The sequence below is a fragment of the Salvia hispanica genome, chromosome 2 (assembly GCF_029641045.1).
Source record: "Salvia hispanica isolate PSC_SH4W2 chromosome 2, Shi_PSC_v1, whole genome shotgun sequence".
Taxonomy (NCBI): domain Eukaryota; kingdom Viridiplantae; phylum Streptophyta; class Magnoliopsida; order Lamiales; family Lamiaceae; genus Salvia; species Salvia hispanica.
Window position 1 is genome coordinate 10764306 of NC_142693.1, and position 144179 is coordinate 10908484.

General features: G+C 35.8%; 10 protein-coding genes, 1 long non-coding RNA gene and 2 pseudogenes across 15 annotated transcripts; 5 read left to right on the forward strand and 8 right to left on the reverse strand.

Moving 5' to 3' along the window:
* Nucleotides 1-7325: 7325 nt before the first annotated feature.
* On the forward strand, nt 7326-11130 carry LOC125200590 (uncharacterized). The gene is made up of 4 exons (XM_048098253.2): nt 7326-7387; nt 7549-7606; nt 10101-10404; nt 10943-11130. Exons 1-4 carry the CDS (start codon nt 7334-7336, stop codon nt 11019-11021), a joined length of 495 nt encoding a protein of 164 aa, XP_047954210.1. The 5' UTR covers nt 7326-7333; the 3' UTR covers nt 11022-11130.
* A 3927-nt stretch (nt 11131-15057) lies between these two features.
* LOC125200935 (metal transporter Nramp3-like) lies at nt 15058-18165 on the forward strand. Its single transcript, XM_048098775.2, has 4 exons — nt 15058-15733; nt 16111-16247; nt 16332-16984; nt 17614-18165. The coding sequence occupies exons 1-4, from the start codon at nt 15216-15218 to the stop codon at nt 17821-17823; spliced, it is 1518 nt and encodes a 505-aa protein (XP_047954732.1). The 5' UTR covers nt 15058-15215; the 3' UTR covers nt 17824-18165.
* A 3306-nt stretch (nt 18166-21471) lies between these two features.
* On the reverse strand, nt 21472-23982 carry LOC148931553 (uncharacterized; annotated as a pseudogene).
* A 1268-nt stretch (nt 23983-25250) lies between these two features.
* On the reverse strand, nt 25251-42324 carry LOC125200630 (suppressor of RPS4-RLD 1-like). The gene is made up of 23 exons (XM_048098314.2): nt 41922-42324; nt 41700-41809; nt 40118-40737; nt 39222-39266; nt 39002-39103; nt 38843-38923; nt 38368-38434; nt 37774-37874; nt 37576-37683; nt 34957-35027; nt 33871-33927; nt 32752-32860; nt 32583-32663; nt 31313-31399; nt 30368-30574; nt 28332-28666; nt 28055-28141; nt 27885-27984; nt 26914-27005; nt 26766-26804; nt 26558-26648; nt 26015-26112; nt 25251-25925 (listed from the first exon to the last, which is right to left on the reverse strand). Exons 1-23 carry the CDS (start codon nt 42041-42043, stop codon nt 25637-25639), a joined length of 3099 nt encoding a protein of 1032 aa, XP_047954271.1. The 5' UTR covers nt 42044-42324; the 3' UTR covers nt 25251-25636.
* A 1184-nt stretch (nt 42325-43508) lies between these two features.
* LOC148931554 (protein FAR1-RELATED SEQUENCE 5-like) lies at nt 43509-47061 on the forward strand. Its single transcript, XM_089064149.1, has 3 exons — nt 43509-44840; nt 45474-46489; nt 46586-47061. The coding sequence occupies exons 1-3, from the start codon at nt 44080-44082 to the stop codon at nt 46972-46974; spliced, it is 2166 nt and encodes a 721-aa protein (XP_088920275.1). The 5' UTR covers nt 43509-44079; the 3' UTR covers nt 46975-47061.
* Nucleotides 47062-53743: 6682 nt separating this feature from the next.
* On the reverse strand, nt 53744-57554 carry LOC125210482 (putative prolyl 4-hydroxylase 9). Of its 2 annotated transcripts, XR_007174371.2 has the most exons (9): nt 57233-57554; nt 57023-57142; nt 56256-56413; nt 56002-56104; nt 55442-55537; nt 54896-54961; nt 54673-54792; nt 54111-54332; nt 53744-54032 (listed from the first exon to the last, which is right to left on the reverse strand). XR_007174371.2 is itself a non-coding variant. In XM_048110034.2 (8 exons), the coding sequence occupies exons 1-8, from the start codon at nt 57356-57358 to the stop codon at nt 53940-53942; spliced, it is 882 nt and encodes a 293-aa protein (XP_047965991.1). In that variant the 5' UTR covers nt 57359-57554; the 3' UTR covers nt 53744-53939. The 2 variants fall into 2 exon arrangements, 1 of the variants encoding a protein (XP_047965991.1); XM_048110034.2 differs by lacking the exon at nt 54111-54332.
* Nucleotides 57555-59260: 1706 nt separating this feature from the next.
* On the reverse strand, nt 59261-59918 carry LOC125200816 (oleosin H1-like). Its single transcript, XM_048098596.2, has one exon. It carries the CDS (start codon nt 59885-59887, stop codon nt 59378-59380), a length of 510 nt encoding a protein of 169 aa, XP_047954553.2. The 5' UTR covers nt 59888-59918; the 3' UTR covers nt 59261-59377.
* An 8659-nt stretch (nt 59919-68577) lies between these two features.
* Nucleotides 68578-72179, reverse strand: LOC125201920 (Transducin/WD40 repeat-like superfamily protein). Its single transcript, XM_048100217.2, has 15 exons — nt 72065-72179; nt 71847-71959; nt 71657-71765; nt 71508-71572; nt 71109-71147; nt 70747-70843; nt 70551-70635; nt 70322-70385; nt 70173-70249; nt 70008-70086; nt 69806-69885; nt 69579-69663; nt 69346-69482; nt 69212-69260; nt 68578-69119 (listed from the first exon to the last, which is right to left on the reverse strand). The coding sequence occupies exons 1-15, from the start codon at nt 72129-72131 to the stop codon at nt 68730-68732; spliced, it is 1536 nt and encodes a 511-aa protein (XP_047956174.1). The 5' UTR covers nt 72132-72179; the 3' UTR covers nt 68578-68729.
* Nucleotides 72180-74783: 2604 nt separating this feature from the next.
* On the forward strand, nt 74784-76431 carry LOC148931555 (uncharacterized). Its single transcript, XR_016135624.1, has 2 exons — nt 74784-74948; nt 75454-76431. It is a non-coding gene; the product is annotated as an uncharacterized LOC148931555 (long non-coding RNA).
* LOC125201114 (isopentenyl phosphate kinase-like) lies at nt 75660-82408 on the reverse strand. 4 transcript variants are annotated; one of them, XM_048099041.2, is made up of 14 exons: nt 82204-82407; nt 81112-81175; nt 79384-79532; nt 78466-78687; nt 78133-78230; nt 77864-77906; nt 77359-77420; nt 77223-77279; nt 77029-77064; nt 76872-76949; nt 76365-76431; nt 76229-76282; nt 75949-76052; nt 75660-75857 (listed from the first exon to the last, which is right to left on the reverse strand). In XM_048099041.2, the coding sequence occupies exons 3-14, from the start codon at nt 79457-79459 to the stop codon at nt 75762-75764; spliced, it is 993 nt and encodes a 330-aa protein (XP_047954998.1). In that variant the 5' UTR covers nt 79460-79532; nt 81112-81175; nt 82204-82407; the 3' UTR covers nt 75660-75761. The 4 variants fall into 4 exon arrangements, with proteins under 4 accessions (XP_047954998.1, XP_047954997.1, XP_047954999.1 ...); XM_048099040.2 differs by lacking the exon at nt 81112-81175 and having other exon boundaries at nt 82204-82406; XM_048099042.2 differs by lacking the exons at nt 79384-79532; nt 81112-81175 and having other exon boundaries at nt 82204-82408.
* A 6327-nt stretch (nt 82409-88735) lies between these two features.
* LOC125200748 (A-kinase anchor-like protein) lies at nt 88736-102478 on the reverse strand. Its single transcript, XM_048098500.2, has 20 exons — nt 102276-102478; nt 100885-101628; nt 100360-100488; nt 99011-100261; nt 98581-98709; nt 98089-98448; nt 97556-97768; nt 97115-97429; nt 96595-96903; nt 96056-96316; nt 95489-95893; nt 95028-95336; nt 94435-94758; nt 93920-94315; nt 92770-92877; nt 91900-92676; nt 91758-91814; nt 91102-91305; nt 90871-90966; nt 88736-90782 (listed from the first exon to the last, which is right to left on the reverse strand). Exons 1-20 carry the CDS (start codon nt 102315-102317, stop codon nt 88977-88979), a joined length of 8235 nt encoding a protein of 2744 aa, XP_047954457.1. The 5' UTR covers nt 102318-102478; the 3' UTR covers nt 88736-88976.
* An 11276-nt stretch (nt 102479-113754) lies between these two features.
* Nucleotides 113755-114367, forward strand: LOC125202608 (cyclin-dependent protein kinase inhibitor SMR6 pseudogene; annotated as a pseudogene).
* Nucleotides 114368-125645: 11278 nt separating this feature from the next.
* On the reverse strand, nt 125646-126386 carry MEE9 (maternal effect embryo arrest 9). The gene has a single exon (XM_048119015.2). The coding sequence runs from the start codon at nt 126278-126280 to the stop codon at nt 125828-125830; it is 453 nt and encodes a 150-aa protein (XP_047974972.2). The 5' UTR covers nt 126281-126386; the 3' UTR covers nt 125646-125827.
* Between the last annotated feature and the right edge of the window lie 17793 nt (nt 126387-144179).

A 144179-nucleotide genomic window follows, 5' to 3' on the forward strand; every position in this document is an offset into this window, starting at 1 on the left:
ACCTAGATTCTAAATCTAAATCACTAATTAAGAAAAGCATTTATTGGCCCAAAAGGCTTTTATGCATGAATTTTGAGAGAATTCTTTGTCCGAAAGTGTTCTGAGAAAACCCGACAAAAAGTATGATGCATAGCGATGAACAAATTGGAAAGCCGTAATCACGAATCAGTGAGCTAGATCAACTCCTTGGTACGGGGAATAGACAGACCATATAGGAAGTTACAAAGCTAATCAAGAAAGCTATCTGAAACTAGCCTTTTCGATGTGGGCTAAAAATGATAGAATATAAAATTGCAGACTGATCAAGTAGACTGGCTAACTCAATTCATGTCTGTGCATGTAACAGCCTGGATTTCTAGGGTATAATAAATACGGCGACTGCTACCAAAACGGACTTAAAGGCAATAAAACATAGGCTAGGGTTTCATTTAAAGAGATTTGACCAAGGTATTAAACGAACTATCAAAGCAATAAGTCAACGGTTTAACCTAGAAAATCAATGTAGAATAGATACCATAAACTATGATCAGAAAATCAAGGGTTCAACATAAATTCAACAAAAACCACAACATGTCTCAATCTTCTAAACCAAAGGGAACAAGTTCAAAATAGCCAAATAATACTAATAAGTTTCAAAAATTCAGCGGAAGCAACCAAGAGAAAGTGAAGCTATGTATGAAGACACAACTACACTCGAAGTTCAAAATATCCATCTTATTTTATTAATGTGCTCAACACCCGCCACCGCTCGTTGCCGTTCAACCTGCACATAAGGAAAACACATGCATGGCTGAGTATTTTGAAATACCCAGTGAACTCGTTGCCAAAATATTTTAATAGTTATGCCACCCTTACCATAGTGAACTCGAGTTTTACAATTATCAAAATGAATATCATCGAGTATCACAAAAATATTTTTTTAGACTGACCAGTCAATCAAACTCCCCAATTTCCTCATCAATTTCCACAATCACAACATTTCCATGGTGCGACGAAAGTGTGGCCACACTTTTCGCCCACGAGACCGGCCGACTAGCAAGGACGGCTCCCGATCCCACCGTGTACACTAGCCTGGTAGGGTTTGCGGCCCTACTCAAACCCGAATTCGTTTATACATATCCATAGCCTTATTGTCCAATGGAGCGAACTCTCAAACTGGGCATCAAGCGCACAACATCATAAAAAATAATCACAGGCATGGTATAACAGTTTAAACCACCCTTATCTCTCCACATTCATAAATTTTCACATAAAAGAGTTTAAGAATAAAGCCCACCTTGACTGCTTAAATCTCAAGTATGTTTCTTCCTTTTGTTATCTTGCTTCGCAACCAAGATTTCACCTTTTGATCACATATGCACATATCATGTATTAGTTTCAACATCAACTCCTAAATCATGCATGTCTCAACGTTTCCCCTTTTTTTCACCGATCCGGTTTACATATATCATTCAAAACCAAGACACGTTCATCATATACTTTTATACACTCAACAATCTTAGATCTAACATCAACTTATGTCACACATGAGTGTTATTCACATGTCACATATACACACGCGCACACACGCACGCATACACACACACACACGCACATGCACCTCCTATATACCATTTATCCCACTTTCACTCAATCTAGATGCATGAGGGTTCAAGAATAGCGATTAATCGGTTAGATGAAGAAGATTAATATATAGGTACCTTTTCTTGCTAAAACAAACGGTAGAAATAAAGTAGAGACTTGATTCTTCAACGATTCTTGAGGCTCAAACTCTAATTCTTCTCAAAAGATGAAGAATTATTGGAGAAAAGTAGAAGAAAATTGAGAGAGAGTGGAGAGAGAGGAGTGGCGTGTGATATGGGGTGGGGGGGCGATATTTGGGGGTCTAGGGTTAGGTTTTGCTCCTATTTATAGGGTTCAATAAAACCTCTAGGTAATTAAATAGAATATTTGGGAAGATTTGATTCTCCTCAACTAAATAAATAAATATAGATTTGGAGAGATATGGTGGGAGAGATTGGCGTTAATATTGATGAGGAATAAGGGGATTTCGAAATCTTAGGCTATTTAATTAGCCTATGATTTAATTTAGATATTTCACGGAGTAGAATAAAATATCACGGAGCAGAATAAAAATAATAATTCTCCCACTAAGAATAGGGAATAGGCGTTAATATTGATTCCTCCATAAGGAATCAATTCCAGATATTAATTAAAATAAGATATGGCAAGATCTCCTTGAGATATGGTAAGATTTGCTAGAATATTTATATTTATTTATGGAAGAGAATAAATAAGGGATCAAATAATATAATTAAATATTCTCCTCTCCCATAAATAGGAGATTTTCGAAAATCTCCTTATAATAGGCATGGGGGTCGAAATTTCATGAAGGGAAATAAGGAAAAATAGGACTTTGGATTTAATTTAGGTAACTATCTCAAGCAATAATTAAATCCAAGAAAAATAGAATTCCTTCTCCAATAGTAGTAGGGATCGAAAATTTCAAATAAATAAATAATGATCCTATTAAATCCCACTCATGCTTTAGGTAAATAATTCACCACAATATTATCAACAATATTGACTATTTAATTCAATCTCAACTCCAATTCGCAATTAGGTCACAAGGAATCATGCAATAAATCACTCATCATTTAATTCACGTCTCCCACGTCATCAATAGTATTAAATAAAAATTTTACGGCTCTAGAATTAGGGTTCGAAATTTTGGGATGTTACAGTGCATGTGTATGGAAAGTGTGTGAATCGACCAGGAAGACTCCCTAGATCTATCAGCGTGCCGTCGGATGTGCCTAGAGTACTTAGAATATGGCTGATTTGGGCTCGACCCTGATCCCTGGTTGGAGTGGAAATTTCCTTGCGACCCTTGGTTAGCATTGTAATAAGCAATTGGACCTTGATTCCCTTGATAATTAGGTTGAGGGTTGGAGTTGCTATGGTATCCACGTTGGCGTAGTGGAATATAAGAAACAACTTGGTTATTCTTGTTTCTGCCTGACCAGTTAGACTGATTGCCTTGATTCATGTTGGCTCAGTTGCCCCCCCCCCCCCCCTCCCTACTGGGCCTGTTTGGTTGCATCTTTGGAGGATTGGGATAGCTCGTGGTTGGTGGCAGAGCTGGTGGGTTCAGATTAGTATCAACTTATCTGAAGTTTGGATGATTCCTTCATGGTGCATCCCTCTGCTTCTTTGGATTCCAGCCCCCATTCTGATTCCAGCTTCATACGACATTCACTTGAGCTTGGTATTCTGTTTCCCCTCCCCTGGCGGACCATAATAAGGGTACAACTCCTCTGGACCAATTGCTGCATTCACCTTCTCTGTGGGGGCAGATTGCTTGTTTTTCTCTAATACATTCAAGGTTGCCTACTCTAGCTTATCAATCTGGACTTCTACTTTTTCATCACGCTGCACCATTGCTGCATTAGTTGCTCCTCTCCTAAGAAGGTGGGTGCGGGAATCATCATAGGCTTTCTTGGCATCTATTAATCTTCCTATTGTTCTTTTGGCTTCACTCAAGCGCATCCTAGAAAAATCTCCCCTGCTTGCGGAGTTCACAAAGTCTTTGCTCTCCGGAGACATTCCTTCATAGAAGTTGGAGTAGATCTCGCCTTATGTCATGCGGTTGTTCGGACAAGCATCCAACAGTCCTTTGAACCTTTCCCGATATTGGCTTAGAGTTTCATCGAACTCTTGTGTGGCTCCTTGAATTTCCTTTTTGAGTGCATTCGTCTTAGTCGCTGGGAAGAAGTAATCCAAGAATGCTAACTTGAAATCGAACCAATTCCTAATCGAGTTAGGTGGCAACCTCAGCAATCAAGTGTTCGTTTCCCCTTTCAGTGCAAAAGGCAGGGCACGTAGCCTATAATCTTCCTCAGTTGGTCCAGCCGGCCTCCTCTGGATTTCACAGAGTTTGCAGAACTCGTGCAGAAACTCATACGAGCACTCAATCTTTCGCCCATAAAATGAGGCATCACGGCCAACACATTTATTAGATGTCGATCGCCAATTGTTACAGGGTTACGACTATGGCTTGGGATTGTTCACCATTCAAGTGTGCATTTAACGATCCTATCTCAGGATCATTATTAAGTGCAGCAGCCATGACTACCGCTTCTTCCTCCTCTGGTTATGAAAACAACTCGAGTTTACACTTGATTGGTGAGGTCGGCTCTTCTACACTGCCCGAACTCAAACCAACAGGATTTGTTGTAGGTAACCCCGATCTAGTGGTGACAGTGGCTATCCAGTTAGACATAGTATTCCTCCGAATGAGCTGGTCGTTCCAGTGCCCATACCTTGAGCTCCTGCTCATAAACTGAAAAAGAAACAGGAAAAAAAACTCAAAACTATGTACGCCAAAATATCTTAAACACATGTAAACAAATTTCATCCATCTCCGGCAACGACGCCATTTGAAACTAGATTTTTCGACGCGTGCTAAAAAAGGATAGAATATAAAATTGCAAACTAATCAAGCAGACCGGCTAATTCAATTCACGTCCAGCTAACTACCTAGACCTATCGGCATGTCGTTGGATGCGCAATCCGAGGCTACTTTCAAAACCTTAACCCACAAATACTATTAATTAGTACATGGAAGTAAGGATCGAATCCCACAAGGATGGGGGAGTAAAAGGATGTGTTAGGGACAATCTGGGAGGTTTTTGGCTACTGCCATACAACTAAGTGGGTTAAGAATTAACTACTTGGCTTGGAAGAATTATTAACATAAACAAAGCTCAACATTTCAAGATCTAACTAGCTTGCAATTGCGAAAAGCATCCAACATGAACTTAAATAAACTCAACACCACCAGATCTAACAAAAAAACTCCAACAAAAACTTCCATAACTTCACAATGAAAATAGTTTCAAAGCTCCAAAAGACAAGATCCAAATCCAACAACGAAATAACTATGAGATTCAAAAACCAAGATGTTCAAAACCCAGAAACACTTGAGAAATAAAACTAAAACGATGCAAAATGAAAATAAAGGATTGAAATGGCCGGAACTAAGGTGCTCTCCCCTCCGAGCTATGAGGCAGAGATCTTTCTGGAGTTGGAGTAGACTTGCAGCTAAGAACTCTATCTAAGGATGTGTGAGTGATTGTGTGTAGAATGGTGAGTTGGAAGAGCTCTCCAAAGCGGGTTGTTTCTTCTCTCAATGTTGGTATGCTTTTATAGGACGGCTCTAGCTCAAATCCCTAGGGTATGCTCTTCAAGATTTGACAATTGTACCCTTAAAATAAAGGTTGTCTTTGAATTATCTCTCCTTTGTCCATCTCCTTGCACTTCATGTTCCTTTTGATAATTCGTCTTGATCAATTAGGCAGCTTTTCAGCAATGTCACTCTATTTTTACTCAATCTGCGCTTGCTCGGCCAGTTTGCACAATCTACTTGATCCAGCAGAAACCTGCACACTTAAACTCATTGTTTGCGCATTATCTCCCCAAAAGCATGTAAATTCATCCAAAAATCAATGCATGAACGAGCCTAATCACTAGCTAAAAGTTAGCAACAAGCAACGAGCAACAAAGAGTTAAGAGCTAAGAAGTAAGGGGTACACTATAGCTAATATAATCCTTGAGCTAATAAATGGACCGTCCCCCCCCCCTCCCCCAAGCTTTGCTTTCCCCCTCCGAGGGTTTTCCTTGTTTTCCTTTTTTGAGAGGAAATGCTATTTTTATGAAACGGACCAAAATGGAAAGAGTTCTATTTTTTAAAACGGATGAAGTATATAAAAGTTGGACTCATATTCTACTAATTTTTTTAACTCTTTTTTTTCACATTTCTTAAAATCTGTGTAGGATTAAATGTAGACAATATTTCGTGGATGGAGGAAGTAAAATGTTTGAGATTTTTTTCGGTAAAATTAGTTATTTTTTCATAATTTGAAAAAGATTTGGGAAATGGTTTGTCGTTTGCCTTTTTATTGTATCAAGTGTGTCACGTGTAGTGGGGTGCAAAACCTAGTGATGTTTTTGGGCTGTCTCGAGGTTAAAGAATTTGGGATTGAAGAATTTCTGGGCTGGGCCCAAGATCACTTATATTGGTCAATAATAAGAAGTGTTTCATAAAATCTACATACTAGCTTACTTTTTATTATTACTATAGTTGCACAATAGTGTCTATTTTTGTTGTTAGAGTAACCATAATAGACCAGCCGCAGTGGTCTATTGCAAGCCAGAGGGGAGCCGCGGCACATGGGGGACAACCGAGTATCCAGCGGAGCCGTGTGGCAGGTGGCGGGTGAGACGGCGGTGCCGCGGTGGTATTTTTTTAATTTTTTTATCTATAAAATATCTATTCCCAAATCATTTTTTTCATTCCATTTCATTCTATTTATGTTTGTCCAATTAATTTTGTCCTAGTCCAATTACAATATACCAACAATTAAAAAAAATGTGGAGTGTGGTTGTGATGTGGCTTGACAAGTTTTATGTGGTTGAGGCATGTCTATAATGACTAGGCAAACAAATTTTTTTTTTTGGTTGTTCCACTATTGTGGAAACTCTTATGTTTCATCTCACTAAAAAGTCTCCTTTTATATTTTACTATAAATAGAAGTAGATATCATAGTGCATTAATTCATTTAACTCACATTTTATTGCAAACAAATATATAAAAAATGAGATTCATATTTAACTAAATTTTTTCAATCATTTGTCTTGCATTTCTTAAATCGTATCGAGTCAACTATGGACTCCTATTCCGATACGGAGGGATTAAGTAACTATTTTTACTTTTGTATTGTAATTTTTTACGACTTGACAATTCATGATCCCCTAAGGGGAAATTTCTTTGTGGTTATTGTTTTGAGTTTTTATTTAATGGAATAAAATAGGTAAAAGGTTGCTGAAATTAAAAAACTATAATGAGAATTAATACGAATAAAAACTACAATAATTTTATACGTATCTCGAGAGTGAGAACAGAGAGACCATGTGTTGTTCTAATGGTCAGGCCTCAATAAAACAACACTTTAAGTTAACCATTGTCTCATACTTCATTATATTAAAATTATCTCAAACATTTTGGCTCACAACTTATAAAGTGGAGTATTCTCCAAGACTCCAACAATGGTTGCCTTTTTAATTATTTAGAGAAACCCTTCACACATACTCCATTCCAATTGTTGTACTTTAAGTGCAAGCCATTCGTACCTTTGCTAAAAGAAATCATTATTTTAAGTTAATTAATGTTGAATATATTCCATTTTAATTTAATAATGAAAAAATTATGTATCTATAATTAAGTGTCCAAATTTTCGTTAAATCTGAAAGACTATATACCACCTCACCCCCTATGGGGCGATTCGGAAACATTAAAATCTCAAAGAAATCCATGATCCATATCAAGGTAAACAAAACACTCTTTCTATCATATTTTCACTTTTTTTTTTGTTTTTTTTAAACTCGATCAAATAAATAAACATTATCATTCATAAATAAAGATTCAGAAGTTAAATTAGGAGCTTATAATTAAACTTGTATCTCTAATCCTCTTTTTTCGTGTTGCAGAACGACGATCCGAGCTCGGACTTCACCATAGAAGTCGTTATTTACGTCGCAATTAGTGGTAATGTAACTCGAAAACTCGAAATTGTTGCCGCACTGAGATCTAATTTTCTGGTGTGAATTAGGATTGACAGTCTTGTTACAGACTTCCAGTGTTGATCGAACAGATGAAAACTATGCTTGCAAGATTGCAACTGCTAAAGACTAAAGTTGATACGTAAATAATATTTTTGCTGATTACATTACTTGTTGCTTGCAATAAGGGTTTCCTAGAAATATAGTACTAGAAATAATATAGTACTGCCTCCGTCCCCCAAATTTGACACATTTGACCCGGCACGAGTTTTAAGAAATGTAATGGAAAGTGAGTTGAAAAAGTTGGTGGGATGTGGGTCCTATTTTTAAAGTATTAGTTTTATAATAAAATGTGAGTAGGAATGAGTTAGTAGAATATGGGGTCCACTGCCAAAAATGGTAAAAGTGAAGTGTGTCAAATTTTCAAGGACGAACCGAAATAGTGAACTGTGTCAAAATTTGGGGGACGGAGGTAGTACTTCTTTTTTAAAGCTATCTAGTTGAAAGGGACGTGACAGAGATATATGCCCGTAAATCTTGATTAGCAATATTAATGGAGGCGTTTTTTTCGGCACAAAGATTAAGAAAAATTGTGTTAGGTTAGTTAAGTAAAGGAAAAATAAAGTGGAAAATGAAAAAGGTGGAGAGATGAAGAGAAGAAAAAGTAAGAGAGAGTAAAGGAGGTGCGAAAAAATGTGTTGACTTACTAAAAAGAGAAATGACTCTATGACTATGAAATTTACAAAAAGAGTGAATTACATATTTAGGACCTATACTTATCACGACGCACGTTTGCGGTCCCTATACTTGCAAAATATCATTTGCGGTCCCTATACTTGTATTTGTGCACGTTTTAAGGTTCTTTTCTTTTTTTTGACATTTTTTAGGACAAAAATACCCCCAAATAAATGAAGGCAAATTTATATACTACTACTATTTTCTCTCCTTTTTCTTTGTTCTTCATTTTTTCTCTTTCTTCTTTATGTAAATGACTTGTATAATTACAAGAAAAATTGAGATGAGACATATTTGAAGAAGGAAATTAGACAAATCAAATGTTCAACTAAGAAGTTTATTTTACATTATTTTGTTAGAACTGCAAAGAGAAATTTCTGATGTGAGAACCGACTTAAGTCGCGGGCGCTGCCTACTTGCTAAATACACACAACCAAAATTACCATAATTTCATCCAGTCCATTTATCGCTTATTATTCCTCACTTTACGATTGATTAGATTCAAATATTCACTTGTTGAAATTCGTCGTTCAAATTTTTAATCTTTTATTTACGGGATCATTAATTATAATACTTCACATTTGAAGCATAATCACAAATACTCTAGTGTGATGAAGGAAAATGACGTGAAAATGTAAAATTTATCATCATATGATTAAATTTCTCAAAAAATTTAATAGAACACAAGGAAATAAGATTAACAAACCCATAATTTTAGTTCTAATTTTATTATAGACAAAGGAAAAAGAAAGAAGGAGGATGAAAGAGAGAAAATAGTGTACAAATTTTTCCTTTGGGGGTGTTTTCGTCCAAAAAAAGATCAAAAAGTGAAAAGAACCTTAAAACGTGAATAAGTACAAGTATAAGGACCGCAAATGATATTTTGCAAGTATAGGGACCGCAAACGTGCGTCGTGATAAGTATAGGTCCTAAATATGTAATTCACTCTTACAAAAATGACAAAATAACTCTATGACTATGGAACGGAGGGAGTAGTACTCTATTTCAAACACCCCTATTTATGATTATAAATTGGATTTTTTTTCTATATATGGTGAAAGTTAACGCATAACAATTCGTTTTGTTGATTATATGATGTGAATAATCGAATACTTTATAGGGTTAATAGCCAAAATATACGCCAACTTTTAGTCAATTAAGAGTTTTATAACGAACTACTATAAATTAAGTGAAAAAATACACTGAACTTTTAACTAATATAAATTTACCAAGATTAAATTTTTCAGTCAATTTACACGTTTGTGTATCTTTTTGCACCATTATAATTAGCTTCTCCTATAAACTATATCAGGGATGGAGCTAGAAATTTTATATAACTTGAGCAAAAACATAGATAAAAACATTTTACGGATTTTATAAAGGGCGCATATAAGGGTATTTAAAAAATATATAAAAATTATGCTCAAAATAGCATAAATGAATTTTTGTTGAGGTGGGGCATTTGCCCCTTGTGAAGCTAATGTACATTCGTCCCTACTACATCGTTTAAGAGAACCGACAGTCAGATAACGTTAATATCCAGTGCGCTATGTAGGATTAAATTTTTTACAAATTTGAATTTTATGGAAAATTGACTACAACATAAAAGTGTATGTATTTTTTTCACAACATTTAATGTATGTGGTGAAAAACCGAACTGACAAAAAATTTGTTGCATTTTTTGGATATCAGTCTTGCTTTATATTCATTTATTAATTATTTATTTTGTGGTGATGGAATTTCAGTAATATTCTTTATGGTTATTGCAATGATGATGAAACTCTTGTGGGATACCAGCAATGAGGACAATGTCATAGGAATGAGGGTGAGTGAGACGAGTGGTTTATTGTCTCAAAATGTGGAAGCTTGGTCCATTGCATTGTATGGGACGAACGAAGATGATACTAAGTCAAATAGCGATAAGAGTTGCACTTCATCCTCAGATGATTTATATGATGGAAAGATATGTGTGTTATGCTACGATGATCAAAGAAGTTGCTTGTTTATGCCGTGTGGTCATTTTATTACATGTTACACATGTGCCAAGAGGTATGCAGATCTATACACATATTTGCTTTTTGTTAGTTAAATTTTTAATCTCGTATCATATTGGACACATACTTGAGATGTTTGACTGTAGATATGGAGAGCATATCAAGAATTCCATAATGAAGTAGTGATGAATCTCATCAAATATTAGATTAGCCAGAAGTTGTTATACTCCTTCCTTTCGTCCTTGAAAAACTAAACAAATTTACAAATGACACGGGTTTAAATGTGTAACTAGTAAAATAAGATAGAGATAAAAAAAAAATAAGAGAGATGAAAAATACAGTGTAATTGGATTGTTGGTCCACATTATTAGTGGTGTGTGATTGATTAAAAGTTTCACATATTTATACTTGGTCTAATTTTGGGGGACAATTCAAAATGTTAAAACTAATTTTTTTTGTGTGTGTTTTAGGAACGAATATTTAATACTACACTTAGGACTCATTTTCGGAATATACTTAATTATTAGGACAATATTTCAATGTTTCCAAATATTAATGTGGCATAATTATTACTTTCGTTGGTATTTTCGCAGGCTTATGATTGAAGAAATCAAGAGTTGTCCAATATGCCGGACAAATATTGACAAAGTAAAAAAATTGCATATTTTATGAAAACGGCGTACTTTCGTTTCCTTTCAAGTTTTGTGCATAGAAATTATTACAAGTAAAAGTTCGATATAGATTCATATCTATTGAGTAAAATAGTATCGATTTGTATTTATAGTACAACTCGTACCTAAAACAAAATATTGCTATTTTTAAATTTTATTTATTTATTTTAAACCCGAAACCAAAATTCCTGGATCCGAGACATAACAAAATCAATTACAAAGCTTTTCTTCTCCTATGAAATACCAAATTTATTTGGAGAAAAAGAGCTGGAGTAGATATTCAAAGCTGATGACTGATGTACCCAAAGATTTGCCTTATCAAAAGGTTTTGGATTCAAGTTTAACATCAATGTTTTTGCTCTCTTCTGGGCCCACGTCTATTATATTGGCCATCATTAATTAAGTTAACTATTGATCTATATTCAGTCCGTGATAACATTATTGTATGTAAAATCTACTACTTTATTATTGTATACTCCCTCCGTTTTGCCATAGTTGAGTCATTTTTCCATTTCGAAAAGTTTCTTCATAGTTGAGTCATTTCTAGATATGGTAACTTTTTTCTCTTTCTTACTTTACTCTCTCTTACTCTGTTCTTTCTACTTTATTCACTTTATACTTTATTCTCTCTACCTTTTCTTCTCTCTTACTTTTTTATCTATTTATTTAACACACCCAATATTCATTTCTAAAACTCCGTATCGAAAAGTTTCGTCTCAACTATGACGAAACGGAGGGAGTACTTTTAGAGGGAACTTTAAAAATGGTTCCTGGACTATGGGTTTATCTCAAAAATAGTCCATCGACTTTAAAAATATCACCAGTAGTCCCTGGATTAAAGGTTAATATAAAAAACGGTCATTTTACATTGTTTCGAGACGAAAATGCCCTTTTGAGGGGTTTTGGGCAGTTGAGCAATTTGGTCTTTTTATACTTTTAACATTTTAAATCTGATATTATTTCAGTCATGTACTAAATCTGATATTATTTCAAAATTATCATTCTTCATCATCCCTTTTGTCATCCTTCACTTTGTTTCTTTATTTCAATATTAGATTTAATTTATAAAATTAAATTTTAAATTTTGATTTTTAAATATTAATAAAAAATTTTAATTATAAAAATTATTAAATAACAAAAGGGAAGAAAGAATGATAATTTAATTTTGTCTGCATTAATATACGATTACATGCACTTACACATCCTTCACATCATTTCCATTTCCATCCCTGTCGTGGAGAGTTAATTATACACGCAAGAATCATCACTATTTCACATAATATTTAATGAATTGTTTTTGCGTTTTTGCTAGCATGAAACACAATACATCTATATGAATGATTATATAGTATGAATCCTAGACCACTAAATTTTTTCCCATCTACGGTGGCTAGTGAGGAGTAAAATAAACAAACGATCTGTGTGGGAATATACACCACGCAAAATGATACTCCATCCGTCCCCAATTAAGAGTCACACTTCATTTTTATCATAAATGGTAAATAGGTCTCACATTCCACTAACTCACTTCACTCACATTTTATTATAAAACCAATATAAAAAAAATGGATCCTACATTCCACTAACTTTTTTAACAAACTTTTCTTTATATTTTTTAAAACCCGTGCCCGGTCAAAGTGTGATTATTAATCGGGGACGGAGGAAGTACTCCCTTAGTCCATGGAAAAATAGTCTTGTTTAATCATTTTGGAATGTCCAAAAAAATAGTCTCATTTCTAAAAATAGAATGTTTCTCTCTCATATTTTTCCTACTTTTTCTCCACTCTCTCATACTTTATCTACTTTTTCTAGTTTTCTCTCTTATTTTACCAATTTCTTATTAAAATCTGTGTCGTCTATAAATGAGACTATTTTTTGCAGAGGGTGACGGAGTATTGTTTTAATTAAGTTGAAGAATATCTTTTTAATGTGATTATTTATGAATATTAGTACTAGATTTTAGCTATTCTTTTGCAATTGTGGACACCGCATTGTAATTCTCTATGGATGTGTTCGTTATTATGAAATGGTTAGACGTTTAAATCGAATCTTGCCTCTCTACCGTTAAGTAGATTAACTTATATGTTTAAATGATTATGTAGTTAATCAAATGTTGAGTAGAGCTAATTAACCAATCTTTTGTAGGAAGAATTAAATACTCCCTCGGTCCGCGAATAAGAGTCCTATTTATTCATTTTAGTCTGTCTATGAATAGGAGTCTCAGTTCACCTTTATCATAAATGATAATAGAATCTCATATTTTATTAACTCTTTTCACTCATATTTCATTTAAAACTAATATAAGTGAGACTAATATTTCACTTACGAGTGCCGACAACACATGCTCGTAGTACAATTTAATAACAACAGCAAGCTGCACATCTTCAACAAAAGCTGCACATCATATATCATACAATAACAAACTACCACATCTCTCAATTACTTATGTCGACACATTTTTCCATAATTTAACATAAAAACAATAAATTTAACAGAATCCAAAAAATTCGAATTTTGATTCGCAATTGTAAAATGGTGGCGTCACGTGGAAAATATCGGATATATAAGAGGGGCAGAGCAAAGTTTGTTTGAAAATAGAAAAAGGATTGTCGTATAGGAGAAATAGAGGCGCCCATGCAAGCATGAGGAAGTCGGAAGGATGACACACGCTCGCACACTTCTCCCACACTCGTGGCCTCGCCTTTGGTGCTTTATTAATTTTTTTAATATAATAAAATAACAAAATATACATAAAATTAAGGCCACAATACGAAAACAGTCATTTTATTAAAAAAAAAAAAAACTACAATTTCAATTGCGGTTACGTGTGACCAAATATCTTTGATCATTTCGGACATGAGGCTAGCATGGAGTTATTGGTCGCGCATTGTGATCTTTGTTGCTAGAACCTCATTGTATCCCATCGGTAAACATTGAAAGTGGGGCGAGGTCGCCACACCGGAGCTAGGTCCAGCTTCCTTTTTGCTCCAGTCAGTGACTCCTGCACCTTCATCATCGCCTATCCCTTTGTGCAAGATGATGCACGCATACATGACATCAGCGATAACAGCCTTGTTCCAGAAACGTGTTGGACCTTTCACTATTCCCTAATCGCTTAGGGTACACCAAATTCTCGCTCACATCCTTCCACGCAACCTCTTGCCTTTAAGCAAATAAAGCTCTCTTCGGATCCATTGGGCAAGTGACCGTCTTCAGAAATAAAGGCCACCTCGCGGCTATATGTCATCAGCCAAATAGTACCCCATATGATGCTAGCGCTAGTTGGTAGTGAACTTGATGACCGGGCCGTTGCCATTGCATTTAAGATTTAGTTCGTTGAAGAGATGTGGTGTGTGCATGACGTTGATGTCGTTGTTTAACCTAGCCACATTGAAGTGAGCATGCCAGATCCAGAGACATTGGTCAGCTACATCATCTCGGCGGGCCCGACATCCTATACGATTGGCCGTGGGACCTTCTCCTTCCGAGGTGGTGAGGTCGTCGTCGGGATTCATTTTTCTAGAGTGAGCGAAATTAAGTTGGAGAAAGAGGAGATTGGTGTGAGAAATGAATGAGGATTGAGGTATATTTATATATTGAAAAAGGGGGAAAAAAACAAATAGAAAGGAAAATCACCCGACCTATCGTGTGGATGCCCGCAATTGAGTGGACGATGACCGTTCTGCTTCATGGTCCGCGAACTACACATGGGGTGTGGCAATCGTCTGATGCATCGCTCGCTCATCTGCAATGATGGACGATGGCATGGGGTGGGCACTCGTCGTCCCATCGTGGATGCTCTGATAAAAATGGGGTGAAATTCATAAATTATTAAAGGGTTGATTAATTAAGAAATGGAGTATAAATTATAAATGGACAATAAAACATATAATTTAGTTGACAAAATATTTCTCCCTCGGCTACTATCTACATCGTTGGTTCGAATTGTCATGTGAATAGTTGTAAACCATCATTGAGATTCTTTAATTTCAACTCTACAAACTAGTTACACATTAATTAAATATTCCAATTTGTCACGATAAAAGCAAAGCATCCACCAACGGTTTTCCCAATATCTCTATCTCTCTCATCATCCACTGCAATCCCATTATCAATTCCACACTTCATCACTCCTTTACTGTTTGATTAACTGATTGAAGAATTCAATTGAATTCCTCCCAAACAAAATCCCCAAATGTCTGCTCACCAACACCAGCCCCTTCTCGAATCCCTAGACGACCAAGAAGAGCGAGCCTACGACTCCAATGAGAAAGTCCACATCACCAGCTACGACGACGGCGACGATTACTCCACCTCACCCCCGCCATTCTCGTGGCGGAAGCTCTGGCTCTTCACTGGCCCCGGATTCCTCATGAGCATAGCCTTCCTCGATCCAGGCAACCTCGAGGGGGATCTCCAGTCCGGCGCCATCGCCGGCTACTCCCTTCTCTGGCTGCTCCTCTGGGCCACCGCCATGGGCCTTCTGGTCCAGCTCCTCGCGGCTCGCCTCGGCGTCGTCACCGGAAGACACCTGGCCGAGCTCTGCCGCGAGGAGTATCCTAATTGGGCGAGGCTGCTGCTGTGGATCATGGCTGAGCTGGCCCTCATTGGCGCTGACATCCAGGAGGTTATTGGCAGCGCTATTGCCATTAAGATTCTCAGCCAGGGTGTTCTTCCGCTTTGGGCGGGTGTCATTATAACCGCTCTTGATTGGTACCCTTTTCCTCTCTTCTCGCTTCATTCATTTAATATGTCAATTGGAAGTTAGTGGTGAAATTGTGTGGAGTTTAACTGTCAATTCTTCATTGTATTTTAAAATTGTGTTCACTACGTTATCAAGTTTATATCTTTCGTGGACTTTATCTGCCACTTTTTATATAATAAAACTTGTGAGAAGTTGAATTAAGTTTATTGTTATTCAAGTTTATATATGCATATGTTTGTGAATATTATTTCGCTTTCCTTTTGACTTTTAGTGGTTGAGTTAGCTACTTTGTATATTGTAGTACTGCATTATTTATGATGTATGGAAACAAGTTATGATTTTGTATTCACTTTTTGATTGTGTGACGCTGGCTTTCTTAATGCAGCTTCATCTTCCTGTTTCTGGAGAATTATGGTGTGAGAAAATTGGAAGCGCTTTTCGCTGTGCTTATAGCGACAATGGCAATCTCCTTTGCTTGGATGTTTGGCGAGACGAAACCTGATGGCCGTGAGCTTATGATTGGTGAGAAGATGCTCTTGCCCGAGTGGAGTTGTTTTCTAATGAGATGTTTTATTTGTAAGTAATAAGTGTGGTCTCTCATTTTAGGTATCTTGGTTCCAAAGCTGAGTTCGAGTACCATAAAGCAGGCGGTAGGAGTGGTGGGCTGCGTAATAATGCCTCACAATGTTTTCTTGCACTCTGCCCTTGTGCAGTCTAGAGAAGTAGACAATCGCAAGATAGGCAGAGTGCGGGAAGCTCTCAAGTACTACTCGATTGAATCTGGCATTGCCCTGGTCATCTCGTTCATGATAAATTTATTTGTTACAACAGTTTTTGCCAAGGTATTTTATGGCACAGAACAAGCAAATACTATCGGACTTGTGAATGCAGGGCAGTATCTTGAAGAGAGGTATGGTGGAGGGTTGGTCCCCATTTTGTACATATGGGCTATTGGGTTGCTTGCTGCCGGGCAGAGCAGCACCATAACCGGGACATATGCTGGGCAGTTCATTATGGGGGGATTTCTGAATTTGCGGTTGAAGAAATGGATGAGGGCACTGATAACACGAAGCTGTGCCATCATCCCTACTTTGATTGTGGCACTTGTATTTGACACATCAGATGCCTCGTTGGACATTCTAAACGAATGGCTTAATGTGCTGCAGTCAGTTCAGATACCTTTTGCTCTTATTCCTCTCCTCTGCCTAGTGTCAAAGGAGGAAGTCATGGGGTATTTCAAAATCGGGACTCTTCTTCAGGTATTTTCTTCTTGAGAGAAGTATTTGATTTCCTCTAAAATAATATTTGCATAATGTGGCTGCTATTCTAATTTTTAAAGGCTCTACTAGGGTGCATCCGTTTTGTTTTGATCAATTCATAAGTTTCTTATTGATGCGATCCTTTCCCCCTCGTCTGATTCCAAGTGACACAAGCTACACTTGCTATTCTGTGCATTCACAATATTACTATTGTTCTCTCCTTTGGAGAGAGAATGGCATTTATAATTTGGTTTCTCCATTAATGATTGAGATAAGCCTGAGCAGACTTAATGCAATCTCTAAAGGAGTTGAAAAGACATTTAAACTGTTCTGTTTTCATGAATTAATCTGTTGTGATAATTTATGTTAGTTTTAGTTGCAAATTTAGTGGTAGTGTGTCATTTTCTTTCATTGTAGAATTGTTAACCAATGACAAATAGAAAAGGAAGGATCCTTGGTTTATCAAAAATATTGCATATGCCTCTCTTGTTATTCAACTGAGCTTAAGTTTTGACTTGACTTTACTCTTTACTTGAACAACAGTCTATCATTGTTATGCACAGATATACAGTTCATATTTTTTTCTGAACGGAAACCTCAAAACTTAATGTGCTTCTTCTGCTATGCAGACTGTATCGTGGATGGTCGCAGCTCTGGTAATCTTGATAAATGGGTATCTTCTGGTGGACTTTTTCTCTTCTGAATTGAGTGGTGTATTCTTCATGAGTATAGTTACGACCTTCTCGGCTGCATATGTTTGCTTCATTGTGTATCTTGTGACAAGGAGCGTAAGCTTTTCCAGTTTGTGTGCAAAAGCCAAGACAATTTTGGGTTCATAATCCATCATTTATCAGCCATTCATATCATATGTTACAGCAGAATGATTAATCGAGCAGTATATGCCTGCAAAACAACAATATCCATGGTGCCAGAGCCAAAGCCTTTGATCTGAAGTCCTGCTACTCTCTGTGAAAAGAAAGCAACTGGTAGAGAAGAGGTATTGAATTAGCTTCTTTACTCTAGTTGATATCATCGCTTCTGTTCAAAAGCCCTGTATGTATTGGTAGGTTAGTGCTAATTATCCATCAGTATTGATTGCTGATATATCAGCTTCTTTTCCACTGGTATAATTTGTCAACTTCAGCCATAATCTTTCAAAGTGTTGTTAGTCCACTTTCACATACTGTTGCAGGTGTCAATTGTTAGTATCATTTTGCAATGTATCAATTGAATAAACAAAAACAAGCAAGGTTTATACTTTGAAAAGAAGGCAAAATCTAGCTTCATTTTTAGCATCTCTTCAACCCTGCTGTTCTGATGGACAGAAGAACCTATGACAAGCATTTTGGGAAACTTCCAAACAAAACTAATTTCAAAGAAATCTATTAATTTCTTGGTTTACAACAATCAACCCTATACATTCCCTCAAATTCAAAGCTCATACCTAAATAATTTCATACTTGGATTGCCGGGCATATGCTTCCAAGATGGCCATGTGGAAATGTTGTTTCAAAAAACAATATTGGTGTATGTTAAATTATCTAAGTTTTGTCAAAAAACATAACAAATTGTAGCATACACCTAGTAAATCCCAGTGATCTTATTTGTATAAAAGGGTCACTTTTCAACACAAATGGAGCTTGATCGCCGTGTAGCTTATATTAGACTCCATTTTTACCTCCAACGATCCACGTTCAGGATTCTTGTATGGGCGCATCAATAGTCTCTTTCGTTCATGTAGTTATGGATGGCAACATCCTGTCGAAACCATCCCAAAAATCATGCCACGCTGCCCATCCACGAACAAAAGTTGCCATACCTAGAAAGGGATTGATTTGATATGCAAAATTTTAAAGAAAAACAGAAATAGATTAATAAAGCATGTAGAGCATCCATAGTACTGGACTAAAAATTAGTTCCAAATCTGTCACAACCCATATTTTAACTGTCACGCCAACATCATATTCAATTTCAGTCACAGCCAACCCCAGAATCTGCTACAACTTTTTCACCATTTTTAACATTTATTTAAAAAGTTAAAAATAGGAAAATAACATAAATTAACACAATGCTAAAACATACTCCCTCCGTTTTCTAAAAATAGGGAGGTTTGAAACGGCACGGGTTTTAATGCACAATTTGGTAAAGTAAGAGAGAGGGAGAAAAATTGGTAAAGTAAGAGAGAGAGGAAAAAAAAGTAATGCAATTAACGTTAGTGGATCTTGGGATCCACTTTAAGTTGTTAATTGTAGTGGTATAAGTGGTAAATAAATTGATGTATAGGGGTGTAAAGATTTCCTAAAATAGAAAGTTAGGAAGTTGATATTTTTAAAGAACGGACTAAAATGGAAAGAGTTGCTATTTTTAAAAAACGGAGAGAGTACGAGGTACTAAGTATTAAAAAAACGTACAAAGGAAAAATATTAATCCTTCGGAACTAACCTAGTAGAATAAAGAAAAAATGCACATCAATTGCATCTCAATTATGTGGGAAGGTTGTCAATCATTTCCTTTTCTCCACACCCTCATCTCGAGTCTCCTAGAACTTGGTCAGGTGGCCAGCAACGTCTTCAACAACGATGCATTGATCAGCCCATAGATGTGGACTTCGGCCTGCAACGCTATATGTGGCTCGATCCCCATGGGACGACTTTCTGTTGGCATGTGTGTGCCAAAACACTCCTTCATAGGAGTGTTTAAGTCGAAGGCATCACCACCGCTGTTGGTGTAGCTGCCAATGATACTGACCTTGATCCTCCCTTTGGGTCGCTAGCTTCATAACTCGGTTGAAAATTCGGTAAATCCTTCACGAGAGGAAGACGTCGTCGTACTTAAACTCATGACGCATATCGTCATTGGAATACGTCTTTATGTCTTTGTTGTGGTCTTCCAGACTTCACTGCACCACCCCACGTCCTTTGCGGCAAATTAGGATACATTTGTTTGAACTCGGCTCCAATGCTTGTGGAGGTTGTCTAGGCTGTGCTCATTTCCCCTCTTGGGCTTCACTAGTGGTACTTCTCCAAGACCGGCCCCAGAATTTGTTGACCGTTCGGTTGTTCGCGAAGATCGGGTCCTCAAAGATATCGACCCAGCACCTAGCTAGTCAGAACCATTGTCTCCTCCAAGTTATAGACTGGTACGAAATTGGGGTCCCTAACAACGGGAATGGTGACCGGAATCGTACCTACACGAAAGGAACTAGTATGAGAAGATGACGGAATAGAGCGAGAAGGAGTTTGCATTAATTCATCATAATGATTCAATACATTCTACAACCACACTCATATAGCTTGCATACACGTACGAAAAAACAAACTAATGGCAACATTCTAACTAACTTGATTCCGTAATCCTCTACTTCGCGCTCATGGTGATTTAATCCTCTAATATTCCACGTGTACATGCATCCATGCACACCTTATTTAAGCTACTTCATCGTATGCGCTTATTGATAGCATCTTTCAGGTATCAAATCTCTCCCCCTTCAAATAAACGTTGTCCTCCAGGTTTAAAATGCGGAAACCGCTCAAGAAGATAATGCAAGTACTCCCAAGTGGCATCTTCCGGAAATGAATTGGACCAATGAACCAAGACCTGTGTAGTCGGTCGGTTGTCGCGCTTGACCAAACGACATTCAAAATTTGGACTGGTTCCAAGAAGGTCGAATTCCCTACCATAGGTAGTGTTCCATATAAGTGATCCACAGACCCCAGCTTCTTTTTCAATTGTGAAACATGAAAAACGGGATGGATTTTGCAGTCAGAGGGCAGCTGAAGTTTGTAAGCTACCTCATCAAACTTATCCAGCATTTTGAAAGGACCAAAATAGCGGGGGCTCAATTTCTGGAATTGTCTATCTTGCTGATATGGTGGAGATTCAAATACACCCAATCGCCTAAGGAAAACGTCCTCTTTGAAAGATGTTTATCGTGTTGGTGCTTCATTCGACGTTGAGCACGGCCCAAATGATGCTTCGGCACCTCCATCATCGCATCTCTAGTAACCAAGCTTGTGTCCACATTATGCAAAGCAGATTCCCCTTTGAAATAGGGAATATGAACAGGAGGGGAATAACCATATAGAGCTTCAAACGGGGTTGTTTCGAAAGCAGGATGGGAAGAGGTGTTGAACTCAGAATTCAGCCACTTACTCCATTCCATTAGTTGATCCCCACACATACAACACAAATAAGTTTCCAAGCAATGATTAACTACCTCTATTTGGCCATCCGATTGGGGGTGGTAGGCTGTGGACATGTGCAGCACGACCCCTTGGAGCTTGAAGAAGTCGGACCAAAAGTTTCTCGTGAATACCTTATCCCGATCACTGATGAGGACCAAAGGAAGCCCTTTAAGTTTAAAAACATAATCAAGGAAAGCTTGAGCAACCGAAAGGGCGGTGTAAGGATTAGCAAGACTCATTCATGAAGTGAGCATACTTGGTGAGTCTGTCTACGACAACTAGAATAGTAGATTTCCCTTGAGATCAGGGGAGCCCTTCAATGAAATCAAGGCTCACTTGTGACCACGCCTCTTTTGGAATAGGGAGCGGTTGCAGCAACCCATGGTAAGCAGCATTATCATACTTGAACCTTTGGCAAATATCATATTCCCGTATATAAAGTCGGATGTGTTTTTCCATGTTTGGCCAATAAAAAAGAACAGACAACCGTTTGTAAGTAGCTAAAATACCAGAGCGACCCTCGTACTTGTGTCATGAAATAGATGAATGATATGTGCTTTTAAAGCCGCATCAATTCTTATAACCAAATTGTCTTTCCTCCGCAGTTGGCCACCTATCCAAGAAAAGTTAGAGGGTGTGAGAGGATCACGTTGTAGATTCAGTATCAGGTCTTGCAGCTGAGTATCAGAAGTCCAAGTAGCTGCTATGAGGGGGTACAAATCTGTAGAAACAGAAGTAATATCCATACAAAATATTTCAGAAGAAAGAACTCTATAGAGGGCATCAGCCACCACATTTTCAGCACCTTTTTTTTATAAGTGATCTCAAAATTAAAAGCCATCAGATAACCAACTAAGTTGGCCCAAGGTGGTAAGTTTCTCCTTCATCAAATGAGCAAGTGTCTTATGATCAGTGCGATCTTCAAAGGTTTGATGCCCAACATAATGGCTCCACAATAACAGCAAATATAATAGCCAAGAACTCTTTGTCATATACGGATAAATGTTTATGCTAGGGGAGAGAGATTTGTTGATAAAGGCCAAAGGATGTCCTTGTTGCATCAGCACAACACCAATACCGTAACTCGAAGCACCAGTTTCAATGCAAAAGGGCAATGTAAAGTCTGGAAGAGCCATAACAAGGGAAGAATCATGGCATGTTTGAGCTCCAAAAAATCCTTATCAGATGCATTCCACTGAAATGCATCCTTTTTAAGTAAATCAGTCAGAGGCCTACTAATCACACCATAATTTCGAATAAATCTTCTATAATAGCCCATGAGTCCCAAAAATCACCATAATTTCGAATAAATCTACTAATCAATTTCTGAGGATCAGATGCTACCCCTTCTTTGGATATAATATGGCCCAAGTACTCCACCATCGGCTTAGCAAAATCACACTTGTTGCTTTTTGCAAACAAAGAATGCTCCTTCAACTTCTCAAAACTTGTCTAAAATGAAGTAAGTGAGCATCAAGATCATCACTGTAAACCAATATATCATCAAAGAATACCAAAACGTATTTTCTTAGGAAGGGTCTAAAGATATCATTCATCAAACTTTGGAATGTGGTCGGGGCATTGGTGAGCCCAAAAGGCATAACCACAAACTCATAGTGTTCATCATGAGTTCTAAAAGCAGTTTTTGGAATGTCCTCAATCTTCATTCTGATTTGGTGATAACTGGCTCTCAAATAAATTCTAGAAAACACATCAGCCGCATGTAGTTCCTCTAGAAATTCCTCTATCAATGCAATGGGGTACTTGTCCTTCACTGTGAGCTTATTTAACCTCCTATAGTCAAAACACATCCTCCACGACCCATCCTTCTTTTTCACAAGCACCATAGGAGAAGAGAAAGGGCTGGTACTAGGTTGAATAAAGCCCTGTTGTAATAAGTCAGCCACCTGCTTTTCAATGATATTTTTCTGTAAAGCCGAATGTCTATAGGGTCCGGAGTTGACTGGAGTCGCCCTATGAGTAAGCACAATTTGGTGATTATGAGATCTCATAAGTGGAAGTGTTGTAGGTTCAGAGAAAACAGCTGCTTGTTCTGTCAAAAGGGCTTGTATACACTCAGGATCTCACCCTACTCCTCCGCAGCATTTTCCATAGTTAATAGCTCAGACTTTCCTGCCTCAGTCACTTGAATGCTACAAAGCTACAATCCATTGCAATGAGTGAGAATTTTCTCTATTTCTTTGTCAAACACAATAGAAAATATGCAGCTCCTTTTGTCCCCCATGCAATACATATCTCCTTCCATCAGGCATGAAATCCATGGTGGATAAAATCTCATTGTATAACACCAAGTGTTTCCAGCCATTGAATTTCCAACACCATGTCACAATTTCCCAATGGCAACTATAGAACATCAGTAGTAAATGTGGATCCCCTCAGCATCCATTTCAGCCCTTTACACATAGCATCACATTCTAATCTATTACCATCCGCTACATCCACCATTACAGACTTAACCCGAGTAAGCTGCAGCCCCAATTTCTTAGCTAACTGTATATCCAAAAAGTTGTGAGTACTTCCCGAATCAATGAGAATATGGAGTGCCTTCCTTCCCACTCTCCCAGTTACTCTTATAGTACTAAATCGTTTTTTAGTCGAACCACTAATAGCGTGGATTGAAATCAGAGGATTATCATCCTCAGTAGGTTCATTCACAGCATCCTCCTCATCCACAAATTCCCTAGGCCCATCCTCCACTTCTAGAAGATATAACTACTTTCTCCCACAATTATATCCCCTCTCAAACTTCTCATTACAACCATAACAAAGCCCTTTTGCCTTCTTCTCAGCCATTTCCGCAGGAGTCAAGAATCTACGACTCTTCATAATGGGCATAGTGGGTGTGGGAAGCAGAGGTGAGTTGTTCACCGTAGAATTGCTTAGGACCTTGGTATCTGTTGTTAGCCTCCTAGACTTTGAGTTTGAGAGAAACCCTCCCTTGGTGGACTAGACATCTCCTGAAGTCTAACCAAGGCATAAAGCATGAACTAGAGTTTGGGGCATAAACAACCGAACAGCCTTATGTACATAGGGTCGCAATCTATTGATAAAATGACTAATTGCGTAAGATTCAGAGAGTGTTACACGACCCAACAAAAGCTCAAAACGATCATGATAATCGGATAACGAACCTATTTGTTTAAGCGAGAGCAATTCAGTCATGGGATCCCCGAGATGATCCCTAAAGGGACCCTCCAATGCTTGAAGAAACCAAATCTAAGGAGTAGCCATCGCATTCTCCTGATACTTCAACCAATTCTGAAACCATTGCAACGCACGACCTTCAAACTTGATCAACATATACGAAAAATGAAATAAAAATTGCTCATCAAATTTCATCATCTAAACGTCATCAGAACATATGCAATTGAGATCTCGTTAGAATCCTTATAAAATTACCTATAATTTGATGTATTTTTTACAGAAAATAATTGAAATCAAAATAGCAACGTAATTTAACATTTTGAGATGGTTTAGAAGAGAGATAGTAGTAATTTTAATTATAATACCCTTTAAATTTATTTATTAAATATTTAAATTTAAAATATAATTCACTAATCATTATTTTAATTATTATTTCAACCACTAGATTTTTTAATTTAATGATCAAAAATTAATCTTACTTTAAAATAATTAGTTAGCAGTTGATTTTTTAATTTAATGATCAAAAATTAATCTTACTTTAAAATAATTAATTAGCAGTTAATCACGATAATAATTAGTTAGCAGTTGACGATCCATTTTACATGTACTCATAATCTCATATGCATCATTATATGCAATTCAGCCTTAGCTTGACAAAAACACGTGTATAGTATAGGCATCATAAACTCTCATTCTCCACCCTCGTACGTGTAATCAATCCACAACCCTCCACAGACAATAACCACAATTATCATTATTTGCAAGAGTTGAGAACTGCGTTGTCAGCACTGCATATCCTGCTGTACCCTTTGGCACAGCAGAGGATCCAAGCCCAACTTTTGAGCTGTGACTACCAAATATAGAATTCGGAACATATTCACCATCGTGCAACATGAAAAATACAAGATACTAGAGCATAACCAAATTAAAGTAAAAAAATTATATGATGACAAAATATAGTTCAATCAGTAAGACGTAAATCCTCCGATCAAAAGGCTCAGGGTACAAGTCACTTTTGTCGTGTGAACCACTAACGTTGAATACTGATACTAAAACTGACCAGAGGCAGGCAGTTAACAGAGTTTCCCTAACAACCTCAAGAGTTAAATAACACTGGCAAACCAAACATTATACGAGGTTAATTAATCTAAGATTAATAAGTAGTATTAGATTGCACAACAATAAACCTAACAAAAACACTTCATAAAATGCGAACGCCACATAAACTGGTCCATCATAAAATATAAACCTGCAGCGTCCGAGTCAAACCTAAAAACTCACTCATATCTTGTAGATGAGTTTCTCAATCAGAGTAGGTGCTCAACGCCGCAACAACTAGTCCTGTTGTTTCAAGAGTTGAGGCTACATCAGGGTACCCTTTCCACGACGTGCTGATCTTGAGGGAAGGATACAGCCAGCTTTTCACGCAAGATATAAACGAGTTAGGGTCGCGTTCTAGAATTGCATCCCAGTCCACCTGAACGCCCTCTGGAATGGTACCAGTGAATTCAATGTTGGCGGCCATAAACAGCCCAAGCAACACAACCAATCCAATTACAGCACTGCCTCTTGATAACGGCATAAAATTATACCTGCAAGTAGCAGTTGAGCACTAATCATATAAGTGAAACGTCACTAAGTGCAATGTGCGCATGTTATGGCACTCCAAACATATTCTCACCAGTAATAAGTCATCCTTAAAATTGCCCCTCTCACATTCTCGAGCACATCAAAATCGGTTGACCCATAATTTTCACCACAATAAGCATCACAGAGTGCCTGCAAAATCCAGTTGCTTTTGACAATCTAGGCTACAAGAAAAGATGATGCATCTATTCCATTTTTTTGATCAGTTTCATATGTCCTCCATCCCACTATAGTTGAGTCGTATTCCTTTTTGGGTTGTCCCACTATAGTTGATTCATTTCCTTTTATGGCAAAAAAATAACACATAAGCTCTGCTCCTTTATTTTCTCTCCTTTTTTACTCTCTTCAATTATTTATTTTATTCTCTATTCATTTCTTTATTTTATTCTCTGTCCTACTTTATTCTCACTCCACTTAACTAACTAAACACTTTTTCCTTAATCTCAGTACCCAAATGAAATGTCTCAACTACATAGGGACAGATGGAGTATATTACAGGAACAGGATGAGAATTTCTGTTCAATAGAGCCAGGAGATATTAGAAGCACAGAAGAATTAGGTGGTATGGAAGAGATACCTCCCATGCTGAAACCATTTCCATTTCGAAGTCATCCCACCTTGAAGGTGTACAAGGAGTTTTGACAGCAAAATCATACCCAATTGGATCCCTGATAGGAGCAAACAAACAACAAAATTTATAAACAGATGAAGATAAGTTTAAAACAGTAACCATACAAATTGATAAGTTATCAATATGAAGTGGACCAGAAGGATATGTAGCATACGTTTGTGTTAAAGAGATCCTAGTTCCTTCAAGCTGTTTTCTGAAATGAGAAAATGATCAAAGGAGTTTGTGTTACAAAACTTCAACATTTATAATCGAACAGACAAAAAAAAAAGTGTTTGCAAAAAGAAATGTTCAACAAAGAGTACCCCTCAACTGCCATACTGTGGCACCAAGTAGCCAACCAGAAATCCTGGCCCACAGCTTTATAAAGGTCCGAGCATGATTCTGCATTCATTATCTGCAGTGTCAACGAACAACACAGTTCAGAGCATAATACATAGGAAACCAACAAAGTACAACAAAAGAAATATCCATAAGCTGAAAAAAGAACCAAACTGAGCATTGATTGCGATTCAATATAAGTTAGCTCAAATATGTTATTAAGTAATCTTGTAGCATTGATACTGTCCATGTCTTTTAGGTTTAGTTCAGTGGAGAACCAGGGAAAACAAGGTGATTGTAGCAAGATGCAAGATTGTAGAGTGTAGATACGTATTAGTATCCCTACAGGGGGTATCTACAGCATACTCAACTCATCAGCCATACTCCAGTAAAGTTTCATTAAAAAGAAAAAACACTAATACCACTCTAAAACAAGAGGTTTTTCTCTTGATATTTCCACCTAAGAAGAAACAGGACTGGTAACATGATCAAGAAATTGTACATCGATAATATCCCGACCTAAATTGAGCAGCATACTATATTACTCGAATCACGATAAGTGTGCTGTAGAATGGAGGGCGTGGGTTTTAATAAACTGAGCGGATATGTTTTCAGTGGATAAAGAGTCCCACAAAGGATATTGTGTTAGGTAATTAAGTATTGAGTTTTTGGTAAATATTGAGTGTGAATGAGGTTCAAATATATAAGGGAATGGGTGGGATCATGTGCCAAATTAGAAACACCTCACTTACTGGGAATGGACGAAAATGGCAAAAACACCACAACACTTATCGTGGACTGAATAATGAACTGACAAACAATAGTTCTATTGATGGGAAGTCTAGAAAGGTAAACCAAAGTAACTAATCTTGCAAAAACAGTAGAGTCCATGAAAGGAGACAAAAAAAAGTGAAGATGCAGAAGATTTAACGTTTGACTTGTTCAACAATATTACTTCTTGCAATTTTCCATCTTCATTGAGATAGATGAGGTTGTTCTTCTTGTCACGGGCATACTTATTCTCCTTCATTAATGTTTTGGCAACACTGAATGCTCTGCAGACCAACAAGCAATGAATGATTTCCTCTCTATTGAATCTAAGAGGAGTTTGGGATTAAAAATTACCTGTCAAATTTTGGGAAATAGCGTACCACTTTTGCTTGCCCAAGAACAAGAGGAGTTTCGGATCCAAATCCAGAATTAAATTCCTCACTAGACAACCAAAAAAAGCCGCACAAGAAATTAAGCTTAAATTCACAGCACCATTGATCCCCATAGTTTAAATAAATATTGTTTCCCTATCTACTCAAAATTAAAACAATACATTCTGCATGGTGCAGATGGCCGTAATGCCAACTCTTTTCTCTCATAAATCTCAAGTAGATGAACTGAAACGGAATACCTCAGTTTGTTAATCCAAACAACTGGATCACATGGTTCAGATATTTGTCTCCATTTGACAGCTATTGAATAAACACCATGCCATGGCAATGAAGGACGCCTGAATGGTCTATCTTCTGCTACATTACTGGTAGTTGATGATTCAAAAAAACTGCTAGTGCTGCAACCAGCACCACCTCTGTTATGACTAGTAGGGATAAGTTCTTCTTTTCTCCTCACTTTCTTTCCATGTTTAAGAGAACCTTTATTTGAATGCTTCCAATCAGTTTGTATAGAGCGCCAAACTCTGACAACTTTCTGTGCGATCTCTAAAGCAGCAAGTCCCGCCATTCGGTACTGATTCATGTTTGGATAAAGATTATCAGTTGGTGCAAAACCCAACAGTAGAGTAGCAAATAGTAAGAGGGCAAGAAAAGCAAAGAACCATTTGAGGAGAAAAGTTTTGAACTAACTCAATGTGTGCTAGTTAACACAATCTACATTTGCCAATGCTAACTCACGGTTATCTGCTTGTTGGCTATATCAGCATGAGAACTGTCATTTACTACTGAAGATAGAAATAGCTAAATTGAATATTTTCAGATATCTCTTACTAAAATATTTAATGTTTTGGCATCAAATTGTTCTCCAAACTAACCAACTCATTTCAAAATTTAATACATTTAGGAAAACTAAATTTGAAAGTCAATCCTATGCTTCAAATAATTGATTTGTCACACGTTCAACAATCCACTAATTAAAGGGCTACAAATATAAGAGAATGATGTCTTGAAATAAAATACTAGTCAAGAAATAAAGATAAAGCTGGACATAATATTAGCACAATAGCATGCTAATACTAAGCTTTTAATGACATGTTAATTTTTTATTTTTTTTAATGACATGTTAATTACAAGTATCTCTAACACAAATATGGGTGGTGGTTGGAAAGTATACAGGCGCGGGAATAGGGAAGTCGTTTGGCCAAGTAAGTGCCTGCAGAACAACCCCACAGATCTCGGCTGACTTGGTAAGTTGTTCATGCTAACCGATGGAGAAGATTTGGAGAGAAAATTGGAAGTCTTATTAGGTTGTTATTTCAGTTTCATTGCTTCTATTTTTGCTGCATTAGTCGCTATATATAGTGAGGAACCTAGGCGATAGAAATCATCTTGGGAAATCAGTAATAGGAGGCGACTAATGCAGCAAAAATAGAAGCAATGAAACTGAAATAACAACCTAACAAGACTGCCGATTTTCTCTCCCAAATCTTCTCCATTGGTTAGCATGAACAACTAACCAAGTCAGCGATCTGTGGGGTTGTTTTGCTGGCGCTCACTTGGCCAAACGACTTCCCTATTCCTGCACCTGTATACTTTCCAACCGCTACCCGTATCACACAATAGCTGAATATAGGTTTAATTCCATAAGAAAACCAACATAAATGCAATGTGGACATATCTGAATGTAGGATCTGTTTCAAAAGAATCCCATTTCTTCAGAAATGCAATAAAACTAACTACTTGGTAAGACCAGTCCCGGTCTTATAAAGTTCACCAAAACCAAACTAAAATTCAACCTCTGGCATCTCATTAGGTAGAGCAAGCCCCTTCAAGAAGGTTTGCTACATGAAAAAATATCTACTATCATTTGGTGAAAAGTTGAACACTTAAAGCAGAAATTTCAACAATGAAAAATGTCAAGTTTCAATTTTATTTATTGTCTTTCTTCTACATGTTTTCTGTCATTATTCAGTTTGGAAAGAACCTCAAGTATAACATTATAAAAACACCTAGGAGTCTAGAACAAATTTTGCAGAATAGTATCACTTGGCCATAAATCGCTTGTCAAGAAAAATGAGTTGTCAGAAGAATTTATAAAGTGCACTGGAGAAACGGGAGTAGAAGAAGTAAACTTCTTGCTGCAGTTCAGCTCAAAACATAATAGAAATATGCTTCAGAAATGGAAAGGCGGCATATTCCATAGTGCTAATATTTGTATCTCAGCATCAGCTACTTCATACCTAGTACCTACTACTTATCTTAATAAAAAAATTACCTGACGTTTGTTGGGCAGGAATCCTGGGCAATGGTATTGAATCTTCTTGCCTATAGAATCTGCAGCCTGTAAAAGGGCTGCCTTCTGTTTTGTGAGTGTAAATTCTTGCTTTTTCAGCTTTCCCTTTCTCATAGAATCTCGCAGAGGAGGTTGCCTATAGACCTTTTCACATACATTCTTTGGATGCAGTCTTTTACACCAATACTCCTGCGAAAAGATGTTGCAAAAGAGTATTTATAAATAAGCTAGAATTCCCTGCTAATTCTTGTTAAACAAACCGAATTTAGTTTCAAATTCAACATTGTGCAAAATTTTACCCATCCCACAATTATACAATAAGCAACACACGATTTCAGTTCACATTACTTATAGTTATTCGCCTACAAAAACCGATATCTTCCAGCTATATTCTATTTAAACTTCAAAGTTCAAATATCAGCAATAAAGAAATCTACTAAGTATCAGAATCAACCGTGCACACAATTGTGATACACTAATATATGCTCCAAAATAAATATTCTAATTGGCAACTAAAACGGGCCACGTTGGATTATAAATCAGCAGAAAACCTTACAAAAAGCACGTTCATGACTGTGACTTGCCTTCCAATAGTGATAAATGCATCTAGGGGCATGTCCATACAATATGTATAAATATATGAATTAATTGTATCCTTTAATCTTCTGAAGTATGTACAAGTTTCTCATGGCACAGAAACAGAAGCACTGTAGAAGACATCATAAGCATTTAAATTTATTCAATGAAAAAAGGTCAATAAGTTGCAAAGCATAATTCAGCTTGATTGCATAGCATGCTCAAACAGAAATATAATAAGAATCCAGATACACTTTCTAACCTGTGCCTACATAATACGGTAACAGAACAATCAGATGATTGGTGCGATAGCCACGGCCTAGGCAGGATGATGTGAGAATTGAATATTACCTTAAAGAGGGGATCTATGTCACCATCAAGGTCAAACCATGAAAACTCAGTATTAAACTTTGAAGCTGTGTACAGTGCAATTTCTTTCTGCAACAATAGATTAAAGACACAACAATAAGAATGATGAACAGTCACTCCTCACACTAAAAGCATGGTTTTGGGATACAATAATAGATTAACATTGATCGTGGATAAAATGATGTCTATATGGAGAACAAGAACAGATAGATGAATGATACAACTCATACGACCAAGGAATTCCGGCTTAGTAACATTCCAAATTGTTTGTTTTGAAGCCAATTGATACAGATATGCATATCGCAGGATATGCATACTTAGTTAGGTTTAGTTAGGATTTATTATTTAAGTTAAGTTTGTTAGGAATCTGGATTTATTATTATTTAAATTAGGATTAGGTTTGGTGCTATATTTTCTCACTTGTAAGCCTATAAATATAAGTCTCCACAACGATGAAATCATCTTTGGAGAGATCAATATTCTGGGCGGTTTTACCGTGGCCTCCTGCGTGAGGATTGGCCTCCTTGTGAGGATTATTTTCTTGTGTTTCTTTTGTTCGATTAATTCTAATGGTGTCCAGTTTCTGTTCTTTAAATCTTTGAGTTTCTTTCTAGTTTATATTCTTGTTCGTCAGCCTTTACTCCTATCACCAATCATGTGTTCAAATGTAGATTCAAGTATCCATTATTCCACCATGCTCCTGAAATGAATCTTTCTGCATATATACTTTTCCAATTGCTCAGATGATATATCACTTTTATATGCTAAATGTACTATTTGGAGATTCTTAAGCACCCTGGAACAACTAATTTCCGAAAATTGTGCCGAAGATGAAATGAAATGACCAAAGACAAGCGACATGCAAAGTTATGAATAAATTCTTAGGATTCCCTCACTCTCTAACAACACTTATCACGCTCATCAAAGTTGTAGCCTAATTCCTCAGTCTAAACTCGTGGTACCTACAATATACTCCAATGTACGATAATGCGTCAAATAAACCATGGATCACATGATATTCTTAGGAGCTCCAGCTTACTCAGAAAGAATAGCCAACTCTAGAAATAGCAGAGACTTGCTGGGTGAAGCCAAACACTACAGAAATCACATAGATAATAACATTTGTAATTACTTTGAACTTGTTTGTAACATGAATACAATTATAAATCAACAATAATGCTGTAATAGACAGGTGAAAAGTGAAATTCGTCAGACAATCACTAGAAATAAGTCGTGCTGAACAATAAATAACCTGATAGAAGGCTAAGCACTGGAGTATAAATTTTTCCATTGAATCTAATTCAAGATCTAGGGCGGCATCATAATCTTTAACCTGCATCATAAGATCCACTCCATGAATAACACTATGATAGAAGGAATAATAAGGAATATGGAGTAAGAATAGAGTGGAAAAGTCATACTGCTTCTTTAAATTCTCCTATAGCATGATAGCAAGAAGCTCTTAGATACAAACATTCGATATTCGAGCTATCAATACTCAATCCCGTTGATAATTCCTTGATGGCATTCCTACAATCATCATGTTAAACAGTGGATCAAATTTCATCTGAACTCAAGTAATCTAGTTTAATATACTACTTCCATCTTTGAAAAATATAAACTTTTGAAACGGCACGTGTTATAATGCATAATTGGTAAGGTAAGAGAGAGATAGAAAGAAAAAGTGATTGAAGTATTGTTAGTGGAGAATGGCTCCCACCTCATTAGAGAGAAAAAGATTTCCTAAAATAGAAAGTATAAAAAGTTTCTATAACGAACCAAAATGGAAATAGTAACACAGAGGTAGTATGAATTATGAAACAAACACGTCAAACCTAATGGTTTTCATGACAAGTATATTAAGACAAAGCATGCCAGTAGGAGATAGACTCTGAATTTTCAAAATAAATAATCCAAATAACTATACAATGATGATGAAAACAAAAATAAGTAGTACACACACACATAGGAAGAGTAACATAATACAATTTTCAATGCAGAAAGTAAAAATAATTTAAGGAGAAAAACTTACAGCTCACAAGAAAATACACATAATATAAAGTTGTTACAATGCTAAAAGCTAAAGTTGTGGAAGAATGCTTATATCTTGAGGTTTATGTATTTAAGTCAAAAGGAAATCTCTGAGCATATGCTGACCAAATTGGGTATAGCTCCGAGCTTAAACATATAACAATAACATAAAATAAACCACAACATAGAATAATACTCCCTTTGTCCCATAAAATAGTCTTCTTTTTCCATTTTGGTCCGTCCCACAAGAATAGCCCTTTCTATTTTTGGCAAGTCTTTTCTCTCTTATAAAGTGGGCCTCATTCTACACGAATTATATTTCAATCACTTTTTCCTTCTACATCTCTCCTACTTCACCAAAGTCCCCAAAGTCCCTATTTTTATGAGACGGAGGGAGTATCAAATTTTATGCAGTATCTTATAATTCAAACCTTACTTTATAATACATAACAATAGCTAGCATATCCAGCCAAGTATCAGACACAACCATATTAACTTTAGAATGTTACCTGTGTTCTCCCATTCCATGGAGAAGAAGCCCGTGCAGGTGGTATGCTTTGGCAAACCTGAGCAGCAGTTGAAATCAAAAATTTTAACTACCTCTTCAGTATGATATGCAGGTATGTAGAGCCACAAACACCTTAAAACCTCAATGTAAACCAACTCTATTAGGGATGTAAATAACTCTAGACTCTAGACCACATATTTAAGGCTATATTGAAGATAAATATTCAAAATCTGTTAGTTCTCATACAATTAAATATCTTATTAACCAGTTTCATGGTCATGGAAAATGATACTCCCTCCGTCCACGAAAATTCGTCCCGGTTTGACTGGACACGGGTTTTAAGAAATATAATGGAAAGTGAGTTGAAAAAGTTAGTGGATTGTGGGTCCTACTTTTAAAGTATTAGTTTTATAATAAAATGTGAGTATGAATGAGTTAGTGGAATATGGGGTCCACTACCAAAAATGGTAAAAGTGAAATGGGACAAATTTTGGGGGACGGACGGAAATGGAAAACTGGGACAAATTTTCGTGGACGGAGGGAGTAATTACTAAGATACTTTTTTTATACATGTAGTGACCAGACTGAATATTCATTAGGCAATCCATGTGACCTTTGATTGATGTGTGAGTAATTAGCATGACAAAAACCAATATAAGGAGTTCATATCTAGACTCTGCATAAGAAACTTGAAGAGGGATTTACACACAAACTTCTTTAGATGACTACATGGGCAACGACTACGAAACATTAGGTACTTAGGTCCCATAAACTTCTTCCAAGTAAAGGTTACATGAAGAAACAAAAGAATGCATAATCAAGATTGTGTCCCCAGACCCCAGACAGCCAGCATGAAAAGACGTGTAGGCCAAACAACTCCTTCATACCTTCCCAAGTTGCGTTCAAGGAAAAATATGAGCTATATCCTACTGGGTAAACAAATAAATCTGGTAACAAAGTAAATCCAACGAGCATTTAAAAGAATAATTACTAAGATTCATCACTTGTAAGTCACCAATTGTCCACATGTGAGTCTGTGACATAATATTAATTGATCATATCAGACAGAAGTGTAGCTTATTCGAACCTTTCATCAATTTTAAGAATCTCATGAATGCATCGTAAAGCCTTTTCTGAATTTGCCATGTCTTGATAGAACTGTCAAAAGACCAATCATTATCCATAATTCTTGTAAATTAACAATGTAACATTGACAACTTGTAAATAATCCAGCACAGAGGCTTACGTAACTTCACAGAGAATCAGATATTCTCAGGACAAACCAATCAAAATAAAATCAATCACTGATAGCCTATCTATGCTATCCAAGTACACAGTAGGTTCATTTACAAACCACATTAATGGTGCATTATAAACTAAGGGAAAAAACAAGACAAAAAACCTTACTGTATATTGCCTTTTCCTAATATACAAATTTACGCATGAATTAATAAAAAATCCCAACTACACTAATTTAAAAAGCAATAATTGACAACCATGGGTAACTTAACAATAACATTAGCACCCAGAGTTTACTGATAATGAGCTCAAAACTTTAATTCAATATCTTAGAAGAGTGAAACAAGTGGGGGTGTCTGGGTACCATTACATAGTCTACCGCGTAGGAATCGATAAACATAAATCCTGCTTTTTGATAAGCTTATCAACTTGGTATCGTACTAATAACAGTCAGGAAGAAAAGTACAATGATCTTCTAGGAAGATCATAAATAGGACAAGTTGGAGAAAGTCAAGCAGTCATATGACTCATATCTTAAATTGTGGTCGAGTACAATTGTCACTAATACTAAAAATACAGATAAGCTGTTTCACCACCCTTCAATTTAAATGGAATATCTCCTATTTCGGTAAACGGATTTGGTCACCACTTGGAAGGGCTTAAACTAGACTACTGTAGCTTTCTAACAGTAGAATCCACGCCTCCTAATTCCTGAGAAAAAACTGCAGTTTGTTTGAAACTGATTGCTGCGCACATTGAAAATCAACTTTTGAGTTTTAAAATCAATTAATGGGAAAACTAACCTATGGATCACTAAATGGAAGCATTTCCAGTGATCAGTCTTCTAAATTGTTAACATAAAGAGGTAGAGTTACCAGTGAAAATCTGAAGCTAGAAAATACAAATTCCCTTAAAATTAAAATTGCAAATACTTTTGAAGCTTTCAATAAGATTTTTCCATCTTTTAGTTTCATGATAAACTCAAGCTGGAAAGGCGAGCAATGGAAAAGATTCTGTGCACCCGTAAGAGAGGACTTTTAATTCAAGTGGGTTTACATACGAAGTAAACAAGTTGGTCATTACATTTTAACAAATTTCTTTTCAAAGGCCCTTGAACTGAAAATCCTTTCACGTTTCTTGCCTAAACTTTTGAGATTTATGTATGATGTCTATCGGCATTGGTTTTTCCAAATATGCATAACAAAATCCGGATCCTGAGCGGGTACCTATTCTGTCTGGATTAAGTATACACTTAGTGATATGATTTAGTGAGTAAGTTGTCCAGTCACCATGCTCGTGAAAGAGGCCTCCTTCCAACCACCCGGCTTCAGATACAGTAGGTTACAAAAGAACTCCAAGTCTCAAACTGATCGGTTGAACGTTAGTCTCACAAAAGAATTTAATAAACATGTGCCTTTCTAGATGAACAGCCATTTGTTACTTTTAAATGTTAAAATAGTTACAGTTTAGACATGTTTTCACTCGTACTTTGTACTCAGCCCTGCATATATATATAAATATCAGGTTCAACTGTTCAAGATAATGGTTGATGATGAAGTGTCTAGTGGAGCATTTTAGCAGTCTTAAATCATGACAGAGAACCTCTACGAGACACATGTCTTCATACATATATCTCGCCTTGTTTTCGGCTGCAAGCCTCTAAATACTGACGGATTTTAGTTAATAAACAATGTCACCTTTTGAGGAAATACACTGTGGTTCATTCTCCAATTCAACCAAATGGTAGTATATAACTTCTAAAACCCTTCTATTTCTATTTAATTTGTCTGTCCTCATGAATGTTCAAGGTTAATCAGTATTTCGTAAGAAATCATAGCCCCTTTCAATCCTCAATCCTACCTTAGTCGTGGTTCCCAGCATAGCTATCCTTAGCAAAATCGCACCGTGACATGTTGTATACGAAACAGATAGAGACAGTGTAAACTTTTAAAATAATTTACAGCATATTACATTAGCCTATACATGTTGTGAGTCAAAATAGTTGCAGAGAATGCACTTACAAAGAGAGAGATATAGTGTCCTATAAAAGCAACATAGGGAAACATTCACCTAGCAACTACTTAATAGTCCTTTAGTTGCAACTTGCAATCACATATTTCTATTTCTTTAATCTTTAAGCAACAAATTCTTCTTTGTTTAGTTCTAAGATTACCTTTCTGTTCCAAAACTATAACAATAGAGGCCCAGGTTGCATAATGATAGCACCATGATCCATGCATCATTAAGGTCCAACATCTAGACACCAAAATGGTAAGAAATACAATACAAAATGGCAGCCTACTCATTGGTCACAACCTAAAAAACAAGAAACCTTGACAAATTTTCTTCTTTTTAGCACTCTTCCAGCGGGACAAGATTATATAGTATATACACACACACGCAGGCACGTGTGCACGCACAAAGAAAGAAAAAGAGATTTCTATCGAACTATGTTTTAATGGATTACCTGAGTTAGATGAGTCCAAGCCTCAAGGAAATTTTGATCTATTCGGATTGCTTTAGTATGTGCCTCTTCGGCCCTTTTATATTCACCCAGTGAAGATAGAGCCAAACCCTGTCACACCAACAATTTAACTCTACATAATTGTTTGGATACTAGTTAATTGACGCCATTACCCAAACACAAATAATTTTGTGTGCTCACCAAATATGTCAAAGCTGATTGGTTCTGATCATCAGCTTCTACACATGTTGATAAGTCTTCAACAGCAGCTTTGTAATCCTTAAATTTAAAATTCACAATGCCTGCATACATTATACTAATATCACCATATCTACAAACTGTAAGGTTAGTACTGCACAAGATTATATCTGCAAATCCACCTCTAAATTCTTCTTGAGGGCTTGCATATGTTCTCTTATCCATAATCAGAATGTCTTTTGCAATGATCTTTAAATTATGTAGCTTTCACCGGGTTGTAACACTGATAGTAATAGTATTTTTTTTTTTCATAGGTATAGCTACAGAAACCATCCAAATGGCTTTGAAGTGAACAGGGAAAGACTTGTTAGGCAAAGATGGGTATCTTTGGCTGTTAACTAAGTAACTAACGATAGTTTCATCTGGCAAGCAATAGTGTCATATGGCTACATTTTGCAAATTAAATTAGCTATAACACATGCACAGTTAGCCTAGAAAGTAGCCATCAGAATATAATTGGAAACCCTAAGCATGTGCCTCAAAAACATTAAGCTGAAGAGTGAAAAACAAAATTTAATATTATAATAATGCAAGTACCCCTTTCATGCAATATGTCTGGAGAATTGGGTTCAAAATCCAACGCTTTAGTCAAGTCTGCAATTGCCTGAAAAATATAAGAAAATCAGACCAAAGCATCTACTGATGCAGACACATAATAGTACACAAACATCAGATAGATGATCATAAAAAAGAAGCTTTGCTCGAGGGGGCAGCAACGGCAATACTAAGTTACCCAATTTTTGGAGTATGCACCCATTAATCTGAAGTCAAAATATTCATTTACAGGTTTATAAATATCTGTCAATAGGTTTACGAGTTGTATTGAAGGTAATATTGGGATCTAGGATTTACAACTTTATGCATAGAAAACCAGCTGAACAAACGAGGAACTTCAACAAGTACAGCATTTGTTTTCAAAACAATACTAATGTAAATACAAAATCAAACTCAAAATAATCAACATAAAATGATAAACATAAACAAAAGCATAACCAAGATGTGAAATGAGCACCTTAGCAGATTCTCCCAAGGCTGCTCGAGCTTGTCCTCTGCGTTTCCAGGCCTCGCCAGCTAAGGGATTTGATTCTATCGCCTATCATAAATAGCCGTGAGATTTCAATCAAATATAAATACACCTCGCATAAAGGACTCAACCTCATTCATGTGTTACCTTAGTAAAATCAGCAATAGCAGCATGCAGTTCTCGTTGAAATGCATATGCCGTCCCTCTTCCAATTAAGGCCTCAGGGTAATCAGGCTCTTCTTGTAGTATCTGATGCGTACAAAAGACATTGATAAGTGAACAAATGATTTATTCTCTTCCCTAGAACCAAATAGTGTGGAGTAAAACTAAGTTTACGATGACAGGTTAAAGAAGAGCAGATATCAACCTTGTCAAAGATGGATATAGCATGAGCGTACTTTCCTTCATTAACCTGCAAAAGAACAGAGCACCATCTTCAGTTCTTCACTAAATATGAACTGCGGTGTAATCATTATCAGAGCAGCAACTTTGACTTGTGGGGAAACGGCACCCAAGTTCTATTCTAAGCATCAAAAATAAAAGGGATCAACTCTGTACCCTGATATTGTCAGGAGTCAGGACATCCTTAATTTTCTATATAATTTCGTTAACATGAGAATTTTATAGATGGGGTTAGAAAGAATATGCAATGCAGGGCCGTGTGACTTATAAGAGATAACCAGTCCACCTTCTCCATGTCTTAATCTGGACACTGATCAGAAGTGTCATCGTGATGATGTGCTCAAAAGCTATCATCTTTATAGATAAAATTGAAGTATCAATAGTGAAGGAAACAATACAATTTGATTTAGAAAGTACATCAAGCCAAGGAAGAATTTGTTCTTGAGATACTGCATATATGACCCTAAAGATGCAACTATTTTTTCTATTGTATGTTGTGGTAAAACACATCAAGTTTTCAGTAGTCTTCCTCTTCCATTGATCAAACCCCATAGCTACACACATTCATGGATGCTACTTATGTGTGCATACATATATGCATTTAGGCTGTAAGAGAGCAACAAATGACCCAAAAGCAAAATTAAAGATATAGAATGACAAACTATAAACCAGAACTAGACACTGATGAAGAATTAAAGAAGCAGCGTAAAAAACTCAAAAAGTATTAAAAGTCACACTTATGTATTCAAGGCACCAACTGATGAATAAGGGAGGCTTGTAGCCCTTCCAGGATGCCTTTGACAGCAGTGTATTTTTACATTATTATCATTATCTCTGGGCAGAAGATGAAATTAAATTTACCTGTGCAATTCCCCTTGATAATCTGAAATCAACATTAATTGACTTGTTCTTTGATATCCTGGCAACACAAAACTTTTTGCTCCTATTGGCGTCATCCATTAATTCATTGTGTATCTCAGATAAGCTTAATGGCTCACTACATATATCAGAAAAATCAATCAATTCACTGCTGGTTTCTGCCGAATTGTTCAGTGCAGACTTCCCTACTGACTTCTTGTTCTTGTGTATCCCATTGGTTTCCATTGGACGATTTTCAAGTTTCGTGCTTGATAGACTGCCAAAAGAACTCTCTCCTTTGATATTAAGACTTGATCCGTTTTTGTGAGCTTCTACTTGTTGAGTTGAGCTGCTAGGTGTCATAATTCTTCCATTGGATTTCCCATGGTTGTTTGATGCATCGTTTAATTTTGTGGAAACAACAGATTCAGATGCAGAAAAGGATGACCCAGATGATCCCATACCACTGTTCTGAATGGAACCATTTTGCTTAGCAATTCTCATGAGCTCTTCCAGCTCCATAAGTTGTTTTAAATCAGCAGACTGACAAACAGCACACTCGTATCCTTGTTCCCAAACTAAAAGAGCTTCTTCTTTCCTTCCCATAGCAGAAAAGGCATGGCCTACAATAATATTAAATCAGACTAATTTCAGCAGAATTAAAATCAATTAGAACTTACATAAAATTTGGGAATAATATAAGGTAACCAATCAAGAGAGCCTTGAACTGATGTTCCAAGAAGCATTCACAAAACCACATCAAACGATTTCAACATGCGCCAGAACTCGTTATATATGCCCATTTCTCAGGTTCACAGCAAGAGATCTACTTAGCAATGGAATGTAAATATATGTGATAACAGGATTCCTATGAGAAGTGGGCCTTAAAAAGTCCTATATATGTGATAACAGGATTCCTATGAGAAGTGGGCCTTAAAATGTCCTATAAATATTAGTGTATAACTTCATATCCTTCACACATTGAGAAAGCTCATAAAATGAACATATGATTGAATGACAGAACACTGGTTTTTTTTTTTTTGTAACTGAAAAAATAAAAAATAAAGGATGTTTATGGAGGGAAAACTCCTAGCAATCCATGTCAGAACAGAAGCCACATGTTAAATACTACCAAATAAGTGCTTAGAAAGTTCTACATCTCAAGAGATTAACAACATGCCAATAATTGGTCGCATCTTGTTATCCCGGCAAATATTTTAGAAGCAAATCTGTGGCACCAGGAGCAGATTATGAAACAGAAGTATGAACTGAGATAAAAAAAATCCAGACATGATACAAGTTTATTACAAGAGGTGAGAAGGGAAATTAGTCTTGCAGTTGCTCATTTAAATGACCCTAAAACTTTTCCAAGTCACTTTCTCCTAAGTCCTAACCAATTTATATACTCTCGTAAATTAGCAGAACATTTCAATTTACTTAAATAACTGCAACAAATTCCTGATACGGCCGTTGACTTCATTCTTCAATTGTATGATTTGAAGAACAATTTCCAGAAGAGATATAACATTACGTTCCAATCTAGTTGTGACAAACAGCCTTCAATCAAGTAAACATAAACAACAACCTTTAAGAATATACGCTTGGAGAAGCTTAGGATCAAGCTGCAGCGCCTTATTGCAGTCCTTGACCACGTGCTTGTGCAACTCCAATTGGCTATAGCAGAAAGCTCGATTGCTGAACATTCACGACACGTTACAAAATCCAAAAATTGAACGATCAGCAACGAACTCATAAGTCTATACAATCCAAATCGAATGTGAAAGAAGCTAAGACGAATCCAAATTACCAAAGATCCTGAATGGCGCATGACTGTGCAAGGAGTGAATCGAGAATCCGGATAGCCTTTGACCAATCCTTGGAGCTGCAGAGCTTCGCGAGCTGAATCCGCTCCGCGTTCGCCGTCGCCATTGGAGGAGAAATCGCCGGAGAAAATGGATCGACGGCGGTGTGAGTGAAGTGCAGATGGGGGCAATTTTTGGAAAGCGGCGATTTTCTCTATTGGCTACAGAGAATTATTTTACTTCAGTATTTTCTTAATTTTAAGTGAATTAGAGCATCCACATCCCTGGGGCATGGAGGTAACCAGACTGCACCTGGTGCTCCGGGCGGGGGCTCAGCGTGTTGGAGGTGGACTGGGCTGGGTCCGAGCCGCTTTCAGTGCCTTAGCTGCAATCAAAGGTCGTACCTGGTTGAGGCCCGGTTTGGAGGTTTGTTGGGGTTGTGGGTGCACCGGCCGGACCAGAAGTCTTATTTTAAAAAAATATCGAATTTTGCTTTATAAATATCTTTCCACAATATTTTCATTTTTATTCTACATCATTCATTCCTAACCCTTTCAATTTTTGAATTTTTATAACTTGTAAAGTTTGAATTTTAGAGTTTATAAGTTTTAATTTTTAAATAAACAATAATTTTTTATAATTGTTATACTTGTTCAACGTTTTCAATTTTACGATTAAAATAGTTAGTAGTAGTCGTGAATAACCCAATTTATTGTTTATGGTATTGATAGGGTCTAGCTTGGGGGTTCATGGTTGAGTGAGTTATGACATGGCACAAAAAATAGGGAGAATAATGAGATGGACGGGATTTGGAGCTCGGTGGGATGTGGATGCTTGTTACTTTTTTGCAAAAGTAATTAAAAGTTGAGACTATGGCACATCAATGGGTGGAAGCATATTGTGAGAGATGGAGAGTTTCGGATTAGGTTGGGTGAATCAATTTAAGATAATTAATTTATTTTTACGTTAAAAAATTTTAATCTATAAATAAACGTAAAATTATAAAACTTTTACATCTCACAATAGGAGTTCTATTGGCTTAGGCACGAATTTTAAAAAATATAAATAAAAGTGGATTGAATAAGTTAATAAAATATAAATCTCTCACACACACACATATATATATATATATATATAGAGATGCGATCATATCATAACTCTCAAATCACATGATAACTCTATAACTAAATCTGGACCACACATATTTTATAATCTTGTGGTTGAGATTCAAACTTAGATTTACTTAATAAAAATAGGCTCAGAGGGTAAATATGTCATTTCGCTAATTTAATTTTTGAATTTCGCTCCAGATTCACTCCAGATTTCACGCTCTTCTCATCGGTTTCTTCTCAGCGATTTTCGATTCTCTCATCTTCTCTGTGATTTTGTTTCCATTTTGATCCAGATCACTCAATTTGATTCTCTCCTCTTCTCTGCGATTTTGTTTCCATACTTTTTCGCTTATTTTGTTTCCATAGGCTCCAGATTTGATTCATTTTCCATAGTCTTCAGATTTTGTTTCCATAATTGTGATCGGGAAGATGTTTTCAATTTTGCATTCTTATTTTCATTGATTACCTCTTCAATTGCTGTGAAAATTTGCTTCGATGGAATCTGTAGCAAATAACGAAGGTAACAATCATTATCTATTATTTAGCTTATTGATTGTGTTCATATTCATGTATTGAATTTGATTTTAGATTAATATTAGTTGTTGATTGGTTTATGTTTCTGATGTACTGAAATTCTTATTTGATTATATTATGTATTGTCGATTATGTGTTAAAATGATACTTTTGGCTTATAAATGTTAGGTTTACTGCATAACATGATAGTTTTGTCGGATAAAATGATATTATGATAAAATGATACTATGATAAAATGATACTATTACTGATTTGTAGGTATGTACATTCCTGTTTGTGATGATAGGTTTACTGCATAACATGATAGTTTTGTCGGATAAAATGATACTATGATAAAATGATACTATGATAAAATGATTCTATTACTGATTTGTAGGTATTTACATTCCTGTTTGTGATGATAGGTTTATTGCATAACATGATATTTTTACTGCATAAAATGATACTTTTAGTGCATAAAATGATATTATGATAAAATGATACTATGATAAAATGACACTTTTACTGATTTGTAGGTATGTACATTCCTGTTTGTGATGATGCTTTGAAGCCAATGATTGGTATGAAATTCAATACATTAGTAGAAGCAGTTGGTTTCTATGAACATTATTCTCGTTCAGTTGGTTTTGGCATTCGTAAAATGGGTAACAAATCAGTTCAAGGTATTACTAAGTGGCAGTATTTGGCTTGCAACAGACAAGGCTCTAAGAATTTTATACCTGGTCATGCATCCCAATCAACTGAAGTGTCTTTTAAGAAGCGTAGGTGTCGGTCATTTAGGTGTGAATGTCTTGCTAAGCTCAATTTGAGATATTATTCAGATGGCAAGAGCAGAGGATATGAGGTTTATCAGTTTGTTGAGTATCATAATCACTTAATGGTTGCGGATGAGCATAGGCATTTTATGATGGCCAATCGCAATCTGGATCCTATTCATCGGAGGTTTATGGAGGATTGTGGCAGGTGTAATATTGGTCCCACTCTCACATTCAAACTTTTGAAGGAGATAATGGGTGGACCTGAAAATGTTGGATGTGATATTATTGATATTAGAAATGGTTATCGTGATATTATGTCCAATATTGATGGTTCAGATGCTCAAATGATTTTTGATTATATGCGTTCTCAAAAGGAATCATCTGATGCCTTCTATTATGAAATTGAGATAGGATCTCATGGAAAGTTAACTAGACTCTTTTGGGCTGATGCTATTTCAAGACGAAATTATCATATGTTTGGAGATGTAATTTCATTTGATTCAACATACAACACTAACAGGTATATTACTTTTGTTGCTAATAGACATAAAATGATACTTTTTGCTGATAAAATGATACTCATATCTGATAAAATGATACTCATATCTGATAATATGATACTCATTGCTGATAAAATGATACTTGCAGTAGATAAAATGATAGTTCTTACTAATAAAATGATACTTTTGCATGATAAAATGATAGAAATTGTGCTTTTGCATAATAAAATGATAAAATGATACTTTTGCATCATAAAATAGTATCCGTTCTGTCAATAGCTGATAAAATGATACTCATTGCTGATAAAATGATACTTTTGGCTGATAAAATGATACTCATTGCAGATAAAATGATACTTTTGGCTGATAAAATGATACTCATTGCTGATAAAATGATACTTTTGGCTGATAAAATGATACTCATTGCAGATAAAATGATACTTTTGGCTGATAAAATGATACTCATTGCTGATAAAATGATACTTCTTACTAATAAAATGATACTTTTGGCTGATAAAATGATACTCATTGCTGATAAAATGATACTTTTGGCTGATAAAATGATACTCATTGCTGATAAAATGATACTTCTGGCTGATAAAATGATACTCATAGCTGATAAATATAATTCATTTTTATGTTATATTCTGAAGGTATTGCATGATTTTTGCTCCATTCACTGGAAAAGATAACCATTCTAGACCAGTTACATTTGGAGCTGGCTTGTTATCAAGTGAAGGTAGAGAATCCTATTCTTGGTTGTTTGGCTGTTTTGTTCGATGCATGGGGGTAGCACCCAAATTGATTATCACTGATCAAGATTGGGGGATCAAACTTGCTGTTCAACAAGTACTTTTACAAACAAGGCACCGATGGTGTATGTGGCATATCATGGTTAAGGTGTCAGATAAGTTGCCCAAATCTTTACTTGGTAATGAAGATTTCAAAAAAGAGTTGAATGCATGTGTTTGGTCTGATTTGTTAGAGCCTGATGAGTTTGATATAATATGGAATGATATAATGGAACGGTATGGATTAGAAGACGTGCACTGGTTTGGATCAATGTTTGAAGATAGAGAATTCTGGGTTCCTGCTTATTTTCGAGATTTTCCCATGGGGTCGCTTCTTAGGACTACATCGATGTCTGAATCGGAGAATAGCTTTTTTAAAAACTACACAAAGCCACGTGCAAATCTTGTACAGTTCATCAATTTCTTTAATTATGCTGTGGGAGATCAAAGGAATGCCAATTCACGATTGAACTACTTGGATTACTCAACTATTCCTGATTTGTCAACCCAATTGCCTATTGAGAAGCATGCATCTACAATCTACACTGATTCTATTTTCAAACATGTACAACAGGAAATAAGTATTGTGTGTGAGATTGTTTCTATAACTACTGTTGAGGATAACATCAAGAAGCATCAGGTCAAGGACCAATATGGTAGAACATTGGATGTTATGTATGATTGTAAGCAAGACACATTCGACTGTAGTTGCAAGAAGTTTTCCAGAATTGGTTTGTTATGTTGTCATATATTTTGTTTGTTGAAGAATAAGTCTGCTAATCTCATTCCTGAGAAATATTTTGGTCGAAGGTGGTTGAAGAGCTCTTTACTAAAGGCAGCACATGGTCTACCATCTGAGGAACAACAACCATTTGAACGTGTGTTCCATTTTTAACCTTTATTTGTAAAAATTCTATTTTTCAGTCAGAGAAATGATAGTACTTATTGTAATAATGTTATCTTTTATCTTGCAGATTTGGATGAAAAGCAGGAAGTTAAGAAAAAGTTGTTCTCCAACTTTTATCGATTAGTCCAAAAGTCTGAAGGAAGTATGGATCATTTGTCTTTGTTAAGTGCTGGTCTTGATGATTTGGAACAGCATATGTTTGGAAATTGTGCAGCACCTTCAGTCATTGAAAAGAAGAAGATGGTTGAGGATTTTTATGGAATGGCAGTACCTGATGTAATTGATGTACATCCTCCAGACGTTGTTAGTACTAAAGGATCAGCTAGTGGCAAAGTAGCAAAGAGGCAGAGTGCAATAAGGAAAGCAAATAAGCCTCTACGACGGTGTGGTAAATGTCATGAGATGGGTCGTCATGATTCAAGAAATTGTGGTAGAGTCAATGAGAAGTCAGATTGAAGCCATTTGATATAGTTTAGGTATTTTAGGTGTATAAAATGACATTTTGGCTGATAAACTCATTCTTTTGTTTATAAACTGATAAAATGATACTTTAACCTGAAAAAATGACATCAAAAATGATATATAAGTTGATAAAATGATACTCGCAGTTGATAAAATGATACTCGCAGTTGATAAAATGATACTTCTGACTGATAAAATGATACTTTAGCTGATAACATCATTCTTTTGTTTATAAACTGATAAAATGATACTTTAACCTGAAAAAATGACATAAAAAATGATATATAAGCTGATAAAATGATACTTTTGGCTTATAAAATTATAAAATGATACTCGCAGTTGATAAAATGATACTTTCAGCAGATAAAATGATACTTCTGACTGATAAAATGATACTTTGGCTGATAACATCATTCTTTTGTTTATAAACTGATAAAATGATACCTTAACCTGAAAAAATGATACTCGCAGCAAATAAAATGACAATAACCTTATAAAATGATGTATAAGCTGGAAAAAATGACATATAAGCTGATAAAATGATACTATCAACGGATAAAATGATGTTTTAATCTCACAAAATGATATATAAGCTGATAAAATGATACTTCTGACTTATAAAATTATAAAATGATACTCGCAGTTGATAAAATGATACTTTCAGCAGATAAAATGATAAAATGATACTTCTGACTGATAAAACGATATAATGACAAAATCATAGTTGTAGCAGATAAAATGATAATTTGGGTGATTATATTCGAAACCACTATTACAAAACGCTATTATCAAGTCATAGAAGTTAGTATACAGGGGGTTTAAATTCTCTAATCATCTTTTCAACATCAATATCTTCTTTTTTGCTGTCATTCTCAAACTTCTTCTTTATCATTGTAAGTGTCTCAAAAGCCTTCTTGTTAGTATCTCCAATAAGCAATGCTTCAGTATATCTGGCACGGAGTTTTATGAAAGACTCTGTTCCCTTCTTCGTTAAACCCGAATTCCAGTTACGAACAGGACCACCCATGTAAGTCTCCAAATGGCGCATCACATAAATTCCACAGTCAACTTTATTTGTATCGTTCTGCCATGGCATATTCATGTATCTGGTTTTTGACAGTTTGACAGTTCTTCCCATTGATGGATTGAGTCCATTTCCAAGATAAGTTCGGAAGAAATTTCTCTATTCAAATAACACAAAACATACATGAGGTTGATTAAAAATTATATTATGTTCCATACTGAATTATAGTCAATGCATTTTAACTAATAAATACTGAATGCATTTAACTAAACATACCAGAGTACTTGGTGCATCTTCATATTTCTTCTCAAGTAAATCTTGACTAACCAGAGAATTGTCAATCACATCCATCATTTGCATTTTGAGATTGAAGCAGATGATATAATAATGTTCGTACGCCCAGATTGGAAAGAATATCTAATTTTCAAAACATTATATATAAATGTCATTTTCAAAAATATAGGTATGTTTGTTCTGTAAGGGATGTGATCATATCATAACCCATATTTATTGTGATAACCTAATAACCCTCATTTTATGGATGAAAAGTATCATTTTGTAGAACAGAATATCATTTTATGGACGAAAAATATCATTTTTAGTAAAAATGATACTTTTGACCCATAAAATGATAGGGTTATTAGCTTATCACATAAATATGGGTTACCATTATAACGCACCCTTGTTCTGTAATGTATATCTAATTATGACTTACCAGGTCATAATTTTCCCATTTGAAATTTTCAATCTGTGACACAAATTCATTCAAGTTTGAGCAAAATCTTTCTCGACTCTCTGCTTCAGTCCAACCAGATCTCCTTGCAGTAATGTTGTAAATCTGTCATGTTTACATTTTTGTAAATATATTTTAATTTTTAATGTAATACTATTATTTATTTACTTGTTTACTGTACCGTAGGTGTTGTGTTGATGAAAAGACGACTCGGTGATGCCTTTGATTTGAATTTTTCATTGTAGTTGAGGAACACAGCCCATGCATCTATGATGTTGATCCTGACGTATGAACGTGGAGCAAGGCTGTGGAAGTCAATCTTGAACAATGTGATCTTGTCGTTCTCATAAACTACCTCATAACTGATTTCAAATTCATATTTAATGTTAGTTAAAAGAACTGAATAAGAATATAATTATGTAATTCAAAACTTACTGTTCACTTTCTTCATCTTTCATCAACCAGTACATTATTTCTCTCTCTTCTTTATTCAGCTTTCCTTTTAGATTTACTGCTCTGACATTGTAGGGAGAGCACATTGCTTCAACAATTTTGTTTGTTGTTCTGACCACTTTCTCCTTCTCCTTTTCGACTGGAGGATCTTGATCTTGAGAAACCATCTTCTTCCCTTTGTCCTTATTCAAATTTTCTTCTCTCTGTTTTAAAACTTCATCATCTCCTTTTTCAACATTTATATCCTTTAGTGGATATTATGTTATCAACTCTGTCATGCTTTCATTTAAAAAAAATATAAATTGTTATTGACAGAAGGGATACTATTTTATGATGCAAAAGTATCATTTTATGATGCAAAAGTATCATTTTATCATTTTATTATGCAAAAGCACAATTTCTATTATTTTTTTCAGGCAAAAGTATCATTTTATCATTTTATCATGCAAAAGCACAATTTCTATCATTTTATCAGGCAAAAGTATCATTTTATCATTTTATCAGGCAAAAGTATCATTTTATCCGCTTAAACTATCATTTTATGATTCAAAAGTATCAGTTTTCAAATAAAACAGAACTACCAAAAAACATCATCAAACACATATCATTTTAAACATATAAACAATCATTTTATGTACTTAAACTATCATTTTTAAAAGTTACCTCATATTCTTCATTCTTAACTTCTTTCTCTGAAACTTTTTCCTTTTCTTTTACAGCTGCTTTATTAGCCTTTTCCTTTTCGCTTTCATTCTGTTTCTCTTGCTCGTTTTCCACCTCATCATCTTTTTCCTTCTCCACATCCTTTTCCCGATTAAATTCTTGATTCTCATTAGGACTGTCATCACATTCAGGTATCAGAGTGAAGGTAGGGAACTCATTCTTATTTTTCAATATATATGTCCTCTCAGCAGCTTTAGTTAACTCAATCATGATATCAATCCATTCAGGATCATCAGTTCCATCATTGTTTATAGCCTGTGTCATTGTATCCTGACTTTCTATAACATGCTTCACACCTTCCTCTCTCAATCCCATTGCATTTCTCGTTGTATCACAGATTATCTTAAAGCTATTGAGATTCCTGAGTTTATCCGGCGCTGCTTCAAGGACATCAACCATCTTCAACATTGAGGCTTTAACATCCTTTGCAGCTCCCTTCCATTCATTTATGAAATTCTCCCATTCATTGGTTGTCCCCACTTCATCATGATCATGATGATCATTTGTCTTCAAAACTTCTACATCTTGAGATTCATCTTCTTCGTCATCTTTATCATTTTCTTCATGTGGCTGCTTTTTATATCGGTCATACATATGACCCAGACCAAATGTTGAATTCTCCATTTCTGCTCTTTGTCTATCTTTCAACAGTTCTGCAGTCCATCCTTTCACTGTTGGGTAACATCTTGGCACCATTTTTTTTTCAAAGAGAATCCTGTCCACGTAACAAGCCTACATTAAACAAAAACTAAATATTAGTTTTTCTGTAAATAGATTCATAGACAATGGAAAACAAATATATTCTTACCACTACAAAGATAACTGGCCCGGTAAATATCTTTGCTGTGTCTTTTTTCCACCTCTTTTGTGTTTCATGCAATCTGGATATGACATAGCCACACCAATTGTATTCTTTGATCTTCTCAACATCAGCTATGTAATCTAAAATTTTTGGCCTCAAATTTCCATCAGCAGGAGTGTTAATCAAGGCATACTCCATGAGAACCATAAAAGTCCATTTAAAGAACTCACCACCTTCTTTGTCTCTCTCCATCTGCTCTACAACATACTTTGGCACCATTTTTTTCTCTCCACCTTTACAGAATTTAGCAATTTCAGTTTTGATGTGGGTATTTTTCTGAAATTTGCTTTTATTGATAGGTAAAGATCCAATCGGGAACCCAAGAGTTATGTGAACATCTTCATCATCTAAAAACAGTGATTCCCCACTGTTCAACTCAATTGATGAAGTTTTACTGTTAAAGTTGTTGATTAGATAATACGCTAATGCTCTTGGGAAACTTCTTATATTGAAGTTTAGGAGTGCGCCAAACCCAATCTCTCTAACAGCTCTTCTTTGATTCTCGTTTAGAGATTCAAGCATGTCAACGAAGAAGTCAGTATTCCTTCTTCCTGCCAAAGTTGCTATCCTAATGACTGCAATATCTTGAACAACTTTTTTCTTGCTCTTCTTTGATGCTGTCTTACCATCAGTTGTATCGTCATTCTTTCTTTTCTTCTTATTTCTTATATGTTCTACTTCTTCTGCTAATGTTCTACGTTGATCATCATCATCATCACGAATGTTCTTTCCTAATAAACAAAAGATTTTAGTGTGTTAAACAGTTTATGTCATTATATAAAGTCAAAGTATCATTTTATAATCTGAAACTATCATTTTATCAAGGGCAATTATCATTTTTTCTTCTGAAACTATCATTTTCTATATTTCAATGAGTTTAAAAAAGCAGAGAGGGAATAACTTGTCACTTAAGTAGAACAAAACACTACTTACAAAGTATCATTTTATCATTTTCAGAAACTATCATTTTATGCACCCAAAGTATCATTTTATCAAGCAAAGGCACAATTTCTACATACAAAAACACAGAGATACACACAACAACACACACAAAAACACAGCAGCAGTAGCATCAGGACACACACACAAACAAACATAAAGTATCATTTTATCACATTAAACTATCATTTTTTCATTCAGAAACTATCATTTTATCCCATGAAACTATCATTTTATTCCATATCCCATGAAACTATCATTTTATAATCTGAAACTATCATTTTATCAAGGGCAATTATCATTTTTTCTTCTGAAACTATCATTTTCTATATTTCAATGAGTTTAAAAAAGCAGAGAGGGAATAACTTGTCACTTAAGTAGAACAAAACACTATTTACAAAGTATCATTTTATCATTTTCAGAAACTATCATTTTATGCACCCAAAGTATCATTTTATCAAGCAAAGGCACAATTTCTACATATAAAAACACAGAGACACACACAACAACACACACAAAAACACAGCAGCAGTAGCATCAGGACACACACACAAACAAACATAAAGTATCATTTTATCCCATGAAACTATCATTTTTTCATTCAGAAACTATCATTTTATCTCATGAAACTATCATTTTATTCCATATCCCATGAAACTATCATTTTATAATCTGAAACTATCATTTTATCAAGGGCAATTATCATTTTTTCTTCTGAAACTATCATTTTCTATATTTCAATGAGTTTAAAAAAGCAGAGAGGGAATAACTTGTCACTTAAGTAGAACAAAACACTATTTACAAAGTATCATTTTATCATTTTCAGAAACTATCATTTTATGCACCCAAAGTATCATTTTATCAAGCAAAGGCACAATTTCTACATACAAAAACACAGAGACACACACAACAACACACACAAAAACACAGCAGCAGTAGCATCAGGACACACACACAAACAAACATAAAGTATCATTTTATCCCATGAAACTATCATTTTTTCATTCAGAAACTATCATTTTATTCCATATATCCCATGAAACTATCATTTTATAATCTGAAACTATCATTTTATCAGAAAGTATCATTTTATCTACATTTAAACAGATCATGCAAACACATAGCAACACACAAAGCAAAACACACATAAACAAAGCAAAACACACACCAGCAGCATATATTGTTATGCATGAACGATATTGTATAAATATAAGAAATATCTACACTAAAAAACTACAGAATCTAAAAATAATCGAGAAAATCATCAGCAAAATGATAAATCGATCAAAATCAAAAGTGAAATAAGTAATAAACTTCATCCAACCTTTCTTCGATGAAAAAACTATGATTTCCTTCGACATATTCCAGAATTGTGATGATTTTTCCTTCGATTCGTAGGGTTTCAAATGCGATTCAGAGTGTTTGAGTGTTTCCTTCGATTCGTAGGGTTTGAAATTCGATTCAGAGTGTTTGAGTCTGAGATGAATTCAGATCGTTTTCTTTTTTCCCACCAATTTTAAAATTGAAATGACAATTTTGCCCTTAATATATTCGAAAATGATAGTTTTATTTGATAAAATGATAGTTTTGTTAGATTAAATCTAGGCCACATATTTTAAAAATGTGTGGTGGAGATTTAGTTATAGGGTTATCACACAAATTGGGGTTATCATTATAATGCACCCCTATATATATATATATATATATATATATATATATATATATATATATATATACTAACAAAATATGAATAGAATAAATTGGTGGAAGGTGGAGCCCACTTACCATTTATTGTAAAAGTAAAATGGAAAATAAAACTCTATTATGAGGTGGAAGAATATGCAAATTATGACTCTTATGGTGGAGCACATGGGAGAACATTTTTTTTTAAATTGCGGGTGGAACAAATATTTTCATTTTGGCCTGGACTACCATAACATAGGTAGTAAACTTTGAAAAATCATTAAAAATTCAAATTAACTAGGGTTAATGGACTTTCATTTCTACGACCTCAAAGAGTAAACTATGATTTGGATAAAAACGAGATCATTAAGAGTGGTTTTATCACTGATCCGAAATTTACATACAGTTCCCATGCATTGTTGCTAGCATAACACAAATATATCTAGTGATTAAAATGTAAACGTGCTATACAACGCAAAAATTGGGGCAAACTTAACTACTTGGCAAAATGGATGCCAATTAAGTTTCCAATTTAAATGGCATCAAAGCTCTTCGCCCTGCTCCTGATCCCTGATCCATTTTGTAGCTACCCATTTCTCACCTTTGATCACCGGACAGCTCCCGTGGAGAGATGCCTGCAATATTGAAATCATTTCATCGCTCCAAATATGAGATTAAAAGCAGCTAATGTCACCAAGCAAGATCTTGCCTACCAAAGATGCATGATTCATCTTATGTCTTTCGCTCCTCTAATGCACCCTGCACCTTCGTCTCCTCGTTGTTTCTCTCTTCTATTGTCTTTCTACTATTGTCATTTCCTATCCCTTCCCATCAAACTCGCTGAACTAAATCAATCGTGCCTCATAGCGCGTCTCTTGCCAGCCCATTTCACAACGTCACTATAGGCCTCCTATGACCTAGCTATAGTTCTCCCTCTGTTTTGACAACTCAATTCCTCTTAATATATAAGTTTCTGGATGAACTGATAACACTGTAGATATAGCTATAATTCCCTCTCCATTAAACAAACTTTAGAAACTCAACGACTCACTAAAATGATGACAAAACTATGAACTTTGGAAAATACCATATCAAGTTTTACCTAGTTGCCTATCTTCTTTCACATTTTAGCATTTTCTTTATTAGTGCTATCAATTGGACAAAAAACCATCAATGGTACAAAAGAAAAAAAAATGCCGAAATTCGAATATCGTAAAAAGATATGAGCAAACTTTGAGACATTATAAGGAAAATAACTTGTAGGAAGTAACTCACGGGATCAATTGTGCCATTTGGAAACAGGGAGTAGAATAGTAGCCCATCTCCTGTCCGTGGCTTCACTTTTAGACCAAGACATTTCCCAAAATCGTAATTGCTATCTATGTTTTGCCCATTCTGTATATCAAACCATCAAGATATTGTAAACTACAGCACTTGGTTGAGGTGGTTCAACGAGAATAAAAAAAGATCAGGAATTAGCAAAAGGGGCGAAGATAACCTCTAAAGGGAACATGGTTTCACCACCTTCTTCAACATCAGATAAATACAATAGAAAAGAAGCCAGCTGAAAATTTTCAAAATTAAAGTTAGTTTGCCTTTCAACACTAATTACACGTAACTGGAGACATATTTCAACAGAAAGCTTTGGATAGAACTTAAAAATCTTTGGTTCACTGAAGGGTCAGATGTTATTCGCTGAAATCTAGAGAGATGCGTAATAATAGGCACAATGGTATAGTTTCAGTTTCCATGCCCTTGTGAAACTATGGTCAAATGAAAAGAAATAAAATAGAGTGAAAGTAAGAGAGTTGTGTTTCCACATAGCTGCCTAAAATATATCAAACCATTTTCTATTACCCCCAGGTTCAATAGCATGAGGATATTAGAAGAAGAACTAAAGAGATATTACCATTAAAATTCCCAGACATTGATTATTCCACATATTTACATCTACGTTTTATAATAATCCGCAATGAACAGCATAACATAAAAGAACAGCTAGTACAAATGCTACAAGAACTATCTAAAATAAAACTTATATTACCCGCTGGCTCTTTTGTGGGCCATATTCAGCTGGATTGAATGCATCGTAATGTGACTGGTATCTCTGCCCAATCTCATAACGCAAGACATTGAAGGACTGAAACATGGAAATACACAGTATTAAAAAGGTTATGGTAAGAAGATGTGATAGAGCAAAGGTGATTGATGAAGAGAAAACAATAGCAACTGAATAGAATTCCTCAAAGAGACCTACATGATGTATCCCAGAATTGACAACAATTAAAGAAAAACATAGCTACCAACTAAGACGCTTTAAAGGATAAAAGCCTAGCACATCAATGTCCATGCATCAAAAAATTATGACGTAAGCAATCATCCTGTAATCCAGGTCCATTGCCAGACATGAAATGCTTTAAAAGGAAGACATCTAATAGTAAATTGCTCTTTATTTCAAAGCAAGCGTGCAGATTTGAGTGCATACGACAATTTGTTTAAGTACAAAAAAAGAGTTTCAGGTATTTTGTCATACTCAAATGAGCACCGACTAGAAAAAATAGAGCCAATAGAACATAAATAGACCAAGTTCCAAAAGTGCAATACCTCTCCATGTTTCCTGGGGATCATTGTTGCTCTAGCAATTTTTTCCTCAATCTGATCCAGGGTTCCACTTTTGTCTTCATTTGCACTGATAAACATCCCAGAACTAATAGGAAAGAACTCAGCATTTCAAATCATATGTTAATAGTCGTATTATGAAAAGAATCAAACACCAAAACAAAAGAACTAAAATGGGTAAAGACTACGTCCAATGCTTATAACTCCAGCATTTGACTCAAGATGCTATCAGTAATCACCTTGTCCTGACTCCTTTCGTATTATCTGCTGTTTCTCCCTGCCGTAGAGCTAAGGTTGATGGCCTGAGATTTACTTTTGCCATTCTGATAATGTTTTGGCATTGTTCTGCAGTAGCAAAGTTCGGAAAGTATAAAGCCCTAGGCTTCCAGCTCAGAATCTAGAAAAAAAAAATCAACGGACAAAGACAACTGAGTTAAAACGAACAAAATATTACACCGAAAATGAAGAATGAGCTGAATGATCTAGCTATAACATGCTAAGATATGTGCTAAAAACAAAATAACAATAACATGGTAAGATCTGCGCTTCGCTTCCTGTCTACCAAAAAAAATGTTTAAGATCTCAGTTGAATTATTTATACTCAACAAAGAAAACTTGAAATTAACAGAAATAGATTAAATAGTATTATTCAGTTATCTAATCAATGTAGCCTAAGGATTCCAACCCATGTGTTACTGTTGCTGCTGTGCGATCAGAAAGCACTCAGTTAAGGGCTTAAGATCTAATGATTGGTGGTTTAATATCATTTCTCCTTACTGTTGAAGTACCAAAATGCGACGTGTTTATCTTCCAACAACCTGTCGTGGGAACGAACGGGAAAACCCTAAGCTAGTAAGCTAGGAGATGAATCACGAACAAACTAATTATACACTGGTTAAGCTTTCCTGCACAAAGTGTTTTTCTACAAAACTAGTACTATATGTCAAATTATTCAGTCGTTAAACGATCCATGAGTGAAATTGAATTAAGATGCAGAGCTACATACCTGAACGGGTATCGTCTCCACAGAGTCCTCGCCGGAATCTCCGTGTGCGATCCCCTTCAAATCCATCACTTCCTCCACCAATTCCCTCGTCCGCGGCCTCAAATTACTAGTAGGACTCTCCTGCCGTACACATTTATCAACTCTATTCACACCGAGCATGATTAAAAAGCAGAATTTTCCAAAATTGAAGGGGGAAAACAGTTGACGAACCTGCTGAGAGAAAAGAGATGCGCCAAAGAAACCGGCGAGGAAGAAGAAGAGGCATAAAAGGAAAATTAAAGGCAGTCCTAGGGTTGTCCAGCTTCCTCCGGCGACTTTGCTTCCTTTGATCTTCATTCTCTTCTACTGCCTATTCCGAAACGCGATCGGAAGGAAACAATTGTTGTTCAAGCTCAGTTAAACTGATTTTGCAGCGGAATCGCGGTGCGTTGGCAGCAAAAACGCCGGGAGATTACGGTTTCGGAGTGTGGTGAAGCGGCGGGAATTGTTTTCCTGCCGTTGAAGTCGTCTCCTTCCTTCAAATCAAAAACTTCATTAATGGATTTTAGACATGATTGTAATATAGGAACTTGGCCCCACCCGGATTGACTTGGATTTAGGCAATCTTCAATTAATCTTAATTACTCAAGTTTATTTTTGAGTTTACCTCAAATAAAATCATTATACTAGTAGTACTTTGCTTTTATGATCTTAAAAGAAGTGAAATTCTGTAATGTTTATGGTTTTTCAAATTATTTTAGGCGCCTGCTTATGGAGATAATTTACTCCTTATTTTAAATTGATTTTCTTCTGAAATTTAGTGAATTAAAACGTTATTATAGAGAGACAAGATACGTCTACAAATATTTTATCTTTTTAAGTTTTGTAATAAATTTTTGTTCAATTTAACAAAATAATAATAATTAAATTCAGAAGTCTGTTAAATTATAAATCTAATTAAACTAAAAATAAAAGTATAAAAATTTATGTGTGCATGTGTTAGCCGAGCGTGATTAATGCTCCGACTATTAATGTCACGAGTTCAAACTTATTATGGTGCGACTTTTGAAAATTTATGTTTATTTGCTGATTAAAAAAGATATAAATTAAAATAAAGTATAAGGACTTAATAAAACAAAAAATTAAAGGATCTATTAAAACAAAATACATTGTATAATAGCTAGTTGCAATCTCATTCTTCGTGTTCGATACGTGGTACTCATCTGTAGCTATACTATTGCTACAACATATATTTGTAGTTGGTTTTAGTACTAATAAAAAGTGCATCATCTTCCTTAAATTCGATTGACTTAATTATCTTAAAAGAGTGGATTACATAATTTATCTTGCGATTGTTAAAAACAATGGAATAAAATTCCTGAGTAATGCATAAGTGATACTCTAATTATTAGAGTCAAAGGAAAATAACAACAAAAAGCTGAATGAATATTACAAACGAAATATTAAAACAAACCAAACTATAAGACGAGTCAAGGAAGATCTTCTTTCCTCAAGACAATAATGCTTTCGAATTGGCGTATTGGCCCCAAAGATAAAAACGACTTCCCTCTGACGTGTAGAAGCACCTCAAAATCACTGAGGATTGTCAAACTTGATAGAGCGCCGATAATCGAGTAATATAATGTTTCTAATTGCTCCCTAAATGTTGAGAACTAGAAAGAGATAGAAAATGTTTTTGCTGATGTTTCTCTACAATTCCATGTATTTATAAATACAAAATGAGGAATGGGAGGTCATGAAATTAAAGCACCATAAACGACATTATTAAGGCAATAATTGCTACAAAAAAGTGAAAAGTCAAAAAGCTTCCCATGAACATCCTCCACTACTCATGTCATTTATTTCCACAAGGGTAAGGGTGATATATGATGAATGGGGTGGATCGTGCAACTTGTTGGAGGTGAATAAGAGGGAGCTTGCATGAGATTAATGTTCCACTTCCCTTTTAGTCTATGAACGTCATAAGACAAAGTAGTTAAATGAGGGAGGACATTGTTTTTCGAAGGAGTGGTTGGAGATTATAACTTACTTGTAATTGATACCATGCCCACATGATATTCGTATACTAGGAAGGATTTTAGGTCATGTGCAAACGATCAGAATATACATATTGGAACAATTTGTAATACTAAAATCAATTTATAAAAATTGCACAAAATACTAGTACTTGTGTATTTGATATTCCATTGATTGAGAAGAAATTAGGCAAGTGTTGGAAAACTGAATTGAGATATCATAAAACGGATAAAACACAAGTTTCTATTAACTGAAATCAAAGTCTTACAAACACGCACATAAAAATGCAAACCAACTGCATTACATTTACTCTATCATTATTCCATTTCCAAAGAGGTTCTAAGTCCGGCCGCCGACTTGAATCCCTTCCTGCGCCGTGCTCTTGATCGTCTCGCCGGCTTGCTTCGTCTTCTCCCCGACATACATCGTCCCTTCCTGCACGCGCCGCTTCGCATAGTCCAGTGGCTCCTGCCCGGTCGCCTGCCTGAACGAGTTGAACACCCACGAAATCGAGGAGAGGCCGGTCAGCCCGAACGCCCCGGACGTGAGGAGCGCCGCCACGGCCCCGGCCAGCAGGATGATGGCCGGCACCAGGATGGGGCTGAAGATGACAAAGACCGGGGTGGCAACGGCGAGCCCGATGAGGCTGCCGACGAGCGTGATCCCGGCGAGGCCGAGGAGCGCGCCGCCAACGGGGAGGAGCGTTATCACAGCGAGGACTTGGCCGGTGGAGGGGCCGTGGCGCGGGAGGAGGGAGGCTTTTCCGGAGGCGTCGTAGCGGTGGAGGAGGGGCTGCTGCTGGGGGTGGACTTGGACTTGGTGCGGCTGTGGGCGGTTGCGGTCGGCCATGATGAGATTGAGATGTGGTGAGAAGGTGGAATTGAAGGTGTAAATATATGAATAGGGGGCCAAGTGCTACGTGTTGGGGGCCAAGGGGAGGGGGCTTGCATGACATACAAGTTGCACTTAGCTTTTGCCACCTTTTTATTTTCTTTCTATAATACTATCAAATGCTACTTACTATAGTACTACTACTATAAATTATTGGGCTGGAGTTTTGTGGAAATGCTATTGGGTTTGTCTATAACGTTGTATCATATCCCTAATTGTTTGTTATCGAGTGTCATTTTATAATCAACAGTGTAGTGTCATTTGATCACTTCATTTTTCAATGATAGGGCAAAATTTTTAAATGTCCACTTTCCTATATTATACTCCTTCCTTACAATAGCGGGGTCATTTCATTTTCTCATTCATTTTAAAAAAATAATTATAAATAATTAAAGTAGAAAAAGAGTAAAATTATAAAAGATACTCCCTCCATCCCACAAAAGATATCACACTTTCATTTTTAGTTTGTCCCACAAAAGATGTCATATTTTCCTTTTTGAAAAAAGTTCTCTCTCACATAAATATAAAAATTATATTTTCTCTCTACATTTAACATACAAAACAAAACCTCATAAAATCTCGTGCCGTCCCACGAGTGTGACATCTTTTGTGGGACGGGGGGAGTAGAATACTATACAGAAGAATCTTATCTGCAATACATCAAACATTTGTAAGTCAAGTTTGACATTTTATCTAAACAGAAAAATACAATGAAAAATAAATTAGAAAAGCATACAAAGAGCACATTCGTATCACTAACCCAAAAGAGGGTTTATTGTATTGATTAGCTCCCACTAATTTTAACATATATTATGTCCCCCAAACATAAAATACGAATTTATATAAAATATAAATTTTAGTCGTCCAAGATCCAAGTCTATTATTGCAGCCCCTGCTTTGGCTGATCACTACAATAATATCACAAGGTAGGCCTCCAAGCCAATTGCAACAACTATTTTTGCAGTTCTTGGTTTATTAATCCAATTAATATGCATCCATAAACTATTTAGGTCGCTTTAGCGTCACTAAACAATTTAAGCAAGTAAACCCCATCACACGATGCCAACCATGCATCTATGAATGAGCCTAGAATTTAGAGTAAACGCTTTGGCGTAAAACTCGTGGTCGAAAAGGCTAGGAATATCAAACAATTATGATGGACGATGTTTCGTTTGTTTAAAAAACAAGACTTATATTTTATGGCGAAAAAGTGTGATACTAGTTATGTGAATATAATATCCAATATTAAAACTTAAACAGTTACTGGGCGCTGCCTACCTAGACATAGTATAACCTAGACTACAAATATTGGGTGCCACCTACCCAGACATAGTATAACACGGACTACACATACTGGGTGTCGCCTACCCAGACATAGTATAATACAAACTACACGTACTAGGCGTCGCCTACCCAGACATAGTATTATAATACGACTACACATACTGGGCACTAGGCCTGTCAAATTGGGTACCCGCAGATACCCAATGTGAAATTTTCGGGTACCTGATCCCGAAATTCTCAAAATCCAATACCCGATACCTAGGGACGGATCTAATATATGTTTAGATGGGGCAAATGCCCCACGTCAATCTCCAATATATATTGTAACGACCCGCCCATTTAGGGTATAATAAATGCGGCGCTCGCTAACTAGGTAGACCTAAAAGCATTAAAGACCATAAACTAGGGTTTCACTAGAAAGGGATTTGACCAAAGCATTTAATGAACAATTAAATAGGAGAAGAATAATGCCTTAGCAAAGAAATCCATCAAAAGATTAAAAGCTTAACCAAGTTCTTCAAAAGAGAATATTTCTAACTGTTCATATTCCAAAACATACCCACGAAAATAAAAGTATTCATCCCAACCAAAAGATAACAATTTTTCATAAAATAGCGGAAGCGACCAAGAAAGAAGTGAGGCTATGTATGAAGACACAACGACACCTTAAGTACCAACAGATCATCTTATTATTTTCTACTCAACACCGCCGCCCGCTCGTCACCACTCAACCTGCACATAAGGAAAACACATGCAGGGCTGAGTACTATAATCATACTCAATGGGCTCATTGCCGAAAACAGTTTGATCACAAATATAGTTATTATCATGCCATTTTCAAGTGTCCGTCGGGGTTTTAACTTTAGAAAGACCCGAGGCACCAAAATATCTTCTTTCTCAAATATCACGGTCGCGCAACCATTTTTCTCATAGACGTTTACCATATCCTCATTCTACATGACAAGGAATGCGGCCACAATCCAGGTCACTAGACCGGCCAACCCGTACGCTGACTCTCGGTCTAACATTGGTGTACACTAACCCAAGTAGAGTTTGCGGCTCTACAAGGATCCGAATTCGATTAAATCAATAGTGGCATAGCCACGAGGGATAGGCACGACAAAACAAATCAAGGCATGATAACACATCTTTCATTCTCATCAATATCAGTTTAGGACAATGTCCTTATTTTAAAAGAAAGCCCACCTCGTAGGTTTAGCTCGATAGAATTCTTTTCTCCTCGTTTATCACGCTGAGAGCGCGAAGTATCACCTTTAAATTAGGCATATCTCAAATCAGTTTCAATCATGGATTTCAAATCATGCATGATCTCACGTTTCCCTTTTTCCCATCGATTATTTTCAAAATCATCAGTCAAAATCAAAGTATGATTAGCATATCATTTTTATTCAAATAACAACTCCAAATTCACCATTAAATCGTGTCACGCATGAGTGTTCCACACACACAACATACGCACACGATCATCACACTTGTGCACGCCGACCAAGGCGTGCGCGCACACACACACACACGGTCAAAAACACACACACATCCATGCATCCCAAATTTCATCAATTTATTTCCCCTTCACTCATCTAAATGCATGTGGACTCAAGAATACCGATTAATCGGTAGAAGAAGAGGAGATCAATAATTAAAGTACCTTTTCCAAATGAACGAACGGTAGAAACAAGGAATTAGTCTTGATTCTTCAATAATCTCTTGAATTTCACTTGAATTCTTCTCAATTGATGAAGAAATCTTGAAGAAAACTTGAAGAAAACTTGGAGAGAGTGGGAAGAGAATTTTCGAAATTTTTGGAAGTGGGAGGCGCCGGTTTTGTGATCTCTAGGGTTAGAGTTTCTCATGTATTTATAGAGTCACAAATAATATCCCAATAATTAATTAAATAAAAGATTTGGGAGAGATATTGGGGAAGTGGCGTTAATTAGTTGAGAAGTAAGAGGATTTTCGAATTTTGTAGGCTATTTTAATAGCCTATAATTAATTCAAATATTTCACGGAGTAGAATAATATATCACGGAGCAAGAAAATAATAATCAAATCTCCCAAGTATAGCCAAAAGTGGCGTGTATTTCCCTCTTCCCACAAGGAATAAATTCAAATCCTAATTTAATTAGGATATGGTAAGATTTTCTTAGATATGGCAAGATATGCTAGGATATTTTAGCATATTTATATTTATTCATGGAAGAGAATAAATAAGAGATCAATAAAATAACAAATAATTTCTCTCTCCCTTCTAGATGAGATTTTCGAAAATCTCATGAATATCAAAGATGGAAAATTCGAAAATTCCATGTAGGATTTATAGGGTATTTGGACTTTGGATTTAATTTGGATAATTATCCCAAACAAAATAATTAAATCCAAGAATAATATTATTTCTTCTCCAATAATCATGATGGCCGAAAATTCCACATGCTTTAATTAATGCTCCTATTTAATTCTCACTCATCCCTTAGGAAAATAAATAATAATTCCCCCACAATTATATTTCTCCGCATCAAATATTCACATCCAATCAATCATCTCTTCACTTCCACTTCATTTTCTCAACGTATTGACCTTTCAACGGCCACATCATTTTTTCATCTTTGACTATTCAATAGCCACGTCAACATTTCAACTAGTTGACTATTCAACTCAATCTCCATTCTCATACGCAATTAGGTCACAAAGACACTATGCAATTAATCACTCATCAAATAATTCACATATCATAGCATTTAAGGCATTTAATGCAAAAAATTTTATAACCCGAAAATTAGAATTTAAAAAAGTGGGGCGTTACATATATACACATATACATTAAAATAATCTAATACTCACATATTCACATAATTTGCGCCCCTTCATTTAATAAAATAAAGATTTCCTTGCCCCTCACCTATGGAAAACACCGCTTGCACTAGAAAATAGGGAGACCTAAGGCCCCAAATAAAAATATAAGTACTATAAATATAAGCCCCATAAAATTTTTAAATAAAACTAATTAAAATATTTGTGTTCCTTTTGAATACAGCCGCAATCACTGAGGCCCTCTCCCAACACCCAAATTTTTTCTCTTATTATTATATGTTTATATTTATATGTTAATATTTTTGCCCTTCCTACTATAATTTTCTGGCTTCGTCCCTGTCGATACCCGACCCAAATTTGATTTCGGGTATTGAGATACCCGACTCGGGTATCCAATTTCATTTGTGATTATGATTTTGATTTTATAAAAAAATTAACTACAAACTTTTATAATTTATTTAATATTTAGTTTGAATTTAGTACAAAGTTAAAGTAATATTCAAGAGAAAAACTAAACACAAAATAAACATTTCACAATTATTAAAAATATATACTGCCAAGTTTTAAAGTGTATACTGCAACTCTCATGAACTGCCAAATATTAAAAGTTATAGTATTACTATATACGACTAATTCCCCATATATTGCCAAATATTAAAAGTTGTATCAACAAATTTAAATATTGAGGTAGTGACGGGACTATTATTTCGAGAGGAAAGGGAGAGATTGAGTAGTAGAGGATGGAAGAAAGGGAGGGCGGTTGGCGACAGCTGAGAGGAGAGGGAGAGACTGCTGAGGGGAGACCGCCGACGGCGGTGGGAGGCGCAGCGAGAGAGCAGGAGAGGGGAGGGAGTTGCTGTGCATTTTGGGGTATACCCTAATCCTATACGCTAACTATTACACTAAGTATTACTAAAATGTACTCCCTCCGTCCAACAATAGGAGTCCCGTTTTTCCGTTTTCGTCCGTCCGACAATAGGAGTCCCGGTTCTACTTACTATATTTGGACAATCTAATTACCCTCCCCTTTCTCACTTATTTTCGTTTCTGCCATTAAAAAAATAACCCCCCCACCCACCTTCCCCTCACACAATGCGACACATTTTTTCGTTCTTTCATTTTCTCTCTCACTCTTTCGATATCTCTCTCTACCCATGGGAACCCTCCCCCTCGATCCGCCGCCGCCTCCGGCAAAACGCGTCTCAACCACCTTCTCCTCCTCCCCACTCTCTCTTAAATGGATAATACTCCCTCGGAAACCCTAACCCCCATCTTTGGTCGATAATCTATCAAAAACCGTAATACCCTGTGGCCTCTTCCCCGTTCGAATCCGACGCCGGAGTGGACCTTCGACACCTCGGAGGGGTCGATCTGACTCCTATTGGGACCAATCTATCTCCAGTTCCCACATACTCGTGGAAAATTGTGATTCGATGTGCACCGTGGTTCCTGAAACTCCGATGGCCTCTTCCTTAAAACTCTGATGGTCAAACATCGGAAGCGTCCTATCGAGGAGGTGTGGTTCAAGGAATCCTGTGAGTTTTGTAAGAACCACCCTCTATCTAGGGTTTGGAGGTTCTTCAGATTTGGGTATTTAGGGGTTTTCGAGGGTTTGAGATGTCCTGTGATCTAGCCACCCCCAATTTGGGTTAGGAGGTTTAATCTACTATCCTATGGTGAAATTGGTGTATTTTGGCCGATTATATTGGTGTCATTTTTTGCTTGTTGGCTTATTTGATCCAGCTAATGTGCTTTGGTGCTTGTGTTGTGATTTTGCCACCCCCAATTCGGGTTAAGAGGTTTAATCTACTGCCCTATGAAGAATTTGGTGATATTTTGGCTGATTCTATTTGTGGAATTGTTGCTGTTTAGCTTATTTGGTCATGCTAATGTGTCAAGGTGCTTGTGTTGTGATTTAGCCACCCCCAATTTGGGTTAGGAGGCTTATTCAACTGTCATATGATGAGATTTTTTGTCTTTGGCCGATTACATGGAATTTCTTGCTGGAATTTGTACTATCCTATGCTGAAATTGTTGTCGGATGGCCTTCATGGTGTTGTGAAATCTGGTGTGGATTGTGTTGTTGGCTGGCAGATGTGGTGTTTGGCCAAAGTGTATTAGTCACCCCTTTTGAGGTTTGGAGGCTTACATAGCTTGTTGTCTTCCTACTTATGCAAAATGTATCTGCTGCCCCCATTATAACCCCTCTTGCTAGCACTCCATCATTGAAGTACTTGAGTAGGAATTGCACCACATTGTTCTTAATGTTGCTGCTCAAGTATAGGGTTTGCCTCTGCCCATTTTTCATCCCTATGATGAATTTTTTCTGAGGGATTTTAAACTAAACTTGTTAATGAGAGTTTTTTGGGAGATTTTGAGTTTTGGGGTTGGTAGAAGTTTCTTTAAGTGCAGTTGGAAGATGTATTTGTAAGGAGTTGGAATTCTAACTTTTTGAGTTCAAATTTCCTTCAAAAAAGTTATCGAGGGAAAGTTCAAATTTTTATTTCCCCCATATATTTTGAACTATTGTTACAGATTAAGGAATGAGAGACCGTATTTATATTTTGAACATCCTTTTTATTTTCAGTTTTTTATTTATGTGATTGAATATTCTGAAAATAGTAAAATTATAAATTTCATTGTCATTAATGATATCAAAATCATGTTAATCATCATTAAAAAAATGGTTTGCAGCCGATTCCAACAATGAAGAGTTGAAGAAAAAAATTTGAACACAATTGGGGTGGGTCCCAAATTCCACTATCACACACCATTTATTACACATTCCAAAATTTTCTTAAAACCCGTGCCCTTTAGAAATGGGACTCCTATTATTGGACGGAGGGAGTAATTAAGAAAGAAAAACATAATTTATTAATTTAAAAAAAAATCGGATAATTCGGGTATACCCGATCGGGTCGGATAATCCGATATCTGAAAATTCAAAATTCTTACTACCCAATCTCGTTTGGATATCGGGTATCCAATATCCGTTATCTATTTTGACAGTCCTACTGAGCGCCGTCTACCCGGAGATAATATAACACTGTCTCTAACCACTATAATTAAATAATGATAAGCATAAATCAAATTGCATGCTAATAAAACAAATCATCCTCACCAAAGAAAATCAAAGTGATAATCAATTAATGTTATTGAGATTAATATAAATTGTAATTTATCAATCTAAATTATATAATTCATAATCAATTTAATATAAAACCGAGCCAGTCATGTTATTTCAATCTTGGCCCATATTTGCATCACCCTTCACAAACGCCATTAATATCTATTGAGAAGGATCAGATGTAGTGAAAAAAACAGCGAATTTCGAGCATGAAATTCAAACCCAGCTTTCGAGAAAAATTGAAAAACTGATTTGAGGTTAAAGTCTCAAATATGCTTTGGAAATGGAATGCCTTTGCAACTGTATAACAAATGCCTGGTTCATTTTCTTGCAGGATTTCCATTGAACAATTTATACACAGTATGTCGAGAGCGTTTTCTAGTGAGTAGCCAAATTACTCTAAATGCTCATCTCACAGAATTCAAGGATCATGAATTGGTGAAGACGAGAAGAAACTCAGATGGCGAAGACGGCTTGTATATTCCTTTTCAAGCGACGCCCTTCAGAAGCTTATACATGAGATTAGCCAATAGAAGATGGATCAATAATTGTCATTTGCTGAAATCTATACTGTAGCTTCTGCCATTTGAGCTCGTTTGTATTTTATTATCTGTTGGCTTTGTATTGTTATCTACTACTCTCGAATATTCATGAAAACATCAAATAGTTCGTAATGATTGTTTTAGCAAGTGCTTCCAAATCTCATACAATTAAATTGAACTCCATCATAAAACGAATTTAAGTAACTCAGTCAATTTGTTATTATGAAATTAAGCTTTTAACATTTTTACTTGTGAAAAAAAGCAAGTACTCCTTATGACCAGGTTGCTTGGTCTAAGGAACAATCCATTATTTTTAAGTAAAATGAATTAATTTATTCATCATTTATAAGAATCAGCATTTGCAAACATGAGATGAACAACAAGGTAAATAAACTAGCTACATTTTATATCAAACTTATTTTGTACAGAGAAAATACAGGCCAACTAACTTCACTGGGAAACCAACAAGAAATAAATGCAGATTGTTTGAATCGAAGTCTTGTAATAGCCACTTATCATATCCATTGTTGTAATTGTTTGTTCTAATCCAACAGAGAAACTTGAGACTAATGCACGAATTCAAAATACAAATGGAAGAAAATTGAGAAAAATATGATTTTGTTTGAGGTATAACTGAAGTGAGGGAGACAATGATGGGGTATTTTAAGGAGTGGATTGTGGAGTAATAAAAAAGGAAATAGTCATTTATTTCAAGGACGAGCCACACGCTTCCACACACGTGCAGAACGAGACACACAATTGGCAGAGATGGTCGTATGTGCACTATCGGAAAATGTCACACATGCATGATGACCCAATCCCTCTAATAAACTGGGGAGAAGCAACCATTCACTAGCACCTTACAAAGATTTCAAAATGTTCAATCTGAGTTCAATTTCATTTGTTACAGAATTCAGAAGAGGATTTATATAGTTCTCACCCTCTCTAAGAGTACAAGTTCAATGTGATTCCTTCTTGACATATACATGTATATTAAACAATTTTACATCCCCTATAGTCGTTATTGATCAGTGCACTCTGGAGAGCTCGACTTAGCAGTAGAGAGTTTGTTAAAAGGAACAGGAAAATAGTCTCGGATGGTTTTCCTTTTCAGCGAGGAAGGAGGGTTTAGAACTGAAGAAGGGCTTCTGGTTTCAGCTTCTGGAGTTCTCACTAAATCCTGTTTCACTTCAAAACTAAAGGACAACTTCTTCTGGGATTCTGGTGTCCTCATTTCTGGCATTGTTATGGGAGTACGGGAGTTGGTGTCTTCGTTGCTTTTTGAGTTTGATGGCTCATCTGCAAACAGTTTTCGCCTCTCCACTCTTGGAAGAGCCCGGACTCTCTTTCTCAGTGACGAAGGAGATCGCATATTTGAATAGCAACTGCTTTGGATGTTCCAAAGACGAACCTAAGAGGTTGCATGAAATTATGTAAGTTTATGCTTTAAGAATGTAGCAAAGTGATCTAAAACTATTTCGACTACAAGTCTAAGAGGCTTACTGTGAAATCGTCTGAGCAAGTTGCCACTTTGCCCATCTCTGATGGACACCTGCACATACCAGAGTCTTGGTTAGAATATGTGTAGTAGTACCAAGTCAATAATTTGAAAAATAAATGTTTCTTGGAGGACAAACCAGTTTACTGCTGTGACTTCTCCGTCATGGCTTTTCAAAACAATAGGATCCATCTGGGGTTTGTCCACCTGCCATATGTAGGCATTCCCATCACTAGAACCACTGAGTATGTGAGCTGCATCAGGGCTGATCGCTGACTGTAACGAAGGAAAATTTATATATGAAGCTGCCAAGGCTGATTGAATAATTATATTGAGCACCTGAACTACATTGAACATAGCAAAGATTTATACTTTCACAAAGAACGACTCAGTTCGGCCTCCAGAAAACGTTTTTATTGGGCCCTTCTCAAGCTGAAGCACATTATATAGGTAAACCCTGAAAATAACAAATAGATTTATGTCAAGCTTCACATTTGATATTTTCATTAGTTTCCTCCGGTCATATTTGAATTCAATCAGAATATGATTAGTACCTTACAAATTAACTATGAAAGCTTAGGATTCAATACGAAATTCACCTGTGATCCATGCACGAGGCAGTGATAAACATCCCGTTTAAATCTTGAGACAGGCTAGATATGCCATGTAATCTCTTTTCCTACAAAATAACAATTTGCTCCTTTTAGTCCTTTAAAAACTCTGATGATAATTGATACACCATGTTTCACTTAGGTTTACTGCATAAGCAACCACCATTGAACAGAAATTTTAGGTATTTACCTCAGTTGATGATTCTGACTTTGGACATGCTTGAGTAACTGGAGCTTTGAGATACCGTGTGTCCCAGAACTTAATTATACTAAATAATAGAAAAACAAATCAGCCTATGATGGACTATAACTTAAATGAGTTACAGATGTGAGTATCTGTAGCATTGTCACACACCTGTCAACTGCTCCAGCAGTCGCAAGAGAAACTTCATCTTTGAGATAAAGCACTGATGTGATACTCATAGATTCAGCCTGAAAATATTTTAGATCACATTCAAAATGCTTGCTAAATGGATAAATAAGTAAACTAATGAAAACACAAACCTTTCCACGTCTGCAGCGTCTTCGACCTGAAGAAGTATGTGCTTCTTGCACTATAGATAAAGGCCTAAAATATCAGCACCAAGACCAATGGGTTAGAGTCTACTAATCATACTGATAACATGTACTACATATTTTTCTTATTTTGCTGATGAATTCACATGTGACTGTGTAAGCTAGCTGTAAAATAAAGTAATAAATATTTACGGATTCTATATGCACAGAAACTTACTGTACACGTGAATTGTGGACACTCTTGGAGCATCTGGTATCCCATACAGCAAACGATCCATCTCTTGAACCAGAGACAACTAACTCTGTGAGGGAGGACAAGACATTGAGTAAGATTTTCTCAAACTGAAGGAATCAGAATAAAAGAAAGGGACCTTCAGAACAATAAATAGTAACTATGGAACTCATGAACTCACCCTGATTACTAGGGTGGCAGCTGATGGACTTAATACTTCCAGTGTGTCCCAGCAAAGCTCTTATGCACTTACGCTCTTGTGTGTCCCAAATCTTAATCTGCCAAAAGTTGGATTGATGTGTTACCATCTTAAATATATTTTAGAACAAAATAGATCATTAAGCTTCAACAGTCTCAATCTGAATGAAACTTTATCATGAATTGTCAAATCTTTGTGCTGTAACTAACTTATGAGGGGTGAGGAGAAGGTTAGACATAAAACAAATCAAAACAGGGATTCCCAACATTGTGTGCAATCTCTAGGATTCATAAGTGATATTGGCAGAGAGGAGAATTGTCTTCTTAAAGAGAAGGGTGACTTACACTTTGATCTCCAGAGGCGGTTAACATATTTGCATCATCCTGCAGAAATTCAATTTAGACTGCTGTCACAATGAAAGCAAGTTTACCAAGGAACATATGCAGGAGAAGTTACAATTAGTATATTTATTATTTCAAAATCTAAATCATGATTGAAGATCATATTTTTTATGAGTTCCTAGTTGAGTTCACAAGTTTAAATCATGAGTAATAAGCATTCCTAGTTGAGTTCACACGTCTTGAGATTAAACAACTTCAGAAGGACTATTCAAGAAAGTCTAGAAAGATACTCAACAGCATAGGCCAGCAACTTAAATAGTCAGTGCCTACATCTTTAAAAATGATGCATATCTACTTCACAGGTTTTACGAAACAAGTCCAAAGTTGGAAAGCTAAGCATACCTTAATCCAGCATAAGTCAAATACAGCATTTTCGTGAGCTACCCACTCAGTCACCTTAGACTTCTCTGCGAAATCATTACAAAATGGGAAAATTGAAATTCAGAACGGAGTCCAAAAACGATAACTTAATTTTGAGAGATCTCGCATGCCTGCATTCTCTTGGAACGAAGCATTATCCAATAATTTCTTCCTCGTATCAGTCAATGTGACATACCCCGCTTCATCGGCTAGAGCAAGAATATGCGCATTTTTGCTGGTCTAAACAACACGGAAATTGCGTATAAGCTAAAATGAGCTTTCAGCTGAAACAACATTTGGAAAAAAAATGTTAAAATTAACCTTGCAGAAAGACAGAGCCATTGGGGGCGAAGGCTCGCCATCGTGCTCGATCGCTACAGCTCCGATTGGGTCAAAACCTAGCGAATCGTTTCCGATATACGGCCGCTTTCTTACTGATATTGCAGAAAGCTTAATCAAAATCACAGTAATAGTATAACAGAACCGTATTGATATTGATTTCTCTGAAAAAATTTTAACAAGAATTAGTTGAACTATACCTCGGAATCCATTGACTTCTCTAAGCTTCAAGTCTAGGAAAAATGATTGAGATCTGGAGGTCTCCATTTCTGCTGGAATTCGAAGCAGCGTGGTGAGGATTTAGCGGAGTTTTAATGAGGGTTTAATTTGGCGGGAGGTTGTGAAGCGGGAAATCTTTAAATTTTTTGCCTTCATGTAATTGGCGGTAATGTCGCAGCAGGGTGTTTTCGTCAAATCATATTTTCATAAATATCTATTCAATATGTTAAAATTAGATGATCATGTCTATTTTGAAAGCGTTCATCACTTAGTCTCATCATCCAAAGATAGAGATTTTTCTACTTAATTACAAATGGGTTATTTGCATTTAAATACATCAAGTTTCAACATTTTTTTTATTTTTTCTTTCAAATTTTATTTTTTGAATGTAAATACATGAACTTTAATTTTTTCTGGTATTTTCCTAAACCAAAAATCAAAGCTGATGAGGTAAATTAAAACTTACATGGCACATCAAAACTACGTAATTTTGATATTATTAATTAAAAACTAACAAGAATAAATTCCACCTAAGTTATATCTCTATTCTCTCTTCTTCTTTCTTCTCCAATGCGGATCTCCTATTCCACCACTCCTACTTAATTCATATTCCAACACTCACAACACAATAAAATAATGTGTTGAAATAGGAGATCCTTTGTGTTTCTTCCCTACCATCGTTCTTCTTCCCAAATTTCATCTTTTTCATCTCTTTTATCAATCGCTCGAAACACAGCATGAGCACAACTTTTATCCTTAAATTTAAAATTATATTTATTCAGACTTATACAAAGTTACAAACTCTCATAGTTTTATTAAACCATGTCTTAACTTCACAATTTAAATGCACATGATCTACCACGTTTTACATTGTAAGCAGAAGGTATTCATTTCAACTAGAACATAGACAAATAATAAATAAAATCTTCTATTATGTAAGGCTCTCATATTTCAAAGCATCCAAGTTTAAATCAACATTTATAATTACTACTTAGTACAACAGAAGCAATATGCTTCACTGCCCTGAGAGCATCTTCAAGGGGAGAAGGTATATAGAAAATATAGTATTATGTATTTACCTTCTTAAAAAATGAAATATACTCATCTAAAAAGTAACACATTCCAAAGGGAGACGGTATATAGAAAGGTAAATTATTTTTTAAAAATAAAATAATAGTAAAAAAAATATTAAAAAACCATGTTTGGTTGCCAGAATCTTGATTCCTTAAATTTTAAATTACTGTGTTTGTTTCGGTATTTTAATCAAACTGGGAAAGTAATCAGAATCCGAGAACAAGGAAAATTAGTATAACTTTTCAGGATTTTGAATCCTAACTTTTCTTAGGTATTCTTTTTTTCCAGTTTTAGGATTCTTACATGTTTAATGCGATTTAGTATGGTTTTATTTTTATTATTATAATAATAATAATTAGAATGTTTTAAAAATAATTTAAAATTATAAATCATACTTAATTTCAGTATAATAAATAACTATGGTTAAAATTATCATAATTATAACTATATTTTATAATAATTCATAATTTATTAAATTATTAAAATATAATTATATAATATACTCGTATAATAAATAATAATACTCCATCCGTTCCAAGTTACTTGAGTTGTATTCCATTTTGAGTTATCCCAAGTTATTTGAGTCATTTCTCTTTTTGCCTAAAAACAAAACGTCCAATCACACCTACTTTATTCTTTCTTTTACTTTACCCTCCCTCCTCTCTCTTACTTTATTCCCTCTTCTACTTTATTTAACTCACTAAACGCAAATTTTTTAAATCCTGTGCCGAAAAGAAACCCCTCAAGTAACGTGGGACGGAGGGAGTAATTATTTTTATAAATTAATAATTAATCAATAGAGTCATAGTAAAATTTTAATTTATTAAATTATTTAGTTGTAATATCTGTAAATATTATAATTATAATACTAATTATTATTATTATCATTACAAAATAAGTATAATATTTCATACTATAATTATAATTATATTATTGTATATTATGATGGATAATCCATATTTAAACTATCCATTGTAATAATAAATATAATAATTATTATTTATAATTAATAATTTAGTAAAAAATTTATATTATCATTCCTTTTTATAAATAAATAATAATAAGTATATTTTTAGTTTGGTGTTTAAATTAAATATAAATTTAAAATTTTGATATTTTTCAAACACAGGAAAATATAGTTACTAGAAATCATATTTCCGGGATTCATTTTTCCAGAAATCATTTTCCTTGCCAACTTACTTTCCCGTCAACCAAACATGGCCAAAGTATAATACCTTCTCAAATACTCTTCTTTTCATGAAAAACCCTTCTCCAAAGGGGAAAGGGTTTTGACAAAATATTTGAGCCAATAAAAGCAACAATTTTTGTGACATTAATATCCTTTAACATCTATTTGTGCTTTATTCAATTTTGCCCCTGCAAAGTATTTGAGCTGATAAAAGTAACAATTTTGGTGAGATTCATTATGATTAGGAAAAGCATAAATGCTTTTATTTGAAATTTCAATTGCCGATCTGAACACATCACATGTTGTTGAGGTTTCAACTTCGAAAACTGGAAAGCACGGCCACGCCATATGTGACTTTGTTGAAGAAGCTCGAGGATATCGTTCCTTATGGATATTCTATTCTTGTTATGAAATGTGAACTAAATGTACGTCTTTTTCCATGTGATGAAAAGCTTATATTTGTTTTTCTCTCCAGGTTGGATTTGTATGTTTCTAGTTTACGTTGATTCCTAAGTTTGAATAGCTTTACGTAGAGTGATATAATAAATGTATCCATAGGTGAGCTTGCTGACTGATAATGGCAACACCAAAGATGATCTCAGGTGAAGCAGCTTTTCTGACAATGTGTCTTTCTTTCCTTTTAAAGTAGGAATTTACGGTCTCACGTCTTGTTGAACAAGGATATATGGATCTCGTTGTGGGTGTTATGTCTGCCATGGGGGAGGAGCAGATTAATGCTCTCCAAGTAGTTTGGGATTGATATGATATGATATGATATGATATGATATGATATGATAATTATAGTTTAGTAAATGATGGGAGGACCATTTACCATCTTTTTATTCTGGGTGCTTCAGACTGGATTATTGATGGTTTGTGTCTGTTATAAGGATTGCCTAGGTCGCAATTGTGTTTCATTTCCTCTTTCCATTTTTGTCACCTTTGAATTGCTGCCATGTTTATTATTGAGGGTTAGGGACAAGGATAAGAGGAAGGTTTGGGTTGACGAGTGGGTAAAACATCTCATTCAACGAGTGGCATGAGTAAGCTGCACTCGATAGAATGGGAATTAATTTGACCATCCTCTTGGTTGTGTTTTGCATCCAGATGACGCACAACAATGCACTCGCCTGAGTGGGGTGTTTACCAACCAGTCACTTGGTCGAGCGGATGATGAACTCAGGCAGAACATCACTACTTTAGGCCACTCAACAGAGTAATGAGGTGTTTAGACTCAATTTAAGGTGAGAAAATCTAGATTGTTTCCACTTTGTCGATTTAAAACTCCTCACGTATTCGGAAATAGCTTCAAAGAATGCAAAGATTGAAGATTCTCATGAATATAAAATGGTTTTAACAAGCAAAGATTCAAGTGACACGCCTTGATGATTCGAGGGCCATTTTTTGTTTCTAATCTAGTGGGCGAGGCGGATGACTGTCCCCAGCCAGTCATCGGGTATATTATGTGGGAGTGGTCCTTTTAGAGCCCTTGCTGAGTGCTCCGTTGCTGCCTGCGTGGCCGGACAGGCAAGCATGTTGGTTTGTAGTATACAAGGAAAACGTAATATACAAGAGAAACAAACACTGGTTTGAGTAAATTACCTTCACTATGTAGACATCGATTCCCAATTTGGCAATCATAGCAGCTTCTGTTATTTTGGTGACCATGCCTCCAGTTGTATCATGTGCTGCAACTGTTATTTCAACTGTTGAAAATACATTGCTCGAGTTAAAAAATAAAGTTATTTCTTGTTAGTGTTATCTAAAGTTACAATGATTCATACAAAGAGGGGTTTATGAAGGATTTTGAAGCCTTCATACACGGAGTGGCTTGGCATCTATTAGGACCAAGTTACTGTTTCATTTATATTTCTGCACTCACCTTCGTCTTGCAGTTTAGGTTGCAGCACCGACCAACTCCCATCTTCGTGCACAACTGCAGTATAAGAGTGAGTGAAGCTGACATGAGAAGATACTCGACCCAGTACGAGGAGTTATGGCACTACAATCAGACTCACCAATTTCCCTGAGAAGCACTGCCCCCGGTTCTGTAGGTGGACGGTCATACACCCCAGAAACATCTGTCTAAATGCGACAAGTGTATAGGATAAACATATAATGTTTTTTCAACGAAGTTGAGGATTTAATCACATGTGATATATAAACACTAACAAAACCTTGAATATTTCTAAAATTAAGAGATTTAGCTCCTATGGAGAACAGATCCAGGATCCTGCTTTCTCATACCCAAAGACGAAATGCAAAAAAGAACAACTAATGAAAGTGTCACCATCCTGGTGTGTCTATATCCGAGTGCTTATATCCTCTTAAAGGTCCAGAATCCAAATATATGAGAGGTAATGAGCAGTTTGAAGTTGGGCTCAACCCACACTAGAATTGACATGTTCATAGATATATCCTGGCCTTAAAGAAAGATATGTGGTCAATCTAGTCTAATGTGATTGTGTTAACGAGATAAAGCATAGATAATAGCGATCAGAGAACCATAGATCAGCTGTGGATACAAGAAACACAACGTAGTCAGGTCTCAAGTGTTCTGCCAGATGACTTATAATTACGTCTCCGCTTAATATAGTGCAACCCTGTCAAAGATTAGAATGAATTAGCAGATGTGTCTCAACATCCAGAAACTTGACTCAAGAATATACAGTAATATCAAACCAATGAAGTATCCAGAACAGCATCACCATGCAAAACCTGAAATATTGTTAAGCAGCCATAAGTTCTAGATTTCACCTCAGATCAAGGGAGTGTACCAAACAATGGCCACAGAACAGAATTAGGACAGTTTGAAGGTGGACATTCATAAGTTTTTCATAGCAATTCCATATGCACTAGTAATGATTAAAACTCACAGGTACAAATCCAGCGTCTAACGCTTTAACCACTGTTGATGTATCTGCCATAGCAATCTGTGAATGCTAAAGGGGTCAATTTCAAAGTCACAGTGAGAAAATAAATTGATAAACTGGTAATTGTTGGATGACTTACATTTCTTTCGCAAGTTGACCAGCCACATGAAAATGGAGACATTCCTATAGAAGGAATACCTTCTGTAGGAAAGATCAACACACATAGCATGTCAAAATTGCAAACATAGGAGGAGCTTGAAAGAAAATAAGGGTCAGCCTATTCAATACTACCTCCGTCTCTTAAAAATAGAAACTATTTCCATTTTGGGTCATCTCTTAAAAGTAGAAACTTTCTAAACTTTCTATTTTAGGAAGTGAACCCCACACTCCTTTAACTCTATTTCCACTACTTTTTCTCTTCCTCTCTTTTACTTTACTCATTTTTCTCCCCCTTCGCTTACTTTATCAATTCTTCTCTCTTATTTTATCATTGTGCAATAAACCCGTCCTGTTTCAAAAGTTTCTATTTTTCAAAGATGGAGTTAGTAGTAGTAGTATAATATGCCTACTAGATCAATTATTCATCAAGGATTGAAAAATAATAGTGGTCCAAAAGTTTTTTAAGAAGACCAACCAATTCATACCTTTTGCTAGTGCTCTGACAATTTCAAGATTAAGGGTATTGACCTGAAAATAGAAGAAAATATGAGATTAAAAATAAGACTAAATTATGAACAACACAAAAAAGGAAAGAACCACAGCCAGTTTATCATAGTATCCTCTAAGAGCAGATAATATGTCAATGCATCATGTTTTCATCATTCTCACTCCCACAAAAATTGGAACAAGACAAGGCCATAACAGGAAAAATCTGAACTAGACAAAGTAGAAAAATGACAGCATTATGTCTTACTGATATCCTTGTTGCAACAAAACCAGCCTTGACAAGAGGTTTGTTTAGTCCTCCCTTATGAACTCCCGATCTGCTTGCTTGAAAGTGGCCAAAAGAACCTGGAGATTATAAGTGACAACAAAGGTGCACGAAGAAGCGGTCTCATGTCTCCAATTCAATTCAACCAGTGGAACAAGACAGATCAAGTAAAAATAACAACAAAAACAAACTCATATACTTTAATTAAGGTGATTGCATTATTCACCCACATTCACCTACTGGAAATGATATACTATAATTCAAAGCAAACATTTTCAATCAAAAGGTATGAAAAAGCAAGCTCAAAATGTGAACCTGCGCCATGGACAACTATAAGTCGTTTGCATTGTGATGATTCTAGTTCATCATCAAATTTATCAACTACAGTTTGGATATTCGTGGATCCAGGCCTCCTGCTCCAATCCATACCATGACATGGCTCTGAAATCATTCCTTGCCTCAGTTGTGATGAAACAATGCTAAGATTGTCCTCATTGATTGTCTCCAACTCATTTTTACAGGTAATTGCAGAACCTCCTGCGTGTAAAAAAAATAACATTGCATCAACTAAACGAAATTATAATTGGAAAACTAGTACTCCCTCCGTCTTAGCCTAAGTGAGACGTTTTCTTTTTTGGTACGTCTGAACCTAAGTGAAACATTTCTTCTTTTGGCAGTAATTAACTCACTCCTCTCTCCTACTTTATCTTCATGTCTCTTACTTTATTCTTTCTTTCTCTTTCTTACTTTATTCTAACTCTAACTTTATTCTCTCTTTCCCTTTCTTACTTTATTATCTCTCGTACTTTACTATTAATAATTTAGTTAACTTAACACTAATACCTAAATTCCTATGTCAAAACAAAAACGTCTCAATTCGGCTGGGACAAAGGGAGTACTATTCAAATGCACGTAAAGATGGACAACTGAATAAAACCTTTATGAATCAGTAGACAACTCATTTTTGTGAATCGGCTGACGATTTAAGTTATATTCAAGGTTTTTAACTGAAGCAGTAGTGTTCATTATACTAATTCGCAGCTACTCAAACCTTAGTCATCATTCAAACAAAGTGAAATTGGATTGCCGTAGTCATCTACCGAATTAATCTCAACCGAGTTAGTAGCACAGATATGATCGAATTCAACAGATCGAAAAGTTTAGATTGATTAATCAACTAACCATAGCAGCTAAGTTTATAGGATAGTATCCACATGAAAAAAATCATCTCACCGAGCTTGACTATGCAGTGAAGTGATCTAGCATCCGCCGCGGAGTTAGTGGTGGTGGATTGGCTGCGCTGATCCATCAGATAAAGCTCTCAACAAGTAGAGAGAATCCTCTCCTCTCCGAATATAATACTTGGATTATTGGTTTTCTATCTGGAAATGACTCCGTTACAAATGAAAAACGAATTATATAAGAGTATGTGATTTTTTTATACTACTTTAATCAATTAATTAGAATAGCATATGCAATTTTAAAAAACAAATTTAATTATGTGAAAATTTGATGGCATAGTTTACTGATTTCTTGACGGATTAAGTTTGGCAATTTGTCATGTTTGGTTTAAATATATTCAGCGTTTTATTCGTTGGTTTGACATCTTGTTTACCTAATGAAATGTTTCGTCATTTTGTGTGTTTATTTCAAAATTGGCTAAAATTTCATTAGACAAGTTTAACCCTAAGGCCATGTTCACCTTCCCATAAATGGCAAGAAATGATCCTCTAATTCGGGATAAATCATAGTGTTTACCTTTCATTGAACAAATTATGCGCGGCCCGAGGAGTGCCGGCCTGCACTATTCACTCAAAATGAGCGTAACTCATTTCTTGCAAAAATAGTTGGTTTTCTATTATACCCCTTCTTTTTTTGAAATAGTGTTAGTCAAGACTGCATTTTTTGCTAAGGATGGCGAAAGCGAGTAAACCACGACTAATATGGAGGATTAAAGAGAACGGGAAAGAAAGGGGCTAGAACTTGAGATATGAACCAATGCCAAGTCAACGATATCGTAAAATAGAAGCCAAATATTCGATAACATGGTCTCGAGATAGAAGAAACATCTCATCAAATGAATCAAAGTTTGATGGTGAGATTCTACAATTCTCTTCACAAAAACACAGTGGAATAAGTCCTTACTAAACGACTTCGTGTATGAAGACACGAATCATTGAAAGATCCACTTGATTATTTAATAACATCGACTTCGATCATCACTCCATTCTCTTGACATTCAACATGCACATTTATAAATACATGCAGGGCTGAGTACATGAGTACTCAGTGCCGAAAAGCAAAACATACATTATATAGTTGTCAAGCCATCACAGTAACACACATGGTTTTTTCTTAAAAGGACCGAGCTTACTAAATTCTTTTGTGAGCTAAAAGTTCGACTGCAGACTAAGTTCTTTCATCATTCATCATTCATTTCATTCCATTCAAGTGCCAGGAAGGTGGTAATCTCCCACGGTCACCCATCATTCCATTCCAGTCAAGTGTTGGGGAGGTGGTAATCTCCCACGGTCACCTATCATTCCATTCTATTCCATTCCAGTCAAGTGCCGGGGAGGTGGTAATCTCCCACGGTCACCCATCATTCCATTCCAGACAAGTGCCGGGGAGGTGGTAATCTCCCACGGTCACCCATCATTCCATTCCAGTCAAGTGCCGGGGAGGTGGTAATCTCCCACGGTCACCCATCATTCCATTCCATTCCATTAATCAAAACAAACATTTATGGCATGACAACAAATTGAAAAGAATCATAGCTCCATTTTGAGAAAAGATGATATTTCATAATTTCGTAAATATTTAATTTATATCTACACTAATGTGCTGGATATTAAAAGAAAGCCCACAGTCATATCTTAAATAGAAAGCTCGTAAAATACTTAGTTACGAAAGCCCATAAAATACTTTTCCTAAAAACTGTAATCTTAACAGAAAACACACCTGATATGCTTATTCTTCAATTCAATTACTCGCTTTGACCTCACTTGCCCTTGAGCAATTTATTCTTTTAAAATAAATAGCGTAACACGCTAATTAATACTTGAACTATTTCTCCTTAGAAGAATGCATGCATCCTATTGGATAACAACTATATCTTAGTCTCGGCTTATAGGATTTTTTTAATCCTACCTCGGCTTCATTACTTTGCAGAATTTATTTATTCACTTTACTAAGTTCGGAGTAATTCTATTTTCTCAAAAACAAAACTCGGGCACTTATTTAATAAAAATATGGATTCTTGGAAAATCTCTTTCTAAATATTTACTTTGAATTATGTTAAGGCCGCCCATGGCGTCGCGGGGCGGCTTTCAAGTCTCTCACTTTAATACTTTCCTTTCCCAAAATTTAAATAAATTTTTCGAAAATTAATTCATCACTTTTCGAGCTCCAACTCAATATTTTCCACCTTCGGAAACTTTAGTAATTTATTCGGGAATTTATTAATCAAGCTCCAACTCGATTCTTAAATAAATTCCAATCCAACAATATTTAGGATCTCGGCCCAACAATTAATCTCTTGGCCCACTAAATTAAATTGTAGCCCAACTTTAAATCCTTAGTCTTAAAGAAACCAAATTAAAAGAACAGCCCACTATTTATTAAATAAGCCAAGCCTCTTAATTAATTTAAAATGGATCGTAGCTAGTCCAATACAAATGGACGACCCACGGTCCCTTTTTCTTTCAATTCAATTAAGGCCCAATATGATTAAAAAGAAGCCAAGCCCAGATTCCAAATCCTCCATCGGTTCTTCTCCACCGATACTTCACTCTCAAAATCCAAAATCCCCAAATTAGAAAATCGGAAAAATCGACGCCTCTCCGGCGAATCGTCGCGCCTCTGCCAAATTCTGAACTTGTGGGGACTGATTGTGAAGGCTCAGGAGTGAGCTTGATATCTTATTTTGGTTCATTGAGGTTTATTGCATAACTCTTTGTGCTCTTGCCATTGATGAGGCTTCCTATGTTATGATTCTAAGTTCTTATTCTCATGAAATCCTATCATGATGCAAGGTATGGGTTGTGGTGTTACCTATGTTTGATGAATCCTCTCGGATGGGGTGTTCTGCCTCAACTCTTCCTTGCTTCTCCTCCACTCCTTGCTGTGCTCCTTGGATTATTTTGTGAAATTTTTGGAGTCAAAGTGGTGGAGGAAAAATGGCAACTTATATAGGCATCAATCTTGGCCTCTTACCAACGGATCCCAAAACTAAATATAGTGGAATCGAATCAGATGATAAATTTTGTAAATAATTATTAAAGTAGGAGTATATATTTATAAAAATATACTCCCTCCATGGAATCCATGTAAAATAGTCTCATTTTTTTCATTTTGAAATGTCCAAAAAAATAGTCTTATTTTTATAAATGGAAAGTTTCTCTCACATATTTTATCCATTTTTTCTCATATCTCCCATACTTTACTACTTTTTTCTATCTCTTTCTTACTTTAATATAAATAACTCTTGTGAGTATCGATGTTTTGAAAACAACATATTTTCCCCGTCACGGCATAATCGATACATTTCTTTTGGACACGAAATTTTAGAAAAATGTTTTAAGTGGATATTTAATAAAACTAGGTGATCAGATAAAGTAGAGGAGCAAATAGATGATAAAGTAAGATAGAGAAATTATGTTATATTTTAACAAAAAAATAACTTATTTTAGTTGGACATCCAAAAAAAGAATACGAGTCACTTATGGTGGGACGATGATGTATAGTAATTTTTATGTATCATCCTAAATTTTTTAAAAAATTAAAAAACTTGTAAATATGAATAATAAGGTTGAAAATTTAAATTAGAAGAAACTAAAATATATTTACTTTATATAAGTAGTATATATTCCGGACTCACTTCCTTCCTTTCTCTATGCTCAGCCTCCATACATGGGAGGTGGGGCGAAGACACGAACGCAGTAGGGTCGGAGAGCGAAGAAAATAGCTTTCCGGCGGCACGCCGGGGCCGGTGGTGGGGTCGGCCGACCCCACCTGGATCCGCAGCTACCTCTTGTGTTGGAAACTTGGGGGCAAAGCCTCCTATTTTTGGCTGCCAGCTCCATCCCTTTTTCGGACTTGGCATAATGCTTCTTTACTTAATTTGTGAAAGTCTTGGGAAGGTATCTTTGATGAGATCATGACCCTTGTTACTTTGTCTTCTCCTTCACTCTTGGCAGGATGACGATGCAATGCATAGTCTAGTACAACTTATCATTTTACCATTTTGATGAAGCTACAAGACTCTACTTTTTGTTTGATCCATTTTTAATACCCTTTTGGTGTATCACTTTTGCAGGATCCTTGGTGTAATTTGGCTGTCCCTTTGGAGCTTTGTGGGGGAGGAATCGAGGTAGAGAGAGGAAAAAGAAAGATGGAATCTTTGGTGTAGCTAGGAAGGGTAGAGTAGCTTGGGATGTGTTGTCTCTTTCATTCACATATTATAACTTGTATAGCATGTACCATTTGTATTTCCATCATTCTTGAAATAATACTACTTGATTCCCATTTTCTCTGAGCAAGCCATTCTCTAATATTTTTCTTTTGCCTCCAATATTCTTACTCTTCATTCTCCAAATCAAGTACTTGAAATTTCAAAGTTGGGATTACACGCAAATTCTATGATTATACAGTTTTTAATAGAAAATTAATTATGCTAATAAATCTGATTTAATTCGAAAGAAGGGATCGAAATTCCGGAGCGTCACAGGTGTTAATTTGGGAAACAGTGTAGGACATTTTTTGACCATTTAAGATCAAATAATCACACATGTGGGTTCACAATACAGTTTGCTGAGGTGGAAAAAATCATTTCAGGAACAACATATATTTTGATTTCTACAATAAACAATATTGAATAATATTGAATTCTATTAAGATTTCATTTCTTGAGATTAGGATCTCGACAAAGTGAACATGCCCTAGATTTTATTTAACATTCCCATTGTATCCTTCTTCTCCCCAAATTTTATTTTGCATACCCGTCGTATCCTTCTCTCCCTCTCTTTTTTGCACCTAGTCCTTCCTGCCTTTTTATACCCAATTCGCACGGCTTACTTTCACATTAATCTCGATCATAGTTGCAATTGCCCAAGGTAAATAGCCTCTTTATTATTACTTTAAAGCCGAGAAGGGTCTAATTGCTTGGTTAATTCTGAAGTGTAGTCGTTTGCATACATCCATTGCATTGCAATGCTTAATAGGAGTTGAATTTGTTTATGTATATCCTTGCGATGTTGATGTAGCCCGTTGATGGCCCAGACCCACATATTAGATCTTGGTCAGCCATTGGGGAATGGATGCACGCGTATCTATTATTTATGAGTTTTGCTATCACTATGTGTTACATTGTTCGATGTAGTTACCTTTTTGTATTGCAAACCTCCATTAAAGATTTCGATCATGGGGTGCATAGATGAGGTGTTTCTCTTAAGTGTATTGAAAAAACTCGTTGGGATCATACTTGGCCTAGGCTTGGAACAAGTCCTTCACGCCTCCGAGATTATCCTTAAAAGTGTTGAAAGGCTCGATTTCTTCATGAGTTTCCAGATGGGACATGACAAGCCTATTTGTACCATGCATTGGAGAAATAAAATTTGAATTAATGGTATAAGGGCTAGAAGGATGTTATTGAAGGCTTGTATATCAATATAAGTATGGGTTTAGGCCCCTATATGTATGTAGTAATTGTGCGTATAAGGACTCTGTAATTGATGATCAAATTATGCATGCCATCCTTTTTGGTGTGATGGATGTCATTACTACCCATCTTTTAATCTAATATGATCAATGATCGAACTAGAAATTTACATAAGTTGGGGCTTAAAACAAAAATATTATTTTAATATATATGCATTTGCACTAATTTCCCCCAGTTGCCCGCTCCCCTGACTACACATGCCTTACAAGTTTCTCCCTCTGTCCGCGGATAGAAGTTCCATTTCTTTCCGGCACAAGTTTCAAGAAATGTTAAGAAAAGTGAGTGGAATAAAGTTAGCGGAATATGAGTCCCACTTGTGTATATTAGGTTTAAATGACATGTGAGTGGAATGAGTCAGTGGGGCCTCTTTATTATTTATAGTACTCCATCCGTCTCGGCCTAAGCAAGACGTTTCTATTTTGGCACAAGAATTTAGGTAGTGGTGTTTAGTGAATTAAATTATTAGTAGTAAAGTAAGAGAGAGAGTAAAGTAAGAAAGAGAAAGAGAGATGATAAAGTAAGAAAGAGAAAAAGAGGATAAAATAGGAAAAATGAGTGGATAAAGTAGGGGAGAGGAGTGAGTTGATTGTTGCCAATAAAGGAAACGTTTCAATTAGGTTGAGACGTACCAAAAATGAATACGTCTCATTTAAACTGGGACGGAGGGAGTAATAATGAACTGGGACTCCTATACGCGGACGGACCAAAATAGAAAAATAGGACTCCTATTCGTGATTATACTACTTAAATAAAATAATCTCTCTCACACCCTAAGGCCCAAATTAAAATACATACACAAACCCCTGAGAAATAGAAAAGCTAAGACTTCTTTTTGAAGACACTCAGTGTGGAGACGAGGATTTAACTTTGCAGAGAAAAAACAACAAGGAGGGAGCTCAGGGATTGGGATAGGTACCTCAATGGGTGAGACTGCTGTCCCAAGGATTTAAAGCTGCTTCATAGGTACCTCAATGGGTGAGACTGCTGTCCCAAGGATTTAAAGCTGCTTCATACTCCCAAGACTGACTATTTATTTAAGGATGGATGAGCTCTATGACACTCGACCACATCCCTTAGGTTAAAATCTTTAAACTTTTCTTGGACAAAATAGAGAGTGGATAAAGGTAACTCTTTTTTTGGTGGGTAAATAAAGCATTTATAAAAGAAAGCAGTAAAGGTGTTACACGAAGGGCAAGCCTAACACACATACCAAAGCTCAAGGGCTTGGTGCGGAAGAAGCCATGGACATGCCCATGGTCAACTAAACAGCGCTCTAACCTAACCCTAACCATCCATCGTGGAATTGGTGTTGGCTTGGTGGTTGGTATTCAAACTGGGGAACCCAAGTGTGGGTCTAAACTTCCACTGCGGCACGTGTTGGGAATAATTGTGTCGACCCCGGGCAAAGGTTTCGTCTAACACGTGACCCCGTTCACATGACCGTTTTTGCACTGAGGGATGTGGTGGTAACTACAAGGCGTCCTCGAACCCTTGTCGTAGTAAATAAGGTTCAATAATGTGCCAATCTGTATATATAATGCATTTATTACGGCAGACACACTATTTCATATTGTATCATGTAAGTAATGTATGTATATTGGCATATAATGCAGCTATTATTTCATTCACCAATAAGAAGTGATGTAAGTAATGTATGTACAAAAGTATGCAAATAATGCACAGATGAATATAACATTCACCCATTTACATGCATTCTACCCATTTACATGCATTCTTTTAAAACGATTGATGTAGCTTCAAACAAAAACATAATGCACACCACTGCCTACAATAATATACAATTACTCTATGAATTTTAAAGGCAAATGCAATACATTACTCACTTGCAGCCTGAGTGGGTTGGCTTTTGAAAGATCGGCCTCTTTTCGTCATTCTGGATCTGTGAGACGAACCAAAAATCAAATCCCGATAAGATTTCCTCTACAAAATCGCCTAATAAACAATTGTAAACCAATAATTAACTACAAACTTCAATAATATACAAAACCCTAACAAAAATGCACACGATTTCATGATTTACGAAAATTAGGAGAGATGAAATTTGATCATGGGTTAAGGAGTGAGACGGTCTGAGTGAGAGAGAGAGTGAGTAGATGGAAGGTCTATGAAAACCCCGTTTAATTCTCGCTCCTTCCGTTTTGAAACGTGTGTGATTCAGTGTTGTTTTACAAATATACCCATATAATATACAGATTATACCTAAGAGCATCTCCAATAGCGGCTAGCCCACCGGTTAGCCGATTCGCGTCGCTAGCCGAACCATTAGAACCGGTCAGCGGTATTTCGGCGAGCTCTAGCCGATTTGTGGGCGCTAGCCGACCGCTGGCCGATCCCGCTAGCCGCCATTGTAGGCTCAATTTCGGCTAGCCGGTTGAATTTTTTTTAATGTATTTTGTATGCATTTTTTTTATTGCATTTTTTAATGTATTTTTTTATTTCATTTTTAATGTATTTTTTTTATGAATTTTTTTTAATTATGTAATTCTTTTTAGGATGGACCTTTTTTTAATTTATATAAAATTAATGCATTTTTATTGCATTTTTTAATGTATTTTTTAATAAATTAGTGAGGAGTAGAGTGGAGCCGTGGCTTGTGTGTGGAAGCCCGGATTTTTTTTATTATGTAATTTTTTTATTTTTAGTTAATGTACTTTTTTTTATTTAAATAAAATTAATGAATTTTTCCCGTATATGTATCGTAAATTTAATTCTGTATTTTGTGTTTAATTCCGCAAATGTAATTGTTTTTGAATTATTTTTATTGCGGCTAGCCTATTTGATTAAAATGTTGATGTGACAGGTGGATTTTTAGTACCGATGACGTGTCAGAGAGAGAGGCTAGCATGTGTCTGGCCTAAAGCCATTGGAGATGCTCTAATGCAACACGGATTCATTTATCAAAGTGTCATCTAGTCCGGCCATCCATTTGATCTAATGGCTGATAATAAGTTGGAACAATATATCGATATTAGCATCCAGTTCAAAAATTGAAGCTAAATCATTGCCGCCAAATCACGACGACACTTCGAACGTCAGTGGATACTACTGATCGAAGGCGCCATGGAGGAACAAGGTTGCATTTCGATCATGTTCAAAGTTTTTGCATAGATCTTAATTCTATCACAACGATCAGAAAAAACTAGTCTAAGGCCACGGATTTTAGATTGATCATAATGAATTTCTCCAAATCGGTCGAATGAGCTATTCATTATAGTGTTCAAGCTCTACGATCAGACGCAGAACGGTAGGGATTTTTCTACATATAGGAGGACTGGAGGAGATCGGAAATTGCTAGCAGATCAAGCTCAATCAGAGTATTTTTACCATTTACGCCATTAATATTTCATTTATGCTTCTTACTTCGCCCAAATTGAGTAACTGGAAATGTTAACAATCGTGGAGTTCAGATTTCACTGTTATGAACCAAATTTTTGATAATGGTTACTTGTATCTCCGTGCTTCATCTCTGTTGGCTGAAATTCAATTTCGTTTTGAGATATGCATGAGCTCATGCCTGCCAGTTGCTTGACTAAATGCGCCAATATAATTTTTATACTCCTGTGCGTCTTATCTTGCTCGATGAGATGCCACTGGACAGATATATAAGGAAGAATATAATGGCACAGCTTAATTATTATTCTAGATGGCGAATGCTCCTATTTGTTCTTCAGCGCATTGAAATTCATTACTAATACTTTGTTTTACTGCATCTTAGATATAAATATACTTATGTGAAACATACATCTATTTTAACTCTTTTCAGAGTTTCTGTGTTTTACAGTTTACGTACAATAGAGTCAGATTTGTTCATTTTTCAGTATGGCTATGAAGCAAGAGAGAATCCTATGATACAAGAAAAACCTTTATTAGAATTACAAACTTCATATGAAGTTCCACAACAATCTTCAAACTTATAGAACGTGTGTAGATATGCAAGCCATATACACAGCCAAGCCGAAAAAATAGAAAATAAATGTAAATTTTGTTGCAAACACTTGACAGCAAGCCAAAAAGGTGAAAAAATTATAAAAAACTTAGAGCTAGTTTAAATCAGAAAACTTCAAACTATATTTAAAGCGAAATGAGTTTATTTACTTTCTGGAATTGTTGCCTTTTTTGGAGATGGCGATTTTCCAGTAATGGCTTTCTTCACCTTGGCAATTGAATGCTTCACTTTTGATCCAACACCTGAAAGTATGTTGTGAGATTTCTTATGAGCTACTTTTATGTCTGCATCTCCAATATCAACCATGACGGGTGCTTCAGAACTTAAGTCTGATTTTTTCTGTTCATGTGATTCCTCTTCACCATCTTTCTCCTCATCTGTTTTCATGTTTTCGTGCTGAGCCTCATCAATGTTTTGAGCAGGCATGTCTTCAGCGTGCCTGGTTGGCTCTTTTTCTGTGGGAGAATGATCTGCCATCTCAGAGATTCCTCTTGTAGATACATGAAGCTGATCTGACAAGGAAGCCTTGTCAGTCTCTTCTGATTCCGTATTCCTTTCCATTTGATGGTCCTTTCTTTCCTTATTTCCGCATTCATCTTCTTCTTGCTCAACTTTAGAAGGTTTCACCACTTCATGTTCACCTTGGAAATGTTCTGTAGATATATTCTTGTCAAGTTCTAGATTCTCAGGAATCAAATTCCTGCTGGTATCACCTGCTTCCAGGACAACATGCCTATCTTTCAAGTAAAGAGGAGATGCATCCAATTCTGTTACACCTGTGCTACCCAATTCTCCATCATGTGCCGGCTCATTTTCTGAAGTGGTGATGTCTGAACATTGGGCATGTGGTAAGAAGAGAGGGGAGTCAATTTGCTGAATTCCCTCTTTTTTCTCATGTTGAGCTGTATCCTCAACCAATCTTTGATGAATGCTTGATTCCGGGACCTTTTCTGTATCTGCACCATTGAGACTTTCCAACTGACTGGGGATACTGTATGTATTTTTCTCTTCTTCATGGACGTCCACATTATCCCCTCCCAGTTTCTGTTCTTCTATTTCTTTCTTTAGAGTCTCTAAGACCGGTGCAGCTTGAATTGGGTTTGTTTTCTGTCCTTCACTAGTCTCTGTTCTTTCTTCTGGATTTCCTTCCACTGGATTATGATTGCTTGATACTCCATAGGATTCCTTAAATAATTCCTGGTCCTGGACATCCTCGCTTATACTCCTGACACTTTGAATATTCTCTGCATCATCTTTTTCTTCCATTTTCACTTCCGTAACGCTCATATTTGATTCTTCTGGCAAGTCATAAAGTTTGGTCTGCTGGTCTTCAGCCTCCAGAAGGTTTCCTTCTGTACTTTCTCCTATGTTTTTTTTTGATGTGGAATTCACCAAAGTTTCAACTGGTGTGGAGGTGTCGGCCATCTCTGTGCATTTTTCATTCAAATTTTCCACCTCTTGACTTTCTGATCCAGTTGCTCCTGGGACTGGCACAGCAGCTCCCAAATCAATCCCAGCTTTTGCTTCTTGCACTTCAGCAGTGATGCATGCATCCTCTGAGGGTTGTTCTGCTAGTGCAATGTCTTTGACCAGCTGGTCTTCGGTTCCCAGTGGGGTTCCTTCTGTACATTCTCCTATCTTTTTTGCTTCTTGCAGTTCAGCAGTGATGGATGCATTCTCTGAGGGTTGTTTTGTTAGTGCAACATCTTCACTAGCAGAGGATACTTCACATTTGTTGATGTTTTTAGGATAATCCTCTTCAGAAAAAATTCCTGTTGTGGATTTTTCATTGTCTTCCGGGGTGTCCAGGCCAACATCTCTAACTGCATATTTCGATATATCTTTGATTTGAGGTGATGAATCAAACTTCTCAGCCTCAAGATAGGCTTCTTTATAAGTTTCTTTTGCTTCCTCCTTACTTTTCCCTTCTGAATGTATCAAAGTTTCCTGTAGAGTAGATATCTACTTAAAAAATGGTGGTCTATAGTACAACACTTTATTAATGATGAATATGGGTGTATGCTATTCCCTTTACCTCATCTTCTTCCTGCAGTTTATCTGAGCTGTATATTTCATCTTCCTTGTTCTGTTCCTCACTTTCTTTCCCAGGGATTATTGCTATTTGGACAGTCTAGACATCAAATATTATAGGTTATTGAAATAATACTGAAAGTATATTTGGTGAACCTGCAATTTCCTATGTATTACGAGTGCCATGCTTCAGATTGGTCATCATAGTGTAGAAAGTGAATTTTAATGAACATACCTCTTTATATGAATCTTGAGTGTCTGGGTTCACGCCTATGTCTAACTCACGGACATTTTCATCGTCTATTTTAGTTGTGGGCTCCTCAATTCTCGTTGCTTGATCTTCCTGGTGGAGAATTCTATCAATTGCTTTACCTGTAAATGTCTTTTCTTGTTGGTCTTCTGGAGCCTTGTCATCAGCTTCTTCAGAAACTTGTGGTACCTGCTCAATGAATGGGATTTCAACATCATAACCTTTATCATGAAAACTGAGTATATATTTTCTCATCATTTCTGTATCATTTCCAATCTTTGTTAACTCGTACTCCATCCGTCCCAAAAAAATGACATTTGGGATGGCACGGGAATTAATGCATAATTGGTAATGTAAGAAAGATGAGTAGAAGGGTAGTTAAAAATAATATTAGTGGATAGTGGGGCCCATATTATTATTAGTGTTTAATGGTGGGCCCTAGTGGTATAAGTTGTAAATAAATTGATATATATGGGTAATGAGTTTGGGAGAAGTTTCTATAAATGGAAATGGGATAGTTTTATGGGACAGACGAAAATGGAAAGTGTCCTTATTTTTATGGGACGGAGGGAGTATGTTTCTTTGTTGTTTATGTGTTGATCTTGCTTAATCTCTTCTTCTCTGTGACTATCTGTGATTACCTCTAACTCACAAGAACCTTGATGATAATCTTTAACACCTTCATGTTCTTCCTTGATCTGCATAATATATCATTTTGTTAAAGGCCTTGACATTCATCTAACAGAAAGAACAAAAAAGATGCAGTAGATAAGAAGAGTTTACTCTTGGTAATTGCTCCTTCACGCTTGAAATGTCATCCTTCACGATTTCTTTCTCACACATAGTCTCTTCTTGTAATATGTCCTCTATTACAGCTTTGTCAGATTGTATTCCTGATCCTGTGTTAAGATCTTCTTCCTCTGCTTTTGTCTCTTCTGTTTCTGACTTTATGTTGAAACTTTGACCTTGGGCAATAGATTCAAGGCTCCTTTTATCAGACTCATATCCACCTTTGTTTTCTCCAGGCGTAAATGCAACTTCAGTTGAGTCTGACCTTTTCTCAACAATTGTACCCTCAGCATCTTGTCCTTGTACAGATGAGGGAGTTTTCTCCTTGATTGCTGGAACTTCTTCTTCATTTTTGGTTTCAAGGTCTGTAACAGAGTTGGATGTCGAATCTTCCTCTAATGCCACAGAGATTGGGCTGCTTGAAATTTCCTTACACCTATTTGAAGACACTTCTTCTTCGCCAGTCACCTCCTTTGATTCTAGGACGTCCAAAGAAACAGCATCATTAGGCAGTGTTTCTTTTATATGCTTCTGGTCATTTTCTGCCTCTCTTTTAGATACTTCTGCTTCCTTTTCTACATTTGGAAGTTGGTCCTCTGTTTCTGTACATTCTCTTGAAGCTGTTTCTGCCAAAGTTTCACTTATTGGTATTTTCTCCAAGTCCGTTTTGTCATTAAAACTGTTTGCTTCCCCAACAAGTGGATCATTAATCTTCTCCAAAACCACAGATTCCATGCTGGTACTATCGGATACATGCTCGTTGCTTGTCATCTGTTCCAAAGACAGTTTTCAGATAGAATTCAAGAAAGAAGCAAACTATAACCAGAAACATATAAAAAGTATATTGGGGTCTTGATTACTTGCCTGATCAGATGCCACTGTTACGGCATTAGTTATTTCAACAGCCTTGATGTAACCTTCTTCCTCCTTTGTTTCTTCTTTAACATCAGCACTATCCGTCTCTTTGGGTACCTGTAGATCCCCATAGATGGTGAATCACAGATGTCAAGTTGTCTCTCTTTCTTTCAAGTGCTATTAAGCTTTATAACAATCTACACAACCTAATGCTGAAAATTTCCCCCTGTTCTTTAGCTGTTGGTTTGTCTTAATTTTGTCTTTTAACTGAGTGGGTATAATATAATTCTTCATCATCTCGGAACTTGATTCCTTAGCTCATATTCACTAACTTGCTTGACCTCTTTGTATTCAAGCTTAACAATATTTTGAATTTTGTATTATTCCAAGCTTCAAAGCTTCTTAAAACTAGTCTTTAGAAAATCTGAACCCTTCCTGTTATGTATGAACTGTGAAATGTATTCATATATTGAGTAGGCACAAGCATGAGATAACTACTTAGGGGAAGGGGAGAGGTAATGACGAAAATAAGTAAAGGAATAGTCATATTTGTCCAACTATATCAGATCTTCTAAACGACAATTTTGATACACGATTATTTGATTATGGGTTTTTAAAAGTTATCCATATTTTGGGTATTTTTTTGAAACTCTGATTTTCTGAGTCAAATCTCTACAGTGATTTTTGTTTCGCTTAAAAAATGTTAAAAGTCTACTCCGATCTCTAAGCCTGACATTATGATAAACTCTTATGTTATAGGATGGTGATCGTTAGCATAAGCTTCTTCTATAATAGCAAGTTGTAATATTAGAAGACATCATATCAGAATATACTCTTACTAAGTGATTTTATTCAGGCCTAGGATTTTAAAATGTAGTGAACTTTTGTATTCACCACTCACAGTGTAACTCAACTTTGTAAGTCCAAGAATAATAATTTATGTATCAACATTGTGAAAACTAGTTTTTTTTAATAACAGATTACTTAATTTCAGATAGTAGTAACAATATAATAATTTGTTATTGGGCAATATGCACCCATAAACTGTGTATGTGACTGTGTGTGTACTGTATATGTGTATATATACTGAGGTGTGTGTATCTGTGTACATGTATCATTGTAAGAAAATCCACATTTTACTTGTGATTCTTAGTCGTACCTCAAGTGCAAGATCATTCTTGTCAGCTTCACCTGCATCGGTTATTTTGTCGCTTATAATTGTTTGGGAGTTATCTTCTAAGCTTTGCTCCTCAAGTGAACAAGATGCTTCTATGTCACCACTTGAAGTAGATGTTTTATGATCCTCTGGCTGCAAATTCTCTTTCTCTGGTGTAGTGTAGTCTGTACTCTTCTCATCTTTGGGAACTCCAACTGTGCTTGGTTCATCGCTAATTTTTGGCTCAAGCAGAATTGACTCGTTTTCACAGGCCTCCTTTTTTGAAATCTCAGTTAGTGGTGGTCTTTCTGCTTCCTCTTCCAAATTTATATCATGTGTCATTTCTGAGGCAGCCACTTTGAGTAACAAGTCCTTGTCACTATTCTCATTCAAGACATTCTGTAGTATGGATGAGTAATTAAATAAAGGGATGTACATGCTCAAAGGAAACAATAATACTTTGCTTCCTATTTTTATTGTTCACTGCTCAACATGATTCAATTTAATATGAATCTCACCTGTAATTCTTGAGTTTTCTCGTTGGTAGTAGCTGCATCAATTCTTGTTTCCTCTTCTTCATCACTTGGTATTCCTTGTGAATTTTCAGTCGGGATTTTCTCCTCAAGGATACCCTTTTCCTTTGTGTGTTGATCGAAATCAGATGTTTTTATATTTTCAGCCGGGATTTCTCTCTGCACTTCTTCCATCAACAAAGCACTCTCAGAATTTTCGTCCTTTTCAGACAATTCTGACCCACTTGGTTCTTTTATCGAGGATACTTGTTCATTTTCTTCATCCAAATGCTCTTCCAAATTCTCATCTGGAAAAATTGTTGGTACATTCTGCAACAAGAAGAATAACGTCACTACCATTCAATGAAAAGCTTTTGTCGCCTTTATTTATTTCGTGTATACTTATGATGAAGCTCCTTATTGTAAAATAGTAGTATCAACATTGTGAAAACTAGTTTTTTGAGAACTGATTACTTAAGTTCAGATAATATTAACAATATGACAATTTGTTAATGGGCAATATGCACTCATTTACTGTGTATCTGACTCTGTGTATGTACTGTATATGTGTATATTGAGGTGTGTGTATATATACTGACCTCGTCCTTAGGAGTTTCGTTTTCAACGGTTGTTGGGTCTAGGATTTGCTCCACAATGGAACTTTCTGCATCTTGACGTGGAGCAAATGCCTTGATGTCCTCAGTTGCCACTTGAGAGGAGTCAATAGGATCCTCAACCTTTGCTACTTCCTTAACCAACGTGCTTTCTGTAATGTCATCTTTTGGAGTATCTGATACTGATGTTCTTTCACTATCCTTTACCGATTGTTCTTCACTTTCCAGTATGAAGTCATCTGCTTGATTTTGTGAATCTTCTTTAGTGTCCTCATGTGGTGTGGTTGCACATTTCTGCATCAAGTATAAAACATTTGTTAAATCTGTTAATCCTGCAGATACACATTCGTGTTAATTTTTATCCAGCATAATACAGCAATTCATTTTTCAAAAATTTGTCCACTGATCTTGTGATAACAATGTCAGCTTACTACTATGATTCTCACCCTATCCTCAAGAATTTCTTGCTTCAAATCAGTTGGATCAAGTGGTTTTGCATATTTTTCGTCATCCATGGTTTCTTGAGAACCTGTAGTTGGCGCTTGCTCTTCTAAGGGGTTTGCTTCTCTGTCATGACCTGACGAAGTACCTTTAATATCATCATCTGCTACCTGTGATGACTCAATATGCACATCTTCCTTTACCAGAGCACATTCTATTTTTTCCTCATCTTCATTCAAGTTGGCCTTTACAGTGTTTTCATATGCAAATTTGGTCTCATGGCTAGTAGTTGGTTCATCATCATTGATCTTTTCTTCAGGAACTTCTTCAGAAGGAGGTTCTTGTAAACCATCCACTTCTACTGGTGAGTTATCGTCACTGTCTCCATTTTGAGCGCTTATCGCAACATCCTGTGATGATAATAACATAAGAATATGATTGAGCTAAAAGAAGAAAATATATTATCGAGTTCTCTTTTCACTAAGAACCGAGCTAATAAGTATCCTTGTTGTCTTCAAACTAGTAAACAACAATTGATAGTGCACTTTCTACATCTACTTCAGAGAACTTACATTGTTTTTGTCAGCAGCGTCAATAGTTTTTTCCTGTGTTTCATCAATTGTCTCTTGTGGATCAGCAGTTAGGATTTGCTCCTTAGTGGGGATTTCCACTTTTTCTTCTTCTTTGACTGGACTACTTTCAATGGAGGACAGTGCTGGAGCTTCTGAAGAAGGAATATTTTCAGTCTCATTTTGTTCCCACTGCGAGCAATCTTCTTGGACTTGCATGCTTTCTTCTTTGTCCTCATATGGCGTAGTATTTGCAATACTTTGCTGCAAGTCCAGACCATTTGTTAAATCTACATGGCATCATACTGATAACAACTTGTGTCTTGGGGATGACTGAAATAAGAGTATGTTACTATAGTTTCAATGCTAAAATGATGATCAAACAAGAAGTTAGAACTACAGTGAAGGTTTATGCCAATCTTCTAACAACCAACCCAAATATTATAATGTATAGTTATGCTCGCATCAGGAAAACTTAGTAATTCGTGCAATATACAAACTAGGCATGTCACGATCCAGATTATTGTAAGTTTGATTCTCACCTTATCCTTGAGAGTTTCACCCTCCAAAGTAGTTTCACTAGCAGCTATCTCCTCTTTGCTATCATCAAGATTGACAATGTGGCTTTGCTCATCTGGAGAACTTATTTCTCTCTCTCGAGTTAAATGCCCGGTTTCAATCACCTGTGCTGCCTCTTGCAATGACTCGACAGATGCTTCTTCATTGATCAAGCCACCTTTACCTATTTTTGTTGACTCCTCGATGTTGGCGTTCCCAGCTGAAGCTCCGCCAAGTTCTTCAGTTGGCATGTTACCATCCTTGCCACAATCCGAAATATCTTCTACAATATCCTGCGACACATATAAAAATCATAAAGTTCAGTTCGCCAAAGCCCCGGAAAAAGGATACTGTTGACCAATGACCATTTTCTTTTAGGGTCAAATTTAGCCATTTACTGTTTACTTGTATGTCATACCCTTTTCATTTGGGATTAAATCTAGCCATTTATTGTTTACTATGTGTCAAGTAAGTTAATGATGATAAGGTAAGTACATTATTCACCTTTGTCTCAACATTTTCCTCATGTGTGTGAGCCACATCAACAGATTCTCTCTCTGCCTTGTCAGTTGAAATTCCCAGTGGATCTGCATTTGTGATTTCTTCCTTCCCATACATATTTTCTGTATGCTCCTCATTTTCCATTTTAGGTGTCATTGACTCTTTGCCCCTATTTTTGGGTTCATCAGTATTTTTTGACTCCCTAGCATTGGTTTCCTCTACTTGTGCTTCTATCACAGATGAACTTTGGTTTTCCTCTTCCACACGTTCCTCATGTTCCCTTGCTGAGCAATCCACTTGAGTTTCTTTTGCAACATTCTGCAGCCAAATAGTAAATATAAACTGATAAGCTATATGGAAATTATTTATGTTCAGTTTTCTTCTTCTTCCATATATGTATGATTGTAAGAAAATCCACATTCTAGTTGTGATGCTTAGTCGTACCTCAAGTGCAAGATCATTCTTGTCAGCTTCACCTGTATCGGTTATTTTGTCGCTTATTGTTGTTTGCACTTCTTCCGTCAACAAAACACTCGCAGAATTTTTGTCCTTTCCAAACAATTCTGCTCCACTTGGTTCTTTTATTGAGGATACTTGCTCATTTTCTTCATCCAAATGCTTTTCCGTGTTCTCATCCGGAACAATTGTTGCAGCATTCTGCAACACGAAGAATAACGTCACTAACATTCAATGAAAGACTTTTGTCACCTTTATTAATTATCATTCTTTTTTAGTACTTCCTGCATACTTATGATAAAGCTCGTTAGTTAAATAGTACTCCATCCGTTCCATGTTAATTGAGTCATTTTTCAATTATGGGAAGTTCCAAGATAATTGAGTCATTTCTATTTTTGGCAAAAAGTAACCCTCCCTCTTACTTTATTTGCCATACACTTAACACACTATTCTAATCTCCGTGATGAAAAGAAGTGCCTCTATTAACAAGGAACGGAGGGAGTAGTATATCTGACTAGTACCTCTACAGTTTCTTCCCTCTCTGCTGCTGCATCAACTGTTCCACCCTCTGATCTTTTGTCCACCAAATCTGGTGCTTTGGTATCTTCAGGATTGACATGCACATCTTCTGTATTTTCTGTATTCGGCAGAAAACTCTCTGTATCCCTTTCATCATTATAAAACTCAGCTTTATTTGGTTCTCCATCCTCAAATCGAGTCTCTTGCACTGATGCATCACTGATTTCCTGTGCCAAAAGTAGAGGCAAAGGTGGCTCTTCACTTTCTTCTGCTGAAACATCTTTCTTTTTATTTTCTGAACCTTCCATTTTAACCAATGCGATTCCTTCAGTATCCTGAGTTGAAACAGTTGTTAACAGATTCTGCAGAAATAATTAGAAATTATCAACTCCATGAGTTTAATGATAAATAATTTTAATATTTTCAAACTGCAGCCATATACTATATCTCTAAGTAACTGAAGGGCCATTTTGTATTATGAATATCATCTTTACCTCACTAGCTTCCTTGTGTTTGTCAGACTCATTGATAATTTTGTCATCCGTATCATCGCTCATGACTTCTTGGAGAACTGTATTCACGCTACCCTCTTCGGGAGAACCAGAAACAATTGGTGGAAAATTCTGGAACAAGTGAAAAATCAATTGAGTAACTGCAATATAAAAAGTACTTATTTTTCTAGAAAGAAAGCTGTTAATCTTCAAGTGTTTCTATGACTAAGTGAAAGGGAACCATAAAAAAATTGTTGGAAAAATCTAAACAAAGAAGAAAGTCAATTTACTGACTGCAATGTAAAGTTATTATTATTGCTGCTATCCATTTTATTCCTTTTCTTGTTATAATAAATCTACTATTCTTTTTAAGTTTGTGACTAGGGGAATAGCACCCAAAGCTGTTCATAGCAGGAGAGTTTGTTATCCATACCTCATGACTGTCCTTCTGTCCCTCAGCTACATCACTTGTTGCTTCTTCTGGAAGAACTTCAGCGTTCTGTCCTTGGGTTATATTAGAAACTTCATTATTTTCAAGGGCTACATGCAACGGTTCTGCAAGATTTTCTATCTGTATGTCTTCTTTCACCAAAGTACATTTTGTACTTTGCTCGTTTTCAGGTAGTTCAGCTTCTTTGTGGTCTTCACTCTGTCCTTTGATTTCACCCGTGGCTGCTGAGGCGTTATCATTGGTGCACCCTGTTGACACTTCTTTTAATGACAGACCCTCTCTGTCCTCTCCCAAATCCTCATTATGATCTATTTGTGAGTTTGTGACTTGGACAACTGAGCTCTCCTCAGACTTCTCTGCAAGCTTTGGGTCGCTATGATCTGTAGTAGCATCTTCCATGGTTTTAGACTTGCATTCCACATCTCCATGGCTCTCACTCAAAGTCTTCTCTGAGGGAACTCCAAAGTCTTCTGGCGTTGTCACAGGCTCGACACTTTTCTGTAGATCCGTTTCTTCTTCCTTAGAGAGTGACGAGTTTAAGTCCCTCTTGCCCTGTAGCTCTTTGGCATTTGAATTCTCAAGTGCAATGATGGTTTCTCCAGATGTACTATTTTCAACACTTCTTTCATTTTCTAATTCATCCTGTTCTGAGGTAATCTTATTTTGGTCAGAATTCCCTTCCTTAGAGACTTCATTTCTGATAATACATGGAATGTCCTCTTCTGTTGGTTTCTCATCCACAGATTTGTTGTCTGTTGTCTTTACTTGGAAATTTGGCTCCTCACCTTCAGAGATGCAAGGCGTACGAGACTCAGTTTCTCTGCTCACTAGGTCAGCTTCCTGTAATATCTCCTCAGTAAGTGCTACATCTGTGGTGGAGGAATCATTTATGCCATGATTATCACTGCTTGTGTATTTAGGTAGCTTAGTCGCCACCTCAGTGTCGTCCATATCAGGATAAACAAGTGTATCTCCCACTTTTGTTTCTGAGGTCGCAACAGATGAACCGAAACTGCACACCTCTGGTATCACATCTCTACCATCATCTTTGTCAGTGCTGTTACATTCTTCAGCATTCCTTTGGATTACTTTCACATGTGTCTCTTCAGTTGTGGCCAATTCTACTGGTCGATCAACAAAAGTATCAGAGCCATCTCTCAATGTTTGATCTGTCTTTTCACTATCCTTACTGATATCAGGTGAAATGTTTGTCACTTCACCACTTGAGAGATTCTGAAGAAAGAACAAAAACTATTAGCCCCATGAGTTTAAAGATTAATTAATTTTATAGTTAAGCCATATATTTCAGCTCGTAGAGTCTCATCTTGTACCCCAAGAACTTCCTTGTGATTGTCACCCTCGTCACTTATTTTTCCATCCTTATGGTCACCCGTGGCTTCTTGTAGATCTGCATTTATGCTTCCCTCTTTGTGAGAGTTGGAAACAATTGCTGGAAAACCCTGCAACAAGATGAAAGGTTAATATGCCGGCTTTATTGTTATTATTGTTGTTGTTGAAAGTGAATTAAATCAAGAGCTAGATTGGAGGAGAATCAGTCTAAACAGTTTTTGCCCATCTTCAGGAGTCTACTTAATTTTTTCATTATAGTTTAGTGCTCATGTCAAGGAGCCAACTTTAGGTATTAAAATGAACAAACTAACGATTAGTTATGGATCATTAGTTGCTTTGGTACCATATAGAAATGGTCCACTCACCCCCTCATGAGGCCTCATAATGGGGAGGCTTATTGTTGTTGTTGTTGATATTAACTTATTACTGTATTATCTTTTCTTTTCTTCAAGTGTCTGACCAGGGAAAAAGCAAATTTCATTTCTTAGTAGGAGTGTTATCCATACCTCAACACTTTCCTTTTGTCCATCATTTGCATTGATTGCATCCTCTGCCTTGTTTGTGTCTCCATGCAGAGTTTGCTCCTCTGGAGGAGCTTCTACGCTGTTTTCTTCGTTTAAATCAGACACTTCATTTCGGCTTTGCTCCTCTTTGAGGTCTTTATCCTTGTCTTTCACATTATCTGTGGCTTCTAGGACGATGTTTTCATTGGTCTCCCCAGTCGATACTTCTGTCAGTGTCTCCTCTTTAAAATGCTCATCACGTACTACCTGTGACTCTTCAACTTGGACTGGTGAGCTCTCAAAATTCTCTACAAGCTTTGGGGCGTTATGATCTCCTTCTGAGATGCAAGGTGTATGAGACTCCGCTTCTTTGCTAGGGAGACTAGATTCCACTAATATCTCCTTCGTAAGGGAATCATACGCGCCATGATGATCGCTGCTCGTCTCTTTAGATAGCTGAGTCACCGCTACTGCACCGTCTGTAAAAGGATCATCATCTGTATCTCCCACTTTCATATCTGAGGTCACAACTGATGGATCCGTGCTGCATTTTTCTGGTACCACACCTCTGTCTCCATCTCCATCCTTGCTGATGGATTCTTCAGCATTCTGCTGGCTTTTTTCCGCCAACGTCTTTTCAACGAGCTTACTGACATTGGGTGCAATGTTATTTGCAACCTTGTCAGTCGAGGGTGATTTTAAAAAATGCTCACCCTCAACTACAGAAAGTCCAACTTGCTCCTCTCTCTGCCATGTTGGATAAAAATATTTATTTGTTGATAAAAAGAATAAAAGATAGTATATGCTAAAATAGAGAGTTTTGTCTTAAAAGTAGCAACATAATATCCACTATCACTGTAAAATTCTGCAAATTTGATGTAGATGCATGTCTATAATAATATCTGGCTAAGTTATTTCTATGTTTCAATTTATTGATTGCATTTTCTTAATATCAGTGTTATAGACCTTATTGATCTAGCATGTGCGATCTGCAGAGTTTCAGAGAGGCAAACTGTGATATATAGTAATTTTATATCGTTAAAACAAAGTGAACCCAACTAGCTTAACACAAGGTTTCCTGCTAGAGATCTTGCTTAAAACCTTTTGAAATAATTTTTCACTTGTATATGGAGTATTTGGGATTAGCTGTTTGTCAGTATAAATGGCATGTGATCTCTAAGATAGTTTCTTCTTATTACCAGAGATTCATATAATCATCCAAGAAATGAAAAGCGTATGTTTTGTAGTAGTATATTTCTTGTAGATGTTTGAAGAAATAAACCAATGTTTTGCTAAGATTGATATATAAGAAGATGCACAAAAATATGACCAAGAACTTGAATTTCATATAGGTAATATTTGGAAAAACATCTGTAGATCATGAAACAACTTACTGCTTCATTTACAGGTAATGGAATATCTGCATCAGTTGCCATCTCCGACTGCGAATCTGTGGATTATGGAGCTTAACACATCTAGTTTTTACAGGTAAGTGCTCTTACGTGCTAGTTATTTTCCTATATAAAGGTATAAAAAGAGGTGTTTTAAAGAAATGATCATGTTTGGTAGATGAATGCAATAATGCTGCTGACTGTATCATTTTGTTAAAGTTGGCAAAAAGTGACAAAAATGCCACTTCACTTTTGCTATTATTTTTTAGTTGGCTGGAGATCGACAATGGTCCAAGGGAGTGTGATCACTCACATGCCCAACTTGCTTTGATGGAAAAAAAATCACTCATTCTAAAATAGGGTCAATTATTTTCCATGCTCACTTATTGCTGATGCTGGAAACAATAACAAGAGGCCATGTTCTGATAGTATATACTTAGTCTGTTGGCTTTCGTTGTGGGACAATATTTCATTCAATCTTTTGGACATTATTTCCGAAAAAAGCTGCCCAATATTCCTCCAGTTTTGCTATTCATGGCAAAGGCCATCAAGGGTCTTAGACTTAGTCCGTTTAAATCTTGATAGAGGGCTCTATAAACAATACTTGTCCTACTGACTGCTTGAAAAATACTCGATCCGTGCCACCTGAGTTGGGCATTTCTTTTTGGTAAGAAGATTAAGAAATGAGTGTTTAAAAGTTAAGTGAAGAGAGAATAAAGTAGGAGTAAAGTAGGAGAGCGAATAATGTTTTTGCTAAAAAAGAAAAACAACTCAACTAACTTGGGACGACCAAAAAAGAAAACGACCCAACTACTATATTTGGACATAACTAGCACAAGATATACTTAGTATTGATCTTCGAAATATATTTCGAGATCAAGTGATTTTCCTTGTGATTTGAGGAGAAGGTTATTTACGAGAATTTAATTAGGGTGTAATTTACGCATGGTTAGTCCAGCTAATTTCAGATGAAGCCAAAGCTTATATTCTAGAGATAATGATGGTTAAGACTTTTCAATTCGATAGACACATCATATGAAATGTAAAGGAATCTTACTTATTAATAAAATCAAGAGGGATGAACAAATGTGTGGTCATATTGGTGTGCTCAAAGATATTTTAAGTGACATTATTGGTGATAGAATTAATCAGAGGGAATTGATAATATTAGTACTTTTTCACATGCTCACTTTGCTTAGTTAACACATTTTAACATAACGTTCATTTTGTACGCATTTACTTGTCGTTCTACACGTCTAGGTGAAAAGATGATCAATAATTATTTTATTTCATAAAGTTGATCATAGATACTATGTTTAATTGAGCATTTACGTTTACCCCCTAAAAATGTAATCATTTAATATGTTATTGGTATAGATTGGAAGTTGTTGGAGTTGGCCCTTGGGGTCAGTCTTATTTATGCTATTAGATCATTGATATCGATAGGATGCATTGCAATTGATCATCACCCGGAGATATTGTCAGTTGTTTAGTGGTTATCCTTATCTTTAGTTTTATTTAAGATTTTTGATTTAGTGCGCAATAAGATTATATCTCCAATGACTTATAACTGAAACATATGCACATACATTTTCTTTAACTAAATCATAACTTAAAAGTTAAAAAATCTTAATTAGCTTTTAAATTAAGTTGTAGTTACTACCCCCTCCACCTTAAAGAAGATTTTCTTCGATAACACATGATTTATGCAACTTTATTTTGTTAAATGGAGAGAGTATAAGAGAGAAATAAAGTAGCTTCAGCTTTTGGTAATGAATTATTTTGATTGGGACGGACCAAAAGTCAAATGGGTCATCTGCAATGGGATAGAGAGAGCAATACTTATGTTAGAAAATAAAAGAACAACGATGTACGATGAGGAAAAAGAGTGTTTATAACAAGAGAATTGAAAACATAGTAAATATGTATTGGGGATATAATCAAATGCAAACTTTATATATTATACAAACTCCAAACTATGATCTGGACCGTTAGATTTCAAGATTTGATGTCAATAGATTACAAATACTGTCAATTATGAAAACAGAAGTGTGAGATTAGATGAATTATGAAAACATGGAATTCATTATAAGGGCGTTTTAGTTCACTTCATGTTTTCAAATCCATCCTATGAACTAAAATGTCATTATAGTGAATTAAATCGTCTTTGTAGTGAACTTTTGCCCTTATAGTAAACTAATGGTTTTTATATATGAAAATTTTAAAACTCAATCTCAACCTTTCATTTTTTGATCTAGCAGTTATGATTTGATCTCTAGTTATACACTAAAGATGTGGTAGTTGTATAACACTGGCTCTATGTACTAATGTACATAATTCATGTATGCATTCTATAAGGATGCATTACCCTTACAACTCCCCTAATATGATAAAAACATAACTTAATCTTAGACCATTTAAATCCTGAAATGGATCGAAAAGTATTATTGTTAACCCAAATAATATCATTTTCAAAATTTAAAAGGTAATTTAGTTATTGCATAATTAAAACAAGCGGGTAATTGAACAGTCATGTACACAAGACTTATTAGATTTCTACCTAATCACTCTTCCTCTCCCAAAAATTATCTTAAAATTTTAAATTTCATATATCACTCTCCGTATATTTTCTTTTTCAATAAATATATCAAATTAAAAGTAATTTTACGAGGTATCTCACGAAATCCTAATTAAACATATGTTCACATATTTTTTTATAATATAAAAAATGACAGTTTGAGTGATAAAATGATAATTTTGTCGATCGAAAATAATACATTCTGAAAGAAAATGATATTGTTCTGCAGCCTTCAGTGTTGTATGATTGTTTAAATAAAAAGTGACATTCTTCGTGGTAAGAAATGATAATTTTGCTGATTGAAAATGGTACATTTGGAATGAAATATGATATCTTGTTGCAATGTGGTTTGGTTGTTTAAATCTAACTAAATACTACTCCCCACTTAATAAGACTCATAACTAATTCGTTGGACAATTTACATGTGCCAAATCCAACTGATCAAACCTAATTTTCATAAAAATCAATTGTCTCTACTAAGGACTTGAATTTCACACCAAATACTGACCTCAATTCCTCATCACAAACATGAATCTATAACTTCTGGAAAAAAAGTAGGGTGTGATTCATTATTTAGTCCTAAACTTATTGGTTAGTAAGTATTTTTTTGAAAATTTAATCTAAATGAATAATTTAATTTTCTAATAAAAGTCTCTTATCTTATCATATTTTTATTTAGCACGTCTGCTACTTTATTAAGGAGTACATTTTAACATGATTCATTAAATACTATTTTTTTTAAATGTTGTATCAAAATAAAATGTCTTCATTAACTTGGATATAATAAGAATTATAAATTGTTCTATTTTCCCTTTGAAAAAGTACTACTCCTATCTAATGGACACAATAAATATTATTTTTTTATACTTTTTGTGCTAAAATAATCTTTAAATTAGTATATTGAAGTTTAGCATGTTAGAGCATCCACATCGGTGCTCTTGCGGATGAGCAGGAGCCGTGCCGACAGCACGGACGTGCTCTGCCTAAGAGCACCGTCCTTCTCGACGAGCAGGCGACATGGCGGCTTCTGGTTGGGTGGTGATGTCCTATCGCCCCCTACGCGATTGGACGTCGTTTTTATACCGTTAAATTTATTTATTTTTAATTTCGTAAAAATAGAAAATGATCCAAAAAATTAAAGAAATATATGTTCGGATTCCCAAGCCGTTTTTCGACCGCTATTTACAATTTGTTTATCCCAAAATCATCTATAAATACTCACATTCATCATTCATTTTTTACATCAAATTATCTCTCACCCGTACTTCTCTCATATTTTTTCACACAACTCACCTTCATCTTCTTCTCTCTCTCAAACACTCTCTATAAATTAAAAAAATGGATTTGTACGATATGGATCGAATAATTGCGAAAGCGGAGAGCGAATAACAAAAATATCAACAATACTATGCCGCCTATAAAGCCTAGTCAAACACATTTGGACGAAATTCGGCCACGAGTAGTGGTTTTTTAATTTTATGAATTTTATGAATTTAATTATGTAATTTTTAATTTTTAGAATTTTAATTATGTACTTTTTTTATTTGTTAGTAATTTGTAATAGTATTTCGGGTAATTTGAATGCATTCTAATATTGTGGAAATATTTTTAGTAATTGAAGTATTTAAGTTGAATAATAGAATGGTAGGACCCATGAATAGTGTAAGAGTATACCTTGAACAAGAACAATGATGTAGATGTTGTGCACTTGTGCTTTTCTGAAAGAGTAGGGAATTAAAATGAATAAATATAGATTCAGCCTACATCTATGCTCTTGCGTAAGAGCATGCACATGAATCCTGTTAATTTAATAGTACTCTGTATTTTATTTGTTTTGAATCCACACATTATTTAATTGGGTAAAAATTTAGTGGTTCAAATAATCTGACATGTCCAATTAATTACAATTATGAAAAGAGAGGACAAGATGAGGAAAGATATGATGGCGTAATTTTTAAGATGAGGAAAGATATGATGGCGTAATTTTTAAATAGTTGAAATTACCATTTCACAATATATCCATTCCAGATCATTCGATTTGGTGGCTCTCCTGCCATAAGAGTAGTGATTTAGAGACGTAATGTCTCCAAGCCATAATAACATTGTGACTAATTTACCCTAAAAGCCATAATATACCTAATTAAGCCATAATAAAATTTGGTAAGTTGCATTACAATTATTGTTAAGTTTCATACTACTTTTATTACGTCTGACTAATTCTTGATCACTAAATCAATCTGATCGATATAAGTTTGTTATGTTCAAGTATTATTTTTGTAAGTTTGTTATTTTCAACTAATCTTGTTGTAACTTTGTTATTTTCAACTAGGTTTATTATTTTCAACTGATTTACCTAATTAGTAGTATTAATATATAATATAGTATTATCAAATTTTAATGTGTTGGGTGTTATATTAAAGTGAGCTAAAAAATTTATTATTTTTTAAAGATTATTGTGAATAAAAAGTGATTAAAAGAATAAGTTTATCAATATTGAAGATTATAGTATTATAATTACAAAGTAATTATTTTTTGTCACATGTTATAGTAACTCTAAGTATTTACAGTTCAAAAATATTAGATAACTAATTATTTATATTTTATAGCACTAATTATTTGTTAAAAATTATTTAAATTCACATTTATAAAGACTAATTCATTAAGAAGTCTGAAATTATTTGTTTGCTGATAAATCTTATTTTATTTGTAGACAAAATGTACACTAAATATATAAAGCTAATAAAATTAATATTTAAAATTATAAAGAAATATCTTTAAGTAAATGTATTAAAATGGGCATATATAAAAAAAGTTATCAAATCATGTTTTAAACAATTAGATGATTGCAACATGTTATTAAATGCATGCATCATCTATGCATAATCAAAATTTATATCCTTAAATAGGTGTATTTAGTAAACAAATTAATGTAGGGGTAATAAAGTACATATACAAAATATAAATTTAATTAAAAATATAATATAATATATACTTACCATTTTTAAGCATTATGGCTTGGAGACATTATGTCTCCAAAACATTTTCCCTATTATAAATAGTCCAGCAAGATTAATTTGAGTATATCATTCATCATATCTACTTTCAAACCTGAAACCTAAATAAGCTTTAACAAAACCGAAAAATAAATATTGAAATTTTTACTAGCTCGGTTATGTTAGATTCATAGTTGCGTTGCTGTTACAAAATCTTAAATTCGACCATATAAAGCCAAGATCTAAGAAACAATATGCTCCATTAAGATATCATGTGTGCAATTAAATATGTGAAGTTGATAAACTTAAATGATGGCTTAAAAATTACTCCTGGTAATATATTATGATTAAACATTGCTAAACCTTGTCTTTGAGTCATAAAATATAATTATCCCAAGTTAACATCATTATTAATTTTAATTAATAGAGTACTTGTATAAAGCTTTTTAGATATCCGCACAACATTTTTAGCATTATAAATTGAAATTACAAAAGTAGGCATGACCGCGTGCTTCCCTTAATATGTTATTCGATGTGACATACTCCATATAGTTTACAATTTCAACATATATAGACATCAGACGATGTTGATTTCAATAAATACTAGTAATACATTTGCAAATCAAACTATATGATTAAATACAGTTAGGAAAATGTCTATTTTCAATTACGTACTCGGATTCATTACAAAATTGGATCATGATTACATTTTACGGTGAATTATATTTTCCGTACCTAAATTTTGGACTGGGAACAAATATGTGAAACTCAAATTTTAAAATATCATCACAGAATACATAAGACTTTAAAACAATATCGATGGGCACTTTTAGATAGGGTTAAACCAAAATCTTTCTCCGAATTCCGGTTTTTCCCATGAACTATGAGATTTGTTTTTAAAACCACGAACTTTCATTTCGTTAGGATTTTCCCCCGGCGGGGCAATGACGAAACCCGGGTTGTCTACATGTCAATTTTAATCCTATTTGTCACTAAATTGATTACTTGGATCCTATTTGGCACAATAATACATATAGTCACAAATATTACATTACAAATGACAACTTTTGAATAAACAAAACACAACTTTAACATTTTGAATTATGCTATTCGGGTCGGAAATGTGCTATTCGGGTGGGATTGGAAAAATTCTAACGAAATGAAAGTTCGTGGTTTTAAAAACAAATTTCATAGTTTATGGGAAAAACCGGAATTAAGGGAAATGTTTTGATTTAAAAAGCCAAAAACCGCTTTTAGATACTAGTAGTATTCTTTTTTGGTCCACACTGCCCTCCAACACTTAAGGTGCATATTAGTCTATTTATTTTTGCACATATAATATACTAATGTGATTTATTATGCGAAGGAGGTCTGGATCAAAAATAAAGTGAAGACACTAATGTCTCACTCTATTAAGATTTCATTGGTTTCAGTTCCACCGATACGTAGTATATTTATTTGTTTAAATATTTACATTAGCTTAGTGGCAGAACCACGCTATTAACGAGCTTAAGTATAAATATTTTTAAAAACTCTTCAATGCATTAATGTTAACCATTTAGGTTTCGCACAGCACATAAGATATGACTAAAAATTAATTAAATGATTTAGCCTAACAAATGTAAAATCGTTAGTTGGGATTTTCAATAAAACTGAAAAGAAAAACCGCGGAAACAGAAATATTTTTTTCGGAGCAAACAAAATAATTTGTCATGGTCTGCCGCCCCTTATGTGGATAACTGCCACTCCATTCTAAATCCTTATAATAAGTAGAGATGTACACACTTTGTGGTATATAATCCAATTATTCAAAATGCATTATTGTAGTATGCATACTAACGGAAATAGTATAGCTACTGCTGTATTAAAATACAAGTCAACGTATGCAATCAGATTTGTTATGTATTACACTGTTAAATGGCAAGTGAGAGAGGAAAGGTTAATAAGAAAACGTAGACATATTGAAGATGGTGAGCTATTTCCGGTTGTTCTTTTTTTTCTCTTTCGTTCAATTACAAGTGTACCGAACTCGTCTTTGGCAGAATTGTGTTGCCAATTGATCTCAATGGATACAACTTAATTTAGGAATGATAAATTTCGTTATTAAACACTATCAATCTCATATTTTACTTTAACAATCACATAATTCCTTCCTTTTGTTCATCTTCTTCTTTTACTCCCTCCGTCCCATAAAAGTTGAGTCGTATTCCTTTTTAGTCCGTCCAAATAAAGTTGAGTCATTTCCTTTTTTAACTAAAGACAAAACATCTAATCACTCTTATTTTATTCCATCATTTACTTTACTCTCTCTTATCTTTCCTACTTTTTCCATCTCTTCAATTTATTTAATATAAATTTTTAATCTCCATGCCCAAAAGTTTTGTCTCAACTTTTATGGGACGGATGAAGTACTATACTTCCCCTCAAATTTAGCAACAATATGTCCGATAATCAATTTACCAAGAACATTATGGAATATTTTGGGATTCCTGACTTTTAACTTTTGTTAGTATATCTGCTATTGACCTTTAGATCGGATAGATTGTAATTCAATGATTCATCTTTCAATATTATATTTAATTAAAAAGGCCAATTGACTGTCACGTATTTGGTCTCTGTTGAACTGGATTTTCTGAATTAATGGTGATAGCTTTGTTGTCGAACGAGAGTTGGCTTATATGTGTAGAAGGGAAAACTGATATTTGGTTTATGATCTTTCTAGCCATATGATCTCGGTCAATTGCTCTTACCTTGGGAATTATGCCTCTACACTCGAAAATGAATAATGACACTTCAAGTGACCAAATTCCTTCTGACAAATGTGAAATACTTCTTCGTTCGTGAATAGGAGTCCCATTTATATTGTGCACGAGTTTTAAAAAATATTAAGAAAAGTGGGTAGAAGAAAGTTAGTGGAATATAAGTCTCACTTGTATATATTGGTTTTAAATGACATATGAGTGGAATGAGTTAGTGGAATGTGAGTGCTTCTTACCATTTATAGTAATAATGAACTGGGACTCCTATTCGCGGACGGACTAAAATAGTAAAACGAGACTCCTATTCGCGGACAGAGGAAGTATCATAGTATTGATTTTCCATCTATTCGTTTACTTGCACAATCGACAGCGGTGTACCCATCAATTTAAAGATATTCTATTTTCTTTTGTAACACATCATACCCCAATAGTAATTTTTGGATAGAGAACAATCCTCATTCCTTAGTGCGACATCCAAATAATTGATTGTCCTATTGAAGCAATTATTCGACTCTTAGAAGCTTTGCTTAAAGTCCATAAATGAATCTCTTTAGCTTGGATACATTATTTGACAAAACATTCATGTTATGTCATATATACCTCGCTTTCTAGATCTCCATTGATAAATGTGATTTTGATATCCATTCCCCAAATGTCAAAATTGCATTATGCAACTATTGCAAATAATATCTGAACTTGATCTTAGCAACTATTGAAAAAATTTCTTCATAGTCATATCATCACACTTACTACAAGTCTAACTCTTTCACCACTAACCTAGTCTTGTAGGACTATACTTGTGATCTACATATCTCTTTTTTATACACGATTTAGAAATATAAAATCCTTAAAAATATTTATGATTTGTTTTAATTCCACCGACTCCTCTAGAGAGACAAATGAGTTTTACGTTCCAATCTTAGGACTATTTTTTCTATGTATTGTCGAATCACTTTTCACCCACAGTCGACTATTATAGTACTACTATTTGTCCGATTCTTTGTACTCCTATATTTCAATTTGTTAATAGTACTCTTGTGCCATTGAAAAAGTTGCCGGAATAATTCTTAGAAGTTACAAGGCTTTATTCTCCATTCATTCGATGATGGATACGTTTAATAAAAGGCTTCTATAAAAATTAAAGAAATTTGGACACACTACTATATTTGTCAAGGACCATCTTTGAAATGTAATGGTGTGCGTGTGCGTGTGCTTAGTTAAATCCTAGTAGTAGTTACTAACTTACTATTGTATTGTTGATAATGCCAAAAAATAAAATAAAAGAATAATAAAATATTGAAAGCAAATGTGGGGTCTGACCACAGAATAAAGTGGGTATATATTAAGGTACTTTGAATATAGTCGTCAAGTGGCAACTAAGCTCTGTGTCATATAATTGCACATTGCTCATCTTTCGGTTGGATGAGGTAGACGCCTGCCCCACCACTTTCTGGCTGACGCCATTGAAATTTAGAAAATGTCAATAAATGCAAATGTGTAAAGAATATAATCCGACTCTTACTTACTTTGCTGAATAGGAATTGGATAAAATCAAAACTTTAAATACTGTGTACATTCAAAATTATGATTTGGACTATTCAAAATTGTCAATAAATTATAAAAAAATAGAAAAATGTCAACAGAATTTCAACGATAATCAATGGTTGATGCTGTATTGATATTGTGTTGATACTGTGTTGACATTAAAATATTGAAATTTTACACTGTGTTGATATTGTATTGAAATAGTGTTGAAGCTGTGTTAAGGAGTTTTGAGTTTGTACCGTATATAAGTTTGCATTTTATCACTACCTATATATATACTCCCTCCGTCCCACATAATTTTGGACACTTTGGCCCGACACGGGTTTTAAAAAATCTAATTGAAAGTGAGTTGAAAAAGTTGGTGGAATGTGGGTCATACTTTTAAAGTATTAATTTTATAATAAAATGTGAGTAGGAATGAATTAGTGGAATATGGAGTCCATTACCAAAAATGGTAAAAGTGAAATGAGACAAATTATGTGGGACGACCCAAAATGAAATACTCGATCAAATTATGTGGGACGGAGGGAGTATAAGATAGTGATAAAATGCATAACTCTGTATATTGCACAAACTCCAAAGTATAATTTAGATCGATAGAATATGTCAACAGATGACATAATAACAACAACACATTTATCTATCACGTTTGATATTTTTTGTTACTATTATTATATTATATATTGATATTTTCTAATAATTCAGACATAATTTGAAATTTATAAAATATTTATAGTTTGCATTTGATTACGTGCCTATATTATAACACTAAACGTTAAGCGGAATACCTTAAACAATTTGGAGCATTCTAACAAAAATATTTTTCTACAACATCGGATGTTTAAGCTCGTTGAATTTTAAATATTACTGCTACTGACTAATTATTACTATTTCCATAATCAAAAGTATTACTTTGACCAAAAGTTAGACCGAATTGAAATCAAGGACTAGCTTGATCTATATAAATTTGGAGTTATTTATTAGAGCTTAAAATTAAGTTCATGAATATGGTCAAATTCATTTGCTTTATATATTGTGTGCCAAATTTAATGAAGTCTCTAGTACTACCTGAGAGTTGATTGGATTTGGAAGCCTTCGAACTTACCAATAGTTGTTGAAAATGTCATACCCTTTCTTTCTATCAGTAACTATCATATTATCTAGACTATCTTCTCTCTTTTATTGTTTTTGAAAAAGACAAATAATGAAGGGACATTTGACCTTAGTGCATGTTTTGCATTCTTCTTCATTGGTGTTTTTTTTTTCTTTTTAATTTGTTTTGGTCGGTGCATATATAATTTTTTTAGTTTTTGGCAACTAAAGGAGTGTTTTGGATATGTGATGAGGTTGAGCCTCGTTAATATCGTTTGTGGTAAAAAAATACAAATATCCCAATGGAAAACACAAATTTTCAAAACACTATATTAAAAGCCCAAATAGATTATAATACTATATTCCAAGCCCAGCCCATAAGGGCAAATCAAGAAAATACCACACGAGACAGGGCTAAAATAGGGAGAAAATAATTATAGTTAGCGGGAAGGAGAGCCGTTGGTCTCCAAAACACCCAAAAATGGCGCCAAAATTGGCAGCCCCCAAATATTGCAGGAAATTTCCCCATTCACACCATATAATTACATTTCTTTGAACCCTCTCTCTTGAAATCACAAACACTCTCTTCTCAATTCAAAAACTTATCCCCCTTTTCTCAAACACAAATCCAACTAAGAAATGGGATTCTCAAAGAAGCATCAAATCGAAATGGACAAAGATTCAGAGCCCAAGAAATGGGTGATAGCCGGAGTCGCAATCAGGGCTCCGTTAAAGCCCATTTCCACAAAGCCCTGCACCGAAGACCAAGGCGGAGGCGGCGGCGCCACCACCCCGACGGCGCGCGAGTCGAGGATACCGGAGAAGCTGCCTTGCCCGCCGCCGCCGAGGAAGCGCCGCCCCGCCTCCACGTGTCATTTCAACCGAGGGAGAGAGTTCTTCAATCCACCCGACCTTGAATCCATATTCATGTGCCACGCTGGCAGAGCCAAGTAATTAATTAATTAAATTATGTTTTATGTTTTTTTTTTTTAATTTTCTTGGACTTTCAGTTTGTACTAGTTTCTTAGCAGGTTAGGAGATTTCAGAAGTTAGTAGTTTGGTTAAGTAGTTTTTTTTTTATATAGTAATAATGTTATGTACAAATGAAATGTACAATATTTTTGGGCATGAATCTTTTTACTCTTGAGAGAATAATTTATTAAAAAAAATTGTTTGGTTTAATTAATTAGAGGTACGTACTATAAGTTTCGCAGCATTTGTAAATGGTGTGAAGTATAGTAGATTAGTATTATTGTTTCATGCATTACTCTAATCTAGTGTGATTTCAATGGATGTTTAGAGTTGATTTCATTTCTTGTTTTAATACATCAATTCAGTTCGCACAACAATCTACCGCAGTTGAAATAGTCTCGTTGTTAAGAATGACTTAATGTATTAGGGTGATATATTGTGAGAAAAATTACTAAAATAGGAAAATTGTTCCCTCCATCCTAATCTATTTAAGACATATTTTTTATCATGAGATTTAAAAAATTATTCTCTCTGTCCTGCGATAGGAGTTCTATTTGGTTATGACATGAGTTTTAAAAAATATAAAAAAAAGTGGGTTGAATAAGTTAGTGGAATAATGGTCCAAGTTATATGTATTGGTTTTATAATAAAATTTGAGTTGAATAAGTTGGTGGAACGTGAACCTACTTACCACTCATTGTACAAGTGAATTATGACTCTTATTGTGGGATGAACCAAAATGATAAAATAAAACTCTTATTGTAGGAAAGAGAGAATAATATTTAAAGGTTTAAGTATTGAAAAAAGTAGTAATGGAAGGAAAAATGAGAGAAAAATAATAGAGAATACAAAAATGAAAATATTGCAAAAGGAAAATGGTGCAATGACTTTAGGACAAATTAATTAGATTTTAAATAAGGTACGTATAAAACCTTCCTACCCCTCAGTTTTCATTTTCATGGATATCCCAAACACAGCACGTGTGGCTGCCTGTGTGTAAGAATGCAAACAAAAGGATAACTCAATAAGAGGAGGACCCCAATAAAAAGATTTTACAAATTTAGTGACTTTGAAAGTAGCATGAATTTTAAACGGAGCCGTCCGAAAAAAAATTAAATTTAGCTCTATTTTTAAATGTGTGAGATTGAATAATTCAAAATGTAAATTGAAGAACAAAATCATAAAATTCCATATATTTAGATTATATTTGACCTTTATTCTAAAATATTAAGAGAGATAAAAAATAAAAATAAGTAAAGTATTATTAGTGAAAATAGAATCCCATTTTATAGAGACAATAAAAACTTGCCAAATGTTGAAGCTGATTAATTTTGTGGGACACTTAAAAAGAAAAAAAAAAGACTATTGTTTATGAGGGAAGTATTTTTATTGTCTAAATTACTCCACTTCAAAAATTATTGATTTTTGACCCACCCACCAACTCCCCTCCATCCAACATCCCATTTTATCTCAACTCACTTAAGGAGAGTGGACCCACTAGCCTCGTAATTCTTGATTGGTTTTATTACAAAGGACAAGCACTTGGCCTCTTCATTCTGAAGCATCCTATGTCGTTTTTATGACTTCAATGCTCTTTCTCGTTTTTATTGCACCGCATATTCTCAGTTGAGGGGGAAAAAAATTAAATCATTATATTAAATAGTAAACTATAAAATTAGTACTCAAAAAATGAGTATTGTATTTTTTTAAATCCAACATTTATAAAATTATATTCAGTCAAAAAAATTTATAAATTTAAAATAGTCCCGATTTTTACTATCTATCATGTTGTCCTTGAGGTGTGCATTTATCATTTAGCATGATTTGAAAGAGTGATTTAGAGCACAAAACTTGTGGTTTTTGAATGTTTCTGTACTTCTGTTTTTTATTTTTGAGGATCAAAATTTTTTATGGTATTATTAAATCTTAGTATATTATCTCAAAACAAATTATTTAAATCTTTCTAGTGTTATCTAAAATGAATTATTTAAATCTTTGTGGTATTATTTAAATTATTGCGTCACACAATCGAGAAATTAATATGTACTGTATTTGTAGTATTATTTTGAAAATATTGAATGGTTTATTTTAAAAAAACATTCATATTTAGTTTAATATTTGATTGCAATAATAATTTATAATTTGTTAGATACTGATTTTTCTCATGAATCATTTAGTAATTTATTTTGACTTAATTTGAATTAAGTTGCAGTTTATTTTATTTAATTTATTGTTGCAGTCAATCATTAAACTAAAAATGAATGCTTTAAATAAAACATTCAATATTTTCTAAATAATACTACAAATACATATTAATTTCCCGATTGTAATGCAATAATTTAAATAATACTATAAAGATTTAAATAATTCAGTTTTGATAACACTAAAAAGATTTAAATAATTTATTTTGAGATAGTATACAAATATTTAATAATACCACATAATTTTGTTCCTTAAAAAATCAGTACAAAAACATTAAAAAATCACAAGTTTTGTGCTCTAACTCACTCCTCAAATCAAGCTAAATGGAAAAATACATACATCAAGGACTGAAGGATAAAATAGTAAAAATCAGGACTGAATTTTTGATTTATGAAACTTTTTAACTGAAAATGTGATTTTGTAAATGTTGGGTACTAAAAAGGTGCAAACCTTATTTTCTGGATATCAGTTTAGTAGTTCACTCTATATCAAATTGTGTATTAATTGACATACACTATACCACTTCCTCAAATCTCCATTATGGATAAGATGTCACACTTGATCAATGACTGTACTTACTCGTGACATGTTTTTTTAGCATGCGATTTAAAAGTAAATATTTAGAGAATTAAGTGGAGAGAGAATCTAGTAGATGTTTAAAAGTAGAATAGAATAAAGTAAGGTAGTGTAATTACGTTAGCGTATGTTTTTTTTAAAAAAAGAAATGATTCACATTGGATGATTGTACTTACTCATTAATACTAGAGTGAACTACATAAATGGTACCTGATCTTTCACTTTCGCACATGAATGATACTTGATCTTTATTTTATATCATTTTTGGTATCTGATGCAATTTCATCCCAAAATACCCTCTAAACAAATTCATTTTTCCATTTGTGTCATAAAGGATATTTTGGGCATTGACAAAACTAGTACCAAAAGTGATATTATAATATCTTCTCTCATTCTCCTCACTCTTTATTTATACTATTATTATTAATCAATATTAATATTATTATTTTGATGTTATAAATTAATAATTAATTTATTTTTAGTATCATTTAAATATACTTAATCATAGTTATAATTATATTTAATTATTATATAATATTATTGTTATAATAGTAAAAACTATTAGTAATTAATAAAAATAATAATTATTTTATATTAAATTAATAACTAATCAATATAGTCTTAATCAAAATTTAAAATTGTGAATTGTATTCATAATGATAAAGAGTTGAATATTTTTAGTTAGTTTCAACCCTAAAATGAGTATAAATAATTTAATTAAAAATATTTAATTAATTTAATTACTTTAAATAATTAATTTAATTAGGTGTTTTGTTATTGATTTATATTATGAATGTAATTAGATGTATGTATAAAATACTGAAAAGAAAGAAGAAAAAAGAGAGAAAAGAAAAAAGAGGAAACATAAACTAAGTAGAAAAAAGAAAGAAGAAAGGAAGATGAAATACTAAAAAGAAAGAAGAAAATGAAGAAAAAAGAAAGAAGAATAAACTAAAGAAGAAAAAAAAGAAATAATAATGGAAGAAAAAAAAATTCACATATTTGGTTCTATTTAATTGAAATTTTCAAAAATATCCTCCACAACAAAAAAATCACATGTTTGGTACCTAGATTATTTTTGTCATGGGGTACCAAAAACGATATAAAATAAAGATCAGGTACCATTTATGTGCGAAAGTGAAAGATCGGATACCATTTATGTAGTTCACTCTTAATACTATAAGTGACACGTTTCTTTTAGCACGATATTTAAAAGTAAATATTTAGAGAGTTAAGTGAAGAGAAAATCTAATAGATGAATAAAAATCGAATTGAATAAGGTAAGATAAAGTAATTATGTTTAGTGTTTGTTTTATAAATAAAAAAAAAGAAAGAAATGATTCACAATGGAATGACCTAAAACAATGAGTCGCCTATTAGCTTTGTGTGAATCAGCCTAAAATCAGCATACTTAGCTACAAATTTGCAGAAAGAAAAAAAAAATACTACTATCAATTAAGGCACAACACACGGCTTTATTATGTAGGGGCAATTGCAATTGATATTGGTTTATTGCTTGATAATAAAAAGTAAAAACTAAAAGAAAAAGGAAGTAAGAAAAATACAAATTAGAGAATCTCAACCATCATTTCACACATACAGCGTAAGGTAAGTGTGTGTGTGAGCGGACATAAAAATTTCCAACGTAAGTATGTAAGTTAATAACCGGTTAACAACACATGAATCATTATATTTGAAGTCAACACGTTTTTAAAAGGATTAACAACCTTAAATCATTGGTAATTAGCAGCCCCACTTCTTATTGATAGTGGAGTGGGCAGAACTAAAGTTGGTACAACTAAATACTACTTAAACTAGTTGTAGTATATATTTTCTTTCTTATTTGTATTTTATTAATATTAAAAAGTACTCCCTCCGTCCCGTTTTAGGAGTCCGGTTGAGTCGGGCACATGTTTTAAGAAAAAAGTGTTTAGTGTGTAATAAATAAATGTTTTAGTGGATGTTGGGACCTACTTTTAGTTGAGTGTCCAATAAATAAATGTTTTAGTGGATGTTGGGACCCACTTTTAACACTTTTTTATTAGTTGTAGTGGATGTTGGGACCCACTTTTAACACTTTGTAGGCATTTTTTATTAATTTATCTCAACCGGGACTCCTAAAGCAGGACGCCCAAAATTGATTAACCGGGACTCCTAAAGCGGGACGGAGGGAGTAATCAGTTAAAAAAAGTTAAAAAAGTTAAAGTTAAAGTTAAAGTTAAATTTAGGGTTTGTAAACAAAGTGTTTTATTGGGATCTTCATCATTTGCGAAATAAAAGCATTTTTTTTGCAATAATAAAGTAAATAAAGTTGAGGGCTTACTTTCCTCATATGCAATTAATTTTCTTAGGATTACTATTTAATCACACGACAATTTCTTATTTTCTGGAAGATTTTAAATTTGTCGATGAAGAAAATATCGAGGGGATAAAATTGAAGTGAAAAATTGATACTACTTTTCATGTTTAAATTCATTTGAACTTTGAGTTCATTAAGTTTTAATTAGACAAACTCGTACATTCACTTGAGATTAAAAAAATGATTTGGTTCTAAGAAAAGCATACAAATTGAGAGTTTGCTTTAGATTGTGTATGTGTGCAATTTGAGCTTTTACATATATAAAATACTGTACGAGATTAGAACATGATATTACAAATTATAATTAATTAATTATTTTCATTGGAGTCGTTTTTCATATAATTTAGGAACAGAGTCAATCATATACTGTTGTTTTTTTCTAGGAAGCAACATTTGTCATGTATATCAAAGAAATGTATCTCTCCTTATTTGACTCAATAATTGTGATATTTATCGTCTTTTTCCCACCGTCACTGCGGTAAAAATGGCAAATTATTTATTTTTCTTGTTAAAACATATTTTTGCTTCTTAAAAATGGCAAATTAATTGATTAAACAACACTGCCATAAATCTATAAAAATATGTTGATTGTACAATTTTATTTGGTTTTCAACTATATTAAAGAAAAAACAAGATCCTGGAGCTAGAAAGAAAATTTCAATATCAGAATAAACAAGATCCTAGAGCTAGAAAGCAAATTTCAATTTCCAGATTATTTCTAGGTTTGAAGAAAAAACATCTAATATAATCGAATTCTATAATCAAATATAGATTTACTGATCTGATAAAATACAAATAATCCCACATTCATCGTTTAATGCGAAAGCGCCGATAAAAAGGATTCATATTTAAGATCAAACCAAGAAAGCTACTCCTTTTCAGGTAAAAAGGGAATAGGGATAATTAGAAAAAACAGTATTTGCAAGCATGTTTTGTTACATAAAAAAATTCATGAAGCAACATCAATTTGGTCTTTATACTTTTCTTCTTTTTGTTTTTAGGATTTAGACAACAGAGAGGTTTAAAGTTTGAGGACTGATTTTTTATTCTTAAATATTAACATATTTTTGCGATCATAAAATACGACTACACTACCATCCACCTCTCCATCTTCCCCGAACTGCTGGACCCTTGCGAGCAGGTTAGGAAATTTAAGGATTATTGTTGAGTTCTAATTTGAGCCCAGTTCATGCATTAGACTCTAAACTAGTGTGATTACAATGAATGTTTAGATTATACTATTTTATTTCATGTGTTAATAATCCTTCCTTCCGTCACTTAAATTTTATCACATTTTGACTCGATATAGGTTTTTTTAATAGATGTAATAGAAAGTGAATTGAAAAAAAGTTAGTGGACTGTGAGTCCTACTTGTAAATACTCCTATTAATTTTATAATAAAATTTGATATAGTACGAATTAGTGGAATGCGATGTCCACTAACAAAAAAATGGTAAAAAGTTTAATGTGACAAATTTTATGAAAAGTACGAAAGTGAAAATATGTGACAAATTTTCAAAGATGGAATGAGTATATCAATTCATTGCGAAGTGATATGTTAAATTAGGGTGATATATTGTGAGAAAAAAAATACTAAAACGGGAAAATTACTCATTTTGATTATAGGTTTAAAAATTGCTCCCTCCATATAAGGAAATGGTGCATTGACTTTAGGACAAATTAATTTGTATCTCAATTAAGATTTTAACTAAGGTACGTATAAAACCTTCCTACCACTCAGTTTTCATGGATATACCAAACAGAGCGCGTGTGGCTTCCTGTGCGTAAGAATGCAAATAAAAGTGTAAATCCCCTTGGAAAGAAGTAAACGGACAGGTAAAATTATACTCCCTCCGTCTCAGTTTAAGAGTAAGATTTAGTCAATGACGGATCCAGGATATAAAATTCGTGGGGTCGGACATAGTGAAAAATATATTACTATATATTTATTTAAATAATTATTATTTTAAAAAGTAAAAATATTTAAATGGAGTAATATTTTGAAAAAAAAAACACATTAAAATTTAAGTAATACTATTATTTTTCATTATACACTTTAGTTGATTCTTACTAATATCCATATCACAAATTTATGTGCGTTCGGATTGTTTGTATTCTAAAGTATTTTTAAATTTGTGATACGTCATGTAATTTACGAACACTATCGTGTTGATTAACTTTTTTGCCAAAGTATATAGTACTAATATGCAAATACAGAAGACCAATCCTAATAAAATAGAGAAGGGATGACTTAAATTGTACTCCTTTCATCCCACAAGAATATGCACTCTTTCTTTTTTAGTCCGTACCACCAAAATATATACTTTTTAATTTTGGAAAATCTCTTCTCTCTAATAAAGTGAGACTCATTCTCCACTAACAATACTTTAGTTACTTTTCCTCTCTACATCTCTTACCAATTTTACATTTAAACTCGTGTTGTCTCCAAAGTGCATATTATTTGGGGACTGAGTAAGTAATAAAAAACTATTATGTAATAAAATTTGTATTCAATACTTATGTTGTATTTTTTGATGACTTAAATAGACTAAATATCCGTAACACCAAATTTGAAAATTGATAAAAATTAAAGTACTATGTACATAAATAATGAATATATTTATTCAGCTGTGATGATTTTCATAAAAAATAATTCAATTAAAAAAAATTAACTTAATTTGTGGAAGCCCAAATCCCCACATCTTTGCCCAAATCTCAAAAATGAAGACCGAATGAATCTCAAAACACAACGCATCTTCTTCCCCAAACTTCTCTTCTGCAAAATTCTCACTTCTCCTCTTTCTTTCTTCCAAATTTCTTATCGAAATCTTATCAATTTTTTATCTACGATAATGATGTATATGTATATCTCTTCTCTTCTTTGTTTCTCTAATTTTTAGTTTCATTGTCTTATCTGCTTCAGTTATGTGGAGAAGGCTATCGTGGGGTTGGAGGCAGGATTTTTGAGAGTCGACACGCTGAGTAGTGGTATTTTCCGGTGGTATTCATGGACCCACGGTGGGGTCGGCCGACCCCGCCCGACCCCACCTGGATCCGCCGATGGATTTAGTTATGGCATGAATTTTAAGAAATTGGTGGAGTGTGTAATAAATGAAGTGAGGTAGTGGTTGCTGGAGTGTGTAATAATTGAAGTGAGGTAGTGGAAAGTGAGACCCTATTGACTTTTCGTATGTTTAGGAATTTGTTTTGTTTTATTTTATGAAAGTAATGGCATTTGAGTGTAAATTTCATCAACAATATGGTTAAATTTTATGTCCAAATAAAATTCTAAATGAGACTCTTAAACTGGGACGGACAAAAATGATAAAATATGACTCTTAAACTGGGATGGAAGGAGTATAATTACTATATCTATCTTTTTTTCGTGAAAAAATCATTTTCTAAGGAGAAAGGTATTTTAGAAGTTACTATACATTTTCTCATTTTAAAGATGTATTTTTACCTAACCATCAATGGAAAGGTAATCTTAGAGCATCCACAATAGCGGCTAGCCGACCGGCTAGCCAATTCGCGTCGCTAGCCGATCGGCTAGCCGAACCATTGCAACCGGCCAGCCGAGATTCGGCGAGAAAATCAGAGTGGGCTAGCCGATTCGGGTGCGCTGGCCGCCATTGTGGCGTGCCGATCGGCCAGCGCCAATTTTCATTTTTTTTATAATTTTTTTTTGAAAACCTATATATACATGATTTTAGTTTCATTTTCATTTGCACCACTTGTTTTAACGAGTTTTCTCTCTCTCTAAATTTCTGTACAAGAGCAATATCAAGCGATGGACAACAACAACGAGTCCAGTCCGGCGACGAGCGGCTCTCAGACTCCCACGGTACTCGTGGGATCTGGATGGGGCCAGATGGGCGGGAAGATGGGCCAAGGGTTTAACGTCCCTTGACAACAGTTGATGGGGATGATGGCTGGAGCGCCGGGGGGAACGCAGGGGGGATGTCGGGCGGGGTGCAGGCGAGCGGCGGGCAGGCAGCGCCAGGGTGGGGAGGTATGCCCCAGATGCAGCAGCAGATGATGGGGATGATGTGGCAGGGAGGGATGGCGCACGGTATGCATCCCGGGATGCAGGGGTCACCGGGGGGGAGGGGGGGACACGGTCTATCGCCCCTCTCTTGATTTTTTGACGGCTTCGTCTCACACGTCGACCCAAGTGGAGACGCAGTTCACTGGCGATGACCTTTTGTCATTGCATGAGGTGGGGATCGATCTCGGGGATCCGGACATTCCCGTTCCAGCGGGTCGGGCCGCGCCGAAGAAGAAGAAGGCCAAGGAGAAAGGCAAGGTGGTCGGCGAGTCCTCGCAGCCCGGTGTTGACGACATCCCCACGCGGAGGAAGTGGATGGAGGATGAGTACGCTGGTGTGGCCAAGGGGTGTTTGTCGGTTTGCGACGATCCGCTGGTTGCGAACAACCAGCGGGTCGTCAACATGTGGGCGAAGATTAGAGCAGCCTACAGGAGGAACTGCCCGCATGGGAAGGACTACAACGGGGAGGAGTGCCGGAAGGGGTGGAAACGGATCAGAGCCGCGGTCGGCCGATTTTCGGGGTTGTACGCCAACGCCCTCCGCCAGCTGACTAGTGGGCAGAATGAGGAGGACGCCCGGAGGATAGCGGAGAGTCAGTTCCCCTTGCCGGGGAAGTATAAGGAGTTCAACTTCTTGGAATGCTATGTGTTGCTGAAGGACTCCAAGAAGTTCCGGGCGGGGTGCGACGCTGGGTGGCCGAAGAAGCAGAGGCTGAACTATTACGGCGACTACAGCGGCAGCAGCGGCGGATCCCACGACCTCCCCCCGGATGCTGAGGAGTTTCCGTCCCCTCCATCCGCTACTCGTCGCCCTCGCCCGGTTGGCCAAAAGCGGGTGCAACGGGCAGCGAGGGAAGGATCCCCCTATCGCCCCAGGAGGTCATCTCGGCCCCCCCACTCCCACGCGCGTACACTTTATTCTTGCGTGCAAAGACGAAGGAACGTATGTACATGGTCTTCCAAGAGTGGAAGGCCGCCACTGACCCCACGGAGAAGAGGTTTCTCTACTCGTTGCTCGAGAACATGCAGGTGGATTTGGATGCCTCGAGGGCAATGGTAGGGGGTTCAGACGCGAGCTCAGATACCCCGGGTGGCGACGGCGACGACGGCGGCGGCGACGAGGAGTAGAGAGCGGCGGGACTCGTGTGTGGAAGCCCATTTTTTTTTAAAAATCATGTATTTTTTTTTATCTATGTACTTTTTTTTATGAAATGAATGAATTTTCCCGTATATGCCTCGTAAATTTATTTCCGTAATTTAATCATAAATTTTGTTCCGTAAAATGTACTTGTTTTTGAATTTTTTTTTATTGCGGCTGGCCTATGGCTGCCCAATGACTGACCTCTGTTGATGTGGCAGGTGGATTTTTAGTGCTGATGACGTGGCAGAGAGAGAGAGTGGCTGGCCTATGGCTGGCCTATTTCTATTGTGGATGCTCTTATAACTACCATATTTGTCTTCTTTTTATGAAAAACCATTCTCCAAGGAAGAAGGTATTTGAGAAGGTATTACACTTTAAGTTTTTTAATGTGTTTTGTACTATTATTTTAATTTTTAAAAATCATTTACTCCATCCATTCACGGAGATTAACAAAAAATTGTGTTAAGTAAAAGAAGAATAAAGTAAGATATGAAAAATATAGAGAGATGAAGAGAAAATAAAATAAGAGAGAATAAAAGAGAGGGTAAACTAAGTAAGAAGAAATGTATTGACTCTTACTAAAAATGTAAATAATTCTAATACTATGGAACGTATCAAAATGACAAAATAATTCCGCTACTATGGAACGAAGAGAGTATTTTTTTATATACCTTTTTCCTTTCAAATGTGTTACTTTGGAAGGTATATTTCACATTTTGAAAAGGTAAATAGATGATATACTCCCTCCGTTCCATTAAAGATGACTTACTTTCCTTTTTGGTTTGTCCCAATCAATATTACCCATTGCTAAAAATGTAAACACCTTTTATCTCTACTTTATTTTTTTCTCTTATAACTCTCCCCACTTAACACATAAAATAAAGTTGCATAAAATCTCGTGTCATCCAAGCAAGGGTCATATTCCTTGGGACAAATGGAGTACCTCTTTTATTTATCTTTCCTTGTTAGAGATGTTACAAGAGGAATATACTGATAAATACTCCTTCTATCGACCGTTAAATGTCCAACTATTTTTTATTTTCCATTTGTCCTCCAATAATTTTTCATTTCACTTTTACTATATTTGATAAGTGGACTATCCTCCACTAACTAATTTCACTCACATTTTATTATTAAACCAATCCAACAATTAATCATGGGCAATACAACGAAGATTATGAAATAGAAGATCTGAGTTCTGGATGAAACAAGATTTCACAGACATAAAAGTGTAATCCGAGAACAAATGACATATGTATACATATAATCTATATCAATAACAGAACCAAATCTAGGAAGGATGAACCTTTTTAGAGGCGGCGGCAGCGACAGCTCTGATGGCAGATCTCATGGAAGCCGCGGCGGAATTGACGGCGGCATCGACATACTTTTTGGAGGCGAAATTGGCAGCCTTCTCCAAAGTGTTACCCATTCTGCGGGCGGCATCGGCGACGCTGACGAGGCTGTCGTGCTCGGCCTTGAGGGTCTGATTCATCTCCTCCTCGAAGAGCCGAAACTCCGCCATGGCACTCTCCATTACGGATTCCAGGTGATCCTCGGCTTCCTCAATGCAGTCTTCGGCGCTCTGAGCTTCGTTGCGGCACTCCAGCTCAAGCTGGGCCCACTCCTTGTAGGCCTCCACCTCGAAGAGCTTCATCAGCCCTTCGATTGTCGACGGATCGAAGCTTTTGTCGCAGAGGGCTTGGTCGGAGAGGAGTGTGAATTCGGAGAAGAGGGCTTCCATTATTTTTCTTTTTGGAACTGTAGAGAGTGAGTGGTACAGCTGTTGTGGATTAATGGTGGGGAGAAAAGATGAGTATGGATATGGAGTATCATATCAAGACTTTATTGCTCGCCTTTTTGTATAGTGAAAACATGGAGTACTAGTTTTAGTTTTAGAGGTAAACATTCGGGTTTCGGTTTGATTTTTTTCTCAACTCGAACCAAAATTGAAAAATTGAATTTAGTTCAAAAATCTGAAGATGGAATGACTTAGTTGGAAAGAAGATCAATTAACAACTCAGATTGTATGTGTGCAATTTGAGCTTCTACATATATAAAAATTATAATTAATTATTTTTTTTTTCATTGGAGGAACAAAATGAATATTACACCGTTATTTTTTCTAGGAAGCAACATCTGTCATGTATATTAAAAAAATGTATCTCCATATTTGACTCAATAATCGTGATAAGTTTTTTATCCTCTTTTTCCCACCGCCACTTAAGTAAAAATGGTAAAGTAATTAAATTTAGCTTCTTAAAAATTAACAAGTTTTTGCTTCTTAAAAATGGTAAAGTATTTTCCCATTGCCATGCTATGTTTGAGTGTAGTGCCGCTGAGTCGAAAGAGCTCAAACCAAAATCTTCTAATAAAAATAAAGTCACGATCTGAAACTATTGACATAGGAAATCTATGGTGTTTAACCACGATATCTGTTAAGGTCCTCCTCCTTAACGGTGATCGACGGAAGTTTCCCGACGATCTGAGTAACGATTCCGGCGCCCAATCGTAAGGTCGGCGGAGATAATAGTTTCGAGTTGTGCGCAGATTCTTCCCGTCGGGCAACGCGATAACTAGGGTTTGTAGAGAATTCCACAATATGTTGGACAAATAATGATTTTATTGATTTACTGAATGAATGCAAATAATAACCATATATCCCTATTTATAATACTCAAATACTATACCCTAACTTATTGACCAAGATAACAATTATATGGAAGGATTTGGTGAATCAAAAGATATAACTAAATAATAAGATATAGGATCGTATCAATTCCCCACGGTTAAAATCCACCTTGTCCTCAAGGTGAGAACTATGCAATGAAGATAGCGATAGCAAAAGCTTCCCCTCCAGGATCAAACGTGAACAGTCGTTGGTGATAATAGATATAGATCAAACCTTGTACACTTGACTGGCACCATGATTCAATTTTATCTATAAACATCACATGGAATCTTGAACTCTTAAAGTTAATCTTCGATGCTCCATTATTTCTACTTGACATGCCTCCAGTTAGAATCGTGATATCCTCATAGCCAATAACATTCTCCTCAAGCCAAGTCTCTACATCATCTTTCATCTTCAATTCCCGATGTGTTGGAACAATCAGATCACCAATGTTCTCATCATATACCCCGACGAGCACTTGCGGCGGCATATTGTCCATCTTGACGACTGCTTCCAGTGACTCATCGTTCGGCTTGATGATCTCTTCCAGGGACTCGTCGCTTGGAACCTCTTGCAGGGACTCAACGTTTGGACCCTCAAGATCAACGCCCCCATTGTGAGCAACGTTGTCGGGAACATCCTCAGCTAGATTTTTGTCATCAATACTCTTCTCAAACAATGCATTCACGCGGGCGAGAAGGGCGTCTTGCTCCAATCTATAAATACGCAGATCCTCGTTGTAATCACTTACGGGGGCTAATTGGGCTGGGCAAGGCGAACGAACCATGAGATTGGGTGTATTGGGCAGACCACGTTGCTTCCCCGAATTAATAAACTTGCTAGACTGACGTGGTCGGTGCGTGAAGTCGGACGGTGGCGGGGCACCGGCAGGCAACGGAGCTGTGCCGTGACTCGGCAATCGGTCGGACCGGTACGTAGGCTGCTCGGCACGGCTATTATGAAGATGCTGGTGTCGCCTCGGATACTCCTCAAAACCCTGTCGCTGACGGTGGTCTCTGTGATCATCCCACCCCACTTTATCCCAATTGTTAGCAATGGTTCGTGGATGAGGTTGGTCGTGAAAACTCCCCCGATACCTCGCGTTAGGATGACGTGGAGGAGTTGGTCTATCTGCGCGGGGGAGCAGCGATGGGTCCCGCCATGGCTGCCATGCACTTCGATGCTCTCCCCTGTTGGGAGCTGGCTCAGATCGTGGCGGAGCATATAATCTTCCGATACGACGATCCGTGGCATCCCACTTATCAAACACAACAAGGAGATAATCCAGCTTGGCATGAATCTCTTTCTCGCATGCGGTCTCTCTAGGAATCGTCCGGCGGTTGTACCTGTCCGGCTAGTAGAGCGGCTGTGGTGGGTGGTCGAATTGCGAGGGCTCTCCCCCCTCGGCTTCCCAGGCTGCTGGAACACGTTTGTGTGGCGGCTGAAATCTGTTAAACCTGTGTGGCAACGCTTTGCGATAGCGGGACTCCGGATCGGACAGCGGCTGTGTATGCTTGTGCACGAAATGGCAATGGTGATTGTGTGCCATGATGACAGATTGAATGGCCCTCTTTTTCTTTTTCTTTTTCTTTTTTTTTAATTGACAGAATATGGAGGCTGAGATGCGGTGGTGATGGTGGTGTTGCGGAGTGATTCCGTTGGTGAGCTCGGGATGAAAGCACTTGTTAAGGTCCTCCTCCTTAACGGTGATCGACGGAAGTTTCCCGATGATCTGAGTAACGATTCCGGCGCCCAATTGTTGGGTCGGCGGAGATAATAGTTTCGAGTTGTGCGCGGGTTCTTCCCGTCGGGCAACGCGATAACTAGGATTTGTAGAGAATTCCACAACATGTTGGACAAATAATGATTTTATTGATTTACTGTATGAATGCAAATAATAACCATGTATCCCTATTTATAATACTCAAATACTATACCCTAACTTATTGACCAAGATAACAATTATATGGAAGGATTTGGTGAATCAAAAGATATAACTAAATAATAAGATATTGGATCGTATCAATATCCACATACAAATTGGCTACATGGTGGCGTCAAAAGCGTTGGGAAGGGAACCGAAGTGTGCATACTTGCTTAGACGATCCACGACCACCATAATCACGGACGAGCCTCGAGAGGAAGCAACCGCAAAAGGCCTGTTATAAAGTCCATCGTCACGTTATCCCAAACATGTGAAGGAATAAGAAGGGGTTGAAAAAGGCCCGCAGGAGCTAGATGAGAAGCTTTAGTGCTTTAACATACTAAACAAAACGAAGATCATTTTCTCTCATTCGTGGCCAAAAGAATGATGATACGACCCGGGAAAAAGTGCGATCAACATCAGGGTGTCATTCTGAAGGAATTGGCAGCGGAAGCGCGTTCGGTTTTCATAATTTAATAATTAATCGAACAAATAAATCACATAATAATCAAATCTATTTAGCAGATTATTTAGACAAAATCTATTCGCGTAATTCTCACATGTATCACGCTGATAACTTGAATTAATCATGCTTTTTTTAAAAATAAAAAATAAAAAAATTTAACTCCTATATGAAGGAGAAAATTACAAATGAACTCCTAACAATGGAGGAAATTACAATGGACGTCAAGAGGGCTTGAACTCTGCACCTCATACATTAATGTCTAAGCTCCTTGCCGCTAGGACAAAGGCTCTGGACAAAGGCTCCTTGCCCCTAAACCCTAAACCCTAATCATGCTTTAAGTATAATGAAACCTAAAACATGCTTTTTTACGGAGCAGAAATAATACCTTATTAATTACCCAAAGAATTGACGATGGACTTCTCCACGTGACGCTTTGAATACTAGACCAAAGATCTTCTCTCTGGTTCCCAAACTGTACTCCAATATTAGTGTGGGCTGATCTCACCTGGATACTAGGACTTAAATAAAGAAAACAGAAATTCTACTCCACGGAGGAGAGGAAAAATCGTCCAACTCCAATAGGGGGGAGGAGGGGGGACGAAATTTTAGTGAAATAAAATTATTGTTGTATTATTTCTGTCTCATTTATTTTCCTATTTATATTAAGTTCCTTTTGGGCCCAGACAGGGATCTATGGAAGGTTTTGGATATGAGCTCATCCAATTTACTTTTTTACTAATTAAATTGAACCCACAATTTAATATAAACTTTAATTGGAATATTACGAGCAGCTACTACAGAAGTAATATTGAACTCTACCCATCCAAATCCGAAATTATAAGTAATCTGGGTTTCCGTTTTAACTTTCATTTCCCGCGCTTAAGATAAAAATGTCCATTAATTAATTAATGTCTGTTCTGGAATTAATTAATTAATTTCTTATTAATTCCAAGAGTGGACTTAGCATGAAACGATTATTTATTATTCATAGAGTGATCAAACTCCAACTAGCTAGGTTCCGAATAATAAAACCTTGTTTCGCGCTCCTCTTGAGGACATCATCAAACGAGACTCACCTCGTGCACGATTCAATATAATAGCAATCCTAGCACCGCTAGATATTAATCACCACTACCCAATATATTAGGATTATTGGGTTACGAAAAACCTGCACCATTTGATAAGTCAAAGTAATGCATAATCAATACCGTATGCTCAATGCTAACCTACATTGATTAAGAAACAAATATTTATCAAGACCTCGCCTTTCAGTAGATAGCATAAAGACAAGTCTTGCTGTTAGATCCGTTCAGTGCTTTACCACACCAATGTCATCTTATTTCAGTAAGGCTTAGAAATATGCGGACTGACATTGCAACCTTTCACGATGGATAGTCTAATTCAATCTAGGTCATGAAATTCTTCTTTTTCTTTATTTAGGATTGGCCATGTTACCTTAAAGTGGACGCCGCCCACAACCGGGGTACTAAAACAAAGACTTAGACTTTGTTAAGTTAACTTATACATTTAAACATGCAATTAACATCCATTAAATGTAAAACATAACAACACTATGACAAAAATTATCTGTTTTATTCATTGAAAAATAAAATAAGAGTTTTACAGTATCCAATCACTCGAAACATGATTTCTAGTATACAAACTTTAACACATTCTTGGATAATACTCTAGATAATGGAGGATGGCGCAACGGGATAATTCTTCTTTTGTTCTAGCTTGGTAATAGCATTCCATTTTAATGAAGAACAATAGATTTGTTCCCAGTTAGGGAGTGACGCATAAAAGTTATGCGTCTTTATAAGTAAAACACATATCTGTTATGCGTCTTTATTTAATGACGCATAAGGGTTATGCATTATCGAGTAAAAACGCACAAAAAATTAGTGTTTTGGAGTGACACACAACAATTATGCGTCTTTATTTAGTGACGCATAAGCATTATGCGTCTAATGTTAGTGACGCATAAGGGTTATGCGTCTTCCAGTCGCGATTTAAACACAGAATCGGCAGAACAGAGGCAGCGAGCAAAGTCGCGATTTTCCATCTTCTCCGGCGCAATTGTCCATCTTTTCACGAATTTCAAACATATTTCGGTATTTGTTCTTTAATTTGACTACATTTATCCCTTATTGCTTAATTTGTAACGCCCCACTTTTTCAAACCCTAATTTTCGGGTTATAAAATTTTTGCATTAAATGCCTTAAATGCTATGATATGTGGATTATTTGATGAGTAATTAATTGCATAGTGTCTTTGTGACCTAATTGCGTATGAGAATGGAGATCGAGTTGAATAGTCAACTTGTTGAAATGTTGACGTGGCTATTGAATAGTCAAAGATGGGAAAATATGACGTGGCCATTGAAAGGTCAATGCGATGAGAAAAGAAGAGGAAATAAGGAGATGATTGATTGGGTATGAATTTTTGATGCGGAGAAATATAATTGTGGGTGAATTATTTTTTTTTCCTAAGGGATGAGTGAGAATTAAATAGGAGCATTATTGAAACATGTGGAATTTTCGGCCATCATGATTATTGGAGAAGAAATCCTATTTTTCTTGGATTTAATTATTTATTTGGGATAATTATCCAAATTAAATCCAAAGTCCAATTGTACTTAAATTCCATCATGGAATTTTCGAAAAATACCACCTTTGATATTCATGAGATTTTCGAAATCTCATATTTTGGAGAAGAGGGAATTATTTATTTATTTGATCCCTTATTTATTCTACTCCATGAATAAGTATAAATATGCTAGAATATCCTACCATATCTTGCCAAATCTAAGAAGATATTGCATATCCTAATTAAATTAGGATTTGAAATTCAAATCTCTTGGAGGAGTTGAAAAAGTCACGCCTATTTCCTTTTAATTGGGGAGGAATATTATTATTTTCTTGCTCCGTGATATATTATTCTACTCCGTAAAATATCTGAATTTAATTATAGGCTAAATAAATAGCCTATAATTTTCGAAATCCTCCTTCTTCTCAACCAATTCAACGCCACTTCCCCAATATCTCTCCCAAATCTTTTATTTAAATAATTATTGGGATATTATTTTGGTGACTCTATAAATACATGAGAGATTCTAAACCCTAGAGATCAAAACCGGCGCCCACTCTCCCAAGAAATTCGAAAATCTCTCTCCCACTTTCTCCATATTTTCTTCAAGTTTTCTTCAAGATTTCTTCATCAATTGAGAAGAATTCAAGTGAAATTCAAGAGATTATTGAAGAATCAAGACTAATTCCTTGTTTCTACCGTTCGTTCTTTTGGAAAAGGTACTTTAAATTTTGATCTTCTCTTCTTCTACCGATCAATCGGTGTTCTTGAATCCACATGCATCTAGAACGAGTGAAAGGGGGTTTTAATTGGTGATTTTTGGGATGCATGGATGTGTGTGTGTTTTTGACCGTGTGTGTGTGTGTGTGTGCACGCCTCGGTCGGCGTGCACAAGTGTGATGATCGTGTGCGTATGTTGTGTGTGTGGAACACTCATGCGTGACACGATTTAATGGTGAATTTGGAGTTGTTATTTGAATAAAAATGATATGTTAATCATACATTGATTTTGATTGATGATTTTGAAAATAATCGATGGGAAAAAGGGAAACGTGAGATCATGCATGATTTGAAATCCATGATTGAAACTGATTTGTGATACGCCTAATTTAAAGGTGATACTTCGCGCTCTCAGCGTGATAAACGAGGAGAAGAGAATTCTATCGAGCTAAACCTACGAGGTGGGCTTTCTTTTAAAATAAGGACATTGTCCTAAAATGATATTGATGAGAATGAAAGATGTGTTATCATGCCTTGATTTGTTTTGTCGTGCCTATCCCTCGTGGCTATGCCACTATTGTTATAATCGAATTCGGATCCTTGTAGAGCCGCAAACTCTACTTGGGTTAGTGTACACCAATGTTAGACCGAGAGTCAGCGTACGGGTTGGCCGGTCTAGTGACCTGGATTGCGGCCGCATTCCTTGTCATGTAGAATGAGGATATGGTAAACGTCTATGAGAAAAAAATGGTTGCGCGACCGTGATATTTGAGAAAGAAGATATTTTGGTGCCTCGGGTCTTTCTAAAGTTAAAATCCCGACGGACACTTGAAAATGGCATGATAATAACTATATTTGTGATAAAACTGTTTTCGGCAATGAGCCCATTGAGTATGATTATCGTACTCAGCCCTGCATGTGTTTTCCTTATGTGCAGGTTGAGTGGTGACGAGCAGGCGGCGGTGTTGAGTAGAGAATAATAAGATGATCTGTTGGTACTTAAGGTGTCGTGTCCTCATACATAGCCTCACTTATTTCTTGGTCGCTTCCGCTATTTTTTATGAAAACTTATGATCTTTTGTTGGGATAAATACTTTTATTTTCGTGGGTATGTTTTGGAATATGAACAGTTAGAAATATTCTTTTGAAGAACTTGGTTAAGCTTTTATTTCAATAAATCTTTTGATGGATTCCTTTGCTAAGGCATTATTCTTCCTCTACTTAGTTATACCTTAAATGCTTTGGTCAAATCTCTTTTAAATAAAACCCTAGCCTATGATTCTTTGATGCATTAAGTCTACCTAGTTAGCGAACGCCGCATTTATTATACCCTAAATGGGCGGGTCGTTACAGTTGGTATCAGAGCCTCAGTTCTTTTCGCTCTTGTTGTAATAAAATTTGAAAGTTGTATAAATTGATTAATGGATAATCGTCGAAGACTCAACACCGCAGCTCGTCTCCGCTCAACCACGATGAATGAGGTAACAAGTATCTCTTGAATATTGATTTGAATTATGAAATATTGGAAGTTGAAGCGAATGGGAGATTGTTGTGAAAATTGTGATGATTATGCTTGCATGTAAATTTGCAAAATGTGATAATGCGAAACAAATGTTGTTATGCAAGTGATTATATGTTGAGACTGTTATGAGTTGAACAATGAAACTCTATGAAATTCTATGTGATTGTGATTTGCGTGAAATGTGATGAACGACCTTTATGAGAAGGAACTTGAGCACGCTGCTATACCTAGTTGTAAGTCGTGCCGTGAATGAAAATTTTGTGATAATATCGAACTTGGAGGCATCCAACGCCGAATACGAGGCGAGCGGCTTATGAGAACGAATTGCGAAGCGTTGAAACGCGAAAACATATATATACATATGCACACCTTTTGGCACGGAAAGAAAATTCCTGCACACATACTTGCATGATTTCTGCATCACAAACATTTTCCAAAAACAACAATGAGGGACATTTTTTCTATAAGCCCTAATTTTTAATAAATTGGGTAAAACTAACAAAGTAGAGCAAAATAAACATGAATAATGATGAATGTAGCCAAATTGAAGAACAAATATCGAAATATGTTTAAAATTCGTCGGAAAAGATGGGCTCTAGCGTCGGAGACGATGGAAAATCGTGACTCCAATTGCCTGCTCGTTCGAAATGTGTTTCTGCCTCTGTTCTGCCGATTCTGTGTTTAAATCGCGACTGGAAGACGCATAACCTTTATGCGTCACTAATGAAAGACGCATAATGGTTATGCGTCACTAACATTAGACGCATAATGCTTATGCGTCACTAAATAAAGACGCATAATTGTTGTGCGTCACTCCAAAACGCTAATTTTTTGTGCGTTTTTACTCGACGACGCATAACCCTTATGCGTCATTAAATAAAGACGCATAACAGATATGCGTTTTACTTATAAATCTATGGGACGCATAACCTTTATGCGTCACTCTCTAACTGGGAACAAATCTATTGTTCTTCATTAAAATGGAATGCTATTACCAAGCTAGAACAAAAGAAGAATTATCCCATGGCGTAGCTATACTCAATCTATGGTTGTAGTAGATTAGCCCCGCATGAATAGCAAATGGTGGTAGAAGCTTGTTTTGAGCTGCAAGATTGTGATAATGTTGTAAGTCACGATGTGACTTATTTTCTTGAAGTAGTACCTCAAGCATAGAGGTCGGCGGCTGACAGAAAGTTACAAACATATGAACCTCCTCTAATGGTAATCGCTGCGGGACAATGCATTAGCGACGCGATTTGAAGCCCCTTGTTTGTATTCGATCACAAAGTTAAACCCCATGAGTTTACACACATAGAGGTGTTGGTCCGGTGTTTGAATAGATTGGCAAAGAAGCTCTCGGAGGCTACGTTGATCTGTGCAAATGATGAATTTGCGGAGATATTGGCGCCACTTTTGAACCGCTTCGAGAAATAACATATAGCTCGTGATGATATGTGGAGGAGGCAAGTTGACAAGGCCGAGTTTCTTACTGAAGAAGGCTATAGGCTACTCTTCTTGGAGAAGGACTGCACCAATACCCATTCCTAAAGAATATGTCTCAACGACGAATTGTTTTGCAAAATCAGGTAAGCGGAGCACCGATGTAGACATTGTTAGAGTTTGCATACTAGAAATCACATTTCGAGTGATTGGATAATGCAAAACTCTATAGTTTATTTTCCAATTAATGCAACAGATTATTTTTGTCGTAATATTGTTATGTTTTACATTTAATGGATGTTTATTGCATATTTAAATGTATAATAAACGTAACAAAGTCTAAGTCTTTGTTTTAGTAGACTGGTTGTGGGCGTCGTTCACTGTAAGGTAACACGGTCAGTTCTAAACAAAGAAAATAAGAATTTCACAACCTAGATGGGCCTAGACTACCTATCGTGAAAGGTTGCAATGTCAGTCCGATTATTTCTAAGCCTTAATGAAATAAGATGACGTTGGTGTGGTATAGTATTGAATTGGATCTAACAGCAAGACGAGTCTTTATGCTATCTACTGAAAGACGAGGTCTTGATAATTTGTTTCTTAATCAATGTACGTTAGCATTGAGCTTACGGTATTGATTGAACACTACTTTGACTTGCCAATAGGTGCGGGTTTTTTTTTTTTTGTAACCCAAGAATCCTGGCATATTGGGTAGTGTAGATTAATATCTAGAGGTGCTAGGATTGCTATTATATTGAATCGTGCGCGAGCTGAGTCTCATCTGATAACGTTCACAAGAGGAGCTCGAAACGATGATTTTATTATTCAGAACCTAGCTAGTTGGAGTTTGATTACGCTATGAATAATAAATAAGTGTTTCTTGTTGAGTCCACTCTTGGAGTAAATATGTTAATTAATTAAGTTCATAGTAGACGCTAATTAATTAATGAACGTTTCTAAGCGCGGGAAATAAATAACAATAAATTTTGGAAACCCAAATTACTTGTAATCCAATATAAGCTTGTATTAAATTGTGGGTTCAATTTAATTAGAGAAAAGCTAATTGGGGGAGCCCATATTGATTCACTTGGATTTTACATGATTTTAGAGAGTAGTTTTACTTGAATTTGATCGTATATTGTGTATTTTGAGACATGGTTTATAGCTACTTCTTTATGTTATTGGTATTTTGACCATTTTGTGAAGAATGTGTAGAAAAAAGGGTCGAAAATGAGCTTAAATGGCGAAAGGTGAAAGGACGATATTGCAGCAAGAGGCTGGCGAACCGCCAGCTTCGCATCAGTACCAACCTGGCGACTCGCCAGGTCCTTCGCCCAGAATTGCCGAGAGCAGCTGGCGACTCGCCAGCTTCACCGTACAACTAACCTGGCGACCCGCCAGGTTCGGCCGACAGATCCAAACAAGGAAATTTCGAGCCCTATTTAACCTAATGTGCATGGGACGCCTCCTACAACATTCTACACGCCTTCAACCCCAAAAATACTACTTTTTCACCTAGGAAGAAGAGAAGAACGAGCAGAGGACGAGTATTCATCGCAAGATTGAAGACGAGACCTCCATTCCGCCCAATCCAATTCTAGGAGTTTCTACCTTTAGTTTATTCTTGTTTAAACAATGTTTTTGAATACTTCTTTGAATATTTCTTTGACTTTTGTGTTGAACATGAGTAGCTAAATCCTTCGTAGAGTTCTACGGGGGAGATACAATGATTCTTATGTTTAATTGATTTCCTTTTTCTATGCCTTGGCTCATGTGGTTATTTTGATTTCTTCTGTGCTTATACATTTATTTGACTGATCACCTTATAAATGCATGTGGATTTTACTACAAGAACTGAGAAGTGAGTAGTTTAATTTGAAAGAGAAGAAATTGACGTCTTTGCCAATATAATCGAGAGATTTGAGCCTTTGAATGAAGCTAAGTATCTTAGCAGCTATTAGGAGTTGTGCCTTAGTTCTAGGAAGGAGACTTCAGTTCTAGGTAGCAATCTACAAATTATATGCTTTGAAAAGAGAGAGTTCATTCCGGGGGAAGCAGTGTTGCTTTTCAATGCTAAACTTAAGCTTTTCGCTGGAAAGTTGAAGTCTAAATGGTCGGGGCCTTACATTGTTAAAGAAGTGATGCAAAATGGCACATTGGAGTTACTAGGGGCAGATGGAAAAGTGTTCAAGGTGAATGGACAATATGTCAAGAGATTCTACAGTCCGGATCAGGCGAGGGAAGTGTTCGTCCTCAAATTGGCCTAAGTGCAAGCTTCAAGACGTCGAGCCAACGACGTAAAACAAAGGCACTTAAGGGGAGGTAACCCCTAGTAGGTAATCCTTGTTTTTATTTCATTTTTCCTTAGTCTTTTAGTTTGTTTTTTTAGTCCATCGGTAGCTAGTTTTCGAATTTCAGTTTAAAAAAAAAAAAAATCAAAAAATCAAAAAATCGAAAAATCCCGTAGGTAACTGGCGGGTCGCCAAGTTCGCAGTAACACGAACCTAGCGACTCGCCAGGCGTGTCGTATCTCTCTGTAGGTGCTGGCGTCTTGCCAGATTCGTCAAAACCCAACCTGGCGACTTGCCAGGTATGTTTTAAAAAATTGCCGTAGCTAGCTGGCGCCTCGCCAGCTTCGTTCCTCGCCCAACCTGGCGACTCGCCAGACACGTGCAACGGTAAATTTAAAAGGTAAGTTTCATATTTTTTACTTTTTTTTACCTTCTCTTCCCCAATTTCGAACCCTAACACCCCAACACCAAATTTCTTCCTTTCTTTTACTACATTCTACCAATTAATCTCAAATTCCTTCCACCCATTCGCTATTCTTGTTTATTAGAAGAGATCCACCATGTAATTTGTTGATTTTGAGTGTTTATTCAAGAAGACAAGTGAACTCTTACTTTTGCTCGAAATTGTGAATATTAAACTCAAAAGGTACGTTCCTTCACTCTAATCTCCATTATTGTTGATGGGTTTGTGTTAAAGTTGAGCTTTTGATATGCTAGAACTTGTTTTATGGTGAAATTCTTTGAAGCATTGGTGGATTATTGTTGAATTGAGTTTTATTGAGGTGTTCTTGTTGATTACTAAGATTTGGATGCTTCTAGACTTGGTTTCAGTAGAATAATTGTGTTGGGAGGTATAATTGGTTCAAGGATGACATGTTTCATAATGGGGGATATTGTGTGATGAATTGTTGGGAATTGCTATAGGGATCGAGTCTATCTCCCTAAATTGTGGTTAATGGTTATAGGGATTGAGTCTATCTCCCTCGTTTGTTAGTTAATGATGTTTTAGGGATCGATTCTATCTCCCTAGTTCTATAGGAATTGAGTCTATCTTCCTATGTGAATTTAGTTTATGCCTACTTCATGATGTGTCTTTTAACTGAGTTATTGTTTTTGTTACATAGAGACATGAAGTAGATGAAAGTTTGGGGGAGTTCGAGAACCCACCCCTCATACTTTATTCTTTGGTGAACTCACACATTCTTTTTATAGGTACCATGTCTTCCACAGGAAAAGCCAAGGCACCGAGCAAATATGGTGTTCGAGGGCTCAATCAAGAACAGAAGCAGGCATGGGACAGACTATCCCGCAGGCCAACTGTGCCTACTCGATATTTGAAGGAGCATATGCTAAACTACTTAGGAGTAGAAGCAGACGTAGTAAAGTTGAGCTTAGTGGGCGAACCAGAGCAAGGAGTCCATGGATTCCTATTTCGAGCTTACCCGTCCTTCCGCAGATATACATTGGAGTTTTTGAGCTCCCTAAGGGTCATCAAGAGGAATGTTGGCAGACACGAGCTGATAGATAGAGTAGAATTTCGGTTAGACAATCAAAACTGAGTTCTCACCTTAGCCGATTTTGATGTTGTGTTTAAAACTGCAATGGATGGAGATCAAGAAAACTTTAACCATGATTCTTTTTGGAAGTTGATCACATTAGAAGAGCACTACACAGCCGGCACCTCCAAGGCGAGTGCCATTCGAAATCCAGTGCTGCGACTGTGCCACAGAGGGATCTCGAATTCGATCTTTGCCCGCTCCGACAGTGGAAGCATTAACAGTACCGAGATTTTCCTACTATACAGCCTTCTTCGTGGAAAACTCATCCATCTCAATCAGTATGTCCCTTTGTATTGGGAAAGAGTTGCTAGGAATAACACATGGACGATCTGTTGTGGGGGACACATCACTGCTATCTGCAGTTTCTTCAACATCGACCTCAACCCAAATCATATAATTCCAGGAGAGATGTACTTGACTTATGATGTCCTTCACCAAATGGACGTACTCAAGAGGGATCAGAACTGTTACGCCTATCTCTATCAAGGCTCACGAGGTGATCATTTTCCCCTGCCTAGCCTAGATTTGACACATATTGATGGATGGAGCTTCCAAGCTAATTGGAAGATGGATACATCTGCACACCGCCGAGTGGTGGCGGCCTTCCCTGCATGCTTACCTTGGAAGATGAGACAGTATCCACTTGCAGGTCCATTTCTTGACCCGGGAGTTGAAGCTGGTTCGAGCCAGCATATAGCCATTCGTGAGGATGTGGAGGAGGAAAAAGATGAGATGGTCGAACCTTTGGGAACCTCTCATAGGTATCAACAAAGGAATCGAAGCAGAAGAAGGAACCAAAATGCCCGAGATGCAGAGTTTCAAGAGTCTGTCACTCACCAGCTGGAGCAGTTGCAAAACTCCTACACCGACTTGTCTAATCGAGTGGATGAGCGGTGGGATCAACAACAATCTCAGTGGGTGCAGCATCAACAGTGGCATGGAGAGTGGAACCAAACTTGGGATCAGCATCAGCAAAACCATGACCAGTGGCAGCAGTTCCAAACTAATCAATGGAATGCGATGTATGATCGGGATATGCACGCTGCACGAGTTTTGGAGGAAGTGCAAAGGGAGCAACGAGAGAGTAGAGAGCAGTTAGACCAGCTGACTGCCATGATGAACCAATGGAACACCAACTTTTTCTCTAACTACCCGCCGCATCCACCACCACACTAGTGCAAGGTAAGTATAACTTCTCCACCAACGTTTCAAACTCATTCTTTGCGCAGCTTTGAATAAGTTTGGGGGGGTGATATGGTGGATAGTAACACTTACGAGGTACGTATTTTTTTTAGATTTATTTTTACCTTAGTCGTTTAATTGACTTTTTGCTTTATTTTGTTTTAGTTTGATAAAACTCCATGAATTTTGCTTTGATTGGTTGGGATTTATTGAAAAAAAAAATTTGAAATTGAATTGGAAAATTTGGTAGTAATTTGGGTGAAGACTAGTCGTCTATGATAAAAGAACCTTCCACTTTGAGCTATCACTTGACTATTGACTTGAGAGTTTGAGTAGTAGGATGCATATGTAACGAATTGCTTGTTTGCCTTGATTCATGCTATTTGCCCAGTGAGACTTGAGCTTTTAATTCTTTCATGTGTGATTTATCATCAATGGTGTATGTGTTTCTAGAACTTACTCCTTGTCTTCTTGAGTCTACATAGTGACCTTAAAGATAGGGGAAGATGTTAGGCTATTGTTGTTAGCCTCATTTTTACCTAAACACTAACCTTATTATGTAATAATACCCTTGATAGTCAAGTTTGAGCCTATTGCCTTTTCTTTTGTCAAGCTAATCAAAGGGGTTGGGAATCCTAGACTCTAGAATTGTTGAGCTATGAAAAGAAGAATTTGGAGAGTTTAGTTGTTGAAAGAAATTGGTCGTGTTTAGCTTGTCAAGTTGGAAATTGGTTGTACTTAGAAGAAGAAAAAAAATGTATAGTATATAGAGAATAATTTGAGGTCTTTGGAAGTTGGGAAGAAATTAGACAAAGTCTAGTTATTGTGGAAAAGTGTTTTGGCGAATGGTTGAAGTTAAAAGTTGTTTGTTGTGATTTCTTGGGATATTCATCTTTTGGGAATTTAGTCACTCTAGCCAAATATTGCCCCACCTTACCAAAGAGCCTACATTATAACCTAAACAAAAGACCTTTCGGACTCTAGATTTATTGTCACACGAAGTAGAGGAGAGGTTAGACATTGAGCAAGCCTATGGTAAACCATGCGTTTTTGATTGATTTGAGTGTTACTTGATATCTTATACACTTTGAGTGAGGTGCATATACACATATATACACCTCGAGTGAAGCATGAATCCAAGGTGATATACGAGTTAGTAGTAAAAGTGCATTCGACGGCTTAACTTGATGGAATTTGTATTGTGATATGCTCCTTTATTCCGTATTATTTGAGACGATGATGATGTCTAAAACTCTTTTGAATCCAAGTTTCTTCTAGTTCTTTTTCTTCATTGCTCGAGGACTTGCAATTGTTTAAGTTTGGGGGAGTTGATTCACTTGGATTTTACATGATTTTAGAGGGTAGTTTTACTTGAATTTGATCGTATATTGTGTATTTTGAGACATGGTTTATAGCTACTTCTTTATGTTATTGGTATTTTGACCATTTTGTGAAGAATGTGTAGAAAAAAGGGTCGAAAATGAGCTTAAATGGCGACTCGCCAGGTCCTTCGCCCAGAATTGCCGAGAACAGCTGGCGACTCGCCAGCTTCACCGTACAACGAACCTGGCGACCCGCCAGGTTCGGCCGACAGATCCAAACAAGGAAATTTCGAGCCCTATTTAACCTAATGTGCATGGGACGCCTCCTACAACATTCTACACGCCTTCAACCCCAAAAATACTACTTTTTCACCTAAGAAGAAGAGAAGAACGAGCAGAGGACGAGTATTCATCGCAAGATTGAAGACGAGACCTCCAATCCGCCCAATCCAATTATAGGAGTTTCTAACTTTAGTTTATTCTTGTTTAAACAATGTTTTTGAATACTTCTTTGAATATTTCTTTGACTTTTGTGTTGAACATGAGTAGCTAAATCCTTCGTAGAGTTCTACGGGGGAGATATAATGATTCTTATGTTTATTGATTTCCTTTTTCTATGCCTTGGCTCATGTGGTTATTTTGATTTCTTCTGTGCTTATACATTTATTTGACTGATCACCTTATAAATGTATGTGGATTTTACTACAAGAACTGAGAAGTGAGTAGTTTAATTTGAAAGAGAAGAAATTGACGTCTTTGCCAATATAATCGAGAGATTTGAGCCTTTGAATGAAGCTAAGTATCTTAGGAGCTATTAGAGTTTTTGCCTTAGTTCTAGGAAGGAGACTTCAGTTCTAGGTAGCAATCTACAAATTATATGCTTTGAGAAAAGATATAGTTTTACTTTAGTGATAGCTCAATAACCCTTGAGACCCTTTGTTGGCATAGTTAGGAAGTTAGTTGAGCATAGGATAGTTGTTATCGATCCCGTAGGATTCTACCCTTCGCATCTTTGATCTACATCCGTTTTCTTATTTGCTTTTAGTTCTCTAGTTGTTTTTAATTGTTTTTACCTTGCTTTTAAATAGATTTAGAAAAACCAAAATTCCGATTCATCTAGATAGTAGTTGAGGTTGGTTCGTGGTAATTAGGTTGACACTCATTGTCTCTGTGGATACGATACTCTTTGCTTACTATTTGCTACATTAGCCCCGTACACTTGCGGGTATACTTGTGTTAAAAATAAGTTGAGTCTCATATCCAAAGCCTTCCATAGATATCTGACTGGGCCTAATATGTGACTTAATATAAATAGGAGAATTAAAGAGATAGAAAACACACAATTTTACAGACTAAAAATTCGTCCCCCTCTAGCAGTAGAAGAGGACGGAATTTTCATCCTTCGGCTCCTCCGTGAGCAGTTCGTCCTCCATTATTCGAGTCCTTGTACTTTGGTGAGATCAGCCCACACTGATATCAACGTATTGTCCGGGAACCAGTCAGAAGATCAGTGGTCTAGTAATTAAGATCTTTACGTGGAGAAGGCGCGAGTCATCTTCGATTCTTTGGAGAGTCAGAAAGGTAAATTGGCTAACTCGGTAGAAACATGTTTTAGGGTTTCAATTATGCTAAAACGTGTATGAATTCAATTTATGAGCATGATACATGTGATAATTGCGCGAATAGAATTTATCTAAATAATCTGCTAAATAGATCAGAATTATTATGTAATCGATTGATGCACGCTTCTGCTGCCAACCCCTTCAGACGTCATTGCCTTCCTGAGGTCATTGAAGGTAGTTGTGGCAGCTTCAAACCAATAAAATGCGCTATCTCTCAAGAGATCGATGAGGGGGGCTGCAATATGGGAATAGTGTTGAACAAAGTGACAGTGATATCTGGCGAGACCTAGAAAACCCCATAATTGCCTCATATTTTTGGGTAGACCATGTCA

Bases quoted from the DNA above. Each gene is read 5' to 3' on its own strand.
- LOC125200590 (XM_048098253.2), top strand. From the start codon at position 7,334: ATGGGGCGATTCGGAAACATTAAAATCTCAAAGAAATCCATGATCCAT. The intron at 7,388-7,548 runs GTAAACAAAACA...TTCGTGTTGCAG, and splicing joins AATCCATGATCCATATCAAG to AACGACGATCCGAGCTCGGA. The intron at 10,405-10,942 runs GTATGCAGATCT...GTATTTTCGCAG, and splicing joins TGTTACACATGTGCCAAGAG to GCTTATGATTGAAGAAATCA.
- LOC125200935 (XM_048098775.2), top strand. From the start codon at position 15,216: ATGTCTGCTCACCAACACCAGCCCCTTCTCGAATCCCTAGACGACCAA. The intron at 15,734-16,110 runs GTACCCTTTTCC...TTCTTAATGCAG, and splicing joins ATTATAACCGCTCTTGATTG to CTTCATCTTCCTGTTTCTGG. The intron at 16,248-16,331 runs GTGAGAAGATGC...CTCTCATTTTAG, and splicing joins TGGCCGTGAGCTTATGATTG to GTATCTTGGTTCCAAAGCTG.
- LOC125200630 (XM_048098314.2), bottom strand. From the start codon at position 42,043: ATGGCGACGGCGAACGCGGAGCGGATTCAGCTCGCGAAGCTCTGCAGC. The intron at 30,575-31,312 runs GTAATATTCAAT...ATCTTTTCGCAG, and splicing joins ACATAGATCCCCTCTTTAAG to GAGTATTGGTGTAAAAGACT. The intron at 28,142-28,331 runs GTATTCCGTTTC...TTGGTTGTCTAG, and splicing joins GTTTGGATTAACAAACTGAG to TGAGGAATTTAATTCTGGAT.
- LOC148931554 (XM_089064149.1), top strand. From the start codon at position 44,080: ATGTACATTCCTGTTTGTGATGATGCTTTGAAGCCAATGATTGGTATG. The intron at 44,841-45,473 runs GTATATTACTTT...TATATTCTGAAG, and splicing joins TCAACATACAACACTAACAG to GTATTGCATGATTTTTGCTC. The intron at 46,490-46,585 runs GTGTGTTCCATT...TTTATCTTGCAG, and splicing joins GGAACAACAACCATTTGAAC to ATTTGGATGAAAAGCAGGAA.
- LOC125210482 (XM_048110034.2), bottom strand. From the start codon at position 57,358: ATGAAGATCAAAGGAAGCAAAGTCGCCGGAGGAAGCTGGACAACCCTA. The intron at 55,538-56,001 runs GTATTGCACTTT...TCCATGTTTCAG, and splicing joins TCCCCAGGAAACATGGAGAG to TCCTTCAATGTCTTGCGTTA. The intron at 54,793-54,895 runs GTTATCTTCGCC...TTTGATATACAG, and splicing joins AAACCATGTTCCCTTTAGAG to AATGGGCAAAACATAGATAG.
- LOC125200816 (XM_048098596.2), bottom strand. From the start codon at position 59,887: ATGGCCGACCGCAACCGCCCACAGCCGCACCAAGTCCAAGTCCACCCC.
- LOC125201920 (XM_048100217.2), bottom strand. From the start codon at position 72,131: ATGGAGACCTCCAGATCTCAATCATTTTTCCTAGACTTGAAGCTTAGA. The intron at 71,148-71,507 runs GTATGCTTAGCT...GAATTTCTGCAG, and splicing joins TTGACTTATGCTGGATTAAG to GATGATGCAAATATGTTAAC. The intron at 69,664-69,805 runs GTGAATTTCGTA...TGTTATTTTCAG, and splicing joins GCCTCGTGCATGGATCACAG to GGTTTACCTATATAATGTGC.
- LOC125201114 (XM_048099041.2), bottom strand. From the start codon at position 79,459: ATGGATCAGCGCAGCCAATCCACCACCACTAACTCCGCGGCGGATGCT. The intron at 78,231-78,465 runs GTTCACATTTTG...TATAATCTCCAG, and splicing joins TATAGTTGTCCATGGCGCAG to GTTCTTTTGGCCACTTTCAA. The intron at 76,053-76,228 runs GTGAGTGCAGAA...TATTTTCAACAG, and splicing joins ACCTAAACTGCAAGACGAAG to TTGAAATAACAGTTGCAGCA.
- LOC125200748 (XM_048098500.2), bottom strand. From the start codon at position 102,317: ATGGCAACTGATGCAGATATTCCATTACCTGTAAATGAAGCA. The intron at 94,316-94,434 runs GTGAGATTCATA...TCCATACTACAG, and splicing joins AGAAAACTCAAGAATTACAG to AATGTCTTGAATGAGAATAG. The intron at 90,967-91,101 runs GTATGTTCATTA...TTTGATGTCTAG, and splicing joins CTCAAGATTCATATAAAGAG to ACTGTCCAAATAGCAATAAT.
- MEE9 (XM_048119015.2), bottom strand. From the start codon at position 126,280: ATGGAAGCCCTCTTCTCCGAATTCACACTCCTCTCCGACCAAGCCCTC.